Source organism: Schistocerca gregaria, chromosome 4 (assembly GCF_023897955.1).
Source record: "Schistocerca gregaria isolate iqSchGreg1 chromosome 4, iqSchGreg1.2, whole genome shotgun sequence".
Classification (NCBI taxonomy): domain Eukaryota; kingdom Metazoa; phylum Arthropoda; class Insecta; order Orthoptera; family Acrididae; genus Schistocerca; species Schistocerca gregaria.
In genome coordinates, this window is record NC_064923.1 from 307,566,167 (window position 1) to 307,710,345 (window position 144,179).

At 42.4% G+C, this 144,179-nt stretch overlaps 1 protein-coding gene across 2 annotated transcripts; it reads left to right on the forward strand.

The window, feature by feature from the left end:
* The first annotated feature begins 27,621 nt into the window (after positions 1-27,621).
* LOC126266614 (speckle-type POZ protein B-like) lies at positions 27,622-111,797 on the forward strand. Of its 2 annotated transcripts, none has more exons than XM_049970957.1 (2): positions 27,622-27,857; positions 94,493-111,797. In XM_049970957.1, the coding sequence occupies exon 2, from the start codon at positions 94,518-94,520 to the stop codon at positions 95,574-95,576; it is 1,059 nt and encodes a 352-aa protein (XP_049826914.1). In that variant the 5' UTR covers positions 27,622-27,857; positions 94,493-94,517; the 3' UTR covers positions 95,577-111,797. The 2 variants fall into 2 exon arrangements, with proteins under 2 accessions (XP_049826914.1, XP_049826913.1); XM_049970956.1 differs by lacking the exon at positions 27,622-27,857 and adding an exon at positions 60,555-60,656.
* The last annotated feature ends 32,382 nt before the right edge of the window (positions 111,798-144,179 follow it).

Sequence of the window (144,179 nt, forward strand, 5' to 3'; positions counted from 1 at the left end):
AACTGATCACTGAAATAAGCCAATGCCTTGACAACAAGCAATGTGTATCTGATATCTTTTGTGAAACTGGACCTTACAAAAACACAAATTGCACATTTCAGGACCAAACATATTGCTGAACATATGTCACAGTTAAGTTATGAGGGCATAGAACTGTCATGTACTGATCACATAGATTGCTTAGTGTTCCGATTAACAGTTTTGTTTATGAAATGAGGGTTCAAAATAAACTAACTCAATCAGCTGTTAAAATTATTTATCATCCACATTTTATATCAGTTGTAAGAAATGGCATAATTTTTTAGAGTGTTGCAAAAGCAAACCTCCTCAGTGTTCAAGCTACAGAAGGATATCATCACAGGTAGGATGGGAACAAACAATAAGCAGTCATGCAAACTTCTATTCTTAAACCTTGACTTAGTGGCAGTTACTTCTATGTTTTTAGATGAAATACTCCTCTTTGAGCTAAAACACCTGCATCTTTTCAGAGAAGATACTGTACTTTGAAACATGTTTATGAAACAGGACATGGATCAGATTACTTCTTATGTTCTCATATGCATAGCTTATTTGAAAGCACCCCATATTATGTAGCTTTGAAGGTCAGCACTGAAATAGGGCCTAAGTTCAAGAACTGAAAGGTAGAAACCATAGAGGCAAACATTGAAAAATCTATGAGAGGTACAAGAAGGGTGTGATGGATGTGAGTTTGTACAGAGGAGCAGATGCAGACCCAGACCACTTCCTAGTCATAGCCAAATTATGGTTACAGCTGTGCTACAACATGAAAAAGAACAACATGGCCAAGAGAAAGTTTGATATTGAGAAGCTTAAAGATCCAGAGATATGCCAGCAGTATAACATTGAAGAGTGTAACAAGTTTGAAGATTGGCCACAGACCATGCTGATGAAATAAGTGTTAACAAGCAATGGGAAGAAGTAAGGACCTCTGCCACTGAAGCACCTGAAGAAATTCTAGGAGAGAAAAAGCTAACAACAAGAAGAAATGGTTCAATGAAACATGTGAACAAGCTGTGAAGGCCAGGAAGAGTGCAAGGGTGGTGCATAGCTGGATAGACAATGTGTGGTACAACAGGAAGCACTCAAGACCATAAGAAGAGAAACAAATAGGATTCTGAGAACAGAAAAGAGAAAGTTCATGAAGAACGTGATTGAGGAAGGGTGAAGGAGAAGCCACAAACATTCAAGTGACTCAACAAGGTGTAGAAAGAGCAATGAGGAAATTAAAGAATAAGGCACCAGAAAAGGATAGGATAACAGCAGAGATGTTGAAGGCAGGAGGAGAAACAGTTCAATTTCATAAAAGAAATATGGGAACAAGAGGAAATCCCAGACGAGTGGAAATCAGCTGCCATTATCCCACTGCATAAAAAGAACAGTAATAGAAATTGTAACAACTACAGAGGCATTTCTCTCCTAAGTGTGCCTTACAAAGTTCTACTTGAAAAACTTAAGCCATTTTCAAAAGATATTGTAGGAGAGTACCAGGCAGGGTTCCAGTAAGGACGATCGACCATTGATCAAATTTTCACCATGAGGCAAATCTGGGAAAAGTGCTGGGAATTCAACCATCGATTTCTGGTGACATTCATGGACTTCTCAAAGGCTTATGACAGTATCCACAGATAAGTATGTACAACATCCAGAGAGATCGTGGTATAGTAATACAGTTAATAAATATGGTCAAGGTGTGCACATTGGAGACAACAGCCAAAGTCAAATACCAAGGGGAGCTGTCCAAGGAATTCCATATCAGAATGGGTGTGAGACAAGGTGATGTTATTTCACAACTGTTATTTAATCTGTTCCTAGAGAAAGCAATCCGAGAAATGAAAAGAGAAAACAAGGGGGTAACACTAAATGGAAGGACAGATTTAGTGGCTTATGCAGATGACATTGCAGTTCTAGCAAAATCAGAGGAAGAGATGGCAGAAAATGTAGAGGGCCAAGTGCAAAATGCAAGTAAGATCGGTTTATGGATTAATCAGAAAAGACCGAGGTAATGGAGGTATCAAGAGAAACCCGTAATGACATCCCATTACAGGTAGGGATATGGAAAATTGCTAAAGTGGAAAATTTTAAATAGTACATGGTTCAACAGGCAAAATAATTTAAAACAGGAAATAATGTATTGTGAATGGGTCTAAAACTTATTCCAGTCTAAAGCAGATAATGCCATGTAAGAATATGTCAATTAAGACCAAACTTAAAGCATGCAATGCCATGATAGTGCCAGTATTGTATGGGACAGAAAGCTTAAGCCCAACAAAGAAGCATAAAGAAAACTTGTTGGTCTTTGAAAGAGAAATTATGAGAAGGATCTTTGGACCTTTCCAGGAAGGGAGCTTGTAGAGACGGAGAAAACGCCAAGAACTGTTGAGCTAATGGGGCAACCGAAAATCGTTCAAAAACTGAAAGTGCGGAGAATAAGCTTGGCAGGCCACATTGCTAGGAGAGCAGACACCTCTCAGGCAAAAGCAGTACTTATGGGAATACCTGGTACCTATCCACTCAGAAGACCCAGGAAGTGATGGGAGGATGAGCTACAGAATGACCTTTGCCAGCTAGGAGTCCGAGACAACTGGATCCAAAGTGCACAAGATCACCATCTATGGAGGAGCATTGTGAAGTCAGCACATGATCTACAGGGTCCTCAATCAGTGATTTGATGATAATGATGATGATGATGAAATGATATTACAGCACAGAAGATTTTATGAATGAGGAAGAGAAGTAGCAGATAATAAATTTTTGATTTGTTCTTTGTTTTTCTATGTTATAATCTCATTTTTTGTGTGTGTATGTGTGTGTTTCTTTTAATGTAGCTATGTGTTTTTTTCATATATGACCATATTTATATACTATAGAAACAAAAAGTGAAAAATAGTTAGAAAAAACAGATTGGAAAAATTTAAGAAAGAGAAAGGAACATAATAAGTATTAACAATTATTTAGCTTTTTATGTTGTAACATGCTTGGTGTGCACGTACCACATTTCTTTTAATGTATGTTGATTTTATATGTACCTTTGTAGATGTACAGCTGTAATCATTGATGAGTCACCAATGTTTCTATCAAATGATTGTATATAACATGTCATGTGACAATATAGATTATATTCTATCTTATTCTCTATTATACTGCTTGGAAATGAAAGCTGAATAACTTATCCATAAACTGACACTGTGCAGATTTCTGCTTGATGTGGAGTTGCAGAACAGGTGCGAACATGCATTTGAAAATACAGATTTAATTTGGTCTGTGTGTGCTTCCACCCAAAATTTAGAACTACTCGGATGGATCAACCACATACATGTGTAGCCAAGGGTTTTATGGTGGAAACTGTGCTGTTAACAAAGGCCATAAGAGACACTGCCAGGGAAGAAGCAGAAGTACTCAAGGAAGAGGCAGTGCCTTTATCTGCTTTGGGAGGCAAAATACACTTACCCATCATGCGCAACAGGAACTTGAACAGTTTTTATTAAACTGTTCAACGCACACGCAGCACAGGTCTTCAATGTGTTTCCCACAATCAAGGCCCCCTTCAGTACTTATAATACAGGTGCAGCAACTACTGCAGCTGTAGAGAGAGTTATTAGTATAGGGGGTATTATTCTGAGGGGAATGGGTGGAGGGGTGGGGGGAGGGCTAATTGGGGGACAAAACATTTGAAAAACATCTTTTGCTGACAATGGATGAGCAGTTCAACTGAGAGAGAAAGAGTTGTAGACAATGTATTTAATTATTGATTAACATTAATGGTTATCTCCTTTCTACATGAACAGGGTTGTAACATGCTTGGTGTACATGTGTACCACCTCCTTTTAATTTATGTTGTCTTTATATATACCTTTGTAGACGTGCAGCTGTAATCATTGATGGGTCACCAATTTATTTAAAGATGAGTTGCAATTACAATTTTTAAAAGTATCTGTAATGATAGCTGAAACCAATGCTGTTACTTTTGATGTGTAGTAACTATAAAAGTGACTAAGTTACCTTTCCAGGGAAGTAACTTTAACTACAACGTAGTAGCTTTAAACAAATAACTTTCCAAGCTCTGGGTACTTCAGAGACTATCAGGTGAGTTGAGATGTAAAGTGCCTGAGCAAAATTAATGAGAAGTGGGACAAAAGCTGGTGAATCTTCACACCCCTGAAGGCTGGACATGTTTACGAGTTCTTTCAGTGAAAGGTGATCTGCTGTGAGACATTTATAAAAAATTAATACTTTCTGTATTTTAAACAAATTATCATATGTGGACTCTGAGAAATGAAAACTAGCAGTAATATGATACAACATAACTGAAAGATATATACATAAAATATTGTTGTTAGTACAGTTTTATGAATTCTTTTAACTAATGGCAATTAAAGCATTTTCGTCAACTGACTTGTAAGGAAAACATACTCTACCACTAAGTAACTTAAATTTTATACCAGTGTCTATATAATAAGATTAATTCATTAGTTATTGTCAACTACTTTATCTCACAAACAGAAAAACACATTAGAATTACATTGTGTAAGAAATGTTCTACTCTGATTCAAGCATGTCTTGGTAGAATCTCACCCATATGTGTGATACTTTGATGGGATGGTACATCATGCAGAAGAATGAGACAATATATTAAGAACAGATTGATACCACCTTTGTCACAAACTGCAGTACCTCTACATGGTGAATGTGAAATGAATGTAGAAAACGTGAGGCTTGATAGAGTGGGTCAGAACACACACATTTCACATAGTAACCCGCATCTGTATCCCTTAGCATATGGAGGTAGGAGTCATTGAACAATGTTGTGCACTGCCAGAGGGTAAGGACACAAGATTTCAATGTATTTGTGACATCAAGATAAAAGAAACATCCCGTTAAGTTTTATAACCTTTATTTGCAACACTGTTGTCAACAGCTGTGGATATTCCAGGCAGGACAACGCTATGGGCTTTTTGCTTCATACTGGTACATTAATGCATTGCTGCTGGCTGGGCAAACGCATGTTTGGTATGTGTTGCATAGAGGGCAGCACGTGTGCACACTGTGGAGTCTGTTTTGCCATGGGTCAGTCTGTATTCAAACAGGGACACTCTCATGTCTGTTACTATGTGGAGCAGACAGGAAATGGAGTGGTAATCTTGCGAGGGCATGGCTTGGCAGATGTACACTGTGCTTATGGGGCAGTGGATGGGAATGATCATTCTGCCCAACGTTTATATGGTCAGCTCTTCCCTAATCACTGAGTGCCATACCCACACACATTTACTCTCATCCACATTCCCCATGAGAAACAGGTTCTGGCTGCTGTGCCCAAGTGGTTCTAGGCACTTCAGTCCGGAACCGCACTGCTGCTACAGTCACAGGTTCGAATCCTGCATCGGGCATGGATGTGTGTGATGTTCTTAGGTTAGTTAGGTTTAAGTAGTTCTATGTCTAGGGGACTGGTGACCTCAGATGTTAAGTCCCATAGTGCTTAGAGCCATTTGAACCGGTTTTTTTTTTTTTTTTTTTTTTTTAGAAACAGGTTTACTTGAGGTACGTTTCCCAATGGCATGTTCTCTTAACTGCACATGTGCGTTTAAGGCCTACTTTGAAACCAGGTGCATTCATTTTGTGTTACAAGTGCAAAGGCCTGATGGATGTGGTTGTCAATCCACAGTGCATACACCAGGGCTTGAAGAGGAGGCATTAGCATTGCTGGTAAACACACCTTCAACAAACTCACAGCATGTTACACAACAAAAGGATGTAAGCCATTCCACAATTTGGCGTGTGTGTCATGATGATGATTTGCACTCCTACCGCTTGCAGAAATTTCACATCCTTAACCCAGATGATTTTCCACATCAAATTAAGTTCTGCCATTAGTTTTTTTCAAACGTGTGCGATTCAGCCAGACTTTCCAAACTGTGTACTTTTTACAGATGAGGCATCCTTTACATGAGAAGGTTTGTTCAAAAGCCAGCTTCAGCACATTTGCGCACGGGGAAAATCCACATGTCACACACGGTTGTGGTCACCAAGACTGCTACGCTGTCAACATTTGGACTGGCTTGGTAGGCGATAATCTGGTCGGCACATTCAAGTTCCCCCGACGACTGAACGCAGACAGATGCTTAATCTTTTCTTTGAGAAACTCTGCCAAAGTTGGAACATTTTCCATTCAATGTGCGAGAACGAATGTGGTACCAACACGATGGTTCCCCGGTGCACTTCACACATGCAGGGCGAATACATTTGGCTGAAACCTTTGGTGAGAACTGTCTAGGAGTGGCGGGATGCTTGCACGGCCTGCACGATCCCCCAGCTTGACGGCCATTGAATTTTTCTTCTGTAGCCACCTGAAATCTGTTGTCTATGGAACAACCCATCGAGACTAATGAAAAGCTCATAGCATGCAATACGGCAGTCTCCAATGCAATCTCCACTTTGCCAGGAATGTTTGAAAGAGCGCAACAGTCACTCCAGTCTCGTTGCACAGCGTGCATTCAAGCAGGTGGGCATAGTATCGAGCAATTTTTTGTAACTGTTTTCAAATAAATATTATAAAACTTCACTCTGACTTCTCACTTATCTTGATGCCACAAATACACTACTGGCCATTAAAATTGCTACACCACGAAGATGACGTGCTACAGACACGAAATTTAACCGACAGGAAGAAGATGCTGTGGTATGTAAATGATTAGGTTTTCAGTGCATTCACACCTACAGCGTGCTGACATGAGGGAAGTCTCCAACCGATTTCTCATACACAAACAGCAGTTGACCGGCGTTGCCTGGTGAAACGTCGTTGTGATGCCTCGTGTAAGGAGGAGAAATGCCTACCATCACGTTTCCGACTTTGATAAAGGTCGGATTGTAGCCTATCGCGATTGCGGTTTATCGTATCGCGACATTGCTACTAGCGTTGGTTGAGATCCAATGACTATTAGCAGAATATGGAATCGGTGGAGCAGGAGGGTAATACGGAACGCCGTGCTGAATCCCAACGGCCTCGTATCACTAGTAGTCGAGATGACAGGCATCTTATCCGCATGGCTGTAACGGATCGTATAGCCACGTCTCGACCCCTGAGTCAACAGATGGGGACATTTGAAAGACAAAAACCATCTCCACAAACAGTTCGACGACGTTTGCAGGAGTATGGACTATCAGCTCAGAGACCATGGCAGCGGTTACCCTTGACGCTGCATCACAGACAGGAGTGCCTGCGATGGTGTACTCGACGACTAACCTGGGTGCACGAATGGCAAAACGTAATTTTTCGGATGAATCTAGGTTCTGTTTACAGCATCATGATGGTCACATCCGTGTTTGACGACATCACGGTGAACGCACACTGGAAGTGTGTATTCGTCATCGCCATGCTGGCGTATCACCCAGTGTGATGGTATAGGGTGCCATGGGTTACACATATCGGTCACCTCTTGTTCGCATTGACGGCACTTTGAACAATGGACGTTACAGTTCAAATGTGTTACGACCTGTGGCTCTAACCTTCATTGGATCCCTGCGAAACCCTTCATATCAGCAGGATAATGCACGATCACATGTTGCAGGTCCTGTACAGGCCTTTCTGGATACAGAAAATATTCGACTGCTGCCTGGCCAGTGCATTCTCCAGATCTCTCACTAACTTAAAATGTCTGGTCAGTGGTGGCCGAGCAACTGGCTCGTCACAATATGCCTGTTAATACTCTTTATGAACTGTGGTATCGTGTTAAAGCTGCATGGGCAGCTGTACCTGTACATATCATCCAAGCTCTGTTTGACTCAATGCCCAGGCATATCGAGGCCATTATTATGGCTAGAGGTGGTTGTTCTGGATACTGATTTCTCAGGAACTATGCACCCAAATTGCGTGAAAATGTAATCACATGTCAGTTCTAGTACAATGTATTTGTCCAATGAATACCCGTTTATCATCTGCATTTCTTCTTCGTGTAGCAATCTTAATGTCCAGTAGTGTACATTGATAACGTTGCCCTACTCGGATGTCATGTTGTGTGCCTACCCTCCGTGCGGCGCGTGAAGCTGCTTAACGACGCCAAGTACCGTACGCTAAGGAATGCGGACATAGGTTGTTATGTCAAATATGCGTGATATGACCCACTCTACCAGCGCTCTCGTTTTCTGCATTCATTTTAGACACACCCTACCTAACTTGCTGCACATGTAAAGTACATTCCATTTGTACGTTTTGTATCAGCGTCACCGTCATGAAGGACATACTTTATGGTGTAATTCACCGCTTGGAACTTAATCTGATTGTGATTATGCAAATATAGTATCATAAAGATATTTAGTAGTTTCATAACATAAACAAACAGTGATTTTGTAATACATCTATTTCACAGGAGAGAAAGCAAAAACTGTATGTGAGATATGCAACAAAATAATGCTGAAAACTTGTTAACACTGCAAGTTACCTTGTAATTAGAATGCAGTTAACAAATAAACCGATGAAATTGCTTACAGAGAGAATTTCATGCAATTACGATGTGAAAACGTAATTATACCGAATTACTGACTATTTAAACTTATTACCTCAGTTTGTCAAGACAAATTTTGTAGCCATGTTTTAAACAGGAAAGTTTTTTTTTTTTTTTTTTTTCTTTTTTTAAGCATTACACCAACCGTTTATCGAAAAGCAAATACGAATGTTAGGTTAAGTATCACGAGTGTTCCCAGAACCATCGGAATATTGTACTATGATATATGAATTCAGCATCCACATTGTAATTTGGAAAGGGCAGCCTTAAAGAGAGACTTTAAGTGCTCCTGGTGTGATGCTGTCTACAAGTATCATCCACTCCTGAGCCTGAAAATTGCTCGTAATTAATCCTATATTTTGGCATAGTGAAAAGTCAACAATAAGTTTTAAATACCCAACTATCGAACGACGTTATTTGTCTCCCCTGCGGATTCTGTTGCAAGTGTTCGATTTTTCAATGGATGAGGATTAATATGCGACCCTGTTAAGGGTCAAACTAAGAGGATGCAAAGCTACAGTTCTTTATACATTATAACATGTTGGTTCAAGCATCTCTTGTTTTGACTTATCTCATGTATCAGCGCTGCTTCCCACGTTTTCGAAACTAGTATTAGCATGTCTTCTTGTAAAGATTAATTACTGGTACACAAGTAATTTATACGAACCTAATCTTGTTGTATGGAAGTGAAACATGGACGATAAATAGTTTAGACAAGAAGAAAATAGAAGCTTTCGAAATGTGGTGCTACAGAAGAATGCTGAATATTCGATGGGTAGATCACATAACTAATGGGGAGGTATTGAATAGAATTGGGGAGAAGAGGAGCTTGTGGCACGACTAGAAGAAGGGATCGGTTGGTAGGACATGTTCTGAGGCATCGAGGGTTCACCAATTTAGCATTGGAGGGCAGCGCGGAGGGTAAACATCGTATAGGGAGACCGAGAGATGAATGCACTAAGCACATTCAGAAGGATGTAGGCTGCAGTAGGTACTGGGAGATGAAGAAGCTTACACAGAATAGAGTAGCATGGAGAGCTGCATCAAACCAGTCTCATGACTGAAGACCACAACAACAACAATCTTGTTGTGTACAGTACCTTACTAAATAAACCAACAATTTTACATAGTGCTGCAATCACATAAAAAAGATCATTACGTACGTGGCGTCTCCATCTCTGCCTCTGACAAAAATAACTGAGGAGCGCCGAGGTAAAACCCGATAAATCCACTTATGCTGTATTCGTGTGTTTGGGCTGCAAGGGGGAGATAGGGGGGTAATACATGCTACCACAAAATAATTGTCAGCACAACGCGACATCAAGTGTTTATATCGCCAACTGAAAAACGCAACTGAATCAAAATCCGGTAACTCCCAGGAAGCACTTATTTGACGCTCGGAAAACAGCGCTTAACTCTGCGGTTGTACAAGTGCTGAATGTGGTACAATACCAAAATGTAGGCGCAGAAAGTACGATGTAGAACATTGTAATCCCTTCAATAGATGTTTATGCAACACCAAGAGCATTCAGTGAAAACATATGGAGATGTCTGGTTTTGGTCCAACAGCTCGGGATTATCGGACTTTGACACGACCGCCCTGGAGTAGTCCAGCAAGGAATACACTAGTGAGACCACAAGGCAGGTTTTATGGCAACAAACATGTTTTATAATTACATAATGCAATACAGTTATTATGTTGTCAATGTCAGTTCATCTGCCAAACAATCACACTGCTCATCTGCGGGTTCTGTTTCTTCATCTGCATCTTCTTCGTGGATTTCACTCTCATTAAGCAGGTTCTTGAACCATAGGAAACGAGCATGCATTGCCCAGTCCCTTCCAAACTGCTTGACCAGCAAACTTCGCACATCATGTTTCTTGGCCTCTGTCAGACTACGCCGTACACGTATAGTCTCCAATGTCTGCGGACGGTTTCTGCGGCCCTTTAAAATACAGAACCTCTTCCTTTCCGCAACACTTTCATACTTGTAATTCCTGTAGCATTTTAGCTGGAATAATGTTTTTGCCTGTCTGTTCTGTCCTGTTCCCCGAATAACGATGTATTTCTTGAAGTTACATCGTTTTATGTCCCTTAATGCAGAGACCTTTTTGTAGGATTATCCAAGGAATTTAATATTTTGTAAGACGTAGTCCTGTCCTAAGGTTCGTACAGTACTATACTCCTACACATTGTTTGATATTCGTCAAATTTGTGTAATAACCGGCGTTGTCCTAAGGTGCTTCTCAATTAAACCGAACACATAGTCTGCCGGGAGAAAACTATAGCCTCTTACTGGAAATGTTAAACTTATTTCCTCTAACTGTGCAGGTTATCTGTTGACAAGCCAAAACATTATGGTGTGTACGATGTGGGAATTTTTGTTTTGACCTCCATACTCATCACAGAATAATCTCAACATTCTTGTTCAGTCCAATGACAACGAATCCAAGTACTGCAGGAGTGCTGAACGAACCTCCGTAGCCCCTCTGCCGCCTACGTCCTCGTACATACCGGTTTGCTCGTACCACTGCTGTTATCCTTTCTCGTCTTCTGGGCCGCCGCACGCTTATGTTAATATCTTTGACTACGCGTCCTTCGTCCATTTTACACCCCACAATACCACAACCCCAACGTGTTATGTGTATGTATGATCGAGCCGTAATACTGTCTGGATGTTTGCCTCACTTGACTGGCAGCAAATGACTAGTCTCGAAACACTCCTTTAGTCGCAGTACGATAGTATCGAACTACGCTGCCTACACAAAACCCGATATATCCAATGCGGTCGGAGCACGATCAAATAATTCCAAGTGGTCGGATCACAACCAGATATCTCCCTTTTGTTGCGTTTAATATCTGGGTAATAGAAAGAGGAATGGATCACTACCAGATATCTCTCTTTCGTTGCGTTTAATATCTGGGTAATAAAAAGAGAAATCTGGTAATCGATTGGATACTTTGAATAGTGTTTCTTCTTTTCATAGCTTGTGCAAGCACTCAGAGATCACTATTTGTTACTTTCTATATTAACAGCAACTGTGGATTTATCGCTTTTTGTTCCGGCGCTCCTCAACTGGGCACCTCCTGACGCTGACTTCATTTCCAATAAAACTATCTCAGTTATACAAGTTAATAAATTTAACCATAGGACATATTGCCTTCTCTTAGCTACAACGTTGCCCACCAAAGCTTTTGACTTTTACCGGTACATTCCGGTGTACTCGTTGTCAAGGTTCACAATACAAAATTAAAAATAACAATTATTTTTGTTTTAATACCTTGGGACGAGTCCTAATACACTCCTATAGCAGATAGATGTAATTATTTTGTATGGGCTTATTCCGCTTAAATTTTCAATGGACATCTGATAACGAACACAGCGGCACCGAGCTGGCCCTTGGTAGAACTGTCAAATCTGCGCTTTACATCCCCTGTTTATGGCAGCTACAGTACACTGGTGATGCGCAGGCTTAGGTCTAATTTAATTTTCTCCGCATAAATTACTAAAACTTTCCAGGAATAGTGTTTTTCATTACAATTAATCTTTGCATTTCCTCACTTAGAACGAAACATTCATTGATTGTTTCAGCGAAGTCTATAGCAAATGTGTCGTATGCAATGGGCGAGACAAGCTGAACTGGACAGTGTGCTTTCATCGACAAGCTGTTTACCATCTTTAATGTGCTACACTACGTTCACAAGAGGCTGCGTTCAATACGATTGTCATAAATATTCTCAAACCTATGTTCATTATCTCTTTGACTTAGACCTTCAGAGCAACTATTTCGGCCCTAGCTGCTCTTTATAGATAGTCCTGCTGTGTTTGGCATCAGCTGTACATTTGTCAGGGTAAAAGAAACAGTTCTCATTTAAGGCGTTTCCTGACAGTAAAACGTCAGATGAAATGATGTGGCAGCTGTCCTCCATTACGTTATTATTCTATGAAATACTTTGAACCGTTCTTGATCAAACATTCTCGCTTCAGTCCCCAATCAACAGAAAACGGCAATAATTGGAAGCCTTTGGTCAGACAGCATATTCGCTTTGACAATTCTTCGCTGACCCTGGAGATTCCACAGTACCGTAGCCGAGTGCCCGCCCTGCCGGCAGTGCGGTCTAACGCACGGTTTTCCGGGCGCAAAGGAGCGCCTGGTCCCCGGCACGAATCCGCCCGGCGGATTTGTGTCGATCTCCGGTGAACCGGCCAGTCTATGGATGGTTTTTAGGCGGTTTCCCATCTGCCTCGGCGAATGCGGGCTGGTTCCCCTTATTCCGCCTCAGTTACACTATGTCGACGATTTCTGCGCAAACAAGTTCTCCACGTACTCGTACACCACCATTACTCTACCACGCAAACATGGGGGTTACACTCGTCTGGTGTGAGACGTTCCCAGGGAGGGGGGGGGGGGGGGTCCACCGGGGGCCGAACCGCACAATAACCCTGGGTTCGGTGTGGATGCCGCTGAGGGGTGAAATGGATTGCAGTAGCCCTCGCGGGGTTGTGGACCACTGCGGCTGCGGCGGGGACGGAGCCTCTCCGTCGTTTCTAGGTCCCCGGTTAAAATACAAATACAATAGAGTACCGTAGCCAAGTTCGATAGAAAAATTCCGTTGAACAGTAAGCGTTCTGTGCTGCTATTGGCTGCCGTAGTGACGTCACTAAGACGCAGCCGAGGCCCACAAGAAGGACAGGCCACCACGCGTACGTCACGAAGGTAGACCTGAACTCGCTCGCTCACTCAGCAGACGAAATGGGTTTCTAAACCTATTAATTCGCAGTTGGACGTGTACGTACTAACGAGAATTGCATCTTCTACTGGAATCTTTTATTATGAAGCCTTACTGATTAACAGTACTACAACAAAATTTAAGAATAATACTCGATATAAATGGTATATCAGCTGGTTTATAGCATTTAGTCTCTTCTGCTTAACAGTCCTATTTCATATAAGAGGTGGTGCCTCATGCGACTGACAATCATTTTGGCATTATTTTAATTCTATTGTACCCCAGAACAGTCTTAACAAATTATAAGTAGGCCTATAGACCTCCAATCACTGTAGAACTAATAACAGTAAGACTCCATAATAGCGGATTCCAATAGAAGATGCAATTCTCGTTTGTACTTACACACCTAGTTGCGAGTTAACAGGTGTAGAAGGACAGCTTGACTGCCGAGTTGAGCGCGCGAGCTGTCTGGCTCAACCTACCTTCGAGACGCATGGGCCGCGGTTCGTCCTCGTGGGCCTCGGGTGCTGTCTCTACCACGGGAACAACGTTACAAAAGTCGGGCTGCTCGTTTACGCGGTATGGTTTTAGTCTCTACTGAAATAATTAAATGTACGTACCGATTCTGCTACGGCTACATAGTTACTGTTACATTCTGTAACTTGTCCAGCTTTTAAACAGACAGTGCAGACATAAATAAATAACAACCTATTGAATCGAAACAAGGAATATACACTCCTGGAAATGGAAAAAAGAACACATTGACACCGGGGTGTCAGACCCACCATACTTGCTCCGGACACTGCGAGAGGGCTGTACAAGCAATGATCACACGCACGGCACAGCGGACACACCAGGAACCGCGGTGTTGGCCGTCGAATGGCGCTAGCTGCGCAGCGTTTGTGCACCGCCGCCGTCAGTGTCAGCCAGTTTGCCGTGGCATACGGAGCTCCATCGCAGTCTTTAACACTGGTAGCATGCCGCGACAGCGTGGACGTGAACCGTATGTGCAGTTGACGGTCTTTGAGCGAGGGCGTATAGTGGGCATGCGGGAGGCCGGGTGGACGTACCGCCGAATTGCTCAACACGTGGGGCGTGAGGTCTCCACAGTACATCGATGTTGTCGCCAGTGGTCGGCGGAAGGTGCACGTGCCCGTCGACCTGGGACCGGACCGCAGCGACGCACGGATGCACGCCACGATCGTAGGATCCTACGCAGTGCCGTAGGGGACCGCACCGCCCCTTCCCAGCAAATTAGGGACACTGTTGCTCCTGGGGTATCGGCGAGGACCATTCGCAACCGTCTCCATGAAGCTGGGCTACGGTCCCGCACACCGTTAGGCCGTCTTCCGCTCACGCCCCAACATCGTGCAGCCCGCCTCCAGTGGTGTCGCGACAGGCGTGAATGGAGGGACGAATGGAGACGTGTCGTCTTCAGCGATGAGAGTCGCTTCTGCCTTGGTGCCAATGATGGTCGTATGCGTGTTTGGCGCCGTGCAGGTGAGCGCCACAATCAGGACTGCATACGACCGAGGGCACACAGGGCCAACACCCGGCATCATGGTGTGGGGAGCGATCTCCTACATTGGCCGTACACCTCTGGTGATCGTCGAGGGGACACTGAATAGTGCACGGTACATCCAAACCGTCATCGAACCCATCGTTCTACCATTCCTAGACCGGCAAGGGAACTTGCTGTTCCAACAGGACAATGCACGTCCGCATGTATCCCGTGCCACCCAACGTGCTCTAGAAGGTGTAAGTCAACTACCCTGGCCAGCAAGATCTCCGGATCTGTCCCCCATTGAGCATGTTTGGGACTGGATGAAGCGTCGTCTCACGCGGTCTGAACGTCCAGCACGAACGCTGGTCCAACTGAGTCGCCAGGTGGAAATGGCATGGCAAGCCGTTCCACAGGACTACATCCAGCATCTCTACGATCGTTTCCATGGGAGAATAGCAGCCTGCATTGCTGCGAAAGGTGGATATACACTGTACTAGTTCTGACATTGTGCATGCTCTGTCGCCTGTGTCTATGTGCCTGTGGTTCTGTCAGTGTGATCATGTGATGTATTTGACCCCAGGAATGTGTCAATAAAGTTTCCCCTTCCTGGGACAATGAATTCACGGTGTTCTTATTTCAATTTCCAGGAGTGTATATAGGAGGCTTAGCTATAAAATAATGGGACTGGTGCTGCCACATAGTAAATAAGCAAGCGCCAAAGATGAGCGACCAATATCTGTGAATGATGTTTGTACACAAATTATTGTGGCCGTGACCTTAGTTACTGTAAGAGCTGTTATTTTGTTTTGCCAGAAAAAAAGAAAAGTGTAATAACAGAGCAAGGAACTGTCATGAAGTTTCCCCTTAAACTTGGAAAAACTGGTACTGAAAACTATCTTTTACTGAAAGACGTGTATGGAGCCGACCTTTTATCACGTATGCGTGTTTCACAGTGCTCAGAGCCATTTGAGCCAAAAATTGCATTCAGCTGTATTAGCGAGACAGTTCAGCTTTTTATTTAAAATGTTACACAAAATTTTAAAGTTAATTTTTACAAAAAAAGAACACATTTGAGTAGAAAACTGCACAAAATGAACGTAACATTACCTGTTAATGTTAAAGCTATTAAAACTCAAATACTCTGCACTCATAATTTTACCTTTTGTTACACTGTTATTGTTGTAAATTGTCGTAGCTGTGTTGGGAAAGAACCAGAGCCCCAGCCCCTAATAGAAAGCACTGAAGCCCAAATAGTTATAGGTAAAGAAAGCTGGCTATAGCCGGAAATAAGTTCTGCCGAAATTTTTTCAAACGATCTGACAGCGTTCAAAAAGGATAGATTAAATACAGTTGTTGGTGGAGTATTTATTGCTGTCAGAAGTAGTTTGCCTTGTAGTAAAATTGAAGTAGATAATTCCTTCGAAACAGTATGGGTAGAGGTTATACTTGACAATCGAAGTAAACTATCAATTGGGTCGTTTTACTTACCTCCATACTCATGAGAAATAGTTACTTAACAGTTGAAAGAAAACTTGAGTCTCATTTCAAAGAGGTACCCCACTCATGCAATTATAGTCGGTGGTGACTTCAATCTACTCTCGGTGTGCTGGAAAAATTATACATTTAAAGCCGGCGGCAGGCATAAAACGTCAACGAAAATTGTACTGAATGCTTTCTCAGAAAATTATTTTGAACAATTAGTTCATGAGCCCACTCGAGGCGTAAATGGTTGCTTAAACATACTTGACCACTTAGCAACAAATAATCCTGGACAAATAGTGAGTGTCGTGACGAATGCAGGGTTTAGCGTCCACAAGGCAGTTGCTGATAGGCTGAATACTGTAACACCTACAACCATCGAAAAGAAACGTAAAGTATATCTATTTTAAAAAAATGATTAAAATGCTCGAACGCCTTTTTAAGAGAGGGTCTTCACTCCTTCCAATCTGATCATATAAGCGAAGAAAAGTTGTAGAATGATTTCAAATAGATAGCATCGACAGCAGTTGGGAAATACATAACACATAAATTAATAAGTGATGGTACTGATCCCCCATGGTATACAAAATGGGTCAGATCACTGTTGCAGAAGCAGCGAAAAAAGCATGCCAAATTTAAAAGAACGCAAAATCCCCAAGCCTGGCAAAATTTTGCAGAGGTTCAAAATATAGTGCATACTTCAATGAGAGATGCTTTAATAATTTCTACACGGTAGTCCTGTCCCGATATCTGGCAGAAAACCCAAAGAGATTCTGGTCGTACACAAAGCACACCAGTGGCAAGACGCAATCAATACCCTCACTGCGCGATAACAACGGTGAAGTCACTGATAACAGTGCCACTAAAGCAGAGTTATTAAACACGGCTTTCCGAAACTCTTTCAACAAAGAAGACGAAGTTAATATTTCTGAATTCCAATCAAGGACAACTGCCAGGATGAGAAACGTAGAAGCAGATATCCTCGGTGTAGCAAAGCAGCTGAAATCACTTAATAAAGCCAAGGCCTCCGGTCCAGATTGTATACCAGTCAGGTTCCTCTCGGAGTAGGCTGATACAATAGCTCCATATTTAGCAGTTATGCACAACCGCTCGCTCACAGAAAGATCCGTACCTAAGGCTGGAATTGCTCAAGTCACACCAATACCCAAAAAAGGGAAGTAGGAGTAATCTGCTGAATTACAGGCCCATATCAATAACGTAGATTGGCAGTAGGGTTTTGGAACATATACTGTATTCGAACATTATGAAGTACCTCGAAGAAGGCAATTTATTGACACATTGTCAGCACGAATTCATAAAATATCGTTCTTGTGAAACACAACTAGCTCTTTATAATTATGAAGTAATTAATGAGTGCTATCGACAGGGGATGTCAAATTGATTCCATATCTTTAGATTTCTAGAAGGCTTTCGACACCTTTCCTCATAAATAGCCTTCTAACCAAAGTGCGTGCCTATGGAATATCGCCTTAGATGTGCGACTGGATTCGTGATTTCCTGTCAGAAGGATCACAGTTCGTAGTGTTATAGGCCCCTCTATTGTTCCTGATCTAAATTAACGACATAGGAGACAATCTGAGCAGCCGCCTAGGTTTTTTGTAGATGATGCTGTCGTTTACCGTCTCGTAAAGTCATCAGATGACAAAAACGAATTGTAAATGATTTAGATAAGATATCTGTATGGTGCGAAAAGTGGCAATTGACGCTGAATAAGGAAAAGTGTGAAGTTATTCATATGAATACTAAAAGAAATCCGCTAAATTTCGATTACGTGATAAGTCACACAAATCTGAAGGCTGTAAATTCAACGAAATACTTAGGCATTACAGTTATAAATAACCTAAATTGGAACAGTCACATATATAATGTTGTGGGTAGAGCAAACCAAACACTGCGATTCATTGGCAGAACACTTCGAAGATGCAACAGATCTACTGAAGAGACTACTTACACCACACTTGTCCGCCCTATTCTGAAGTACTACTGTGCTGTGTGAGATCTGTATAAGGTGGGACTTACGGAAGACATCGAAAAAGTTCAAAGAATGGCTGCTCGTTTGGTATTATCGCGAAATAGGGGAGATAGTGCCACAGACATGATAAGTGAATTGGAGTGGCAATATTAAATAAAGCAAAAGCGTTTTTCGTTTCGACGGGATCTCATAAAATTTCAATCAACAGTTTTCTCCTCCGATTGCGAAAACATTCTGTTGTCACCCACCTATATAGGGTGAAATGATCACCACGATAAAATAAGGGAAATCAAGGCTCGCAAAGAAAAATTTGAGTGCTCGTTTTGCCGGCCGGAGTGGCCGTGCGGCTCTAGGCGCTACAGTCTGGAGCCCCGAGACCGCTACGGTCGCAGGTTCGAATCCTGCCTCAGGCATGGATGTGTGTGATGTCCCTAGGTTACTTAGGTTTAAGTAGTTCTAAGTTCTAGGGGACTGATGACCTCAGAAGTTGGGTCCCCTAGTCCTCAGAGCCATTTGAACCATTTTAAGTGCTCGTTTTTCCTGCGCACGTTTCGAGAATGGAACGGTAGATAGACAGCATGAAGATGGTCCATTGAGCCCTCTGCCAGGCGCTTTATTGTGAAGAACAGAGTAATCACGTAGATGTAGATGTAGAAGTTTAGTATAATGTGATAATAAAAACATAAGAGACTCCCATACGAAATTTAAAAAAGTATAAATTACGCTTATACTTTTTTAGTTTTTATTTTCCTACCGAGAAGTGCTTTTTTCACGCTCTGCAAATTTTTGTAGAGCAATTAAGAGAGGTTGGTTTCTTGCAGCAATGGCAAACGTAAGAAAGAATTCTTCCTCTTCTTTTTTGGTTCGCAGGTGGAGCATGTTTTGCATGTTTACAGTCGTTCTGCGGCGACTTCTGCTCTTGTTTCTGCTACATCCAAAACGAAACGAATGGCTGCACGCAGTTCACGAGATATGTGAGAGTTGTTGACTCGCTTTTCCATTTGTAGTCTCACGAACATGTATGCAAAGTTCTTCAAAAATGAAAGCGGCTGATTTGAATAGTGTATTTCCAGAAGTTGTGAAGGACAAAGACATTATCCCCACTTATGTCCAACACGCAGAAAAACTATGATTTTGGCCATCGTTGGGTACGTTCTGCAGTTTAATACATGGTACTCTTCTCATCTAAGGGATCAATATCATCCTTCGTGTGGTTATAGTGTAAATTACTTCTGCTTTACGTGTATCGCTATATTTACAGGCATCATGATGCATAGACAATATTAGAATCACTAACCTACCCTTTTTCGGCACAAATAAAACTAGAGTTAGATCATGCACGAATGCGTACATTGGAGAAACTACTTCCTTGTTTTTCACAGTAAGAATTCTTCTGGAAATTCTCTCTCCTTTTTTTTTTCAATGTTCCCTCATACGTTGGTCATCTTGATTTGAGACTTGTTGCTAACTCGATTGAGCTGTCCGCGGTAATATTGAGGTTGGTCTGTTCAATTGATTTAGCTACTTTAATCAAAGCATGTGTTGGCCAATGGGACTTTTTTTCTACAGTGCTTAGATTTTGTACGTCTGAATCTCTTATTGTGTAAACATATGCATTAAACAGATAACCAGTGCGAGCGTCAGTAGGAGACATAACTCTGAAGCCATAATTGCGTGGTTTGTTCGGAATTTGCCACGAAATGATACCAGCAACACTGTACAATATTTGACAGTCGTCAACAACTTTTGTAAAAAATTATGACACTGAAGCCAAAGGATCATTTTGCTTGCGTTTAAAACAGGCTGTAGTGTTACCGAATATGAAGCATGTTAGTTGTAGTCCTCTAGGCTAGCCACGCTGTCTAACACGCTGCTTCCTGAGCGGGAAGGCGTACCTGTCCCGGCACGAATCCGCCCGGCGGATTAGTTCAAAAATGGTTCAAATGGCTCTGAGCACTATGGGACTTAACTGCTGCGGTCATCAGTCCCCTAGAACTTAGAACTACTTAAACCTAATTAACCTAAGGACATCACACACATCCATGCCCGAGGCAGGATTCGAACCTGTGACCGTAGCGGTCGCGCGGTTCCAGACTGTAGCGCCTAGAACCGCTCGGACACTCCGGCCGGCCCGGTGGATTAGTGTCGAGGTCCCGGTTTTCTATCTGCCTCAACGAATGCGGTCTGGTTCCCCTTATTCCGCCTCAGTTACACTATGTCGGAACAGTTAGAGGTTTTAGAGGTTATACTCGTCTGGTATGAGACGTTCCCGGTGGCGGGGGGGGGGGGGGGGGGGGGGGTCGACGGAGGACCGAATCGCACAATGATCATGGGTTCGGTTGGGGGCGGCGGTGGGGTGAGTGGACTGCTGTAGCCTGTTTTGGGGTTGTGAACCACTGAGGGTTACAGTGGGGACGAGGCTTTTCCGTAGTTTCTAGGTCACCAGCTCAATACATTCATACTTGTTAGATGTACACTAAACTGGTTTTTGGACATAACGTATCTAAAAGTACACTGAAGAGCCAAAGAAACTGGTGCCCCTGCCTAATATTGAGTAGGGCCCAGCGAGCACGCAGAAGTGCCGCAACACGACGTGGCATGGACTCGACTAATGTCTGAAGTAGTGCTGGAGGAAACTGACACCATGAATCCTGCAGGGCTGTCCTTAAATCCGTAAGAGTACGAGGGGGTGGACTCTCTTCTAAACAGCACGTTGCAAGGCATCCCAGATATGGCCAATACTGTTCATCTTTGGGGAGTCGGGTGGCCAGCGGAAGTGTTTAAACTCAGGAGACTGTTTCTGGAGCCACTCTGTAGCAAGTATGGATGTCTGGGGTGTCGCATTATCCTGCTTAAACTGCCCAAGTCCGCCAGAATGCACAATGGACATGAATGGATGTAGGTAATCAGACAGGATGCTCACGTACGTGTCAACTGTCAGAGTCGTATCTAGACGTATCAGGGTTTCCACATCACTTAACTGCAAACTCCCCACATCATTACAGAACCTCCACCGGCTTGAGCAATTCCCTGATGACATGCACGACACTTGGATTCATGAGGTTGTCTCCATACCCGTAGACGTCCATTCGCTCGATACAATTTGAAACGAGATTCGTCCGACCAAGCAACATGTTTCCAGTCATCAACAGTCCATTGTCGGTATTGACGGGCCTAGGAGAGGCTTAAAGCTTTGTGCCATGCAGTCATCAAGGATGTACGAGTGAGCCTTCGGCTCCGTTGAATGGTTCGCACGCTGACACTTGTTGATGGCACAGCACTGAATTTTGCAGCAAATTGCGGAAGGGTTGCACTTCTGTCATGTTGAACGAATCTTTTCAGTCGTTGTTGGTCCCATTCTAGCACGTTCTTTTTTCGGCCGCAGCGATGTCAGAGTTTTGATATTTTATCGGATTCCTGATATTCGAGGTAAACTTGTGAAATGGTCGTACGGGAAAATCCCCACTTCATCGCTACCCCGGAGATGCTGCGATCGTGAGCCGACTATAACACCACGTTCAAACTCAGATAAATCTTGATAACTTGCCATTGTAGCAGCAGTAACCGTCCTAAAAACTGCGCCGGACACTTGTCGTCTCATATAGGCGTTGCCGACCTCAACGCCGTATTCTTCCTGTTTATATATCCCTGCATTTGAATATGCCTGCCTATACCAATTTCTTTAGCGCTTCATTGTGTATCACGTTGAATACCATTTGTGGCATGAAATGATTTGTAATATTCTCTGCTGGATTTGAAAATAGCTAAAGTAGTAATGCAAAGAATGTTTTTAGTTCACATAAATCAGCTTCATACGAAACATTTGGATCATTTCCAGGCTTTTATTTTTTTTATTTTTACATTAGTCCATTTCAGTATGGTACTCAGAATACCGTCAGTCATAAGCAAATTCCAGATAGTAAGAGTACCTGGATTATTACCCAATTGAGTAGGTGGTCGCAATGCCGGCAAACGAATGATTTGCTGCCGAATACGAGATCGCTTGAGAAGACGCTTTGACTACAAAATACTTTTCTAGCAGGATATTTAGCTGCAATTTAGTCTCAACGTTATTTGTGCTCTTCACTCTGATGACGTGTGTCATTCAGGGAATTTGCAGGTGGCAAACCAAATTCGTCTTCGCTTTCACACTGTTTCGCTACTGAGTTGTAATCACTTTCTATTTCGTTGTCACAGTCTGACCCAACAACACTTCTTGAACTGTCCTCAGAGCATTTTAAAACAATATCCTCGAAATCAGGGTCTGCAACACAAAGAGTAGACAAAACGTAGAGCTACTGAATCCATAACGCTGAAGTCGCAGGGGCGATCTCAGAGACCGCTAGCAGGAAGGAAGCAATAAGAGTATCGATTCACGTCACGTTCAAGTGGCCACTGACAAAGGAAACTATGACAGTTTCTGAAAGAACAACTAGACAACGCTGTAATCACCTACCCCACCTCTATCCATTAGCATCAGTGTAACAATAAATGCCAACGGTTTGTGAGACGCACCTGGGACGTTAAGGGTTAATAAACTAGGTCCTCATTCCAACAGCTCCTTTCAGTTTCACAACACAGACTGCCAATGTTGATATTTTGTTGTTTTCATTCAGCGTGCAAAATTAATTCACAGAGACTAAACTTAGATCCACGCCTACGTCCACCATTAATATGACCATTATTATGTTGATATTTGCTTCAACTTCTGATTGCTTTATTTCTTGACTGTTACATTACATTCTCAGTTCTTAATTATACTTCAATCCGTTCCCTGTTTTTACTTGAAAGTCGCTTGCCCGGCGTCGGCGGGTAAATACGATATTACAGTGCCTGTGTTATTCCGAATTACTATGCAAAGTTCCTGAACAGGTACTGTACTCCCGTACAGGCTAGAAATTTTACTTGAATGTCTCTTGTCCAGTGTCGGCGCGTAGTACGACACTGTCGCGCCTCTGTTATATCGAATTACGATGCAAAGATCCTTTACACGCGCGTTGTAATTCGGAATAACGCAGACAGTGCAATACCGTTTTTGTCTTCTCTTGATAGCGGCGGAATACAGCGGACGCAAAAGAAAGTTGGTCTCGCGTCTTTGTATCATAATATACGAGAAAAATTGGCGAGTTACAAAACGTTGGTGTGAACCGCATTCTTTTGTTAAAATACCTACTGCTTTTACATTTATGTTCAAGGAGCAAAGAGACAATTGGGGAAAAAGCAGCCTTCTTCCGTCAGTCTCAGCAACAGCATAGTCAAGTAAGAAGCAATATAAGAATAAGCAAGACGTGATTTACATCTTTACAGAACGAAACGGCTTTATTGGCAGAAGAACCGCTCGCTCACACAAAGATCCGTACCTAAAGATTGGAAAATTGCTCAAGTTACACCGATACCCAAAAAGGGAAATAGGAGTAATCCGCTGAATTACTGCGTGAAGAGTTTGACAGAGCACTGAAAGACCTGAGTCGAAACAAGGCCCCCGGAAGACACAACATTCCATTGGAACTACTGACGGCCTTGGGAGAGCCAGTCCTGACAGAACTCTACCATCTGGTGAGCAAGATGTATGAAACAGGCGAAATACCCTCAGACTTCAAGAAGAATATAATAATCCCAATCCAAAAGAAAGCAAGTGTTGACAGATGTGAAAATTATCGAACAATCAGTTTAATAAGCCACAGCTGCAAACTACTAGCACGAATTCTTTACAGACGAATGGAAAAACTGGTAGAAGCCGACCTCGGGGAAGATCGGTTTGGATTCCGCAGAAATACTGGAACACGTGAGGCAATACTGCCCCTACGACTTATCTTAGAAAAAAGATTAAGGAAAGGCAAACCTACCTTTCTAGCATTTGTAGACTTAGAGAAAGCTTTTGACAATGTTGACTGGAATACTCTCTTTCAAATTCTAAAGGTAACATACAGGGAGCGAAAGGCTATTTACAATTTGTACAGAAAGCAAATGGCAGTTATAAGAGTCGAGGGGCATGAAAGGGAAGCAGTGGTTGAGAATGGAGTAAGACAGGATTGTAGCCTCTCCCTAATGTTATTCAATCTGTATATTGAGCAAGCAGTAAAGGAAACAAAAGAAAAGTTCGGAGTAGGTATTAAACTCCATGGAGAAGAAATAAAAACTTTGAGGTTCGCCAATAACATTGTAATTCTGCCAGAGACAGCAAAGGACTTGGAAGAGCAGTTGAATGGAATGAACAGTGTCTTGAAAGGAGGATATAAGATGAATATCAACGAAAGCAAAACGAGGATAATGGAATGTAGTCGGATTAAGTCGGGTGATGCTGAGGGAATTAGATTAGGAAATGAGACACTTAAAGTAGTAATGGAGTTTTGCTATTTGGGGAGCAAAATAACTGATGATGGTCGAAGTAGAGAGGATGTAAAATGTAGACTGGCAATGGCAACAAAACCGTTTCTGAAGAAGAGAAATTTGTTAACATCGAGTGTAGATTAAAGTGTCAGGAAGTCATTTCTGAAAGTATTTGTATGGAGTGTAGCCATGTATGGAAGTGAAACATGGACGATAAATAGTAAGGACAGGAAGAGAATAGAAGCTTTCGAAATGTGGTGCTACAGAAGAATGGTGAATATCAGGTGGGTAGATCACATAACTAGTAAGGAAGTATTGAATAGGATTGGGGAGAAGAGAAGTTTGTGGTACAACTTGACCAGAAGAAGGGATCGGTTGGTAGGACATGTTGTGAGGCATCAAGGGATCACCAATATAGTATTGGAGGGCAACGTGGAGGGTAAAAATCGTAGAGGGAGACCAAGAGATGAATACACTAAGCAGGTTCAAAAGGATGTAGGTTGCAGTAGGTAGTGGGGGATGAAAAAGCTTGCACAGGATAGAATAGCATGGAGAGCTGCATCAAACCAGTCTCAGGACTGAAGACCACAACAACAACAACTCTGAATTACGGGCCCACATCACTAGCGTCGATTTGCAGTAGGGTTTTGGATCATATACTGTATTCGAACATTATGAAGTACTTCAAAGAAAACGATTTACTGACACTTAGACAGCACGGATTCAGAAAATATCGCTCTTGCGAAACACAACTACCCCTTTATAGTTATGAAGTAATTAATGAGTGCTATCGACAGGGGATGTCAAATTGACTCCATATTTTTAGATTTTCAGAAGGCCTTCGACACCGTTCCTCACAGATAGTCTTCTAACCAAACTGCGTGCCTATGGAATATCGTCTCAGTTGTGCGACTGGATTCGTTATTTCCTGTCAGAAAGGTCACACAGTTCGTAGTAATAGACGGAAAGTCATCGAGTAAAACAGAAGTAATATCCGGCGTTCCCCAAGGAAGTGTTATAGGCCCTCTATTGTTCCTGATCTATATTAACGACATAGGAGACAATCTGAGCAGCCGTCTTTGCAGATGATGCTGTCATTTACCGTCTCTTAAAGTTATCAGATGACGAAACGACATGTAAATGATTTAGATAAGATATGTGTATGGTGCAAAAAGTGGCAATTGACCTTGAATTTAAAAAATGTGAACTTATTCACATGAGTACTAAAAGAAATCCGCTAAATTTCGATTACGCGATAAGTCATACAAATCTGAAGGCTGTTTATTCAACTAAATACTTAGGCATTACAGTTATAAATAACCTAAACTGGAAAAGTCACATAGATAATGTTGTGAGTAGAGCAAACCAAAGACTGCGATTCATTGGCAGAACACTTTGAAGATGCAACAGATCTACTAAAGAGACTGCTTACACCCTGCTTATCCACCCTTTTCTGGAGTCTTGCTGTGCGGTGTGGGATCCGTATCAGGTGGGACTTACGGAAGACATTGAAAAAGCTCAAAGGAGGGCGGCTCGTTTTGTATTACCGTGAAATAGGGGAGATAGTGCCACAGGCATGATAGATGAATTGGAGTGGCACTCATGAAAACAAAGGCGTTTTTCGTTGCGATGGGATCTTCTAATGAGATTTCAATCACTAGTTTTCTCCTCCGATTGCGAAAACAGTCTGTTGGCACCCACCTACATAGGGAGAAATGATCATCACGATGAAAGAAGAGAAATCAGGGCTCGCACAGAAAAATTTAAGTGCTCGTTTTTCCCGCGCACCGTTCGAGAGTGGAACGGTACAGAGACAGCTCGAAGGAGGTTCATTGAACCCTATGCCAGGCACTTAACTGTGAATAACAGAGTAATCACGTAGATGTAAATGTATATTCCTGCCGTTTAACTACAGTTGTTTAATGATGTGGTTATTTTCTCAACGAAACTGTTTACTGCACTAGGGACGTGAGAGGAGTAAAGTAGAATGTTGTTATCTAACACACTCTTGGTCCTATATTTCAGAGAGGCAAAGACCTGTCATTTATTACATATAAATAACTGCTGAATTTTACAAGAGAAATAGGAGTGGTTTTTGCCAAAGTACGTAGCACCTTGGTGTAACGTCATAAGAAAGGTCTTGTTTACAATAATGTTCTGTTACCTTAATATTTGATCGCCTGTTACTATCAGTGTTAGCCATTTGTAACTTATGTGAAAAGATATCTATAGATAAATTACAAAAGTGATGATTTTTTTCTTATTACTCCACAACTGTGTTTATCATTATCTCGGTGTGTTCCTATTTTTCTATTTAATGCCATCATCTTGAATTGAAAAGTATTTCAGTAGTTCCTGGTACGGAATTTCAGTTTCTGTTGCGAGTTATTGTTTGTTCTAAATATTGCGATTTGCGTGAAGTAACGCCAAGTCTGGTTTTCCGAAGTTCTATTGGACTGAACTTACACGTAGCATGACGTTATACGGCTACTTGCATTTTCTGTGACATTGGATCGTCAAGTTAGTCGTTGTAATTTATTATGCATTTCGGAGAATCTGGTTGTCAGTCTTTGCTATTTCCGAATATTTTACTTGTACCTGTTTTCTGAAATATCTGGTATAAATTTTGGTGTTTTCTGTTGACTTTTGAGTTGATTACTCAGAGTTGTATCGCATTCCTCTCGAAGCAACGCTCAAAGAGATTTTATCGTGGTACCACTTCACAATGGGACTTGATTTTGGCGTATTACTACAGTTATAAAGAGGAAGAAACTGTTTGTGTTTCTGTCCCCTGTTTTCGCCTATGAAAACAAATAACTGTTACTTCACAGTACAGAAAATATCATACATTGGTTAAAATGAAATGCGACTGACTAGGTGTTCTTGGGTAAGTTGCATACGACTTTCCCACCGTACGCTAACGCGCCATCTCTGAATAACAGCCAACGGTGATAGAATGCAGTCTCATCTCCTGCTTCGGACGCATCCCCACCACAGTTCCCCGTTCCCCCTACACAGGCAGGAGACCTGCGCATGCGCAGAGTGGTTCAATATCCGGCATGCAGCTCGTTGACGGTGCGGATGTTGGATGTGGCATTCATTGCTCGTGTTACGGACAGATTTGTGATAATACAGTGTGTGTAAAGTGAAGTGACGTTCTTAGTAAATCGTCTACGAATCGTGTACACATCGCCATCAGTAACCTAGTTGTTAATACGGAGCTAGCTGTCTGTATATAACAGGCATCCGGTGGGTGAGAGACACAGGGGGATCCTAGAGCGCTCCCTTTATACAGCTTCAAAGGTAAATAAATGCATGAAATTCCTCTGTGATATTTCCTAATTTCTTTGCAAAGATTTATAGTCCGAGTGATATTAAGCTTTTACACGACCTATCGGTATTTGGGAATAACCAAAGTATTTAGCACAGCAAAGCACTTTGTTTTTCAAACTAAGTTTGGACGCTGCTCCAACAATGCACTTGGATATTCCGTGTACCATTTAGTGTTAAATGAGATGCGACAAGACGTCATACAGGAAGCATGCGACCATATTGTATAACTGAAACATCACTACACAAATGCTGAATAGGTCAGTTCGTGAAACGCCATCAGCTGGTAATTACTCGCTTTGGGATAACTCATCATCCGATACATCGAACAGTACAGATGAACTGAAGTAAAATAACACGTACCTGCATATATATATATAGATAACACAGTCGACCTCTGACAGTTTTGTAGGTAACTTACAACTTCATTTCATTGGAACAACTCGATGTGTCTGATACCTGATGATTGGTTATCTCGAAACGAGTAATATTAATGTCATTCATTCACCAGCGTCTCACATTTTACTAAGTGAGCTATTCAGCATTTGTGCAGTGATGTTCCAATTACTCTTAATGAAATCATTCTTCTTAGTAGGGCCAATATGCAATAGTTTAAAATGATTTCAAGCATATTCATTTGAACTGACATTTAACAATAATTCGCAGTTTTATCATAAGCTAAATATTCTTTACGACTTTTGACATCGTCTGGTGTTGCAACTCTCAGGATCCCCTCCCCATATAGACACTCGACATGAAGTATGCTTTAGTAAAATGTGCCTTGGATTTACACATTCGTCTAAGAATCTGCAAAGTCAGGCGAACATTCCTAAGACTCCACCATAGTCTCCTCACAGAACAGATCTGTGCCTGTTGATCCCACGCCTCCGAGGTGTCAGTCTTCTTCTTTATAAAACGACAATGAGAAATCTGACAATCCTCATGTACAATCAGTAAATATGACAATACAGCTTCGTCTCCGATTGCCATTTCGTCGGACACGAAAATCACCAAATTTCTAAGCATACTCGTGAGGCCTGGATTGTTACATTCACAGTAACAGGCATAGCTTCACCGAGTCGCATGAGTGGCAGCCTGTTGCCTGCACCTAGTGATTGAAATTCTTCAAATAAAATAAACTTATCAACTTCAGAATTATAGCCCCCAAACTCAAAGTCAGAACAATACGTCTCGAAGATTCCTTGCCATTTAGTAACAGCTGTTGCAATAAGAGATAGTTTGCCTATATTTGTATCCCTAATCAGATATAATTGTTGTATTCTACCTTCGAGGAACGAAAGGCCTCATTATACCGCTACACAATTTTCTTAGGCTACCCACAGCAAATCACACCTCGTTAAATCGAAATGCCTACGATGATCAGCCTGGTACGATTCAAAGTAATTCTCAATGAACCTTACACTGTTCCAGTCGGCAACAAGGAACGGATCTGTATAATCAAATACCTTCATATTTGTTTTTTTCTCTGTTGTATTGTTTTGGTTTGATCTGATATGCCGGCCGGAGTGGCCGTGCGGTTCTAGGCGCTACAGTCTGGAACCGCGTGACCGCTACGGTCGCAGGTTCGAATCCAGCTTCGGGCATGGACGTGTTTCTTAGGTTAGTTAGGTTTAAGTAGTTCTAAGTTCTAGGGGACTGATGATCACAGCAGTTAAGTCCCATAGTGCTCAGAGCCATTTTGATCTGATATGAATATTCACAACATGAAGTAAAATTAACGCAGAATTCTTCTGAGAATTATCAACAAAACAGAAATGTTTCCATGTGTATAAAAAGAAATCATAATTTGAAACAATTGACGAGCGAACAACAGACGGCACTGAAACTGTGCCTAAGGACTTGTTATTCGCCAATAACTACATTTTTAGTGTATGCAGTATTTATATTATCCTACTCTTAAATACAACAGTCTAAGACTTCTTCTTCATTCCAGAAGCTCGACGAAAAAAATTACCGGCACTCGAGTAATGACTTGCCGAGTACACTGTATAATGAAAAAAACCAAGATCCGTGCGAATATAGGACTGATTATTTTCTGCAAAATGTACGAAGCAAGTCACTTGTCATAAAAATAAATAAGTAATAGTCCGTTTCATTGCTGTTCTTATGCTTACTCATGAAAATTACCTTCGCATCGTCTTAGATTTGCGGTAACATTGAGGACTAGGATAGGCAAAACGTAGCACATTATCCGCGATGGAGCATCATGCACATAATGTAGAGGCAATTTCAGATTGGCCCAAGGGAGTGATATGTGCGTGGGCACTCGCAGAAATTTATGGGCCACGATTCAAAAATATCACTTTTTGTATCAGAAACCTTGAGAAATTCCTGTTGATTATTAACAAATCGCCACTGATTAATAGTCTTCAAAGTGAAAAACAGGGAAAAAACTTTAAAAATGCTCATTCCACTTTTGTTTGCTTACAAAACTTTACGTCTTATCATGTTAATGGGTTTTATTGCATTATTTTGCCCTACTTTTTTTAAAAAATTGACTTACATAATTGAAGATTAATAAATTATGTATTTCGAAAGTTGCATCCCCCCCCCCCCCCCCCCCGCAGCACCCCTAAGTTTGAAAAATTATTACGAACCCATACCAACTGCACAGGTGAATTCATAATTCTGTCTTTGCATCTTATGCTTTGTGGCACCCCGTTGGGTTGGAAAGGATCCCATTTCTTGAAATGAAGATCTCGTTCGACCATTATTTTTCACATTTTTTCTCCTCTTTCAGCGCAAAAAATTGTATTTTTAAAATTTTTGATTGCTGCTTTGTGGTCTTAACAGTACAATAAAACGCACCTACAGTGTAGCAAGACCGTGATCTTCAGAGTCCTCTACACCCACGCTGCGATTGAAAAACGAAATATAGAATCAGGAAAATGATAGCCTGCTATTCCGCGTAAAGCTGCCCCGTTGAGTTGCAGACAGGCACAATGAAAATACTGGTACACATTATAGCTTCTGGAAAAAGCTTCCTTCAGCAAAGGAAACACATACACATTCACACAAGCAAGCCCTCACTTCATGCACATGTGCTTGCTGTCATCAGCAACAAGCGTTTCCTATAAGAACAATATATACCCGTTCATGACATTCAGGGCCGGTCAAAAAAAATTTTTTCACAAAGGTACTTTTCATTTCGAGCCCTTTTTCCTCGTATACTTCCACTCGTTTCAGTTTTTTCCGCAGTTCCGGTCGGAGCTGCCTGTGGTAGCAGTACTGTGTGTATAAGGTGTGCTTGCTTGTGTGAATGTGTGTGTGTTTTCCGTGCTGAAGAAGGCTCTAGCCGAAAGCTATAATGTGTTACATTCTTTTCGTTGTGCCTGTCTGTGATGTCCTTAGGTTAGTTGGGTTTAATTAGTTCTAAGTTCTAGGCGACTGATGACCTCAGAAGTTAAGTCGCATAGTGCTCAGAGCCATTTGAACCATTTTTGAATACGCGCTCAGTACTATTGGAATACTCCCTTTCTGGAGCTCGATAAGGAGTGTGCGAGGAAGGTACAGAGTTTTTGGGGGGACTATCTTGGCAGTGTTGTGTAGGTCGACACATCCGCTTTGAATGCGAGACAATGCGCCTAGCACACCACCGCCCCCAATAAAAGGCATAATTTCCCGTGAACAGTGTGTGTTATAATTTTGTACCCCAAATTCCAGGAGGGGGCAGGTGCCCTCTCTTGCACAAACTTATTGATGCGCATGATTTCATGACGCCTATTGCTTGTAATGGGTATTTCAATGATTATTATCAGCAAGTCACAGTTTCCATGACTTGCGGATTATTTATGAGAAAAATACTCCAAGAATAGTTGTTGCAGTCCTCAGATTTGGTAATAGCCTGGAGCAGTAATAGGCATCTTGCTCTGAATGTTTAGAAATGCCAGGTTATCACTGTGAACTTCGTAAGACGTAAGAAAATAGTAGTTGGCGTTGGTTTCACTGTTAAATGAATACAACCATACAAAACGTGAGGAGAAATTGTGAAACAATCCTGTAGCTCCAAATGTAGGTAAAGTTTTGATTCGTTAACAGGATACTGGGAAAGTGAGATCCGTGTTCAGATTAAACTTTTTACGCAAATGTTGTATGGCATATGTCAAAAAACTGCTACAGCTTTGTGGTATTCATGTCGGGGTTGACCCACATGAGACACTGAACGTCTACAGAGGACTTACTAGAATGTTGCAGCTCGTGAAAAGATTCTTTCAAAATACGGAGATACTGTTTTAGAGTGGAATCCAAGCAAATTCTTCATTGCTTTCATGTCGCTCATTCAATGAACATGACGCTAAAAATAGACAAAACATCAACTCGCACAAAGTTAACCAAACGCTCATTCTTTGCATGCTCCAGTGATGAATGCAAAAGAAGAAACCTTGAGAATTAATTTCAGAATGAAGCTAATTGATCGAAGACAACAGGAGGGGTGGAAAAGAGACATAAAGAGGACTGCTCTTTTGTAAAGAGCGATCGAAAAGCGAAGACGAATTTTATTATAGTTCTTCCTTCTGTGTCGATGGGTATGATACTTGTTACGACTTTGTTGGGGAATGTTTGTCGAGTGCCACTCTGTTTTCAGAATTTTGCAACAAAACGAAGACTTCTGTTCTTCAAAGAGTACATACATGTGCGCGTCTGTTGTAAAGTCTACGCTCTCTCTAAATTTCCACCATCGTATCATAGAATGATGGCTACTAATTTGAGAACACATCCTGAATAACTGACTTCTATGTTGCTGAATTAACAGTGATTTATGAATTTATAAAATATATTTGCCATCCAGGGCCGGTTCGATGACATTTCTTCTCGCAAACTGCTTTTCATTTGGTGCCCTCTTCCTTCGTTCATTTTCACCCACTTAGGTTGTCACTACTATTTGCGATAAACGCTGTAGACAAATCTTGCACACTCGTGTCCTGGCGCGTTTCTCAGCTTAGCGCCCAAAGCGACAAATTAAGTGACCAAACGCGTCAGAGATGTAGACTGCGAATAATCAAATTGACCTCGACTGTGAAGGAGAATGTTCGTGACCTGAAAACCAACAGCATCTTTGTCTGGTTGTCGCGTGAAGCGCTTCTCAGCGTTGCCTATTCTAGAGCGATTGACAAAGAATCGTGAATCATATTCTTTTCTTCATATGCCATCGAGTGATGTATAGATCACGGAAATGAATGTGGAATTAAAGCAGGATGACCCTAACTACAAACATACGTAAGGCGAAAAATATGACACAATGACATACATCTTTTATCCTGAAATGCTGGTAAATATTCAACTTTTGACTTACGTAAACGCCCGCATCTCGTGGTCGTGCGGTAGCGTTCTCGCTTCCCACGCCCGGCTTCGCGGGTTCGATTCCCGGCGGGGTCAGGGATTTTCTCTTCCTCGTGATGGCTGGGTGTTGTGTGATGTCCTTAGGTTAGTTAGGTTTAAGTAGTTCTAAGTTCTAGGGGACTGATGACCATAGATGTTAAGCCCCATAGTGCTCAGAGCCATTTGAACCATTTGAACTTACATAAACACAATAAATTTCGATGTGTGCAGCATTCAATCCCCGAATGATATCCAGGCGATAATCCAATTCTACACATATGTTGATCGAAAATTCGTGAGGAATGGATGTTATGACGTCAGCAATTCGACGCCGTAATGCTGCAGTGTCGTTCACTGGTGCTTGTTGCTACGTACGGTTTGCAACTGGGTGTCGGATTCCGCTTTTGTTACGTAATTGGGCCCTGTAACAAAGTAACGGTAAATATGTATGTAGACATGCAATTCAAGGTAAAAAGTATTTGTCTATGTGTCATTTGTTATACCTTATGAATGTTAGTAATCTGCGACAATCGGTATTTGATTGCTACCAACGATCTTTATGTTGGTTTCTTATATAAGCTGATAATCTCAATTGTTCCTTGGACTCTGTACCAGTCGTCCGCTATATACGCTGTTATCTATGATAGGATTTGTCTCTCTAAAAGTGCAGTGGAAAGTTTTAGCCGTTTCAGAAACGTCATTTCCAGAGACAAGACAAAGAGAAATTACGTCTCCATAAACTTCATTCAGATAGAGGCCACTATGCTACACTTCCAAACGCCAAAGACCTGCATTACACAACAATTAAACAACCGACCATCACTTTTATTTGACAATACACGTGTCATCGCCGTCCATATTTCGTCTAAACAAACAAGTGGGCGTTTAAACTTTCATGTCTCATTTTTGCGTGAAAATCGAGTATAGTTCGCTTTTTTTGAATGTTATCTCGTTCGTATGTGATAAGTAGTTTATTCTGGCAATTAAAAAAAAACAAATTTAATTCACAGAAATGAAAGGAATGAATTATTGTACTTACTATACGTTAAAATGGGGCCAAATTACGTAGCGGTAAGATAGCCGAGCGTATGTCATGTTACACTGGTGCGCCTGAAGTCTTATTATCAGATACGGTTAAGTTGGTTGATGATTTTAGTTTTGTTAGCGTCTAAGTGCGTTGGTATATTCGATCGAAACTAATAGAGAATACCACTGAATTTGAGTTAAACGCTAGTTTATGGCAGCAAAATTAACACGTCGTTGTCTTCAGTCCGGATATTGATTTGATGCAGCTCTCCACCCTAGTTTTTCTTGTACGAGAGACTTCCTCTTTGCACAACTGCTGCAAACCGCACAGTTTTTATTTTCCGCAAACTCTGTTACCAAACCGACGATTCCTTGATCTCTCGGAATGTGTCCTATCAATCGATCTCTTCTATTAGTAAATTTGTGGCATAAATATCTTTTTTCCCCAAATTGCTTCCGCACCTTCTCATAAATTATTCTATTTATCCATCTAAGCATCACACCCTCAGTCTGAACTGTTTATCGTCGACGTTTCACTTGTTTACAAGACTACATTCCAGAAAAATACCTTCACAAAAGCTTTCATAACACTTGGATTTATATTCAGTGTTAGTAATTTCTTTTTCCGAGGTATGATTTCTCTCCCTATTGCCAGACTGCATTTTATCTCCTCACTACTTTGGCCATAATCAATTACTTTGCAGCCCAAATAGCAAAATTCATCTTTTATTTTTACTGTCGCATTTCCTCGACCAGATCCCTCAGCATCATCGAATTTAATTCGCCTTCTTTACGTTACGCTGGCTAGATTTGTATTGGTGTTCATCACATTACATCTTTTCCAAGCACTATTCACCCATTTTTACCATAGACGTGCCAAAGCGAGTATTAAACGTGTGCAGATGGTGTTCTTGATATGTCGTTGCACACAACTTTCTCGGGTTTCTAACCGCATCAGTTAGCAGCGTCCACTGACGTTTGTGATATCGTGTTTGTTTTGTTGGAAAACTGCAGACATAAATATGTATATGTTTATGATAAATATGTTGCACAAAGAACCACTGTTACTTTAGATGGTTGAGTGCGTTTAGAGTGTAAACATCAGTGGTTGTTCAATGTTTGTGAAACCGTTACCCATGGGTGTAATCCGAAGTTAGCTACTGTACGTCCCTTTTACACCCCCCACTATCGTCAACATAAGTGCCAGACTATGCTTTAGAACGAAAAAGAATTCACTTTGAACACTTTTATTTTCTAAATTAAGAAAAAAATATACAGGGTGCGCCAGAAAATGTATACACACTTTGAAGCGTCATAGAGAATTTATTTCCCTTTCTACAATGTTAAATTTCTGTAAATGGAAAGCTTTAAGTCCAATTGGAAAAATAAATGTACTTTGCAAATGTGATTAATGTTCAAACTGGTGGCCTTCAGCATCAATACATTTCTGAGTACAAGTCACCACTGATTCCGTACATCGACCAAAGTGACCAGTGAGATTTCTGCACACACCGCCTGAATCTCATTCCAAAGTGTGTCCAGGTTACGTGGTTTACGTTTGTACACCTCATCTTTTGCTGTGCCCAATAAGAAGAAATCCAGTGGCGTGAGGTCTGGAGAGCGTGCAGGAAACTCGATTAGTCCCCTGCTTCCTATCCACTGGCCTGGCACATTGTGATCCAGGTATGCTAGAACGTCCCTATGATAGTGCGGCGGGGCGCCATCTTGTTGGAAATAAAACTCATCATTACCTTATAATGCACGAATGGCAGGGAATATGGAGTCAGCAAGCATTGTTAGGTACGTTTCCTGAGGCGAACGCTGAAACAGTCCAAGATCACTTGAAGCTGTATGAGGTCACCCTGATCGACCTTTATGCACATCACTCACTGTTCCATGAATTTCGAATTTGTCTCGTAGACGTGTAATTGTTAACCTTGAAGGTGGTTCTGTACCAGACTCAGTTCTCCACTGTCTTCGAACCGCAGCTACATTCTCAAACTTCCAGTACCACTTAATTATCTGCTTCCGCGCTTCAAAGCTCAAACGCACGTCCGCCATGTTGGAGTTACTTTCTTGCCACTGCTGCCACCTGACGAAGAAACATATCATTACTTTCTCACAAATATTTAACCTTGTAGAACGGGAAATAAATTGTCTGTGACAGTTCAAAGGGTGTATACATTTTTTGACGCACACTGTATTTCACCTGAGAGTGCTAATTAACACAGTTTGGATGAAACAGACGACATTATTCACCTTTATGAAATGCATTCGTAGTTGCGAATATGACAACCGTCAGCTGCATAATTGAATGACGACAATGAAAATTTGTGTCGGATTGAGACTCAAGCCCGGATTTCCGGCCTTAGTATTACGCTATCCGAATACGCCCCACGGCCTGACGCAGACTTTCAATATGTCGCCAACCATGTGTGTACAATTTGCACTCGCTCATCCATTAAGTACATTCCCGTACAGTGGAGACATTTTAACGGAAAGTCGCGTGCCCAGTGCCGGTGGATAAAGACAGTGTTGCAGTGACCGTGTTCAGAAGTGCGTAGCAGTGTTCTTTCTGCCATGCATATATGCGTGCATTATATTTATATTTGTAGGTGTTTTATTAAACAGACATCTAATCAGTCAATGAAACAGTCGGTACTGCTTATTTCTAACTGCCTTTTTTTTATATACAGGTTGAGTCGCGTAAGACGGAACACCCCCTTTATTCCGGGGGCGGCATGCGGTTTTCGGCGAATCACAGCGGACTATGGGGCACATACATTAGTACATGCACAATAATCATAACGTTTATATTGACCGAGATAATGAGGCAAGTACATGTTTTTAAATGGGACGCTATACTTTTTTTACCATAATTCGAACGCTCTGGAAAAGACGCGTATAGTGATGTAACGCATGTTGGTACTGTGATACAAACTTTTACCTTCGTAGCGTAGGCCGTGCATGCTGCATAGAGCACGGCAACTCGGCCTCCAGGTCGCTCGAGGCGTGTTTACAGTATGCAGCCGCTTCCGACCGCCTCGACCTTCAATCGTACAATATTTCCCAGCGTCTTTTAAGCGAAGTTTGAATCACAATAGCAACGTGCGTTACATCACTATACGCGTCTTTTCCAGAGCGTTCGAATGATGGTAAAAAAAGTACAGCTTCCCATTTAAAAAACATGTACTTGCTTCATTATCTCGGTCAATATAAACGTTGCGATTATTGTGCATGTGCCAAAGTATGTGCCGCATAGTCGGCTATGATTCGCCGAACACCGCTTGTCGATTCGTGCAATCGCCAACGGAATAATGGGGGTGTTACGTCTTCCGCGACTCACCCTGTATACGAGGCGTGTTTTTAAGTAAGGTCCGTTTCCTTGTAGGCACTAGTAGTTCGCGCACATACCGCTACGAGCGCGTGCGTCGTGTACCCGCGTACCTCGGGAAAAACTGTGCTCAGTTTCAGATATGTAGCTAAGCTATACGATTTTGTTCCGTGCTTTCAAAATGTTTAAGACTATCAACTCGTCCGCTGAGTGTGAAGTTCGCTCAGTAATACGGTTTATGTCAGCAAGGACCTGTCTGCTGCAGAAATTCATCGACAGATTTGCGAAGTGTAAGGTGGCACTGTCACGAGTGAAAGCGAAGTACGTATGTGGGTACGAGAATTGAAAGATGGCCGTGACAACGTCCATGATGAGGACCGCTCCGGTCGCCCTTCTTTGATTACAGACGATTTGTTGGCTTCAGTTGAAGCGATGATTCGTGAGAACAGGCACTTCCCAATAATAGGTCTCTCAAACGAATTTCCTGACGTGTCGAAATCATTGCTTTACAACATTGTTTCTGAACACCTAAAGTTTAGGAAACTGTGCTCGCGTTGGGTCCCAAATCTCCTAACAGAGGACCAGAAAAACCAAAGATTTGTGTGTGCGATAAAGTTCTTGACTCGTTATCTCGAAAAAGGTGACGGCTTCTTGAGTCAGATCGCAACTGTAGACGAAACATGGGTTTCCCATATCACGCCCGAATTGAAGCAACAGAGCATGGAATGGAGACACACACACTCGCCTGTAAAGGTGAAGGCCAAACAGACTCTGTAGCAGCGCAAAATCATGGCGTAGGTGTATTTGGATAGGCATGGTATTTTGTTGGTCGACTTCATGCAACGAGGACCCACTATCGATGCAGAAGCATACTGCCAAACCCTGAGAAAGCTACGCAGAGTGATTCAAAACAAAAGATGCGGCATGCTGACGAAGGGGATTGACTTTCTCCATGACAATGCAAGACCTCACACTGCAGGTCAGACGCGCGATTTATTGGACAGTTTTGGCTGGGAAGTTTTAGTCTGCCCACCTTACAGTCCTGGTCTTGCGCCGAGCGATTACCATCTCTTCCTCCACCTGAAACAGCACCTCAGTGGCCATTGTTACAATGATGACGACGTGAAAATAGCAGTGAACTCTTGGTTATCGGAGCAGGCGGCAAGTTTTGATGAAGAGAGCATTTTAAAATTGGTTGAGGGGTATGATACGTGTTTGAACAAACTTGGCAGCTACGTCGAAAAATAGAGTGAAGTATGTGCTTTCTGAAAATGAATTTACCTTTTTGAAATAACCTTTCGTTGTGTACGTATGTTCAAACGGACCTTACTTCAAAAACACACATCGTAGAACGCTTAAGCAGCTTTTGTTGCGTCGTGAGTACTAAATACGATTCCTTCTCAGAAAAGAAAGCTGACTATCCACATTGAGATAGACGCATGTTACAAAATATGCTTCCTCTGTAGCGCATCTTTGAATAGAGACTCTTGTTTCACCCGTACCCTGCACCGCCTTCTAAAATCAAACAAGTTAAAATATGTGCACTTTACTTATCGTTAGTAAATCACTTGGTTGCTGGACTCCTTTCTTCTGAACTGACAGAAGTTGGAAGACTTCAGGTAGCAAATGCTTTGTGTCTGACCGCTGCAACTAATAACAATAATATCTGTGTAGGTCCGACAGAAGTGTAGAAGCCACTCAAAAATGTTCAAATGTGTGTGAATTCCCAAGGGACCAAACTGCTGTGGTCATCGGTCCCTAAACTTACACGCTACTTAAACTTATACTAAGAACGACACACACACCCACGCCCGAGGGAGGACTCGAACCTCCGGCGGGAGGGGCCTCACAGTTTGTGGCATTAGGAGCCACTACATACGTACTGTTGTGTTGTGCTGTCGATTAGTTCGCTTGCGAAGTGAATAATGAAACAATATATGGTCAGTTGCGGGAACTGCCTACAACTCGGAGAATGCATTTTCGTGGGACATTGAAGCACTCGTGATTTATATGTCTCAATTTTACTTTCATAGATCTGTGGTACAAAGTTGTGTGTAATTGGTGGATTATGTGAAGGAGATGTTGCTCATTCATTCGTTGCACAATCTGTAATCTCCAGCAAGTTGTGTCACACATTTGGGAAAAATGTAATTATTGGTAACTTATGTAATCATTGTTAAAGTCTTATGTAATAGTTACACGGGGTGATTTTTATTAACGTTCAAACATCCTCGAAAGGACGTAGGTGACGCTGAGACAAGTAATTTAGTGAAAGACACGTGAGGCAGCAAATTTGGTAAATACCCCAAAAGTGTATGGCAAATGCTGAACATGTGACGCCACCAGATGACGTACCCCGCCGCACGTGCAGCGGTTGGGAATGTCGATCCCATCCCGAACGTTGGGGGCAGTGCTACACATCGCCCCGCTAGGTGTCGCATGAAGGAGTTAGTTTACAGCACCCCACTAGAGTGAAAATGGACCACATAGCCCATAAGCCATTGTCACTGCAGAAATCCAAAATATGGAGGGTGTTTTCGAGTAACTGCGTGAAGGGATGTTTGAGTGATACAATACTTCCGTTCAACCAAATAGCGCAAATTTCGAACACCTTTTGTAATTGTGATCTGTTGTAAACGTTGTTGTTGTTGTGGTCTTCAGTCCTGAGACTGGTTTGATGCAGCTCTCCATGCTACTCTATCCTGTGCAAGCTTCTTCATCTCCCAGTACCTACTGCAACCTACATCCTTCTGAACCTGCTTAGTGTATTCATCTCTTGGACTCCCTCTACCATTTTTACCCTCCACGTTGCCCTCCAATACTAAATTGGTGATCCCTTGATGCCTCACAACATGTCCTACTAACAGATCCCTTCTTCTTGTCAAGTTGTGCCACAAGCTTCTCTTCTCGCCAATCCTATTCAATACTTCCTCATTAGTTATGTGATCTACCCATCTAATCTTCAGCATTCTTCTGTAGCACCACATTTCGAAAGCTTCTATTCTCTTCTTGTCCAAACTATTTATCGTCCATGTTTCACTTCCATACATGGCTACACTCCATACAAATACTTTCAGAATTGACTTCCTGACACTTAAATCTATACTCGATGTTAACAAATTTCTCTTCTTCAGAAACGCTTTCCTTGCCATTGCCAGTCTACATTTTATATCCTCTCTACTTCGACCATCATCAGTTATTTTTCTACCCAAATAGCAAAACTCCTTTACTACTTTAAGTGTCTCATTTCCTAATCTAATTCCCTCAGCATCACCAGACTTAATTCGACTACAATCCATTATCCTCGTTTTGCTTTTGTTGATGTTCATGTTATATCCTCCTTTCAAGACACTATCCATTCCGTTCAACTGCTCTTCCAAGTCCTTTGCTGTCTCTGACAGAATTACAATGTCATCGGCGAACCTCAAAGTTTTTGTTTCTTCTCCATGGATTTTAATTCCTACTCCGAATTTTTCTTTTGTTTCCTTCACTTCTTGCTCAATATACAGATTGAATAACATCGGGGAGAGACTACAACCCTGTCTCACAAATGTAGAAGTTACAGAATTATTGTCCTCGCTGTACCCAAGGAAGAGCTGTTATTATTTTGTGTTTCTTTCTTTTTGTCCCTTTTGTTTTTGTTTACAGACATTATAGGTAAAGAAAACATTGGCCATTGACTGGTAACGATGCAATTAGGAAGCTGATAGTCATTCACCTGTGACGCAGTCCGGTAGGTTTTTGTTGTACTGCACTTTGCAAATAACAAGCGCTGACCGCGAGACCGGTAAACAGAATAACATATCTTACCTCCATGTAAACACTTTACTGTGTAATGCAATGAAAAAATACACTTCCTGTCAGATGCAAGACTTGAACCCTGAACCCCACAGGCTGAAGTGTATCACATAGAGCCGGAGGAACACCAAAGTGAACACTTGGGTTGGGAAGATCATGTGCATCATACCAGTAGTCTCAACCCCTGTTCGTGTTGCTGCGTGTCACCTGGTGACGTCAGATGTCAACATTTGCCTTCCACTTTTGAGGTACTTTCAGACATTTACGGTCCCTTGTGTCTTAAAGTGCTTGTCTTAGCTTCATCACCGCCGCTTCGCGGGTTTTTATACATTAATAAGAATCACCCTGTAATGATCATTTAAAAATAATTTAATTTCATAATAGAAACACAATGGAACGCTTTTGATTTTAGCTCTCAGAAAATTTCGTTTTACCCGTCAGGGGATAATTACCCTCAGATTGGGATCCACTGGTCTACACAGAATGGGTTCCAATCATTGACTCCCAAACCACAGTGTATAGTTTCAAAATGTTGAAATTGAGACCTGTGCAACACTGAATATGAATCATGACGCGCAGTTAAAAGTACACTGAGGTGACAAACGTTATGGGATAACGATAAGTACATATAGAGGTGGCGGTAGTGTCGCGTACAAAAGGTGTAAAAGCGCAGTACAGATTTATGCTGAAAGGATTCCGATGTGATCGGGTTTAATATACTTTGTTGGGTACCCGTGTCTAGGTGTAGCGTCTTTGATTCATAATCAAAACGTCTTCGGTCCCGGGTTCGATCACCGCCACTGCCTAAATTTTGATAAATAATCAGCATTGGCGGCCGAAGACTTCCGGCATAAGAAGTCAGCCTCATTCTGCCAACGGCCTTGTCAAAGAGAGCGGAGGAGCGGATAGAGGTTCAGGGCACTCTCTTGTCTAGGGGTGGGAAATTGCCCCTAAAGGCGGAAGAATCAGCAATGATCAACGACATGAGGATGGAGAAGGCAATGGAAACCTCTGCATTAAAGACACGTAACGTGTATCCACAGGACATGTGGCCTGTAGTTGAAGAAGTGTCATGATGATCTCTCCATTGGCAAAAGATTCCGGAATAGTCCCCCATTCGGATCTCCGGGAGGGGACTACCAAGGGGGAGGTTACCATGAGAAAAAGATTGAATAATCAACGAGAGGATAATGTTCTACGAGTCGAGGCGTGGAATGTCAGAAGCTTGAACGTGGTAGGGAAACTAGAAAATCTGAAAAGGGAAATGCAAAAGCTCAATCTAGATATAGTAGGGGTCAGTGAAGTGAAGTGGAAGGAAGACAAGGATTTCTGGTCAGATGAGTATCGGGTAATATCAACAGCAGCAGAAAATGGTATAACAGGTGTAGGATTCGTTATGAATAGGAAGGTAGGGCAGAGGGTGAGTTACTGTGAACAGTTCAGTGACCGGGTTGTTCTAATCAGAATCGACAGCAGACCAACAACGACAACGATAGTTCAGGTATACATTCCGACGTCGCAAGCTGAAGATGAACAGATAGAGAAAGTGTATGAGGATATTGAAAGGGTAATGCAGTATGTAAAGGGGGACGAAAATTTAATAGTCCAGGGCGACTGGAATGCAGTTGTAGGGGAAGGAGTAGAAGAAAAGGTTACAGGAGACTATGGGCTTGGGACAAGGAATGAAAGAGGAGAAAGACTAATGAGTTCTGTAACAAGTTTCATCTAGTAATAGCGAATACCCTGTTCAAGAATCACAAGAGGAGGAGGTATACTTGGAAAAGGCCGGGAGATACGGGAAGATTTCAATTAGATTACATCATGGTCAGACAGAGATTCCGAAATCAGATACTGGATTGTAAGGCGTACCCAGGAGCAGACATAGACTCAGATCACAATATAGTAGTGATGAAGAGTAGGCTGAAGTTCAAGACATTAGTCAGGAAGTCAATACGCTAAGAAGTGGGACACGGAAGTTCTCAGGAATGACGAGATACGTTTGAAGTTCTCCAACGCTATAGATACAGCAATACGGAATAGCGCAGTAGGCAACGCAGTTGAAGAGGAATGGACGTCTCTAAAAAGGGCCATCACAGAAGTTGGGAAGGAAAACATAGGTACAAAGAAAGTAGCTGCGAAGAAACCATGGGTAACAGAAGAAATACTTCAGTTGATTGATGAAAGGAGGAAGTACAAACATGTTCCGGGTAAATCAGGAATACAGAAATACAAGTCGGTGAGGAATGAAATAAATAGGAAGTGCAGGGAAGCTAAGACGAAATGGCTGCCGGAAAAATGTGAAGACATCGAAAAAGATATGATTGTCGGAAGGACAGACTCAGCATACATGAAAGTCAAAACAATCTTTGGTGACATTAAAAGCAACGGTGGTAACATTAAGAGTGCAACGGGAATTCCACTGTTAAATGCAGAGGTGAGAGCAGATAGGTGGAAAGTATACATTGAAAGCCTCTATGAGGGTGAAGATTTGTCTGATGTGATAGAAGAAGAAACAGGAGTCGATGTAGAAGAGATAGGGGATCCAGTATTAGAATCGGAATTTAAAAGAGCTTTGGAGGGCTTACGGTCAAATAAGGCAGAAGGGATAGATAACATTCCATCAGAATTTCTAAAATCATTAGGGGAAGTGGCAACAAAACGACTATTCACGTTGGTTTACAGAATATATGTGTCTGGCGACATACCATCTGACTTTCGGAAAAGCATCATCCACACAATTCCGAAGACGGCAAGAGCTGACAAGTGCGAGAATTATCGCACAATCAGCTTAACAGCTCATGCATCGAAGCTGCTTACAAGAATAATATACAGAAGAATGGAAAAGAAAATTGAGAATGCGCTAGGTGACGATCAGTTTGGCTTTAGGAAAAGTGAAGGCACGAGAGAGGCAATTCTGACGTTACGGCTAATAATGGAAGCAAGGCTAAAGAAAAATCAAGACACGTTCATAGGATTTGTCGACCTGGAAAAAGCGATCGACAATATAAAATAGTGCAAGCTGCTCGAGATACTGAAAACAGTAGGGGTAAGCTATAGGGAGAGACGGGTCATATACAATATCTACAACAACCAAGAGGGAATAATAAGAGTGGACGATCAAGAACGAAGTTCTCGTATTAAGAAGGGAGTAAGACAAGGCTGTAGCCTTTCGCCCCTACTCTTCAATCTGTACATCGAGGAAGCAATGATGGAAATAAAAGAAAGGTTCAGGAGTGGAATTAAAATACAAGGTGAAAGGATATCAATGATACGATTTGCTGATGACATTGCTATCCTGAGTGAAAGTGAAGAAGAATTAAATGATCTGCTGAACGGAATGAACAGTCTAATGAGTGCACAGAATGGTGTGAGAGTAAATCGGAGAAAGAGGAAGGTAATGAGAAGTTACGTGCAAGAGTAATACACAGAGGAATGGAAAGGAGCTCAGTCCGTCAGTTCACCTGATGATGGCGACATGTTTGATCGCCGAAATATTGTGCCCGTTGGACACTATAGACCGGCAGTACACCCGTGGATATTTTGATTATCAAATACGCCGGGAGAAACTCAAGAATCACGAAAAGAAAATTGATGATGTGATGTGTTAGACGACGACCAGTTTGGCTTTAGGAAAGGTGAGAGAGAGGCAGTTCTGACATTGCGGTTAATAATGGAAGCAAGACTACAGGAAAATCAAGACACGTTCATTGGACATGTCGACCTGGACAAAGCGTTCGACAGTGACAGATGGTGCAAGGCGTTCGAAATTCTGAGAAAAATAGGGCTAAGCTACAGGGAGAGACGAGTAATACACAGTATGCACCAGAGCCAGAGGGAATAATAACAGTTGACGACAAGAACAAATTGCTCGCATTAAAAAGTGTATAAGACAGGGATGTAGTCTTGCGCCCCTACTGTTCAATCTGTACATCGAAGAAGAAATGATGGAAACAAAAGAAAGGTTCAGGAGTGGAATTAAAATTCAAATCGAAAGGATATCAATGATACGATTCACTGATGGCGCTGCTATCCTGTGTGAAAGTTAAAGAGAATTACAAGTTCTGCTGAATGGAGTGAACGGTCTAATGAGTACAGAATATGTATTGAGAGTAAATCGAAGAAAGAGGAAAGTAATGAGAAGAAGCAGGAATGAGAACATCGAGAAACTTAATATCAGGACTGATGGTCACGAAGTAGATGAAGTTAAGGTATTCTGCCAACAAGGCAGCAAAATAACTAATGACGGACGGAGCAAGGAGGACATCAAAAGCAAACTACCACTGGCAAAAAGGGCATTCCTGGCCGAGGGAACTCTACTAGTATCAAACATAGGCCTTAATTTGAGGAACAAATTTCTGAGAATGTACGTTTGGAGTACAGCGGTGTATGGTAGTGAACATAGACTGTGGGAAAGCCGGAACAGGAGAGAATGAAGCATTTGAGGTGTGGTGCTACAGACGAATGTAGAAAATTAGGTGGACTGATACAGTAAAGAATGAGGATGTTTTGCGCAGAATCGGAGAAGAAAGAAATATGTGGAAAACACTGAGAAGGAGTAGGGACAAAATGATGGGACATCCGTTAAGACATCAGTGGTACTAGCGGGAACTGTAGAGGCAAAAACTGTAGAGGAAGACGGGGACTGGAGTACATCCAGGAAATAATTGAGGTCGTAGGTTGCAAGTGCTACTCTGGGATTAAGAGATTGGCACAGGAGAGGAATTCGTGGCGGGCCGCATCAAACCAGTCACAAGACAGACTCAAAAATGAAAAAGAAAGCGAAAAAAAAAAGGTAGAGGCAGCATGACTCAATATCTGCAGGGAGCTTCCAATGAGCTGTTGAGCTGCTGCACTAAGCGAATCAAAAGGAGGTCCGACTCAATATTAGCAGGAACCGCTTTAGTCACCTCACTTTGTAATTGGGAGAGATGGACAGCGGCTGAGTTATTTACTGTCTCATTTCGACGAATATACTGGAGATGGGGTGTACCAGCTAACCGACGTTTTTCCGTAGTATTTTCGGAACAGTTGGGAAAAGACGGAAAAGAAGTACTGCCTTGCAACGGTAGTCTCGGGCTTGGTATCGTATGACCGTTGCCGGAAACAGGCGTTGTGGCCGTTGTCGGCAACACGCGATGACGCTACAGTAAACAAATGTAGTGGAGGCTAGGGAAACACACAGCACTGTGAAGAATTTCAAGACAGCTGTGCGTATATCACCAAGTGTTTCAGCGTGTCATCGTGAGATATCACGATTGAAACTCAACGATGAACCGACAGAAGAGCCTCCACTCCACGGTGCAGTAATCTTGTGGCCGATTAATTCACTGTTATTTTTCTGAAATTCTCGGGGAGGGGCAGGGGGGAGTACCGGAAATGAGTTTCTTCCACTCCTATATTCTCGTTTTTGTTGGTTTGTATTTTTTGTTTGTTTTGTATTTTGTATAATTATTTTTGAATGTTTTCATATTGAGGATTGAGATTTTCTGTCTTTTCTTGCCGAAGTCCTAAATGCTTCGTGATGAGCAAAATTTACGGTCCTGCATTGTGTGCTTGTACAGCATTCGCTTCAAAAGAAAATAGTTCCTTCGAATACGTGGGAATTTCCGTCATGGATGCTGGGTGTGGATCTTTTAGCATTACATGGGTTGGCAGTTAGTATGATGAATGCCGTGTCCTTCTGTGGTTCCTTCAGAAAGGTCGCGTATTCTGAGGTTGTGTTTAGGTTGGGACCTGATAGCATATCTCGAATTATTCTCGAAGAATATTACTCTCGTTTGTAGTATCAACCTGCACATCTTATCCTGAACTTTAGATCTGCTGCTCAAGTTCAGATTACTGTATACTGTACAGTATTGGTGAACAAAATTTACTGGGTGAGGTAAGGGTGTATTGCAGTCCTGCAGACGTCACACGCAGAGGATGAAGATATAGTGAAAGCATATGAGGATAATTAACGTATAATACAGTATTAAAAGGAGATGTAAGCATCATGGTCGACTGGAACACTGGAGCAGAGGAAGGAATAGAAGACAGAGTTACGGGACTATTTGGGCTAGGGAGTACGAATGAGAGAGAAGAAAGGATAATTGAGCTCTGCAATAAATTATGGCTAGTAACATCGGATACTGTTCAAAAATCACAAGAGGAGAAGGTATGTTTGGAAAAACCTGGGCACACATGGAGATTTCAGATGAATTACATCATAGTCGAAAACAGATTTCGAAACTGGATTGTAACGCTCCCCAGGAGCAGATATGGACTCATTTTATTAACGATGGACAGTAGACAAAAGCTTAAGAAAATCGTCCGGAAGAATCAGTGTGGAACGAAATAGGGTACTGCAATACTGAGGAATCAAGCGGTGCGTTTGAAATTCTCCAGGGATGTAGATACTGCGGTAATAAATACCGCAATAGACAAAAAATTCAGCTAAAGAGAAATGAATATCGCGATAAACGCCTGTCACAGAATTTGGACTGACAAATGTTATTACAAGAAAGATAACTGCGAATAGATCTGGGTAAAGTTAGATCATTTAGGAATGAAATAAATAATAAGTACAGGGAACTCAAGGCTAAATGCTTCAGAAAAAATCCAAAGAAATTAGAATGTAAATGGCCGCCGGAAGGAGTGATTCAGTATACAGGAACGTCGAAACAGCTCTGTACACACCTCAGAGCCAATATCAGTTAAATTAAATAAATTTAATTACAATCAAATCCACCTTCATTAACAGTATTTCACCATCAAATCCGTTATAAACAAATTAAAAGCAAAGGCGTCAACATTATGAGCACAAGAGGAATACAGCTGTTAAACGCAGGGGAGAGAGCAGATATGTCGAAAGAGTGCACTGAAGGTCTCTGCGAGAGAGAGAGGAATTGTCTGATGTGAGTGCGAGAACCATCACACAGTCAGCTTAACATCTCTCGCATGCAAGTTGCTGACTGGAATAATATACAGAAGAATGGAAAAGAAACTTGAGTATCTGTTAGATAACAGTTTGGTTTTAGAAAAGGTAAAAACACTTGATAAGAGAAGCAGGAATCAAGTAGAAAGAAAGCAGGTTAACAAGGTCTCTCGATGTAGAAAAAAAGATTCAATTCTGTAAGATGGTGCAGATGTTCAAAATTTTCAGGAAACTAGGTGAAGCTAAAGGGAAAAAGGGGTACTGTACAATATGTACAAAACAGTTAGGGAAAAATAAGAACGGAAGACCAAGAATGAAATGCTCGATTAGGAAGCATAGAAGAGAGGGATGTAGTCTGTCAGGTCAACTTAAATGAGGATACCAAAGAACTGCTGAAGCACCTGCATGAATCTTTATTTGTATTGCAGACATAGATGACTTTTTTTTAAAAAAAGAAAGGCTTCCATATTTCGCTACATTTCACACTACAGTGACATACGGGATCGTTTTTGAGTAATGCATCAATCCAAAGTAAAGTTTGCCGGCTCCAGGAGCGTGTAACACGAATTATTTGTGGTGAAGACTTAAGATCGTCCTGCGGAGACCTGTTCAAGGAAGTGAGAGTTCTGACTACTATTCCCCAATACATTTTTTCCTCTGTGATATGTGTCATATGATATTTACGACAAAGTCGAGCTAACAGTTCAGTTCATGGAATCAACACCAGAAGAAAGAATAATCTTCATTAAGACTGAAAGTCCCTTGTTTCGGCCCATAAAGATGTTCGTTATTCAGGAACACAAATTTTCAGTTAACTTGCGAAAAGGCATCGAAAGTTCAACTACTAATAAAGTACAACGTAAAATGAGCCTAAAGGATTTATTGGCAGCCAGCACCCTTCTACTGCTGTTGTGGTCTTCAGTCCAGACACTGGTTTGGTGCAGCTCTCCACGCTACTCTATACTGTAAAAGCTTCTTCATCTCCGAGTAACTACTGCAACATACATCCTTCTGAATTTGCTTAGTGTATTCATCTCTTGGTCTCCCTCTACGACTTTTACCCTCCAAACTTCCCTCCAATACTAAATTTGTGACATCGTGATGCCTCAGAACGTGTCCTACCAACCGACTCCTTCTTTTGGTCAGGTTATGTCACAAATTCATCTTCTCCCCAATTCTGTTCAGCAACTCCTCATTAGTTAGGTGACCTACCCATCTAATCTTCAGCATTCTTCTGTAGCACCACATTTCGAAAGATTCTATTCTCTTCTTGTCTAAACCATTTATCGTCCATGTTTTGCTTCCATACATCGCCACACTGACACTTAAATCTGTGCTTGATGTTAACAAATTTCTTTTCTTCTGAAACGCTTTTGTTGCCATCGCCAGTCGACATTTTATATCCTCTTAACTTCTACCATCAACAGTTATTTTGCTCCCCAAATTGCAAAAATCATCTACTACCTTAAGTGTCCCATTTCCTATTCTAATACCCTCAGCATCACCTCATTTTATTCGACTACATTCCATTAACCTCGTTTTGCTTTTCTTAATGTTCATCTTATATTCCCCTTTCAAGACACTGTCCATTCCGTTCAACTGCTCTTCCATGTCCTTTGATGTCTCCGACAGAATTACGTCATCGGCAAACCTCAAAGCTTTTATTTCTTCTCCATGGATTTTAATTCCTATTAAAAAAAATTATTTTGTTTCCTTCGCTGCTTGCTCAAAATATAAATTGAATAACATCAGGGATAGGCTACAACCCTACCTCACTCCCTTTTCACTCACTGCTTCTCTTTCGTCCCCCCGACTCTTTACAACTGCCATTTGGTTTCTGTAAAATTGTAAGTAGACTTTCGCTCCCTGTATTTTACCCCTGTCACCTTCAGATTTTGAAAGAGAGTATTCCATTCAACACTGTCAACAGTTTTCTCTAAGTCTACAGATGCTATAAACGGAGGTTTGCCTATCCTCAAACTAAGATAAGTCATAAGGTCGGTATTGCATCGCGTGTTCCAAAATTTCTACGGAATCCAAACTGATCTTCCCCGAGGTCAGCTTCTACCAGACTTTCCATTCGTCTGTAAAGAATCCGTGGTAATTTTCACACCTGTCGACACCTTCTTTCTTTTGGATTGGAAGTATTATATTCTTCTTGAAATCTGAGGGTTTTTCATCTGTCTCTTACATTTTCCTCACTAGATGGTAGAATTTTGTCCGGGCTGGCTCTCCCAAGGCTATCAGTAGTTCTAATGGAACGTTGTCTACTCCTGGGCCCCCTTTTGACTTACATCTTCCAGTGCTCTGGCAAATTTTTCACGCAGTATCATATCTTCCATTTCGTCTTCATCTATGTCCTCTTCCATTCCCATAATTTTGTCTTCAAGTACCTCTCCTTTGTGTAGACCCTCTATATACCTCATCCACCTTTCCACTTTCCCTTCTTTACTTAGGACTGGTTTTCCGTCTGCGCTCTTGATATTCACACAGGTGGTTCTCTTTTCTCCAAATGTATCTTTCATTTTCCTATAGGCAGTATCTATCCTAGCCCTAGTGATGAATGGCTCTACATGCTTACATTTGTCCTCTAGCCATCCTTGTTTAGCCATTTTGCGCTTCCTGTCGATCTCATTTTTGAAACTTCTGTATTACTTTTCGCCTGCTTCATTTATTGCATTTTTATATTTTTTCGTTTCATCAGTTACATTCAATATCTCTTCTGTTACCCAAGGATTTCTACGAACTATAGTGTTTTACCTACTTGAGTGTCTGCTGCCTTCACTATTTCATCTTTCAGAGCTACCCATTCTCCTTCTGCTGTATTTATTTCCCCTGTATTTGTCAATCGTTCCCTGGTGCTCGCTCTCAAACTCTCTACAGCCTCTGGTTCTTTCAGTTTATCCAGGCCCCATCTCCTTAAGATCCTACCTTTTCACAGTTTCTTCAGTTTCAGTCTACAGTTCATAACCAATAAATTTTGGTCAGAGTCCACATCTGCCCCTAGAAATGTCATACGATTTGAGACCTTGTTGCTAAATCTCTGTCTTACTATTATGTAATCTATCAGAAGTCTTCCAGTGTCTGGAGGCCTCTTCCACGTATACAGCCTTCTTTCATGATTCTTAAACAAAGTGTTAGCTATGATTAAGTTATGCTCTGTGCCAAATTCTACCAGGCGGCTTCCTCTTTCGTTCTGTACCCCCAGTCCATATTCACCTACTACTTTTCCTTGTCTTCTTTTTCCTACTATTGAATTCCAGTCCCCCATGGCTATTAAAATTTCGTGTCTCTTAACTATTTGAATAATTTCTTTTATCGCATCATACATTTCTTCAATCTTTTCATTATCTGCAGAGCTAGTTGGCATATAAACTTATACTACTGTGGTAGGCGTGGCCGTCGTGTATATCCTGGCAACAGTAATCCATTCTCTATGCTGTTTGTAGTAGCTTACCTATTCTCCTATTTGTTTTATTCATTATAAACCTACTCCTGCATTACCCCTAGTTGATTTTGGATTTTTAACCCAATATTCACCTGAGCAGAAGTCTTGTTCCTCCTGCCACCGAACTTCACTAATTCCCACTATATCTAACTTTAACGTATCCATTTCCCTTTTTAAATTTTCTAACTTACCTGCCCGATTAAGCGATCTGACATTCCACGCTCTGATCTGTAGAACGCCAGTTTTCTTTCACTGTCGGCCGCTGTGACCGAGCGGCTCTAGGCGCTTCAGTCCGTAACCGCGCTGCTGCTACGGTCGCAGGTTCGAATCCTGCCTCGGGCATGGATGTGTGTGATGTCCTTAGGTTAGTAAGCTTTAAGTAGTTCTAATCTAGGAGACTGATGACCTCAGATGTTAAGTCCCATAGTGCTTAGAACCATTTGCACCATTTTTTTTCGTTCACCTAATAACGATGTCCTCTTGAATAGCCCCGCCCGAAGATACGAATGGGAGACTATTTTACCTCCGGAATATTTTACTCAATAGGACACAATCATGGTTTTACCATACAGGAGAGGTGCATGCCCTCGGGAAAAATTACGGCTGTAGTTTCCCCTTGCTTTCAGCCGTTCGCAGTAACCCCACAGCAAGGCCGTTTTGGTTAATGTTACAAGGCCAGATCAATTAACCATCCGGACTTTTGCCCCTGCAACTACTGAAAAGGCTGCTACCCCTCTTCAGGTACAACACGTTCGTCTGACCCCTCAACAAATACCCCTCTGTTGTGGTTGCACTTTCGGTACAGCTACCTGTATCGCTGAGGCATGCAAGCCTCCCCACCAACGGCAAGGTCCATGGTTCCAGGGGGGGGGGGGGGGGGTTGTCGTAGACTTCCGTAGCCCAAAAGTTATCACACACCCTCACACACCATATGTTTTGTTGTTGTAAAAATGTATTACGTATTCTTGTTTAATGACATGTTCTACATTCTTGAGAATCTCCTAGCGATGGATCCGTGGAACAAGAAGTACGAGGGTCACTCCAAAATAAATGCACACTATTTTTGTAAAACTACATTTTTCATTCTGCATGTGTGAAAGTTTTACCGTGTGTAGATACATCCTTTACGCTTGTTTTCAAACTTAGTTCAACCTGTTCCCGGGAGTGGCACCGTCACAGCATGTCTTCAAGGTGACTGCTACACTAGACGTTCGTCAGAAGCAATGTGCTGTCATAGAATTCCTTGTGCTGTGAAAACGAGTCAGTTTGAAACACCCCTCCACCTCCACAAGAGGTTGAAAAATGTGTATGGAGATGCTCCTGTCGATCGTAGTACAGTTAGTCGGTGGACAAGCAGGTTACGTGATGAAAGTGGGCACGGCAATATTGAGAATTGTCCTCGCAGCGGCAGGCCTCGTACTGCACACACTCCAGACAATGTGCAGAGAGTTAACGAATTGGTGTCTGCTCGCAGACGAATCACAGTGAACGAACTGTCACGCTACGTTGGGATAGGGGAAGGAAGAGTTTGCAGAATACTGAAAGTGTTGGCGTTAAAAAAGGTTTGTGCCAGCTGGGTTCCCAGGATGTTGACAGTGGCTCACAAAGAAACGAGAAAAACGGTATGCAGCGAACTTTTGGAACAGTACGAGAATGGTGGAGATGAATTTCTTGGAAGAATTGTGACAGTTGATGAAACATGGCTCCATCATTTTTCACCAGAGATGAAGAGGCAATCAGTGGAGTGGCATCATGCAAATTCACCCAAGAAAAAACAATTCAAAACCACACCTTCTGTTGCAAAAGTTATGGCTACTGTGTTTTCGATTCCGAAGGACTCTTGCTTGTGGACATCATGCCAAGTGGAACCACCATAAATTCTGATGCATATTTGACGATACTGAAGAAACTTCAAGCTCGATTGAGTCGTGTTCGACCACATCGGCAAAAGCAGGGTGCACGACAATGCACGGCCACATGTCAGTCAAAAGTCCATGGAATCGATCACAAAACTCGTATGGACAACACTGAAACACCTGGCTTACAGTCCTGACCTGGCTCCGTGTGACTATCATCTCTTTGGGAAAGGCCGTGCGGTTCTAGGCGCTACAGTCTGGAACCGAGCGACCGCTATGGTCGCAGGTTCGAATCCTGCCTCGGGCATGGATGTGTATGATGTCCTTAGGTTAGTTATGTTTAATTAGTTCTGAGATCTAGGTGACTGATGACCTCAGAAGTTAAGTTGCCTAGTGCTCAGAGCCATTTGAATCATTTTGAATCTTTGGGAAACTGAAAGACTCTCTTCGTGGAACAAGGTTTGAAGATAATGACGCTCTTGTGCACGCTGCCAAACAGTGGCTCTCAACAGGTTGGTCCAGAATTTTACCATGCGGGTATACAGGCGCTGGTTCCAAGATGGCGTAAGGCATTTGAGAGGGAAGGGAATTATGTGGAGAAATGAAAATATTGTTCCTAAAGGATGTATCTACACACTGTAAAACTTTCAAACATGTAGAATAAAATATGGATTTAAAAAAAATAGTGTCATTTGTTTTGGAGTGACACTCATACATCTAATGTAACATGATTTTTCAGTAAGTTGACGTGTATCATATTATGTATTTGAGCTATAGAGGGTATCCCAGAAATGGACCGACAAACTTCTTCGAGGCGTTGTAGTGAGTGCCTTGAGGAACAAATCTAGGATAGGAACGCGTGTCCGGAAACATCATCCAACGACGCTACAGAGCGTCGACGTTATAGCAGCCGGCGCTTGGCACTAGGCACCCCTAGGTGGCAAACGTGACTTTGTACGGTAATGGACCGTAGACGGAACGTCTCGTAATGTTTTGTGTTATTTAGTGATCGTGACTGATTGCCAGGATCGCCAGTGCTAACTACTGTGTAGACAGATCTCGCCTTCTATAAATGCGATACTCTGTTACATTGGCTTCCGTCTTCTGTTTATTTTTCTTCTTTACACCGAATATCATTGGAGTAGCGTTACAGGGGAAAATTAACTGCAAATGGAAACATGTGTCTGAAACCGTCATCCACCGAGGCAACAGGACTTCTCAATGACAGCAGACTAGGCCTGTCTACGTAGAAGCTAGCTATCACTAAATAACAAACAACACTGCGAGACGTTTCGCCCACGGTCCGTCAGCGCACAAAGTCACATTTTCTGCGATGGGGTGCTCTAGTGGCAGTCGCCAGAGCCTGTAACTTTGACGCTCTGTAGCGTCGTTGGATGACGTTTCCAGACACAGGTTTCTATCCTCTACTTGTTCCTCAAGACACTCTATAAAACCCTTCGAAGTCTACCACGACATTTCTGGGACACAGCTTCAGTTTCTCAGTCGAAATAATTTGTTTTGTTTGTATTACATTTTCTTTTTATTTGCAAGTAACAATAATCTCTCCACCGCGAACCCCTATTTCCCCACGAGGATTACGGTGATTAAAAAGTTATATTGTGTAGTACACTGTACATATCATGGCTCGCATTCGGAAGGACGACGGTTCAAATCCGTTTCCGGCCATCCTGATTTAGGTTTTCCATGATTTTGCTAAATCGCTTCAGACAAATGCCAGGATGGTTCCTTTGAAAGGACACGGCCAACTTCCTTCCCAATCCTTCCCTAACCCAATGGGACTGATGACCTAGTTGTTTGGTCCCCTCCCTCAAATCAACCACCATCACGGTTCACAGCATTTTATGTTTAACGAGAACAATCTAAGCATAAAAAATTCTCATATTTTGCAGGTCACCCGGTATTTTGCAGTTTTTAACATTCATTACAATATGACATCATCATCGTATCAGTTGTATACATATTGCAGATAGTCACCATGTCGATGCATCAGTGTTCAAAGACCACGGATTTGATGGTTAACTGGAATTTAAATTTATCATGTTATATGGATGTTGTTTGAGGTCTGTGACTGTATTACTAAATTATGTGGAATAATTTATACTGCTACAGTCACTTTTTACTAATATTTTAATAGCACAATACATTTCGGCAGCATTCTGACATCATCGGGTGCGTTATACAATTACTTATACATCAGCTGATAGGTTTGTACATTAGCTGTGTGTGCCACTGGTGTTACGAATCGAAAAATTAACCTGTGTGGAAGGACAAATCTGTTACAGTGTGTACATTATGCGAAGAGCATGATTAGGTAATGTATTAATACGTTTACGTACATTTCTGTTGCCAGCACAGTAACAGGTAAATCGCAACTTAGCATTTTCACAAACAACTTCTCACGGTTGGGATTCACAGTCATGTAATATTTATTAAAAGACATCATAGTCGCCGTTGACTGTATAAAATATTTATTGTTACTATTGCGATTTCGGCTTTGTGGCCATTTTCAAGTGACACTGCAAAGTTACTTCTGTCAGAATATAAAACTATCTGACACGAGTACATGTCGTCGGCAAAATGCAGCCTTTTGACTGTGAGAGTCCGACAAGATCCGATGAGTACGACACTTCTTACATCGTAATATGTTATTAAATATATACTGAACTGTCGACGTTACCATCGTTCTAATAATCTGTCACACATACAAGTTCAGGTAGCTTTCTGTTTATATCTCTGAGTGTTTTTCTGTTCTCTTGGTGAGCTTTACAACTTGTTCATTGTTGGTTTAATTCATTGTTTATGGCTTTAATAGCCTTCTGACTATAACTGTTTTTTTGTTATTGTTTAATTTTGCTATACCTGTGGCATTTTTTGTTGCAACAATAATAAATCTAGGATAAACTACTTACAATTTCAAAGACTGTTAACATCTTGTAAGTTGTTTACCTTAGATTTTAAAACAATTTGGAAAGATGTATACATGTTTGTGAAAATGCTAAGTTGTGATTTACCTGTTACTGTGCTCTGTGTGCCAGAAAATGAGATCGCCAATGGAAATGTAAGTAAAGTTATTCACATAATGTACACACTGTAACAGATTTATCCTTCGACACAGGTTTATTTTTCGATTCCTAACCCCATTGGCACACACAGCTAATGTACATAACCTATCAGCTGAAGTAACTGTATTATGCACCTGATGATGGCAGCATGCTGCCGAGATGCATTGTGCTAATAAAATATTAGTAAAAAGTGACTGCAACAGTATAAATTATTCCACATAAACTGGAGTTTATACTAAACAGTTACACGAGAAGATTTTATAGCTAGTTATCAGACTTTTAAGAAATGTCTGGACGCTGGCCTCAAGTCACCTCGGGGTAAGGCCGCCAACGCGTACCATGAAAGATCGCTGATTCGAGTCCTGTCTCAGGCAGGCGTATGGGCTTAAACTGAGAGATTACTGTGATTTCCTGTTTGTGATCATTAGCAGTACAGTCTTCACGTTCAGAGAACGTAGCACTGCCGACGTTCTCTGGGTGAACCTCGAATGAGATTCGTCCCTAGCCGATGGTGCGTTAAACTACACTCCTTTCTTCCTTTATTACGCAAAGGCATGCGATTTTACTAGTTGCTGGGTGTTTATTCCAGCGCTCTTAATAGACAGGCTCTCGTCGAGACTCATAAGCAAGAATAATTAAATGCAGTGCGTGAATGTCATGTACATTAGCGCAAAAACTGATCTGCGTCCGTAATAATTATTAATTCTAGCTTTTCCAGTGAAGCAGTTATTTTTGAGGTACCGAGTGCAGTATTAAAACTTTCGCTAGATGAACTAAGAACTATTGCTCTAAATATGTCGCTGCTGTTGTAGTTTTGCTTCTCTGCAAAACTATCGCAGCTTACATCAGTTCACAACTGCTTTCTGTACTAACCACACACTTCTACTTGGGCCCTGTACGGAGGCTCAAGTTGATGATGAGTCGCTAGGACGACCAAGTATAGCTAAAGCCTTTCCATTCATTTTTGTAAATAATGGTGACAAACACTAGGCACAACACCCCGCTCGATACAACACTATTCATTCAATTTGAGGCACATTAATACAAGGGCGCTTCACTCGTAGGTAACAGGCTCGAATTTTAATGATTATAAAATTCTCAAAATGAGATACAATAATTATTTCTCAAGTAAATGCATTATCCCGAAAAAGATACCTGAATATATAACCGTTATATTCACTATCAGCTTTTTCTTAAAAAAAAAAATAAAACAGCTGCACATTGAATCAAATGTGAACTGAAGAATGGGATACAACACGTCGGCTTTGACCAATGATGTCATAGATATTAACGTCTTTATTTTCGAGCCGTAGATAATAAAGGTGTTATCTTCTTTGACGTAGCGTGGTTATTGTGAATTGAAATAAATGAAAATGTTTTAAAAAGACAGGGCTAGACATTGTGCACGATTTTTGTCGCTTGTATTAAATCATTTGTTCGTTCCAATTCATTCGGTACTTATTTTCATTCTTAGTGAGTTTGAGGTATTTTGGAAGAATTGTTTTTAATTCTGGACGGTCTTTACTTTTCGATTTTTTGTTCGTAGGTATGGATGTATCCATAGACCATGTATAACATAGACCGCGCATGCCCCTATCTCTGGCGTGTTAAGGCTTGAAACCAACATCTAAGTCACGTGACTAGGGGCAGAAAGCAGACTTCATGTCTTTAGCCGTGTGTGAAGTGGAACTGACAGTTACAGTTTTTCCCATTTATAGCTGAAATCAAGTGCTGATTTTGACAATTCAACTAACTGTAATACTACTGTTACACATGAAGTAGGGCAGTTAACGTAGTTTCTCCGAAATTCCTGGTAATAATGGCTCTGAGCACTATAACATCTGTGGTCATCAGGCCCCTAGAACTTAGAAGTACTTAAACCTAATTAACCTAAGGACATCACACACATCCATGCCCGAGGCAGGATTCGAACCTGCGACCGTAGCAGTCGCGCGGTTCCGGACTGAGCGCCTGAACCGCTAGACCACCGCGGCCGGCCCTGGTAATAAGGCAATGGTTATCGTTTTTACATGTGGTCAGGTTGAAACGTATTGACAGTTCTTTTTAACAAGCGACAGGCTAATTATTGTTTAGTGAATACTCTTTTTTTGGCACTGTTAGTTCTTGTAGTTCAACACTTCCACAGGAGTAGAAGAGAACATAATAATTCCGCACGCTGCATTAGTTTTGTAACTATTCCACTAGAATGCGTGTCAAATGTTATACGCTTTTGTAAGAAAGGAAATTTACTTATGTGAATAATGTCAGGTATTTAGGAATATAAATCTTCTGACTCTTTCTCAACCCAGTACAGATACCTAAACGATATCAAGATAGAGAGCGTAATATATTACAAAACGTTGATTATACTTGTGTAGTGAGCTACATATTAACAATATGTCGTCTTAAAATCTCAGTCATTCATCAAGTTTTGCGTCCAAGGACCTGCAGCTATCCTAACTTTCAACTCATAGAAATTCCTCTGCTAGTATTTTGAAATAGTTCCCTTCCACAATTGAGATTTTCATCCGTTTGTAAAGTGTGTAGGGTCAAAACAAGACTTCTGTGGACATATATTCATTGAAGGACTAATATTTTCAATAAAATTTTTCTGGATTTGTAACCGCATTGTCAATAAATATAAAACTACCAACGTTTCGGCCCCTGTTTCAAGGTACCTTCTTCAGGGTACCTTGTAACAGGGACCGAAACGTCGGTAGTTTTATATATATTGACAATGCCGTCATAAACCCAGAAATTTTTTATTGAATGTGACAATATCCGCGGAAGCCTACGTTTGTAACAGTTATTTTGTTGCTTGTAAACAGAACTGCCAGTACGTTTCACCTAGCCATACGTAAAAAGGGTAACCAACGCATTAATGTTAGGAACCAGATTAACTGCACTACTACATGTGTAATAGCAATAAGGCAGATTATTGTCTTGTTAAAATCAGTGCTTCATTTCAGTTATAAATGAGAAAAACTGTGTCAACCCCACCCTACACAGTGCACAATAACAGAAACTCGGCGTCCTACCTCGAGTCACGTGACTTAGATGTTGGTTTCAGTGTAATGACGTCAGGTTCAGTCTATGTTATCTGTCTTCTATGGATTCATCTATTCGTATGAATGTGGAAGACTTGAAGCAGGGTTTGTAACCTGCAGTATTGGATACAAATTTTACAGTTCTCGTTTTTTTTTGTCATTCCTAGCAATACTGTTACTACGATATGTTTCAGTCGATACTAGTATTATCGAAAGCGAAAAGATCGACCAACGAAATGTTTGTATCCCTTACTTAAGTTGACCTATATAGATCAACTGAAAATAGGACACTAGTGCTAGCAAAGACGAAAAAAGCAACATATGTAACATTAGAGTCCTGTAGCCCAGTTAAACTAAAAAGGTTGTTCAGTCGACCTACATAGGCCAGCCGAAGTATGGGACACATATGTCACTATTTTTCGCCTTCGCTAGCACTAGTATCCCATTCATCAGTGTACCTATATAGGTCAACTGAAGAACGTGATACAAATTTTACTTATGTCGAGTTTTTCGCCTTCGCTGGCACTAGTATCAAGGCGTGGAATACAAATTTTACTGTTGTAGATTTTTTCGCTGTCGCTAATACTACTACGATAATTTTCAGTCGATACTTTTAGTATCGAAGGCGAAAAACAATGTATATCCCATACTTCAGTTGACCTGATACAAATTTTATGTATGTCGCTTTTTTTTTCGCCTTCGCGTAGTTCAACTGAGGTTTAATATGTGTCGATTTTTTCGTCTTCGTTATCATTAGTATTATACTCTTCAGTTGACCCATATCCTTGGAGTCACTATTTATTTATGATCTTTGCTCAAGTATATAACATCTTTGTGATATTTGTGTCTATCTGGAGCAAAAACGTCTAAAAGGATGTGTTCAGAGAGCGGGAGGGGTTTCTACGAGCCAGGATATATTGCACACATGTAAGTAACCCTAACTGTGATATAATTACAGCTTTAGCTTCAAATCATTAAAATTTCCCTGCCATTTCGGTTCTGAGCACTAATGAATGACGATAGCACCATCCATGTAATCATCATATTTATACGGATGTGATTATCATAGCAGTTGAAAATGGCAAGACGTTCTTGTGTATGTATGTGGATACATCTGAATCGCACAAAAATTTAAATAGCATGGTAACTTTTTAGTCTGTATATGCATATATGTTTAAACGTTTAATTATGGATTAAAATGTGCTACCTAACTACAGTACTGAAATATAAGTACATTGTCTCTGGGGAGAGTAGCTCTAAAATAGACTTACCAAAATTTATTTTTCGTAAAAAGAATCAGGAACGGAATACAGACGTTAGTAAATTATTTTCATGTAGAATGGGTGCAGAGCTTCTACAAATTTGTTAAAGGAATTCATCTTGCTTTCAGCTGATAGAACTTTATTTTGCGATTACAGTTTCGGCCTTAAAAAGCCATTTTCAGGCATCTACAAAATATAATACATTTATATTAACAGTACGTACAATCAATTTTATAGTTTTTTGACATGCATATACCGTATTTACAAGATTTTTGGCATGTAAGCAGAGGTAACAATGTAATACGCACAGCTGTACACCAAAGGACAACTAGTCAGCGATATTATTCGGATTCCATTTTACGTGCTGCGGTTATGAGTGGATTGTATACATCACACATTTACAAGTGTGCACTTAACAATACATTGGGGTAAATGCCTAAACCAGTCGATAAAATTTTTATTTCTGAGGGCTGTTTGTCCATTAAGTATCTATTGATGTTCTTCTTTGAAGACGCTATAAATTTCAATTTCTTGTGGAGCGTCCGTTAATCTGCGTTTCTCTTTGTAGTTCATCTGTAGATTTGTCGCTGCTGTTATGATTGTAGTTTCACACATGCGCACTAAATGGGGATTTTCAGTTTTCGATGGTGTTTGTGTGCTCTCTGAATCTGGTGGAGAAACATGTACTTGTTTGCCCCAAATAGAAATTTTCACATTCATTAAATTTTATTTTATAATACCCTGATTGTGTAAATGGTTTTGATTTGTGGGTTGTGTGTTTGATTATGGACCCTATTTTGTCGTTCGCGCGGAACCCGATTCGTACATTAGTTTTACAACAATTGTCAGCTGTTCTGTTTGCTATGGCACTCTGATAAGGTGGAATAATGTATTTCGTTTCTTCTGGTTCTTCTTTTCTTGTTGATTTCTTTGTCTGTTTTGTTGCTTTTGTTGTTTAATTTGGTAGTATACATTTTGTTTACTTTGTCACCTTTATAGCCACTTATTGGTTATGAACTGTAGATTAAAACTAAAGAAATTGCAAAAAGGTAGGAATTTAAGGAGATGGGACCTGGATAAACTGAAAGAACCAGATGTTGAAGAGAGTTCCAGAGGGAGCACTAGGGAACGATTGACAATACCAGGGGAAAGGAATATAGTAGAAGGAGAATGGGTAGCTTTGAGAGATGAAATATTGAAAGCATCAGAGGATCAAGTAGGTAAAAAGGCTAGGGCAAAATGGCCAAGCGGGAATGGCTACAGATTAAATGTAAGGATATACACACATCAAAAACGTTTTGCATCGCCCCGGTTCCCAGAACTCCTGAAGGTAGACGTTGACTGTGGGTATTGTATCACAGACACGGTCCATTTGACTGTTTAGAGATGTCACTAAAACCGCCCAAAGATGTAAACAACCATGCATGAACAGCGCCTATTAGACGTAGAGGGCCCGACAGCCGGTCCGTTCCAGTCATTCCACCAGGAGGTACACGGCTCGTGTTTGTAGTTCAACCATGCCTAGACGGTCAATGCCGCAGTTCGACCGCGTCCGCGTTGATACTTTGTGCCAGGAAGGGCTCTCAACAAGGGAAGTGTCCAGGCGTCTCGGAGTGAACAAAAGCGATGTTGTTCGGACAAATGGTTCAAATGGCTCTGAGGACTATGGGACTTAACATCTGAACTTAGAACTACTTAAACCTAACTAACCTAAGGACATTACACACATCCATGCCCGAGGCAGGATTCGAACCTGCGACCGTAGCAGTCGCGCGGTTCCAGACTGTAGCGCCTAGAACCGCTCCGCCACCTCGGCCGGCTTGTTCGCACATGGAGGAGATACAGACAGACAGAAACTGTCGATGACATGCCCAACTCAGGCCGCCCAAGGGCTGCTACTGCAGTGGATGACCGCTACCTACGGATTATGGCTCGGAGGAACCCTGACAGCAATACCACCATGTTGAATAATGCTTTTCGTGCAGCCACAGAACGTCGTGCTACGACTCAAATTGTGCGCAATAGGCTGCATGATGCTCAACTTCACTCCCGCCGTCCAAGTCGCGGCCTATCTGTACAACCACGACACCACGCAGCGCGGTAAAGACGGGCTCAACAACACGCCGAATGGACCGCTCAGGATTGGCATAACATTCTCTTCACCGATGAGTGTCTCATATGCCTTCAACCAGACAACCGTCGGAGACGTGTTTGGAGGCAACCCGGTCAGGCTGAACGCTTTACACACAGTGTCCAGCGGGTGCAGCAAGGTGGAGGTTCCCTGCTGTTTTGGAGTGGCATTATGTGGGACCGACGTACGCCGCTGGTGGTCATAGAAGGCGCCGTAACGGCTGTAAGATACGTGAATGACATCCTACGACCGGTAGTACAACCATATCGTCAGCATATTGGCGAGGCATTCTTCTTCGTGGATAACAAGTCGCGCTCCCATAGTGAACATCTTGTGAATGACTTCCTTAAGGATAACGACATCGCTCGACTAGAGTGGCCAGCATGTTCTCCAGACATGAACCCTATCGAGCATGCCTGGGATAGATTGAAAAGGGCCTTTTATGGACGACGTGACCCACTAACCACTCTGAGGGATCTACGCCGAATCGCCGTTGAGGACTGGGACTATTTGGACCGACAGTTCCTTGATGAACTTGTGAATAGTATGCCACGAGGAATACAGGCATGTCTCAATGCAAGAGGACGTGCTACTGGATACTAGAGGTACCGGTGTGTGCAGCAGTCTCGACCACCTCCTCTGAAGGTCTCGCTGTATGGTGGTACAACATGTAATGTGTGGTTTTCATGAGCAATAAAGAGAGAGGAAATTATGTTTATACTGAACTCTGTTCCAATTTTCTGTACAGGTACCGGGACTCTCGGAACCGAGGTGATGCAAAACTTTTTTTTTAAGTCTGTAGAAGCATATATCACTAGGCGTCAGCTAGATGCAACCTACAGGAAAATTAAAGAAATTTTTGGAGAAAAGAGAAGCACTTGTACGAATATCAGGAGCTCAGTTGGGAAACCAGTCCTACGCAAAGAAGGAAGAGCAGAAATGTGGAAGGTGTATTAGTGGGTCTATACAAGGGCGATGTACTTGAGGGCAACTTTACTGAAATGAAGCAGGACATAGATGTAGGTGAGATGGGAGATGTGATAATGCTTGAAGAATTCGACAAAGCACTGAAAGACCTAAATCAAAACATGACCCTGGGAGAAGACAGCATTCCGTTAGAACTACTGATGGCCTTGGGAGAGCCAGCAGTGACAAAACTCTTCCACCTGGTGCGCAAGATTATGAGGCAGGTGAAATTCCCTCAGGCTTCAAGAGGTATATAATAATTACAGTTCCACAGAAAGCAGGCGCTGACAGATGTGTAAATTACTGAACTATCAGTTTAATAAGTCACGGTTGCAAAATACTAACACGAATTCTTTACAGACGAATGTAAAATCTTGTAGAAGCCGACCTCGGGGAAAATCACTTTGGATTCCGTAGAAATGTAGGAACACGCAAGGCAATGCTGACGCTACGACTAATCCTAGGAGATAGGTTAAAGAAACGCAAACCTAAATTTATAGCACTTGTTGACTTCGAGAAAGCTTTTGACAATGCTGACTGGAATACTCTCTTTCAAATTCTGAAGGTAGCCGTGCTAAAATACAGGGAGCGAAAGGCTGTTTACAATTTGTACAGGAACCAGATGGCAGTTGTAAGTGTCGATGGCCACGAAATGGAATCAGTAGTTCAGGAGAGAGTGAGATAAGATTGTATCCTACCTCAGACGTTATTTAATCTGCACATTGAGCAAGCAAAAACGGAAACCAAAGAAAAATTTGGGGTAGGAATTAAAATCCATGGAGAAGAAATAAAAACCTTGAGGTTTGCCGATGACATTGTTAATTCTGTCAGAGGCCGCAACAGACTTGGAAGAACAGTTGAACGGAATCGACAGTGTCTTGAAAGGAGGATATAAGATAACTTCAACAATAGAAAAACTAGGACTATGGAATGTCCTCGAATGAAATCAGGTGATGCTGAGGGAATTAGATTAGGAAATGAGGCACTTAAAGTAGTAAACGAGTTTTGCTGTTTGGGGAGCAAAATAACTGACGATGGTCGAGGTAGAGAGGATATAAAACGTCGAATGGTGATGGTAAGGACAGCGTTTCAGAAGAAGAGAAATTTGTTAACATCCAATACAGATTTAAGTGTCAGGAAGTCTTATCTCAAAGTATTTGTGTGGAGTGTAGGAATGTGTGGAAGTGAAACTTGGACGATAAACAGTTTAGATAAGAAGAGAATAGAAACTTTTGAAATATGGTGCTACAGAAGAATGCTGAAGAATTGATAGGTGGATCACGAAACTATTGAGGAGGTACTGAGTGGATTTGGGGGGGAAGAGGAATTTCGGTACAACTTGTCTAGAAGAAGGAATCGGTTTGGAGGACACTTTCTGTGTCATCAAGAGATCACCAGTTTAGTATTGGAGGCAAACGTGGCACAGAATAGAGTAGCATGGAGATCGGCACCAAACCAGTCTTTGGATGAAGACCACAACAAAATCACCATTGTAGCCGTTAGTTGTTGCTATATGATCCAGTATACACAAGTATTCGGCAATTTCATTGTCTTCTAATGGGAGGTTAATGATTCTGTTGATCACCAGTGATAAAAGACTTTTTTTCATTTCTATTAATCCCACTGTAAATTGTTCTCATTACGTTGTTGTCAGTCATGGTAGTTCGTGTTACAGCTTTACAGGACCCAGTTACAATCAACCAGAGCACCTCTCGTCAGTAATCTGCCTTGTTGCGTTGTAGAGCTGGAGTCTATGTCCAACCTTATTCTGTCGGAGAAAGCAGGAAAGATAACCAAGAATAAATTTTGAAACAGGATTAATATTCCAGGGAGAAAAAATAAAGTTTTGAGGGCTGACGATGATGATGTGATTCTGACAAAAGATGGTAGAAGTTTTCCTTGTTTTCCCTAAATCGATTAAGACGAATGCCGGGATGTATTAGCTGAGGTCGTCAGTTCGAGTCCTGCCTCGGACATGGGGACCGATGACCTCGCTGTTTGGTCCCCTCCCATAAACCAACAAACCAACCTTGAGCATGATTGTGGATTTTACGCGAGTCTTTAATGTGTACGTCCGTTATAGAGATATTAATAATAAAAATGTAGCCGGCCGGAGTGTCCGAGCGGTTGTAGGCGCTACAGTCTGGAACCGCGCGACCCCTACGGTCGCAGGTTCGAATCCTGCCTCGGGCATGGATGTGTGTGATGTCCTTAGGTTAGTTAGGTTTAAGTAGTTCTAAGTTCTAGGGGACTGATGACCTCAGAAGTTAAGTCTCGTAGTGCTCAGAGCCAATAATAAAACTATGAAGCCAAGCACTCAGTTCATCAAAGTTCTTCTGATCACTTATTGCCAGATGGATGGCAACCGGAGGAAGAAAGCTCCTTCCAGTTATGTGCTTTGGGTACGCACAATTCCAGGGCTGACTAAGAGATAACAGGTCGCTAGGATTTAGTGATAGTAATAATAATAATAATAATAATAATAATAATAATAATAATAACATATATAAGATGTTTAACCAACAAATAGTATCGGCCACCGAGTTCACAGCATCCAGCACGGATAAAATAACATCAAAATAATAAGTACTTGCTTACATTAATACGATATATATCGCTTTACTTTAACTACAAGAATAAAATTGCACGATGTAAACTCGAAGTGTGCGCTCACCGTTCTCAGTATTTCAGTATCCATCACGACTGTGAAACAGGTCTGTAGGCTACGGCAGTGGATCGTGTTAATCAGTGAAAAGCTGTTTCTCTCAGTCATTTTCGCCGACCGCCAGGAAAGTCAACGGTTTTCATTTTTTTGCCTTGGTGGAGCGGATTTTTCTTCCTAGATCTACATAAATATTCTGCTAGCCGGATGGTACGCGGGGGAGGGTACCTTGTACCACTACTAGTTATTTCCTTTCCTGTTACACTTGCAAATGAAGCGAGGGGAAAATGACTCTCCATAAGGACCCGTAGGAGCCCTAATTTCTCTTACCTTGTCTTTGCGGTCGTCACCCGAAGTGGACTTTGGCGACAGTAAAACGTATCTGCAGTCGGCTTCAAATGTTGATTCACTAAATTTCCGTATTAGTGTTTCACGAAAGCTGCGTCGTCTTCTCCCTCCACGCTTTCCCATTCGAGTTCACGAAGTATGTCTATCATACTCACATGTTAATTGAACCTACTAGTACCAAATCTAGCAGCACGCCTCTGAATTGGATGGATATTTTCCTTTATTCTCGTCTACACACTCGAGTAGTTCTAAAGAATGGCTCACACTAAAGATCTATCAGCGATCTCCTATACAGATCTTTCCTAAGAATTATCCCGATAAACTGGAGTCGACCATTAGCCTTTCCTTCTACCGTCCTTACGTGCTCTAACCGTTTCGAATCGCTTTGAAAATTACGCCTAGGTACTTAAACGACGCGACTGTGTAAAGCAGCTTGCCAACAACACTGCGTTGGAACATTAGAGAATTGTTTTTCCTAATTATCTGCATTAACTTACTTTTTTACATTTAGAGCATGCTGCCGTTCATCACACCAACTAGAAATTTTGTCTGAGTCGTCTTTTGTCCTCTTACAGTCACTTAACTTTGACAAATTCCTGTACACTGCAGTGTCATCAGCAAACAGTCGCAGGTTGCTGCTCACCCTGCACGTCATATCATTTTCGTATATAGGGAACAAAAGCGTTCCTATCACACTTCCCTGGGCACTCGCGGCGATTCAATCGTGACGATTCCCTTGTCTCTGGTGAACACTCGCAGTCGGAGGACAACGTACTATGTTTTGTTAGTGAAGAATTCTTCGAGCCACTCACATATCTGGGAACATATTCCGTTTGCTCTGACCTTCCTTAAGTTGCAGTCTGGGACACCGCGTCAAGCTTTTCGTAAATCTAGGATTAGGAAATTTGCCTGTTGCCCTTCAGCCATGGTTCGCAGGATATCATCGGAAAGAGAGCAAGCTCAGTTTCGCACGAGCAATGCTTTCTAAATCCGTGCCGATTTGTGGACGGAAGCTTTTCTATATCAAGGAAATTTATTATATTCTATAATCACGCAAGTTCTTGTGGTGTGCCAGTTCTATACGTGGATGCAAGAATCGTGGCCTATTCGTCGTTTGCAGCAGTTATGTTCAGCCTGCGAATACGCACCTTCACCCGGCCGGAATCCTCTCTTTAGCCGCTGTTATCGCAAGCCCATCGATGTGGAGTTCAAGGGCTACACGTCGGCTCACAGTTATTTTGGTGGATCATAAGGTGTCCAATTCAGAATTTAATCATATTTGGCACATGGATACTTACATGTCTTAACAGTAAAACTGTCACATAGCACTGCCCTAACTCAAATTATATTTGATAAATTCAGATTTGAAGGCTCAAGGATATGCACCTGGTCATTAGTCAGGCACCAGTTTCCCTATGTTCAGAAATCTACTACATAGTAATGAGCTGACCTGCAGACATTACATTTTACGCATCTAGTTTGTAAGCCACTAAGTTGATATCTATAAAACTAAAAATTAATTGCCACATGTATGGAAGACCATCACTTGAGAACGGCTCGACCGATTTGGCTGATTTTTTAAACTATATTCGTTATTGTCAGCACAAGGTTTGTATGAAAGAAACTTATTGGAAAATCCACCGGAAGAGTCGGAAATTTGGATGGTATTCTTGTATGAAAATGTCAGTACACGAAATGTCACATGTTTTCATAACAACAACAAATTCCGCATTGATCATATCTTTGGTGCGTTGCAAGGATTGAACTGATGTAAGTTCGTGGTAATTTTCTGTGTTGCAAACATTCAATTGATTTCAGTTCGTGGTTTATTTGTATGGGGAAAAATGCCACCAGTGACCAATCGAAATATCGGTCGGCGTACGCGCAGCGCAGGACAACTACATGATCGTGGAGTAAGTACGACTGACGAGTCGCGTAACGCAGCGTTTGAAGGCAAATCGAATAAGAAATTCTCAAGCGCGATCCATTGTGACTCCGGAACAACGCATACAGTCTAGTTCGATTCCTTGCGTTGGAGCTTCGAACAATATTATATAGACATGTTATAGAATAAACACTTCATGTTGAACTGACTGCGAGAAAGAACATGGTAAGTCTGGGCTGTAAAAATGTACGGTTTGTTGTCTTTCTCCTGCCATTTTTAACAGAAACCAGGAAAGTTGTGTTTATGTCTAACTTTTAATGCTATCTGCTCTAGATTAAAACCATGCGAAATAGCCAATAAGCTACTATCTTCACAGATCCAGCAGCTGGCAAAGTCTCCCTCGTGCTCCGTGTACTAATGAATCCATCCGATTTACTCATTCGTTTTCACTTCTATTCCCAATCAAGGTCCCGTTTGTAAGACAAAGGGCATAATGAGCGATGAGGAAGAAATGGACATAGGAAGGGTGAGGAAATGATATAAAAATGCAGGAGGAGGAATGGACAGAGAGATAAGGGAGGAGGAGATGGGTAGAGTGTGGTATAAGAGAGTGGGGGAGGGGGGGGGGGGTAGGAGAGAGAAACACAGACGGGAAGGGGAGATTAGGACGTGTATCCAATACCCAAATGTATTAAGCAATTGCGAAGCATTGCCGCTTTGCTAGTAATGTATGAAAAGCGGGATACATCATTCAGATTTTTATGAAAAATGTTTAAAATATACATATTCCAAGCTGTGTTTTAAATTCACAATTTGTTTTAAAAAGCATAACTTTTTACATGAAAACAGTGCAGACCTCAGTTTGTGCACTGTTAGTTTTGTATTAAGTATAAATAACAATAAAAAGCATTTGGCATTGCGATTAGTAGTTACTACCCTAACTTAAAGATGAGTCAATCGGAAAAAATCATTAATTTGTGCGAACTTCAAAGTCCTGGGGCGGTACGTAGAAATTGAATCTCAACTTGATTTTTTGCTGAAATGTTTACATATCTGGTAGCAATCTCAGCTACAGAGAAGAATTTCCTAACTAACTTTATTCATTGGCAGAGAATAAAATGGAAATTCCACTTACACGTTCAACAATACAGGAATTTGGTAAATAAAACCCATGTGTATTCCTTGAAAAATTTGTGATTGACCTGTAGGTCAGAGACGTAAACATTTGAGAGCTGAAAATAGTTACTCCAAATTTTTCTTAATCTTCACTGTTAAATGTCTTTTCAGTGTAAAGAATTACAAGAGGCAGCTGTAGTGCACAAATGTACGAGTGGTGATATATATTCTTATACTGTTACTGTCATACAAAAAGACAACTTCAGTAAAATAAAATAAAAGATGAAAACAGTAATGAGAGACATCAATAATTTTTCACATACGGTTCAAATGGCTCTGAGCACTATGGGACTCAACTATTGAGGTCTTCGGTCCCCTAGGACTCAGAACTACTTAAACCTAACTAACCTAAGGACATCACACACATCCATGCCCGAGGCAGGATTCGAACCTGCGACCGTAGCGGTCGCGCTGCTCCAGGCTGTAGCGCCTAGAACCGCTCGGCCACCCCGGCCAGCGGAGACTGGAATACTTCCAGGAAATAATTGAGGTCATAAGTTGCAAGTGCTACTCTGAAACGAAGAGATTGGCACAGGAGAGGAATTCGTGGCGGGCCGCATCAAACCAGACAGAAGACAGACTCAAAAATGAAAAAGAAAAAGAAAAGAAAAAAAAATGTGGAGGCAGCATGACTCAATATCTGCAGGGAACTTCCAATGAGCTGTTGAGTTCATGCCACATTGAGCTGCTATACTAAGCGAATCAAAAGGAGGTCCAACTCAATATTAGGAGGAACCACTTACTGTAGTCACCTCACTGTATAATTGGGAGAGATGGACAGCGGCTGAGTTATTTATTGTCTCATTTCGACGAATATACTGGAGATGGAGTGTACCTTAGCGGTCGCGCGGTTCCAGACTGCAGAGCCTAGAACCGCTTGGCCACATCGGCCGCCGCTTTTACATATGTTGTCGTTGTTTCCCTTTCATGCCCCTTAATTCTTATAACCTCCGTCTGGTTTCTATAAAAGCTGTGTATAGCCTTTCGCTTCCTGTATTTTACCCTTGCGACCTTCAGAATTTCAAACAGAGTATTCCAGTCAACATTACCAAAAGCTTTCGCTTAGTCTACATAAGCTAAAAACGTAGGTTTGTCTTTCTTAGCCTATCGTCTAAGGTGAGAATTAGGGTCAGTATTGTCTCAAGTGTTCCTACATTTCCCCGGAATCCAAACTGATCTTCCCCGACATCTGCTTATAACAGTTTTCCATTTTTCTATAAAAAATTCGTGTTAGTATTTTGCAGCCATGACCTAATAAACTGACTGATCGGTAATTTTCACACCTGTCAGAAACTGCTTTCTTTGGAATTGGAATTACTACATTCTTCTTGAAATCTGAGGGTACTTCACCTGTCTCATACATCTTGCATACCATATGGAAGAGTTTTGTCATGGCTGGCTCTCCCAAGGCTATCAATAGTTCTGACGAAATATCGTCTGCTCCCGGAGCCTTGTTTCGATTTACATCTTTCAGAGCATTGTCAAACTGTTCTCGCAGTATCAGATCTCCCATCCCATCTTCATCTACGTCCATCTATCTTTCTATAATATTGCTTTCAAATTTATCTCTATTGTACAGACCCTCTATATACTCCTTCCACCTTTCAGCTTTTTATTCTCTGCTTAGGACTGGTTTTCTATCTGAGGTGATGATATTCATACAACTTCTTTTCTCAAAAGGGTTCTTTAATTTTCCTGTAGGCTGTATCTATGTTTCCCGTCGTGAAATATGCTTTTAAGTCCTTACATTTGCCCTTTAACCATTCCGGTTTAGCAATTATGCATTTTCTGTTAACCTCATTTTTTAATCGTTTGTATTCTCTTTCGCTGCTTCATTTACTCCATTTTTAAATTTTCTCCTTTCACCAGTTAAATTCACTATCTCACTATTTCATCCTCAGCTGCCTTCATTATTTCATTTCTTAAAGCTACCTATCCGTATTCTACTGCATTGTATATTGCTCCCTGTGAAGTTCTCAACAACCTTTGGGTCTTTCAACTTATCCAGGTCCCATCTCCCTAATTTCCTACCTTTTCCCAGTTCCTTAAGTTGTAATCTACAGTTCATAACCAATAAATTGTGGTCAGAGTCACATCTGTCCTTGGAAATGTCTTAGAATTTAAAATCTGGTTCCGAAATCTGTACCTTACCACTATATAATCAATCTGAAACCTCCTAGTGTTTCCAGGTCTCCACGTATAAAACCTATTTTCTTGATTCTTAAACCAGGTGTTAGCTATGATTAAATTATGCTCTGTGCAAAATCCTACCTGGCGGCTCCCTCTTTCATTTCTTTCCCCCAGTCCATATTCACCTACTATTTTTCGTTCTCTTCCTTTCCCTACTATCCAATTACAGTCACCCATCACCATTAAATTTTTGTCTCCTTTAACTATCTGAATAATTTATTTTATCGCATCATACATTTCTTGCATCTCATCATCTGCGGAGCTAGTTGGCATGTAAACTTTTACTACTACGGTACACGTGGGCCTCGTGTCTGTCTTGTCTACCATAATGCGTTGACTATGCTGTTTGTAGGAGCTCACCTGCATTCCTATTTTATTATTCATTATTAAACCTACTCCTATTTTACCCCTGACTGATTTAGTATTTGTAAGCCTGTATTCCCTGACCAGAAGCCCTGTTCACCTGCCACCGAATTTCATTCATTCATTTCATTACCATGTCCGGTCAGCACTTCCAAAAAATAGTGCTGCGATAGCTTTGTCATTTCCTTTCTTAAACATCTTGTATTGTGCACGGGTTGTCGAGGAGGGGACATACGAGTAGGTGGCTTGGATCTCCTTGAGCCCTGCAGTCACAAGAAGTGTCTGCATTCGCTGGAAGGATTCTCCATTTCTTCAGGTTTGTCTTGCATAGGGTGACGCCCACTCTTAGGCGGTTGATGGAGCTCCATACAGGGTATTGTACGTTTGCGCCAGGAACTAGTTCTTCTCTTGGTGATATGTCTACGGGCAGTGAGCTCTTCCACGTTGCAAGACGAATTGCCTCTGGTGCTCCCTCCAGTGGCGCAGTGCTAGCATGGAAAATCTTGCGGGATTTAAGGCGGGATCATGCTGTCTGATGACCATACAGAGGATGTCGACGGTCATTCTCGTGCTTTGTTTTCTCATTGTCAGCAGCAGTGGCCCTCCGGATGTTGGGCGGGGCTGTTCCAACAATCGGATACAATTTCAGCACTGGTGTTGGCTTCAAGCATCCTGAGATGATCCTTCCTGTATCGATGACCGCAACATCGACTTGCTTAGCATGAGTTGAAGCGTTCCACGCAGGAGCAGCATATTCAGCGGCTGATACACAAAGCGCAAGTGCAGAAGTCCTTAGGAGGTGCGGTTTGGCTCCCCAGCTGTTGCCAATCAGCTTCTTAAGTATCCCACTGCGAGCAATGACTTTGTGTTTCACGTTTCGACATTGATGCCTGTACGTTAGAGCCTTGTCCAGTGTGACACGTAGGTAGACTGGTGTTGGGCAATGTTTCAGTTGCTCTCCTCGCCATGTGATGTCCACTTTTTGCTGCGCTTCCCTGTTTCATAAGTGGTGCTCACTTGAGTTTTACTGTGATTGGGCTTCAAGTGGTTGGTATCATAGTACTTGGAGAGTTCATCCATTGCTAGAGACCGTTTTCCCTCTACTTCTTTGAAGGTTGGCCCCTGAACAGCTACTGCTGTGTCATCGCCATTGATAAAGAGCCTAATAGTTGCTGGTATTGGATGATAATTTCTGTAGATGTTGTACAGTGCTGGAGCAAGAACACTGCATTGAGGGAGACAGTTCTTATGAGTTCGCGATCTACTCCTCTTACCCTGTAATGAAACTTGGAATCTTCTGTTCTGAAGAAAGGTGCTAATAAGGGATGTTAGTTGGTAGTCCTTAGTAAGGTCATACACTTTCTTTAACAGTTTCATATGATTCACAGCGTCGTATGCAGCTGTTAGATCAACAAAAGCGACTCCAGTAATCTCTCCAGCACGGAAGCCTGCTTGTTGTGGGATAAACTTCACTTCTAGAGTGGCACTGATTCTGTTAAGTAGCAGCCGTGCTAGTATCTTGAAGGTGTGGCATAAAAGAGAGATAGGTTGAAAATTTTTTGGATCGTTTGGTTCCGTCCCAGGCTTAAGTATTGAAATGACTCGAGATTTCCGCCACATTTTGGGGATTAGGCTTAGTAGCCACTCCATCGTTTTACAGCCGAAGTTCTTTATCTGTTCAACTCTAAGGTCATCGACACCTAGAGCCTTATCCATCTTCAAACTGGAGATGGCAGCCTCGAGCCATGGAGAAGGGATCCCTAAGAAAATAATGCTCTGTTTCTGGGTCGCGCTGGAGAACCGCTGAAGAACTTGTTTGGGCGTCCTACCTTTTGTTTTGGCGCTCTGCAGTAGCTGGGTAGCCACTTTATCAGGAGCCACACTCTCAAAGTTGTCTTGTGATTTTACAAGGTCGCCATTCAGGTTTTTAAGCAGTTTCCAGGCTTGTCTACTATTCAGCTTCACGTCGAGGTTCTCTACCAGGTACTCCATTTGGCCTTGCGAGTTGCTGAAATGGCTTTAAGCAATATTTCACAAGTTTCAATCGTTTCTTCTGCGAATGGATCCTCTTCATAGAATTTGGTATCTTCCTAAGAACAGTTTGTCGTCACTGGACGTGGCTGGAACATACTGAGTCCTGCATCTTCTCGGAACAGTTTTCCTCGAGACTTGTTGGACACGTTTGTTGAAGGTTTCGTACATTTCAGGTTGCGGTGGAATGTTCTCCGTGTGTTTCCTGTGAACTAACGGAATATCACATGTGTATTTGTGACATGAATTTACTACTAAAACTTCTTTCTCTCGGGAAAATCCCTTGATGTTTATGGAAATAAAAACAAACGGTCTTGAGAAAGACCGGGCGGAATGCAGTCCATTTGAATAGAGACCGGTTGTGAAAGGATGTGCCATGAGCGCACTTCTTAGCGTCTTCTGACTTCGTCCGGGATACACTCCATTGCTACTCATTTCTTGTTCTCTTATTGCAGTCTTCGTGTAGATTTCTTTCGTGTACCCCAACGAATTTCATTAATTCCCGTTATATCTAACTTAAATCTATCAATTTCCGTTTTAAAATTTTCTAACCTTCGTGCCCGATTAAGGGATGTAACATTACACGCTCCGATCCGTAGAATGCCAGTTTTGTTTCTACTGATTACGACATCCTCCTGAGTAGTCCCCGCGAGGAGATACGAATGGGAAACTATTTTACCCCCAGAATATTTTACCCAAGACGACGGCATCATCATTTAACCATACAGTAAAGCTGCATGCCCTCGGGAAAAATTACGGCTGTAGTTTCCCCTTGCTTTCAGCCGTTCGCACTACCAGCACAGCAAGGCCGTTTTGGTTAGTGTTACAAGGCCAGGTCAGTCAATCATCCAGACTGTTGCCCCTGCAATTAGTGAAAAGGTGCTGCCCCTCTTCAGGAACCACACGTTTGTTTGCCCTGTCAACGGATACCCCTCCGTAGTAATTATACCTGCAGTACGGCCATGTGTATCGCTGAGGCACGCAAGCCATCCCACCGACGGCAAGATCCCTGGTTCATGAGGGCACGTTTACATATATGCCTGTTTTACATATAAGCCGGTGTATATAGACATAAAAATACTGTGAAGAACAGTTCCATGAATAAATTCAAATCTAAAGAAGGAAATTGTATTTTTAAAATTTTTCCACTTTGCGAATAACATTTTTTTCTGTGACATCTTGACGAAAAAACGTAACAAGATCCCTTAAAGTTAGAGATAGGATCTTTTCATGACACTTATTGTGAAGTTTAGACAAGTGTGCACTGTGGCTTATTAATGATACGGCATACACCCTACACGTAAGACTGGAGAAGGGGACCCAAAAAGCATCATTCCTATTAGGCCTTGGAAGGAATTGTGATTCAGCAGGAGGCATGCAGACAATCTCAACATCTTTAAATTCATTTAATAACTGGGAAATGTGTTCTGTGTGTCAGTTTCGTCGTATTTGAAAGCCACATACTGCCCACTTGCAGCTGTCCCAATAAAGCATATTCACGAGCGGCCGTAGCTACAGTAGTCCCATTTGCATCTGCTGAAAGTCTCTTCATTGTAAGGGTGTTAATAGCAGTGACTAGAAACACATGGTGCAATTGTGTCTGATCAGCAGTGAAGAGACAAAGAACATATTAACACCCTGTATTTTGTATAAATCGCTTTCAGACGAACTAAAATAGGTATTTTTTGTATGTGATGTAGCCAGCGATGTGTTATCTACCGTGACGTAAACATAATCTGTCCTTCATACGCAAAGTTTTAAAAATTGTCATTTCTGTACTACGTCTTGTTTCACATTTTCAAGTTAATTTGTTCTGAAGTCTCATGAGTTCTGGAGAAGCAGCTGCACCACTATCTTTAACTTTTCTTGCTACACATACCACGTGCCTTGTGACTCCAAAAGTAGTTGCTACTTTGGCAATGTTCCACGAAGGTTATAAAAGTGTTTAAACTCATATCATAGCTGAACTTCTACATTTATGAGTGAAAAATCCCATTACATATATGTTCTCAAGGTCGTTCGTATGTTCTTTGTTTGATCGCAGGGGGCCAAATCGCATGAAGGTTTCTGGGAACACAGGTGCAGTACAGTGAGGGCAACTGCAGGAACACGGTCGCAAGTCGTGCATTTCGAGTCACTACTAACACTTTCCTAATGGACAAACTTTCAACAGAGGCAGAAGGGACCACTATGGCAGCTCGTGAAAATGTTGTGTTGACGCAGCTGAAAGTGCGGCAGTATGTGGCTTTCAAATACAGCGAAAGCTGATACATGAGACACATTTCCCATTTATCACATCAATTTAAAAATGTTGAGGTTAACTGCGTGTTCACTGCTAAATGGCAGTTCCTTCCGTGGTCCAGTAGGAAGATGCTGATTAGGGCCCCTTCTCTAACGTTATAAGAGGGTTGCAACTTTAATACTGGCAACTATTTATTTACATCTCGTACAAAATAGATACGTGTTTCAAAGCTTTACTAACCTTCAGAGTAGGCACCAGCATTGTGTATAACCCGAAGCCAGCGATGTGGAAGTCCTAGGATACTCTTAACAGCGGCAGTTGTGCTGAGAGGTCGAGCGGCGCGGACTATCGCCTGACGAATTTGTAGCGGTTCTGAAGCGAATAACGTGAAATGTTTTCTTCAGTTTTGAAAGCGAGTTGAACTTGCAAGGGGGAGTGCAGTAGGTGGTATAGCACTTAGCAGCCCCATCAGTCAAACAAATCAGTAGCAGCTTGCACTGTGCGTGCTTGGGCATTGTCCTGCGGAATGATGGTCAGGTCCTGCAGAAAAGTATCATCACTTCTGTGTCTAAGCTAGTCGTAGGTTGTGTCCCAAAAATGAACAGCACACAGACAGAAGTGATGACACTTTTGGCAGGACCTGATCATAAAAATGTAAATGTCACGTGACTACGGCCTCCCGTCGGGTAGACCGTTCGCCGGGTGCAAGTTTTCGATTTGAAGCCAAATCGGCGACTTGGCGCGTCGATGGGGATGAAATGATGATGATTAGAACAATGCAACACCCAGTCCCTAGGTGCTAGCCGGGAATCGAACCCGACCTGTCCATCATTTTGCCGGACAATGCTCAAGCACGTACAGTGCAAGCTGTTTCTGATTTGTTTGACTGATAGGGCAGATAAGTGCTATATCATCTACTGCACACCCCTGACTTACGCCCTCGTGACTTCGACTTGATTTCTAAAGTGAAGGAAACACATCACGACATTCGCTTAAGAACTGCTACAAATTCGTAGGGCAGTAGACCGCGCCGCTCTGTCAACACAACGGGCACTACTAAGAGTATCCTACGACTTCTACATCGGTGGCAACGCTACTTTGAAGGTCAGTAACTCTTTGGAACACGCTTCTGTTTTGTAATGGGAAGAAAATCGTCCGTGCCCTTTCAAAAGAACCATTTGCCAGAAGCGATTTTGGGAAGCCACAGGAAATCTATATCAGGATGGCAGGATGCGGGTTTGAACCGTCGTCCTCCCGAATGCGTCCAGTGTGCTAACCACTGCGCCATCTCGCTCTGTTGACAAGATGTTTCCGTCTCTTCGCCCGGTAATGCGCAATTTATACTGAGATATTGCACTTGTTACGAATTTCGATTTGAGTTGTGTGTCTGACTTCTTTGGATTCGATTGATTTGGGGGAAGAGACCAAACAGCGAGGTCATCGGTGTCATTGGATTAGGGAAGGATGGGGAAGGAAGTCGGCCGTGCCCTTTCAAAGGAACCATCCCGGAATTTGCCTGAAACGATTTAGGGAAATCACCGAAAACCTAAATCAGGTTGGCCGGACGCGGGTTTGAACCATCGTCCTCCCAAATGCGAGACCATTACTCTAACCACTACGCCATCTCGCTCGGTTCTGTATCTGATATGACAACTATCTTTTTGACCGAGCGAGGTGGCTGAAATTCACAACTAGCCACAGTGAATTAGTTTCTCCATCATCAAGTTAAACTAACTGCATTTAATGTTTATATTGAACTGATGTGCTTGTGTGTCGCAGAAAATGCGCTATACCGGCATTTTTTTCTTTGCTGATAAAAATATCTTATGGCTGCATTTTTCTTTCTTTATACTTTTTATGTTTTCTGTTAATTTTAGCTCATCTGGTACTTCATTTACCGCAGTGGTTATGCCATTAGAAGTTTTATTGTAGAGGATCATGGTTCAGATGCTTCGCCGACCATTCTTGTAGGGGTTTCAGTGCCCGGGATCACTTAGGCGAATACGGGGTGCTTTCCAGGAAGGTCGTAGCAGATTTTCTGTTCCATCCTAGCCAGAGTAAGCTTTTATTTCGTGTCTAACTTTTCTCATGCTCATGCCAAATGTGACACCCAGTCACTCACTAATGTTTCTTACTCTCTCTTCCGCCGACTTAATTACATATTCTGGCAGTTTTCTTGTGTTATGATATGACTGAAGCCAGAAACTATTTCGCGTTCCTTCCACGGTACGAAGAACTTCGTAAGCGCGGCGTATGTCAACCGATGTCGTAGGTAAAAAGTCTAAAAACAATAGGGGAAGGCAGATACATTTAAGTAGAAATTGTTAAATCAGAAATATCCGTAAAATAACCAGAACAGCTCAGTCTCGTCTTTTGCGTAAGCCTCATCTTCCCTTGCTCGCGTATCATGTCGTTTTTGGAAACCCAGAATCTACTCTGTAGGAATCAACATGGATTCCGGAAACAGCGATCGTGTGAGACCCATCTCGCTTTATTTGTTCATAAGACCCAGAAAATATTAGGTACAGGCTCCCATGCAGATGCTATTTTCCTTGACTTACGGAAGGCGTTCGATACAGTTCCGCACTGTCTCCTGATAAGCAAAGTAAGAGCCTACGGAATATCAGACCAGCTGTGTGGCTTGATTGAAGAGTTTTTAGCAAACAGAACACAGCATGTTGTTATCAATGGGGAGACGTCTACAGACGTTAAAGTAACCTCTGGCGTGCCACAGGGGAGTGTTATGGGACCATGGCTTTTCACAATATATATAAATGATCTAGTAGATAGTGTCGGAAGTTCCATGCGGCTTTTCGCGGATGATGCTGTAGTATACAGAGAAGTTGCAGTATTAGAAAATTGTAGCGAAATGCAGGAAGATCTGCAGCGGATAGGCACTTGGTGCAGGGAGTGGCAACTGACCCTTAACATAGACAAATGTAATGTATTGCGAATACATAGAAAGAAGGATCCTTTGTTGTTTAATTATATGATAGCGGAACAAACACTGGTAGCAATTACTTCTGTACAATATCTGGGAGTATGCGTGCGGAACGATTTGAAGTGGAATGATCATATAAAATTAATTGTTGGTGAGGCGGGTCCCAGGTTGAGATTCATTGGGAGAGTCCTTAGAAAATGTAGTCCATCAACAAAGGAGGTGGCTTACAAAACACTCGTTCGACCTTTACTTGAGTATTGCTGATCAGTGTGGGATCCGTACCAGATCGGGTTGACAGAGGAGATAGAGAAGATCCAAAGAAGAGCGGCGCGTTTCGTCACAGCGTTACGGAGATGTTTAGCAAACTCAAGTGGCAGACTCTGCAAGAGAGGCGCTCTGCATCGCTGTGTAGCTTGCTGTCCAGGTTTCGAGAGGGTGTGTTTCTGGATGAGGTATCGAATATATTGCTTCCCCCAACTTATACCTCCCGAGGAGATCACGAATGTAAAATTAGAGAGATTCGAGCGCGCACGAAGGCTTTCAGACAGTCGTTCTTCCCGCGAACCATACGCGACTGGAACAGAAAGGGGAGGTAATGACAGTGGCACGTAAAGTGCCCTCCGCCACACACCGTTGGGTGTCTAACGGAGTATAAATGTAGATGTAGATGTACTAGCTGATTGCCATAATGAGAGAACAAATGTTTACTCGCAACGCAACACTCTTCTGTGATAAGCCTGGAACACTTATCTAACTTAAACAATTTGGACATTATCAATCAAATATTGGTTCCATATTGTAAAAGCAGATCCAAATTTTGGCAAGCCTGAAGTTAGCGGAAAGGTCAGGCAAAGTTCTTTAAACTTTCTGAGACATTTACGCCGTGTGCTTGCGTGTCAGTCGAAAAGCAGCAGTCCCCAGGACAGTCAAATACCATTTGCCGGTCCTTCTCAAAATATTGATCTGTCAAATGTTTTTATGAGAACATTTAGCAGCAGAGTGGGAAATTCGTTCTTGAAGGTGATACCAGACAGAGCTTTCTGGTTGATCATGATACTGCTTACTACTCATTATCTTTCCTCACAGACTCTTTTCGAAAGCAGCACAGTACACGTAACGTTAGCGACAACCCCGTACGGTGCACAAGTCCTGCCCAATCACCCTCCTCCACACCAATCCATATCCTAAGCTCCGCCCATGATCTGCCGCATGTTCCAACATCAAAGTTGTTCGTATCACAGATATGCCAGTCATAACAAAGGAGAAAATCAGTTGTTAGTACGAAATACAGTTTTTCCGGTATCATTGTGAAAAGAATTAGAAATATGTTCATTGAATATGCGAGTTGAAAAATCATCAGTAGGAAAGAAAAATAAAAATGGTATCCACACTGTCTTTTCTATTTCATGAGCTTTCATCTGCACTATATCAAAAAATCTTATATTTGTTAACTGCAGTGAGCGCAAATTTCCGTCACATCGCGTAGTGTAAGAAATTCTGTTGGGAAATATTAATTGGTGGTATCGCCAAGGATACTGTCCATTATCTCGATTGTCTAAAGTCAATGTTGTGCATAAACAAGACAAAGTCGATGTCTTGGTTTGTTTCTGATTACCTCATTAAGACTAAAGAATATAAGAGTGGGACAATGTAGAAATGCGTAATGCAAGCAGCCAGATATTTATACAGTGACATTCTTCATTAATATTTGCCTGTTTAATGGGTGAATTTTTGCTTGTGAACTCTTATGACTGCTTGCTTATAGCAGACACGAGATTACTTTGAGTTTTTCTCCAGTGTTTGAGACATTTAGAGCTGCCTATTGTTAAACATATGTACATAATTTCGTCAGTGTCATTCCAACACATCTTATCGTACTTTAATGTCTGTTAGATATCAGTTTTGACAGCAGTTGGCCACAACAGTCAAGATTAGGTAGCTTGTGTATGATAACTTTTTTGAGAGTGCGTATCTATGTTTAATTTTGACAGTATTACACAAACTGCTAAGAAGCACTAACAGCACAACACTGCTAGTATGAACAACCGCGTTAAAACAAAAAACGACGAACAAAAACACGACAGCGACGAGGACTACCAAAGATCGTATTGATGTGCTCTTGGCTGGTGTGGCGGGGAGTAGGGGGGGTGGGGGGTGGGAGGGGTAATTGGGCGGGGCTGTGCAAATGTCGCTAACGTTTCCTCACAATACACTGATCAGCCAGAATATTATGACCACTGACCTACTATCGTTATAAACCGATCCAGGCGATAGAAGCGTTACCTGGCAGCAAATGACTGCTAGTCAGACACACACGCGTGCAGCATGTACTAACAGTGATCGTGCTGTCCGCCTGTCCGTGTGAAGAATGGGTAAGGCGCGCGACATATCTTAGTTTGACTGAAGGCAGATTGAGGTGGCACGAAAAGGCCAAGTCGTCGGGTGTTCGAGGAGTAACCACGTCCAGACGTCGTGGGGTTGGGTGGCCATCCCACATTACAAATGTCAGACGGCGTAGGCTGGGCAGGCTGGTAAAACAGGACAAGCGGCGACCTGTGGCGGATCTAACATCAGACTTTAATGCTGGGCAGACTACAAGTGTGTCTGGATACAGAGTGCACCGAACACTCCTAACGATGGGCCTTCGCAGCCGATGACCCACGCATGTACCGGTGTTAACACCACTACATTGGCAGCTAATACTGAAACTGGCACTTTACCATCGGCAGTGAACATTGGCGCAGTGGCAGAACGTTGCATTGTCTGGTGAATCCCGATATCTTATTCATCATGCCTATGGGAGGGCACGAATCCGTCGTCTTCCAGGGGACTCTGCTTGACTCCTGTATTGCAGGACACAATCTGGTGGCGGCTCCATTATCCTCTGGGAAACATTCACGTGGTTATTCATGTTTCCAGTGGAGCTAATGCAAGGCAGCGTGACGGCTAATGAGTATCGCACACTGGTTGTAGAACACGTACATCCCTTCATGATGATCACGATTCCGGAAGGCAGTGGCATTTTTCATCAAGATAATGCGCCATGTCACAAGGTCAGGTGTGTGATGGAGTGGTTCGAGGAACACAGTAGGGAGTTCCAATTCATATGCTGCTGCCCCCCCCCCCCCCAAACTCGCCAGATCTCAACCTTAACGAATATATCTGGGATGTGATTGAACGTGGCGTCAGAGTTCATCGCCCCCCCCCCCAATCCCCCAATCCCCCAATCCCCGGAATTTGGGGGAATTGGTGACTTGTGCGTGAGATGTGTCAACCCCCTTCAGCTATCTACCAAGGCCTCACTGCTTCCATGCCACGATTCGTCGCCACTATTATACGTGCCGAAGGTGGACATACCGGCTATTAGGTATCTGGTCATAACGTTCTGGCTGTACAGTGTATAATCGTACAGATGAAACTAAGTTCGGCGCTCTCTTGGGCAGCTGCGTATCCTCAGATGATAACAAAAAAGGTTCTGATTTCATGTCTCTTCGACAGCGGAGACAAGATGAGTCATTAGCTAAGATGAACAAAGGTAGATCAAGAAAACATAAGTGCCCTTGTTGACAAACATCGTTCACATGAAATGATTGCAGGGCACCACGGAGAGCCTAAATCCACTCCCATGCTTTAAACTACTGCATCGTTCCGCTCGGTGAAAAGATAACTGTTGTGTCAAATGTGTAGCAATAATCTCTTTTGGATATCATAGCTCTTCTTATTTTCTGTGCTTGCTAAGAAAAGCAGGAAAGGAATTTCATCTCGTGGAAGATAGCGTTTTGTAGTTCTGCTGTTACCTAAATATGTTTCAGCACTTTATATGCAATCTTCAGTGAGATATTGTATTGTACTGTATGTTAACCGGGGACGTAGAAACGACGGAGAGGCTCCATCTCCGCCGCAGCCGCAGTGGTCCACAACCCCACGACCACTACCGCAGTCACTTCCCCCCTCCGCCGCCCCGCACCGAACCCAGGGTTATTGTGCGGTTCGATTACCGGTGGACCCCCCAGGGAATGTCTTTCACCAGACGAGTGTAGCCCCTATGTTTGCGTGGTAGAGTAATGCTGGTGTACACGTACGTGGAGAACTTGTTTGTGCAGCAATCGCCGACATAGTGTAACTGAGGCAGAATAAGCGGAACCAGCCCGCATTCGCCGAGGCAGATGGAAAACCGCCTAAAAACCATCCACAGACTGGCCGGTTTACCGGACCTCTACACAAATCCGCCGGGCGCATTCGTGGCGGGGACCAGGCGCTCCTTCCCGCCCGGAAAGCCCTGCGTTAGACCGCACAAAATTGTTGTTACATGTCAGCCTCTTGTGTAGTTGCACAACTTTTTGACTCAAAAGTATTTACATTTTCAAAGGGAGCGACTATGAGGTGTCAAATACGTTATATTAGTTTACATTCGGTAAACAGTAAGGCATATGTCACCGAGTTGTCCACTTGCGCTATGCTTTAAGATTTAGGTCTAGGATTCCAAATTTTGGAATCAACACAGATATGTAGGGTGTTTCATAATTCCTATTACAGGTTTCTAGGCGTTGCAGAGGGAGCGAGATGAATTTGCATAAGGAACCCATGTCCGAAAATGTGCCGTTTGAATATAAAATAAGTTTGAAGATCAGATTCAGATCACTTTCAAATCTTGCTTTGGTGCTCCACGGACGCGCTGCCCTCTCGACTTCGAAGCTGACGTCCGTCATCACGTAGAAGAGAAACATTGCCCATGCCATGTTGCGGTGTCGCGATGGCCTGACTAATGGTTGTACTTACGTATGTAGTGCTCGCCAGTGCGTACGCCGTCTCGTCTGGTGTTCTGAATACTCACGACTTCCTGTTTGCAGTAGGGATCGGACGCGCTACTCTGTTCCGGTGTGCCGTGCTAATTGTTCTCTCTCAGCTGGCAGTTATGTGTGGAGCTGTATGAGGCTGTTCTCCAACTAACTTAACCAAATCAACAAATACTTGGACTTCTGTGTAACTGATATATTCTTCAACAACAGTTCACATTAACATATTGTAGAATACCAGATTAATAAAACAGTTGCCAGAGCAGACAGTGTTCTCTATGTGACAGATCGTCACCCAAGGTCCAGATCAACACCATTTGATATCTCTGCACAGAGAAGAAGCCGGTCGCACATTGTCGTCCGCAGTGCTATCCCGTGGGCCGAGCTCGTCTCTGCCGCGGCACCAGCACGGAGTAATCGGCCACACAGCACAGCAGGTGGCAATATTTGAAGACCCGTACCAATACAACATGGCATCCATGGATTACTCCGTCTCTGCACAGCATTTGCCACATTTGCCACACTGTGGGCTGGCCGATCTTTTTGCGAAACGTACACTTTAAGAAATCTTCCGACATATTTCGTCGGCTAAGTTAAACACTGACTGTGACATGGTATTTCCTACAAAATAGCCTGTGACACTACAGTGTGCGCCCGCATCTCGTGGTCGTGCGGTAGCGTTCTCGCTTCCCACGCCCGGGTTCGATTCCCGGCGGGGTCAGGGATTTTCTCTGCCTCGTAATGGCTGGGTGTTGTGTGATGTCCTTAGGTTAGTTAGGTTTAAGTAGTTCTAAGTTCTAGGGGACTGATGACCATAGATGTTAAGTCCCATAGTGCTCAGAGCCATTTGAACTACAGTGTGTAGCTACAGCCCACAAGTCAAAACTCACTGATTCGCTGTGTGTTTACTGTGAAGCTGGGGATTTGAAAGTGATCGGATTCTCCGTCTGATTTGACATCCAAACGGTACATTTCGGGGCATGGGATTCGTATCGAAACTTCGTCTAGCCCTTCTACAGCGCCTAGATACCTGTAATAGGAATTTAGAATCACCCTGTCTCTTTGTTCATTACCTGACATGTCGCTATTACTTGTGTACGCTGGTAGTTCTATTGTTTACCATACATTTCTACAGCTTGGCATCTGCAAACATCGAAACGTTTTCTATTTTTCTGTTATTCGTTCATTTCATACTGAGAATCGCTATAATGGGTGTCACTCATAAGTGTCGTCAGGTGATGTATCTCTATTGTTTCGACAGATATTTGAAATTTTGTTTCTGCAACGTGTATCTGTAGTCAGCGGTAACAAATGCTGCTCATCACGCCTTTCATCTGACTCTCACCATCGAGGGAAACCGTCGGTTTGTTTCTCGTTACACGCAAAAAGATTTTTAAATTAGAATCTTACGTGTCCACTCGACAGAGCGATCCCAGATTAGTCTAGAGAGCTATTCGTTTTACCGATATAGATTAACGGGAGCAGTAATATTCGAGGAATAAGGAGTACTCTAGCAGCGACAACACTGCCCTGACCTGTGCTTGCTGCTACCAACAAACAGAAGCGCGCTGCTCAGACGCTGCTTGAATATTGATTATCCTTCGTGTTCTACTGCTCTTGTTAACAGATCTCGATCAAATGAATAGCGCTCCACACTAATCTGAAAGCGATTTTTAGAATACTCATGTAAAGTTCCGTTTTAAAAGTAATATTGTTTGCAACGGGAAAAAAACCCACGCTTTCTGTCGACGTTAATTGTCCCATGAACGACGTTGCGAACAGGATTCGTTTGGGGTGTCACCAGCTACATGTTGCAAAAGTGAAGTTGCAAATATCTGCCGAAACACCAAAGAAAATACGCCAGACGCCGCCTGGAAGTTCAGTCGTACTCGTATGCACTGATCATCCAGAACATTATGACCATCGACCTGGCATTGATCTAGACCCGTCCAGACGATAGCAGCGTCACCTGGCGAGGAATGACATCTAGTCGGACACACGCCCAGTGCATGTAGTATCAGAGAGCGTGCTGCCCATGTGTACAATGGGGAAAGCGTGTGGTCTGTCGTGGGGATGGGCGAGCATCACTCATTACAGATGTCGGATGTCTACATCTACATCTACATCTATACTCCGCAAGCCACCTAACGGTGTGTGGCGGAGGGCACTTTACGTGCCATTGTCATTACCTCTCTTTTTGTTCCAGCCGCGTGTGGTTCGCGGGAAGAACGACTGTCTGAAAGCCTCTGTGTGCGCTCGTATCTCTCTCTGATTTTACATTCGTGATCTCCTCGGGAGGTATAAGTAGGGGGAAGCAACATATTCTATACCTCATCCAGAAACGCTTCCCCTCGAAATCTGGCGAGCAAGCTACACCGTGATGCAGAGCGCCTCTCTTGTAGAGCCTGCCACTTGTGTTTGCTAAACATCTCCGTAACGCTATCACGGTTACCATATAACCCTGTGACGAAACGCGCCGCTCATCTTTGGATCTTCTCTATCTCCTCTGTCAACCCGATCTGCTACGGATCCCACACTGATGAGCAATACTCAAGTAAAGGTCGAACGAGTGTTTTGTAAGCCACCTCCTTTGTTGATGGACTACATTTTCTAAGGACTCTCCCAATGGATCTCAACCTGGGACCCGCGTCACCAACAATTAATTTCATATGATCATTCCACTTCAAATCGTTCCGCACGCATACTCCCAGATATTTCACAGAAGTAACTGCTACCAGTGTTTGTTCCGCTATCATGTAATCATACAATAAAGGATCCTTCTTTCTATGTATTCGCAATACATTACATTTGTCTATGTTAAGGGTCAGTTGCCACTCCCTGCTCCAAGTGCCTATCCGCTGCAGATCTTCCTGCATTTCGCTACAATTTTCTAATACTGCAACTTCTCTGTATACTACAGCATCATCCGCGAAAAGCCGCGTGGAGCTTCCGACACTATCTACTAGGTTATTTATATACACTCCTGGAAATGGAAAAAAGAACACATTGACACCGGTGTGTCAGACCCACCATACTTGCTCCGGACACTGCGAGAGGGCTGTACAAGCAATGATCACACGCACGGCACAGCGGACACACCAGGAACCGCGGTGTTGGCCGTCGAATGGCGCTAGCTGCGCAGCATTTGTGCACCGCCGCCGTCAGTGTCAGTCAGTTTGCCGTGGCATACGGAGCTCCATCGCAGTCTTTAACACTGGTAGCATGCCGCGACAGCGTGGACGTGAACCGTATGTGCAGTTGACGGACTTTGAGCGAGGGCGTATAGTGGGCATGCGGGAGGCCGGGTGGACGTACCGCCGAATTGCTCAACACGTGGGGCGTGAGGTCTCCACAGTACATCGATGTTGTCGCCAGTGGTCGGCGGAAGGTGCACGTGCCCGTCGACCTGGGACCGGACCGCAGCGACGCACGGATGCACGCCAAGACCGTAGGATCCTACGCAGTGCCGTAGGGGACCGCACCGCCACTTCCCAGCAAATTAGGGACACTGTTGCTCCTGGGGTATCGGCGAGGACCATTCGCAACCGTCTCCATGAAGCTGGGCTACGGTCCCGCACACCGTTAGGCTGTCTTCCGCTCACGCCACAAAATCGTGCAGCCCGCCTCCAGTGGTGTCGCGACAGACGTGAATGGAGGGACGAATGGAGACGTGTCGTCTTCAGCGATGAGAGTCGCTTCTGCCTTGGTGCCAATGATGGTCGTATGCGTGTTTGGCGCCGTGCAGGTGAGCGCCACAATCAGGACTGCATACGACCGAGGCACACAGGGCCAACACCCGGCATCATGGTGTGGGGAGCGATCTCCTACACTGGCTGTACACCTCTGGTGATCGTCGAGAGGAGACTGCATAGTGCACGGTACATCCAAACCGTCATCGAACCCATCGTTCTACCATTCCTAGACCGGCAAGGGAACTTGCTGTTCCAACAGGACAATGCACGTCCGCATGTATCCCGTGCCACCCAATGTGCTCTAGAAGGTGTAAGTCAACTACCCTGGCCAGCAAGATCTCCGGATCTGTCCCCCATTGAGCATGTTTGGGACTGGATGAAGCGTCGTCTCACGCGGTCTGCACGTCGAGCACGAACGCTGGTCCAACTGAGGCGCCAGGTGGAAATGGCATGGCAAGCCGTTCCACAGGACTACATCCAGCATCTCTACGATCGTCTCCATGGGAGAATAGCAGCCTGCATTGCTGCGAAAGGTGGATATACACTGTACTAGTGCCGACATTGTGCATGCTCTGTTGCCTGTGTCTATGTGCCTGTGGTTCTGTCAGTGTGATCATGTGATGTATCTGACCGCAGGAATGTGTCAATAAAGTTTCCCCTTCCTGGGACAATGAATTCACGGTGTTCTTATTTCAATTTCCAGGAGCGTATATTGTGAAAAGCAATTGTCCCATAACACTACCCTGTGGCAGGCCAGAGGTCATGTCGCAGGCTAGGCAGAATGGTAAAACAGGATAGGCGGCGAACTGTGGTGGAAGTAACATCAGACTACAATACCGGGTACCGGGTGTGTGTGTGTACAGTGCACCGAACTCTCCTAACGATTATCCTCCGCAGCCGACGACCCAAGCATGTGCCAATATTAACACCACGATATCGGCAACTGCGTGACCATCGGCACAGGACATTGGTGCAGTGGCAGAACGTTATAGGATCTGATGAGTTCCGATATCTTCTTCATCATGCCTACTGGGGGCGCGAATTCGCTCCTTGGCATCTGTACTGCAGGATGGAGACAAGCTGGCGGAGCTCCATTATGTTCTGGAAAACATTCACGTCAGCATCTGTGGATCCAGTGGAGGTCGTCGAAGGCTCTAAGATGGCCAAGGAATATCGTACACTTGTTGCACACCACTTACACCCCTTCATGAAGATCATGTTTCCCGACATCAGTGGTATTTTTCTATAAGATATTGCGCCATCATAAGGCGAAGAGTGTGATTAAGTGGTTTGAGGAATACGGCGACGAGTTTGAGTTGATGTTCTGGCCTCCCAACTCGCCAGATCTGAACACAATCGAAAACATCTGGGATGTGATTGAACGTGGCGGCAGAGTTCATCTCCCCCCTCCCCCGAATTTACAGGAATTAGACAACTTTTGTGTGCAGATATACGAGGTTCATTCAAGTTCTAAGGCCTCCGATTTCTTTTCTCCGGACTGGAAAGAGATAGAAACATGCGCATTGTTTTAAAAGGAGGCCACGTCCATTGTCAATACGTCCCAGAGATGGCAGCAGCGTACGGCAGATGGAATTTTACCGCCAGCGGCTAGAATGAGAACTGTTTTAAATACATAAAATGGCGACGTTTTCCTTACTTGAACAGCGTGCAATCATTCGTCTTCTGAATTTGCGTGGTGTGTAACCAATTGAAATTCATCGACAGTTTGAGACATGTGGTGATGGAGTTATGGATGTGTCGAAAGTGCGTTCGTGGGTGCGACAGTTTAATGAAGACAGAACATCGTGTGACAACAAACCGAAACAACCTCGGGCTCGCACAAGCCGGTCTGATGACATGATCGAGAAAGTGGAGAGAATTGTTATGGGGGATCGTTGAATGACTGTTGAACAGATCGCCTCCAAAGTTGGCATTTCTGTGGGTTCTGTGCACACAATCCTGCATGACGACCTGAAAATGCGAAAAGTGTCATCCAGGTGGGTGCCACGAATGCTGACAGACGACCACATGGCTGCCCGTGTGGCATGTTGCCAAGCAATGTTGACGCGCAACGACAGCATGAATGGGACTTTCTTTTCGTCGGTTGTGACAATGGATGAGACGTGGATGCCATTTTTCAATCCAGAAACAAAGCGCCAGTCAGCTCAATGGAAGCACACAGATTCACCGCCACCAAAAAAAATTCGGCAACCGCCAGTGCTGAAAAAATGATGGTGTCCATGTTCTGGGACAGCGAGGGCGTAATCCTTACACATTGCGTTCCAAAGGGCACCACGGTAACAGGTGCACCATACGAAAATGTTTTGAAGACCAAATTTCTTCCTGCACTGCAACAAAAACCTCCGGGAAGGGCTGCCGGTGTGCTGTTTCACCAAGACAACGCACCCGCACATCCAGCTAACGTTACGCAACAGTTTCTTCGTGATAACAACTTTGAAGTGATTCACCATGCTCCCTACTCACCTGACCTGGCTCCTAGTGACTTTTGGCTTTTTTAAACAATGAAAGACACTCTCCGTGGCCGCACATTCACCGGCCGTGCTGCAATTGCAGCCTTAGAACTTGAATGCACCTCGTAGTGCCAACTAACTCCAGCGACCTGCTGAGGCCTCATTACTTCCATGTCACGACTCGTCGGCGCTGTTATCCGTGCCAAATGTGGACGTACTGGCTGTTAGGTTGGTGGTCAAATGTGCTGGGTGATGACTGTAATATTCCAATGGGTCCCAGATAAAAACAATTCATACAGCAGTGGGCGCTCATCGGAATTCCCACCCAGCAAGCTGCTGCAGAGAACGTGGCCAGTAGTCAGATCACTACCACGGGATACTTCCCGTCTTCCCTTCAGCTAACCACAGCAGGCAGTAGACAGGTCGTCCAGGCTTTTCTTGTTGATGAGCTCGTGGCAGGCTGCCGTCACCCTCCCCTTTTCCCAGTCGCTCCGCACTCCTCACACCAACCGCTTAGTGCTTCCGCACCACACCGGGCCGAAGACCCTCATGACAATCAAAGTGGCAGTGAATATTATAAAAGAGATTGAAGTAGAGGATAATTGACCGTAGCATTTCGCAAGACATGTTTAATAATTCTGTTTTTGTCTCGGACCAGGATGACAATATAATAAAAGCTTTGGAAAATCGCGGACGGCTTCCTTGCGCTTCTCATTACATTACTATAGCGCTTAGTCACATTTTCCATGAAGATAGCTTCTTGTTAAATGACGCCCCGAATATCGCAGAAACAATAACTACAGCAAAATGCGCTGTGCAGTATATGAAGTAAAATGGCTTCTGCTCGTGTTTGACTTCAACTTTGGTACTCGAGAGGTCTGCACTCGCTGGAACAGTTCAACGAAGATGTTGCTTTACTGACGGAACGGAATTCCGATTACAGATAGCAGCGGTCTGACAATGAACTTCCAGGAAGAATTGTGGATTTCTTGAAACCATTTAAGTGGCTACAGCTGATTAAAAGGCGAAAAAGAATCTTCAATCTAGTTAGCTTTTTTGGCTTTAAGAAGCGTCAACAAATTTGCAGTGTCAATAAAAATGATTGTGTAGCGAGTTCAATTACTACAGGTAAAAATACGGTATCATTTTGATATGAAGAAAAGATATCTTTGTAATTCACTGCTGTGATAGGTGTGTAGTAGTAAATAAGTATTGTTCAACAGGAGGTGCAAAGGATTAAAGATAGACTTATGACGTACTTTTCTATGTAACAGAGATGTAATTACTTCCAAATAAAATTCCTGCGTTCCTTCAGCCGTCTTCGCGCGATCTCTGTAACCTTGGCATAAACGAAAATCGGAGAATACGAAAATCGGAGAATACGAAAATCGGAGAATTCTTAGGTGTGTGCTACAATTGTGTACTAAGTATGGACGTTACTGCATGTTTTCGTGGTAAGCCTTCATGATTTCCAGGTCATTTCTGTATGACTTCTCTCTCTCTCTCTCTCTCGCTCCTTTGCTCGTTAACTTCGAACCTTCAAGCGCAGATGACACCACATAGAGAGATTGTTTCAAGGATTGGAAGAATAACAAATTCTCCGCAGCACATGCATCCCGGAGATGACTACCGTATCTTGAAGTGGTGGTGGACCATGTAAAGGATGTACCAGGTCTGGCTGCAACTGCAAAAAGAATTTTATGCATCTGAACAACAGGCGCACCCAGTGAACGATGCTTTAGTAAAATTGGCATGTTCTTAACAAATCGCCGTAACCAATAAACCTCAATGCGTGCTAGCGAACTACTGCTGAACAACGTCATTTCCCAGATTTCAGGGTTAGTGTTTATTTAATGTGTAAGTAATTTTATATTAATAACAAACAAAATAAACCGTATGTTTGTAAACGAGTCGTATATTTTTTCTGTGTCTGTGCTTAAATGTCGAAGTGTTCACGGAAACGTTGTATTTGTGTCAAAAAAAGAGTCAGGAAAAGTAATAAAGAAAAAGAGGGGGAGAAGGAAGGGAGGGTGAGATAGTCGTTCGACGTGCAGTACGGGCTGGCGAGGGAAAGATCAAATATTAATGATTAATAGAAACTACCGCAGCTATACTATCGCATATTTATTGTGTCAAGAGCGGTTTAGTTCTTATGAACATCATCAGGATGCCTGCGAGTTGTTTATGCGATGACATTGGCACAACTCGTAGGCAGCCTGTGATGCTCTAAAGAACGAATCCGGCCGTGACACAATAAATGTGCAATGATAACAGCTGTGGTGGTCTTCATTAATCAACAATATTAGTGACAATCATAATTGGTGCTCAGTGTGACTACTCCGAAGACCGTTCACACTCTGTTATTCGCTTATTCGTAGTCCCGATAGCAGACATGGAGCTAGTATGGCACCGAGCAGTCATATGGGATCGGCCAATGGCGGCTCTGTCCACCCCTTCAGCAGACGAATCCTAACCGGTCAAACGTGGAAGGTTGCAACACTAGTGTCTAGTCTTACCCGGTTGCACTAACGCCACTGCTCGACGGCCAGCATGTTCGCATGGTATTCAATAAGCCTGAACGTCGATTTGTCGAAAGCCCTTGAGACGCACTACAGCGGCATGTGTTACATCTCAGTATGTACTATAACCGCGTGAAAGATGAATAAAACTGGTGACTCGTTGGGTGCATTCTTTTCTTGCTAATATGTATATATTTGATGCAGCCCGTCACGAATTGTTCTCTGCGACAACCTTTTCATCTGAGTGTAGTACTTGCTCCCAATGTCGTCAGTGTTGTTAGATGTATTCCAATTCTGCCTTCCTCTACAGGTTTTATCCCGGGATTATTGCACGTCCTGTCACTTCTTTTAGTCAATGTTTTACGTATGTTCGTATTTTAGACGATTGTTCGGAGAACCTGTGCATCTTTGTCTTATCAGCCCACCTTATTATAAACGTTCTTCTATAACAGCACATCTCAGACACTTCGATCCTGTTCTTTTCCGCTTTCCCCACAGTCCAGGATCACTGCAAAACAATGTTCTGCTCCAAACGTATATTCTCAGAGATTTCTTACTCAAATTAATGTGTGTTTGATAGTAGTAGACTTCTTTGGTCAGAAATGCTCTCTTTGTATGTGCCAGCCTGCTGTTTACGTCCACTTTGCTTCGTCTGTCAAGTGTTATTTGACCTCCAAGCTAGTAGAATTATTTCTCTTGGTCTACTTCTTGGGCTCCGATTTGTTAGTTAAGTTTATTGCTAATTTCATTTCTGCAGCTCCACATTACCCATCCCATTCGTAATGCTTGTTTATACGGCAGACAGTCTAAGTTCAAATGTTCAAATATGTGTGAAATCTTATGCGACTTAACTGCTAATGTCATCAGTCCCTCAGCTTACACTCTACTTAACCTAAATTATACTAAGGACAAACACACACACCCATCCCCGAGGGAGGACTCGAACTTCCGCCGGGACCAGCCACACAGTTCAGCGCCTAAGACCGCTCGGCTAATCCCACGCGGCACAGTCTAAGTTACAGCTATAGCCGTACCTCTACTAACGAATTGTGAACAACAGTTGACATGTCATTTTACTCTGTTTTCAGGCTGAGTCGATTCGAAGAAAGGGAGATGAGTACGGACTTGTCTCCTTTGTCTGCCGACAACATCCCGCCGTCTCCGACGCTGGCCGCAGGCGAGGACACAGTCTGCGACTTGGGCAGCGTGAGGTTCGGAACCGACAAAGTCGTCTGCAGCTGGACCATCTTGGACTACAACAATTGGCCTCAAGGGGTGGACGAAGTGAAGTCACCCAAGTTCTGGCACTGCAGTTCCAGCGAGTGGTGTATGGTGCTGTCGAAAGAGAGAGGCGCCTGGTATCTCTGCTTCCAGCTGCTGTCTTCTCAGAAAGACGCTACCGTGCGAGCGAGGCTAAAAGCGTCGCTAGTTTCGAGCAGGGGTAAAAAGTACGAGGTTTACCCGTCGGAATTCGTCTGTCTCGATGCCCCGAAGAAGACAGTGTGGAGGTGCGTGAGTGGTTGCTTCGAAGCGGAGAACGGCTTCAATAACGTGCTGAAGTTCCTGGGAGAGGTGAGCACGCCTTGCGTGATAACAGAGCCGTACCGCAGCGTTGCCCTGCAGAGGCCTCGGCGCAGCGTCACAGACGACCTGGCAGCGCTGCTGGAGTCGGGCCAGCTGTCTGACGTGAAGCTGTGGGCGGGTGACGCCGAGTTCCAAGCGCACAGGGCCGTGCTGTGCGCCCGCAGCCCCGTCTTCTCCGCCATGCTGCGGCATGACACCCAGGAGGCCCGCACGGGCAGCGTCCACGTCAAGGATATCGAGGCGGACGTCCTGAGCGAGGTCCTGCGGTTCATCTACACCGACAGCACCCCTCTCCTGGAGAAGATGGCTGACAGGCTGCTGGTGGCGGCTGATAAATACGATTTGCCCCAACTGAAGGAACTCTGCGAGGTGGAGTTGGCCAAGAACCTCACCGTGGACAACGCTGCCGCTACCGCTGTCATCGCCTTGAGCCACTCTTGCGACGTCCTCAAGCGGTCGGTCATAAGCTTCGTGAAGCGCCACCTCGTACCCATCATGGGCAGCGAAGGCTGGGCGACAGCTGTTAGCAATCACGCCGAAATCGTCGTCGAGATGAGTCGTTTGGTAGCAGAAGAGCCTGTTGGTTAAAAGGCTGTTACAGTTCAATTCGCCATTACAGATCACTCTATTTCTTGAAAATTGTGCTGTTGATCCTTCAGTCGTTTCCAGCGTGCAACGTCGTACCTCTAAACAGTGTTGCTAGCTCATTTAACCATAGATCTAAATTTGATCGCAACTAACAGGAAGCTCCATATGTATGTATGCAAGTATCAGATTGTCATTGAAGTCATCTAAGTATAGTATATGCTCCGTGCTCTTTTTTTTTACTGATAGCTGCAAAAAGCAGGCATTTCAAGGAGGTCTTCTTTGGGCTTTTGAGTAGCCGCCTGCAGGTAAGCGCTAGGTACAACAAAACATCTAAAGTTGTGGGATTTAAAACAAAAGAACATGGTCCTTGTAAGACATCTGTAATATTGTACCCATAAAAACTACTTATTTTTAAGTAGCACATTTTCTATTCACAACTTTAAACTGTGCGTGAGATTAGCGATAAGCTCGAGCATTGTGTAGTTGAGAAAGAAGTTTCAATTACAGTTCTTCTGAAATAAATATGCAGTTTTGTAGTGAGCGTTTGGCATCGTAACTGAGCCCAGCAGTTCCTGGCCAGCTTAGATAGTTAAATACGACAGATTAACGAGTTCCTTGCCACCGTCTGGGTAAACATTAATACTGAACCACAGCGCCTCTCCCACCAATTTGGAGCGGCTTCAATTTGTTTATTGTCCCTTTAAGCTTCTGGGGCGGCACTTTCGAAGCGGGTAATCGACGAGAATTTTTTTTGCCATTTTTATGGAGCAAAGATTTCTCCAGTTATATTGTAATCTGCTTATTTTTACTTTATTCATCAACCAATAGATTCCCCAAAACACTTGTAGCTCTTGTATATTTCATTTCTACTTAGAACAAAGTGAATTTTCCTTTGTTTACGTGGCACTGAAAGTAGTCGGATGTACAATAAGTTCATCTTTATTTTGCAACAGAATACAGTGTATTGCTAATGTGGCATTGCTGGTTTAACCCCAAGCTGAAAGAAACATAAGCACTTATGGTCTGATTAAATTTGAGACCAGCCACATAGAATTTGGCCTTATGAGTGGTTTACTCCTTGTGCTTTTCACTATGCGCCTGTGGGTCAGCGCTTGGTGTGACAGAATCACCCCACTCTGTAGGATTTAAACAAAATGGTCCTCGCAAGACGTATGTAATATTATACACTTCAGAACAAGTTTTATTTAAGTAAAGCAGTGCCTGTTCACGTTTGTAGGAGGTGCTTGAGATTGACGATATTTTGGGCATTTAATGCAGAGAAGGAGCTTTTGATGAAAGTATGCGGTAATACTCTCTAGTGAGGGTTTTCTAACCAAGCGTGACCAAAAGCAGATTCTGGCCTGCAAATTTTGGCGAAACAACCTTCGCCTACAGTCATTAACGTATGAAATTGGAATATATAACAAACAATGGAAAATCCAGGATGGAATGTAACAATTGTTGAATATATAACAAAATTAATTTTGAATTGATTGTTTGAGTTATTAGTGGAAACGTTACTCACCTACAGAGCAGTATCCTTCAAAGCGTCGTCTCTGAATATCTACCCAAAAACACTAGCAGTTCCTGTATAGTTTGTTTCTAGCGCTACTTTCCTTTATTTACACAGTGCTGTAGGCAACCCAGCCTCAAGTAACACTTCGTGTTGCAACAGTAGATCGATGTTAATCTGAGGTTGGTTGCCAGTAAGAGGAAAGAAGGCGTTTTCCTCTTTCCAGTAAATGCCAGCTGAATAATTTCTATAAGATTCCTTATTAATTTATATCCTCATTGTTATGCATTCTTTTGAAGTTTGCCACTTACATCTACTTACATGCAAAGAAACGTCTTCTCTAGCATACAGGATTCCCCACTTTCATTGATCTTGAAATCAGACATTTAGATTCACAGTTATAATTTAATATTTTAATTAGGTAGTTGGTTACATAGATTATTAAATAACCAGTGTTAATGATGGTTGGTTGAGGGCTGAATTACTTCAAGGACTACAGCAAGTAGCCTCTTATTTATATTTAGTTTTATGCAAAGATAGGTTTCAGATTTTTAGCTATCTTTAAGTTGCGTAATACATTTAGATCTTCATCAGCCACATGCCGAATGCTGTGTTGTGTCATTGCATCAGTGGAGCCACTTCTTACACAGCAAAAGAAAATGCATCTGCCTAGTAAGTAAACACAAATAGACAATTAGTAAAACCTGGAACCTGGACAAATTGCTGTTTTGCACAAGGCAGCCTGCAGAATTCAAAATGTAGTCAAGAAAAACTTTATAGTGGTGAAATCCTAAATGTATTATGTGATTTGCAGATGAATAAAAGTCCGAAATGCTTACATCAAATAAAGCAGTACCAAAAATGACTAAATGCAACATTTCTTCAAGTAACAATTGTTCATCGCATCTCTCATTGGTTTGTAATTCACCAGTAGTAGGTTATTGCTCCATTTTGTAGCACCACTTGTTGTCTTCTGTCTGAAGATTGGTCTGCTGAAGCTGTCCACACTATTCTATGCTGTGAAAACCTGTTTCTCGACATAACTACTGCAGCCTTGATTCATCAAGATATGTCATATCAACCGATCGCTTCCTTTAGTCCAATTTTTCTATTAACTATCTTCTCCTTCTAGGCAGCAACGTTTACACCATTCCTTTGTGTGACTCATCAACCTCTTACTAACGTTTTCCTTACATGTAGTACTTACCGCCATAGACATCTTTCTAACATTTTTGTCAGACACGGCTCCTACCGTCGTCGAAGTACTCACTCCTTCCTTCGACACATGTTGACCTCGTTTCACGGTTCCGTCCGGTAAAGGATAAACATTTCGCTGTCTCTCTATCTCGCTAGCACCCGCGGTACTCTTCACGTTTCTACTAGCGCTTCGTAACGCTCTCTTAACGACAACTACTCGACGCGACTCTTGCGCCGTTCGCAACTTAAATCGTTTTCCACAAATCATAACATCTCTTGTACCATAATCTATAGCTGCCTTATGCTTTGCAAGAAAATCTCTGCATAAACGTCCGTCTAATGGCAGATCCTCTTCTGCCCCTACTACATGGAATTGGTGTCTCACAATTCCATCTTTTTCAAATGGTTCAAATGGCTCTGAGCACTATGGGACTTAACATCTGAGGTCATCAGTCCCCTAGAACTTAGAACAACTTAAACCTAACTAACCTGAGGCCATCACACACAGCCAGGCCCGAGGCAGGATTCGAACCTGCGACTTTAGCGGTCCATTTTTTCAACCTAAGGCGCCTTCCATTTTAACAACATCATTACTAATATCTTTAATTCTAATGCTCTTAGTAGGATCGCACGTTTCTGATACCCATACACTGTTCTTTTTCAATAGACTTATTTGTGCCCCACTATCTATCAAAAGTCTCATTGGATTCCGTGTGCCCTTTTCATAACTTACCGTGATATACTCATGTCTGTTAGAGCAGTCTACCTTAAATATCTTGCCAGATAGGTCGCAATGTGACTGCCTCATTGCGCCTCCTCTTAGTTTCCCTGTACCACATATTTATTTCGTCTTAAGGGCCAATTCTTACAGCATCGAGCGTAATGACGTTTTTGATTACACTTAAAACTCACAATATTTGTCCATTGGGTCGTAATGTTCCCCATAAACCTTACCTTCTTTCTGCTTTTCTGCAAAACGTTCTTTATCACCCTTCTTTTTGCCGTTTGATCTGTACTGGTACCGTGCCTATACTGTGTACCCTCTTATTATCATAGCACTTCTTTGCTATGTGCCTCAGTTTGCCACAATTAAAATACTTTTGAATTTTATGAGATTATATTTTGTGAGCTGTCCTTTCTATTGGTTTCTCTCCTGCAGACGCCATCACACTTTCTTCTGTTGATGCAATATCTACTGCTTCGGAGAGTGTTATTGACTCCCCTCTAGCCCTAACTATTGTCTTAATATTGGTGTCATATAAGCCTTGTATGAATACTGCACGACCTAATTTGAACACTAACGTAATGCTGCTCACTAACTCTGATTCCGTCATCACCTCTTTTATTGCCTCACGGAACTGGAGCTGAAGTGCATCTGTTTGCGAACCCCATTGGGCTATGTTTTAACATGGTTCCTGTCTGCTCATGAACATTTTACATGCTTAATAGTCTAGCGTTCTCTTTGATGCGTGATTTTCTACTAAAATAGCTCTGACTGAAGGCCAAGCGGCACTTAGAGCTCGCACTAGCAATTTGCTTCTAGCAGCCCCAACTACATGTACCTTCACAAATTTCAACAAAACATCGTGCTGCTCTGGTGCTACCAAGTCGAAAGCACTGTCGCAGTGGTCCAAAAATTCATTCCCATCAAAAGGATGCGATAGCAATTTAATAGCCTCACTGAGGTTAATATATTGCTTTGGAGGTGTGGATGGATCTGCCTGACTATCAGAAACATTTTGTTCATTAGACATGATGTTATTGTTAAACCTTTGTCTCACATTCTACTTTAAATTTTCTTCTGTTGCTGTGCGTCGCCGGGTGCGGCGGACCCGCAAGTCTGTCTTCTTGGCGATATAGCTGCTACTGGTGGACTACCTTGTCCACCTGATGGCCTCGGATGTCGTCTTCTGCTGTGGGTGGTGTGGATGGAATGGCGTGCCCTCACGCCCGTAGTCAACCCGCGATGTAGTGGCCTGGTCGAATTCGCTCGATTGGCGGGCCTCCTTCGCCCATCCCGTCTTCTTCTGCGTGCCTTGCCTCCGAACATCTCCAAGCCATCAGTCAATCTCAACTTCGGGCTGAGCTTTATCTGAAATAAGAAGCTTCACAACTATTCCTCAAGTTTATAGGCCGAACTAAATTGTTGGCAAACCTACTCCAAATCCTGTTCAAACTTGGCAAATAATGCCCAAACCCCACACCTGGCGCCAAATTTTTATATCGTGTCTGTTTTGTTTCCTGCGAGTGGATCAGGAAGAGGGAGCTGGACACTAACCTGGCTGAGGTGGAGTGGGCTCGCCCAACTCGTAGTTCTGGATCAGAATCTGTAAAGCTGGAATAACTTCAAACTAGGGAACTCAGTGTGATTGTAAATAAGCTTCTAACAAAGAAGAGAGAGAGAGTTGGAGTAAACATTACTCAAGCTTATGAGGCACTGTCATCCGAACTAAAACGTGGGAGGTGTTAGTAACTTGTAACTACCACTCTGTGCAACCAAGTGCCAGGAGAATCAAAGTCCCGCCCCCTGAGGCAGAGTAGCTCAGTGATGACGTCGGAGGCTGAATACTAGCATCGCAATCCCTGACATGCTGTTAAGCTGCTGTTTATATAGTCTCCTGTGCCGTTGCTATAATGCTTGGGGAAACTACCATCGCTCTGGCTGTCTTCCGATCCTCAGATTTATCACGTAGCTGCTCTGAGTGGAGGTTTCCTATTATCACGCGCTGCACCGCGCTGACTCCTTCCATTGTGTACTAACTTTGTGTAGAGGCTTTCCATCTGTTGAAACACATTAATTCGTATAACAGTGGACCGTAACGTCACAGACAGCTTAACCTACGCCTATTCGTAATTTATTCTGGACGTCACATCCTTCTTACTATATTAATCACTTGGTCTCCTTGTACAATTTTTACCCCTGACACTTCCCTCCGATACTAAATTGGTGATCACTTGATGTCTCAAAATGTGTCCTATCGACCAATCCCTTCTTCTGGTCAAGTGTCTGAACCGATAGCTGAGAGGTCAGCGTGATGGGTTGCTGTCCTATGGGCCCGGGTTCGATTTCCGGCCGGGTCGGAGATTTTCTCCGCTCAGGGACTGGATATTGCGTGGTCTTCATCATCATTTCATCCCCATCCAGCCCGCAGGTCGCTCAATGTGGCACCGAATGTAATAAGACCTGCACCAAGGCACCCGGACCTGCACCGCATGGAGCCTCCCGGCCAGTGACGCCAAAAGCTCATTTCCATTTTTTCTGGTCAATTTGTGCCACAAATTTCTATTCTCCTCAATTCTATTTAGTGCTTTCTTATTACTTACGTGATCTACCCATCTAATCTACAGAACTCTTCTGTAGCACCAGATTTCAAAAGCATCTATTCTCTGCATGTCTATACTATTTATTAAAGACAAATACATTCAGAAAACACTTCCTAACATTCAAGTATACATTTCAAGTTAACAAACTTTTCTTCTTCTGAAACGCTTTCCTTCCAATTGTGTCTACATCTTATACCCTATCTACTTCGGTCGTCGTCAGGTATTGCTGCCCAAATAGCAAAATCCCTCTACTACCTCCAGTGTCTCTTTTCCAGATCTGATTTCCTCAGCATTACCTGATTTAATTCAGGTACATTCCTTTATCCTTGTTTTCTCTTGTTGATGTTCCTCTTATGCCCTGCTTTCAAGACACTGCCCATTCCTTTCAACTGCTCATCCAAGTCCTTTGCTGTCTCTGACAGAATTGTAATGTCATTGGCAAACCTCAAGGATTTTATTTCTCCTCGTTGAACTTTAAATCCTAAACTTTAATTCCTACTCATAATTTTGTTTTGTTTCCTTCACTGCTTGCTCACTGTACAGATCGAATCACATCTGGGATAAGCTATGAGCCTGTCTCACTTCATTGTTAACCACTGCCTCCATTTCATGCCCCTCGACTCGTATAGCACCGCCTGGTATCTGTACAAGTTGTAAATAGCCATTCGCTCCCTGTATTTTACCAGTGCTACTTTCAGATTTTCAAAGAAAGTATTCCAGTGAACATTTTCAAAAGCTTTTGTTAGGTCTACAAATGTTATAAACGTAGGTTTGCCTTTCATTGATAGGTCTTCTAAGATAAGTCGCAGGGTCAGTACCGCATCACGTCTTCTACATTTCTCCGAAATCTAGACTGATCTTCCTTGACATCAGCTTCCCGGCTTTTCAATTCTTTTGTAAGGAACATGTGTTAGTATTTTGCAATTACATTTTCTTGAAGTCTGAGGAGTTTCGCCTGTCTTATACATCTTGGACACCTGATGGAGACGTTTTGTCGTAGCTGGTTCTCCAAAGGCTATCGGTAGTTCTGACGGAATGTCGTCTACTCCTGGTGTCTTGTTTTTACTTAGGTCTTTCAGTGCTCTATCAAATTCTTCTCGCAGTGTCATACCTCTTATCTCATCTTCATATACGTCGTCTTCCATTTCTACAATACTGCCTTAATTTCCTCTCCATTGTAGGCACCCTCTATATACTCCTTCCACCTTTCAGCTTTCCCTTCTTCGCTTGGGACTGGTTTTCCATCTGAGGTGTTGATATTCATACAGCTGCTTCTCTTTTTTCCAAAGGTCTCTTTGGTTGTCCTTTCATGATTAAATTCAGTATCTCCTGCGTTATCCAACGATTTCAACGAGGCCTCGTCTTTTTAACTATTTGATTCCCAGCTGCCTTCAATATTTCATTCTTGAAGCTAACCATTCGTCTTCTACTATATTCCTTTCCTTGGGTCTTGTCAAATATTGCCTAATGCTCCCTCTGAAATTTTAAGCATCCTCTGAGTCTGTCAGTTTCTCCTTATGCCGTCTCCTAAATTTCCTACTCTTTTTTGGGCAATTTCTTCAGTTTTAATCTATAGCTCGTAGCCTATGTTTTGTGGGTGGAGTCCACATCTGCCTCTGGAGATGTCTTTCAGTTTAAAATTTGCTTCCAAAATCTCTGTCTTACCGTTATACAATCAATCTGAAACCTTCCATTGTCTCCAGATCTCTTCCAGGTACACAACATGCTTCCTCGATTCTTAAACCACGTGTTAGCTTTGAATAAATTATGCTCTCTGCAAAATACTACCAGCAGGCTTTCACTTTCATTCCTTTCCTCCAGTCAATATTGATCTGTGTATTTCAGTCAATATGGAGATAATAGCACTCAGTTCTATAATCTACCTGTTTTGTAACATTACGCCTTCAAGCTGACGTTTAGCAAACCAGTTACTAATGTCCTGTCAGCCCAGCTCTGATAACCGCATCTTCTGCAGTCGCTCACAACATCATTTCACCAAACTCAGTGATCACACTGTACTTCTTTTCTTGAGACAACAATCATTTATTGGGTGTTGTAATAGCCCTATATCTATCTGGACTATGGTAATAGTCTATTTGTGAATTTATTATTACTCATGTGAAAATTCTACACTGTTAGTACAGTGATCTGACTTTCATAAATCTAATGGTTTATTGTTTTGTTTTAAAGGATGGCTATTCTAAATTTGTAATTAAATATCACTTCTGCTGATTTACTGCAGACTGGTATAAAAGTTATCTGCCCACATATCGACACTTTGCCTAACACGCTTCCCAACAGTTTCAGTGTAAGATAATTGTAGCATATTTGTTGTTGTGGTCTTCAGTCCAAAGACTGGTTTGAGGCAGCTGCCCACGCTAGTTATCTCCGAGTATCACAACCAACATCCATTTGAACCTGTTTACTATCTTCATCCCTTGGTTTCCCTCCATCCTCTGCCCCTCACTCCACACTTTTCACCAGTACCAAATTGACAATTCCTTGGTGTCTCAAAATGTGTCCTACAACTCGATGTCTTTTCTACTCAAAATGTTCCATGTATTACTTGTCTCCCCAGTTTGATTCATTATCTCCTGAATAGTTATGTGATCTACCTATCTGCAATGGTGTGACATAGTTAAGGTCGAAAGTGGCTTTCACATGACGTGTCACTGCCAAGTTGAGTGTTTAGAGTCATAACAACGTATCTACAAAATGTATGTTTTGAGATGAAGGCAAAAGAAATTTTGCAGCAGTACAAACACAATCGTCACCACCACCAAATTCACGGTTCTTAGACTTCATTTGCATTCCTTATCAATTTCCCACCTTTATCATTAAGAAAGTTGTGAAGGAGATACGTCGAAGTGCCCAGTTTTGTAGTTTTGATGTTGTGACCCTAAACCCTCTTAGTAACATTGTTCATCGAAACTTGGACCATACACAGAAAGAACTGCGAAAGTGTAGTAAAGAAGGAAACTGCAGGAAATGCACCTCAATATGAAGAAAAATGACACTTTTATCAACAGACAATAATAACACTCAAGTCACCACGATTCATCATAGTCCTCTGGACATTACAAAAGAAGATAGGGTTTGTAATAGGGTATGTGATCACTTAGGAGAGTAACGCATACTCTGCAATTGCTCCCATGCTGGCCACAAGATTGGTAAGGAGTTCTTGTGGTAAGGCATCCCATTCATCCACTAGTGTGGATGCCAGCTGCTGGATGATCATTGGAGCACATGGACGTGTTGCAATGCTTCCCCTTTTTCGGAAATGCTTTCCTTTCTGTAGCCAGCGTGCATTTTAAATCCTCTCCACCTTTGCCATAATTGGTTATTTTACTGCTAAAATAGCAAAATTCATATACTATTTTTAGTGTCATATTTTCTAATATAATTTCCTCAACATCGCCTGATTTGACGTCAGTACGTACCACTACCCCTGTTTTACTTTTGTTGATGCTCATCTGTTTTCAACACACCATCTGTTGCCTTCAGCTTCTCTTTTGAGTCCTTTGCTGTCTCTGATATAAATACAATGTCTCTGAACTTTAATTCATCCTCCAAATTTTTCTGTGTTTCCCTTTACTACTGCTCATTGCATGGATTGAATAATATGGGCATAGCTACAGCCTTACATCATTCTCTTCTCAAGGACTGTTACTTTTTCCTGTCCTTTGAGTCTTGTAACCAATGTTTGGGTTCTATACAAGCTGTGGTTAACCTCTCGTTCCCTGTATTTTATCCCCGCACCTTCAGAATCTCAAGAGTGTACTCCAGTCAGCCTTGTCAAAACTTTCTCTAAATCAACAAATGCCGTAAACGTAGGTTTTATGCTCCAGAGAATAGTCATGCTCACATAAAAACACTTTCATTCATAAGCAGTGACGGATTTCTAAGGGATATGGGTCATCTGCTGCTCATACTTTGTAATTTAAAATACAACGGAGTAGAGGGAACCATGTAACGTAGTAAAAATAGTTATACATAAATTATAGAATGTTATACCCAGTGATGAAGTGTGGAGATAGTGGCACAGACCAGGAACTATGGAATTCACCCAGTGATGTCGACTGCCGATTATGTGGCGGTGTCATGGAGTTCAGTTGTAGAAGCCCCGCCCCTAGTCTCTCGCCAATATGATGCATCATATGCAATACATGTCAAACAGCTTGAGTATAGACCTTACTACTATGCTGGATAGTATCGTTAAGTTATATCTGAGTAACAGTTTATATGTTATAGTTAAAATTTTGATCTGCCAATGGCAACACGTTACTAGACTGTCCTCTGTGGGACTTAGTGTTCACTAAAGACTGCGTGTAGGATGCCTCTGGTTATCTAGTGACGTGGACGTCTTATCGATAGTGATCAAAGACGCTACGCCGCGACCAAACTGTATTCGGTTTGGCTGCTTATAATCTTCATGTATGAGTTGGTTGAACACCTCCTTCAGTGCCGACCACCAACATTTTGTGCAGAGCCGTGTACTGCAAGGAACCCATATAACCATTGACCAACATCGCCAGTAGCACAGCCACCCTAATAATACGTAATGTATGCTGTCTAATCACCTTCAGTTTAATTACAAATAACTGTTTGTTAAATTTTTCTTTATTGGACCTAAAATATATAGGAATAAGCTTAATAGAAAATAAGAATTTATATGTTAGACATGTTAAAATTTTACGTCATATAATTGGAAAAAGTGTAACCGACAAGCAACATTATTGGCCTGCATTCCGCCGGACTTTGTAGACACAGAAGATAGGCTGTAGGACACACTGGTTACCTCATCAAAAATCCCGCCGAATACAGTCCACTGATCTGTTACTAAATGCTCTCGGCTGGTACACTACATTTTTCCCGGTATATTGTGTAAAATTTTAATTATATAACATATACATTCTTATTTTATAATAAGCTTATTCTTATATATTTTAGCTCCAATGCAGAAAATTTCTACAAAAAGTTATTTGTACTTAAATTCAAGACTTATGAATGGAAGTTGTGCTATCGATCACGACTATTCCATATAATATTCTGTTACTAGTTCATTGCGGTTGCTGTTGTTCCTAATATTTTTACAAAGATATAAATATATTAACCAATATTCTAAGGTACATCGTAGCATCAATGTTGCTTCGCATGTTCGTACATTTACTCAGAACACAAACTGATCTCCCCCGAGGTCAGCGTTTGTGAAATGACAAGAAATAAATGAAACACCAGTAAAGGACATCTGACGCTCTTACTACTTATCCTTGTAATCTATCAGGTCCGTAAACAGCTTCTTTCATTAGTACATAAGAACTATACTTTTTCTTATTCGGGAGTCAGCAAAACACCCTGACGAAAACCACTTGTAACAGTGGCTGAAACTTCATAGAACTGCACATAGTGACAATGCGGTCACATATTATTTAGCAACCATGACTTATCTAACTGATAGCTTGGGAATATTTAACATGTCAGCACCTGATTTCTCTGAAATCATCGTTGCTGAAGTCTGAGGATATTTTGCCATATTATGTACCTCACACATAGGGTGAAATAGTTTTATCAAGACCTGTTTGCAACACTTATTCTTGGGAAGGCTGTCTTAATTAGGAGAGACATCACACACTTAACTCATGGTCGTTAATCTAAGCACTTCACTTGTTACCTGCTTTCCAATCATCTGTTAAAAACACAATTTTTGTGGCAGGACACCACACAAAATCTAGGCAGAACACGAAAGCTATCATTAGAAAATGGACATGAAAGTTACTTTTACTAGAAATATGATTGGATCTTGACATTGAAGAATTGAAACTTATTTTTGGATCTGACATATTTGTATTCTGACTGAGATTTTAGTTAGCAGAAACACTCCATACACTGCCTGCACTGAAGGTATTGATTTGACCACATTTGTTGAAATTGAACGAAGTCGTAAGCAGTTTTAAATAGGCAGTGAGAGGCGTTCGTGGCTGGATGCCTCAAAATTCCAAATTAATGGGAGTTGAAGCTTTACCATTACAATCAAAGCTGTGTAGCAACACTGATAATTATGGATTTAGAATTACCGTCTCTTTAGTTCGTTTCTTAACGACACTCATACACATATAATTCAGTATTGCAATAGATTATCTAAACAAATCAGTTCTTGTCTTTTGATGTCAATCGATGGATTATATATGCTTGGCTTGTCAGTGCTCAGTAGTATTGCACAATCACGTACAGTATAAATGTCGCCTGCTTGTTATGGTATACAGGCCTCTTTATTTGAAGTCATAATTACAGAAAGCTGTACACATTAAATAGCATCCATCTGACGCTATACCATTTGAAACAAGAAAAATTCAACTCCGTCTTAGATGCTGAGTGATTACATTAAGCTTCACATGCTGCGCTAACCAATTGTGTCTTACCATGACAACACACTAATACGAACTGTTCCACTGGCAACTGCGCATTACGAACTGTAGCATGCCTCCACCACACTGCCGGAGTTTCTTTACAGATTACATTTAATTTGGCACAAGCCTAACCAGAGTTAGAATACACTTCGCTGTGTACAGTCCCTTTGAAAGATTCACTAAACATTTCTACCAATGACAATTTTCGTTCGAAAAGTACTCAAGAAATAAAGTTTGAATTAATAAATATGTTGTTGTAGTTGCGATCTTCCTTCCGAAGACTGGTTTGATACAGCTCTCTATACTGCTCTATCCTGTGTAAATATCTACATCTCCTAATCACTACTGCAACGTACATCCCTCCGAATCTGCTTACTGTATTCATCTCTTGATCTCCCTCTACAATTTTTACGTCACAGACTTCTCTCCAATGTTAAACTGGTGATCCATTGATGTTGCAGAATGTATACTATCAGCCGATCTATTTTTTAGTGAATTTATTGTCTCCCCAATTCTGTTCAGTGCCACCTCATTAGTTACGTTATCTACACACCTAATCTTCAGCATTCTACTGTAGTACCACATTTCAAAACCTCTTATTCTTTTTTTTATAAACTTTTTATCGTTCATGTTTCATTTTCATACAGTGCTAAACTCCACACAAATACCTTCATAAAAGATTTCCTAACACTAAAATCTGTATTCAGTGTTAACAAATTTCTCTTCTTCAGAAGCGCTTTTCTTCTCATTGCCAGCGTACATTTTATATACTCTCTATTTCAACCATCATCTCTTATTTTGCTGCGCAAATAGCAAAACTCATCTACAACGTTGTCTTATTTCCTAATATAATTCCCTCAGCATCACCTGATTTAATTCGACTACATTCCATTATCCTTGTTTTGCTTGTGTTTGTATTCATCTTATATTCTCCTTAATTTTTTGAATTCTTGTTCCACTTGTGTAGGCATTTTCTGGTTGTCTTTCTTAATTTACCAAAGTACGTCACTTACAACAAAGCAGACAAACTGCATACCAATTCTTTTATGGCTAACATAATGCAAAAGTTTCAATTACATCTTCTCAATAGCAAATTGCACTCACAACATTCCTTTCAAATACTCTTCAAATTATTCGCCTTCTCTGACAGCACTATAATGTCATCAACGAATCTCAAAGTCTTTATTTCTTCTCCTTTAATTCCTACTCCAATTATTTCTTTGCTTTCCTTTGCCACTTGCTCAATTTACAGATTGAATAACATCGTTGATAGGCTTTAATCCTGGCTCATTCCATTCTGAACCACTGCTTCCCTCCCCTGGTCCTCGACTGCCGTCATGTTTATGTAAATATTGTAAATAACTTCACGTTCGCTGTATTTTACCCCTGCAAGCTGCAGAATATCATAGAGAGTATTCCAGTCAACACTGTCAAAAGCTTCCTCTAAGACTACAAATGACATAAATGTAGATTTGCCTTACCTTAACCTGTCTTCTACGAGAAGTCGTAGCGTCAGTATTGCGTCGCATGTTCCTACATTTCTCCTGAATCCAGACTGATCTTCCTCGAGGTCAGCTTCTACCAGTTTTTCCACTCTCCTGGAAAGAATTAGTGTTAGTACCTTGCAACAATGGCTTCGATAATTTTCGCACCAGTCAGCAGCTGCTATCTGTAGAGTTGGAAGTATAACTTTCGTCTTGAAGTCTGACGGTATTTTGTCTGTCTCATATATCTTGCTCACCAGGTGGAGTTTTGTCATGGCTGGTTCTCCTAAGACTGTTGGTAGTTCTGACAGAATGTCGGCTACTCGCGCGGCTTGATGCCTCAAAATGTGTCCTATCGACCGATCTATTCTTTTAGTCAAGACTGTCTTTCGTCCGTATTTCACTTCGTATATGGCGGCAATCCAAACCTTCAGAAAAGACTTCCCTACATTTAAGTCCGAATTTGAAGTTAACAGATTTCCCTCCTGAAACGCTTTTCTTCCAACTGCCAATCTACATTTCATATCTTCTCTATTTCGTCTGTCATCAGTTATTTTGGTGCTAAAATAGCAAAACTCATCTACTACTTGCAGAGTCTCTTTTCCTGATCTAATTTCCTCAGCATCATGTGATTTAATTCGACTACATTCCATTATCCTCGTTTCGCTTTCGTTGCTGTGCGTCTTCTCAAAGACACTGCCCAATCCATTCAACTGCTCCTCCAAGTCCATTGCTGTGTCTGACAGAATTACAACGTATTCGATAGACTCCACGGATCTTATTTCTTCTCGTTGAACTTTAATTCCTATTCCAAATTTTTCTTTGATTTCCTTCACTGCTTACTTAGTGAACAGATCGAATAACATTGCGGGGGGGGGGGGGGGGGGGAGGGGGGGGGAGGCTACAAGCCTGTCTCACTCCTTTGTCAGCCACTGCCTCCCTTTCATATCCCTCGACTCTTACAACGCCACCTGGTTTCTGTACAAGTTGTAAATACCTTTTCGCTTCCTGTTTTTTACCGGTGCTGCCTTCAGAATTTGAAAGAGAGAATTCCAGTGAACATTCTCGAAAGCTTTCGATAAGTTCCTTAACATACCTGGTAAGATAAGTCGCAGAGTCAGTTCTGCATCACGTCTTCTACATTTCTCCGAAATCTATACTGATCTTCCCCAAGGTCCGCTTCTCCTAGTTTTTCCATTCTTCTGTAATGAATTCGTGTTAGTATTGTGAAACCACAACACAAACTAGAGTACTACGTTAATTCATTAGTAAAATATATGGAACTGTGCTCAGCTGATGATTGTAGTCGTCTTGTTACGACAGAGGGTCAGTTAGAATGTTTCAACAGCTTAAATCGCCACAGATTCCGTAACTGCACACAAATTATTTGTCAAAGACATCCCTAACTGACAATACGTTTTGTATAGATAATGTTTTGAAGTATATGAATTGCTAAGTATTTCCACAGTGAGCCTCTAGTCACCTCAGCAGTAAGGGAAAACAAATTCTAACAAAGAACTGTTCATAGAATTAGATAAAATCATGGAGCATTAAGAATCGTCTTGCCTAAAGAAGTTTTTAAAACATAAACGTGTATCAGTTCGTAGTTCCTTTAATAATATAATTGACTCGTGTAAGATGTACAATTGGATACTTCACAACTGTGGAATTCTCTTTGTACTTAGAACTAGCGATAAACCGTTAGTCCATCATATTACTTGCTTCTTGCCTAACGTCCTGTAGTGTCGTGGCCTAGAAAACACGACAACTCTTTAAATGTGATTCGGTACCAAGCAGAAAGAAACTATATTTACAAAATAAAAGCTTTGAATGCCTTGATATTTATTATCAGTTTCTTAAGTTCGACAGGCTATGCTCCATCGTCAGACCAAATTTGATTACCCAAAGTTAGGCTTTTAAATAAACCGGAAGCTCAGAGAGTATTATAACACACTTGTGAAATGAATACCTAAAGATGAAACGAGAAACATACCTGGCATGTATGAAAAGATGCTGAAACCTGGTAAAAACACATCAAGACTGACAAAGTGCTGGCAACCCAATTAGCGAGTTAATTAGTATAGCTATTGTATAATCAGTATATTAATGAAGCGTATCTGAATTTGAGCGACAAACATTGAAATTAAAAAACAACTTTCACTTGCATGTGTGTGTATTCATTGTCTTCCAGTCCAGTTAGATTTAGATTTTATTGTTTACTTTAAGCGTGAAACTTGGATGTAATCATATGTCAACATAAATTTATTTTCTACCAATAAATCAAATATTCCAATGATTTTTCGTTTTCTTCTGGACACCAACAAACTAAGCTCAGGCTATGTACTAAATTATTAACATCAAAACATCCCTTTCGAAAATGGAACGTGTGTTTGCCAGACAGTTTGCACGAAGGTTTCCTTATTTCACCCTCAGATATCATAGAAAAGTAGCTTTAGTGACCAGGCTTAACTGATTATGGCTCTGTTGTGGTGACAGGAGGCATACGCAAGGGGTTTGCAGCACTTTCCCTCTGACGACCTTACATCCCACTTGCCCCAAGTGCCTTATATATGCATAGAAAGCAGTCTCCGTAAATTATTAAGACATAGACTGAATACCAGGCGTTTAAATAATGTTTATGATTAGATGTCGATAAACTAATGCCACATATGAGAAAATATGCATCGGAATCTTATTCTTTGGGCTTATATTCCTAGAAACATGTAACTTTCTATTTCTGTTGTTCAATATATTTTTGAAAGTTCAGCCGGCCGGAGTGGCCGAGCGGTTCTAGGCGCTACAGTCTGGAACCGCGCGACCGCTACGGTCGCAGGTTCGAATCCTGCCTCGGGCACGGATGTGTGTGATGTCCTTAGGTTAGTTAGGTTTAAGTAGTTCTAAGTTCTAGGCGACTGATGACCTCAGATGTTAAGTCCCATAGTGCTCAGAGCCATTTGAACCATTTTTAAAGTTCTATGCATGGTTATTACATCTATATTTTCGACCATATCTGTAATTAAAAAAACACACATCTTGAGAAAGCTATTTATCTGAGGATAGGGCTTGATAAACATAGAGAATGAGTATTTCTTGTATCAGCTATTCAAAAATCAATCTGTTTCATATGGCACGTAAATACTTGGTTTTTAATTTTACATATTTACAAAAATTGTTAACTCTAGATTATATATCTCTCAGTGAAAATGCATTACAAAATGAGTTATGTGTCCTATTAAAACTGATGAGCCTCGATAAAATCTGAGATTAAAATAATGAAATTTTGTATTAAATAGAATTGTAGAAACACATTCCATTTGCACAGATGAAGTATATATTTTTGAATGAATGCCATGTTAAAACCCAAAACAAAATAAAATATTTGAATTCAGTGGCAGACTACTGAAATTACGTGTACCACTGGAATATGCCAAGATAAATAAAATTCAAATAAATATTGTCATTATAAAGAAAAATGATGTCGAGCTACAAAAGTTACTGTGTAGTTTTTGTAACGTTTGGATCACTATTAGTTAACATGTGAATGGTGCATTGACTCTGTTAAGGTAGGACGTTTTCGGCGCCGAGAAAGCGACGAAGCAGTCGAATGTTGTGAGTGCTATTTGCCACTGAGAAGATGTAATTGAAACTTTTGCATTATGTTAGCCATAAAAGAATTGGTGTGCAGTTTGCTTTGTTGTAAGCTGTAAGTGACGTACTTTGGTAAATTAAGAAAGACAACCAGAAAATGCCTACACAAGTGGAACAAGAATTAAAAAAATTAAATGGAAAATTTTGCACTGGAAAGCCACGCCATGTAAAAAGTAATTTCTTTAAATTTATCATATTAATATATCGCAACGTTGCTGTATCAAACCGGGATGAACTGGATATGTATCTTACAATTTGAGGAGATTGTTGGGTACAGACATAAGCATGGACAGGTCGTGTTCGATTCCCGGCTAGGTCGGAGATTTTCTCCGCTCAGGGACTGGGTGTTAAGATGTCCTAATCATAATCATTTAATCCCCATCGACGCGCCAAGTCGCCGAATTGGCGTCAAATCGAAAGACTTGCACCCAGCAAACGGTTTACCCGACGGGAGGCCCTAGTCACATGACATTTACGTTTTTATGACCAGCTCCTGCAAAAAGTGTCATCACTTCTGTTTCTATGTTGTTCATTTTTGGAACACAACCTACGACCAGCTTAGAGACAGAAGTGATGACACTTTCTGCAGGACCTGACCATTTTGCAGGACAATGCTCAAGAACGTACAGTGCAAACTGTTACTGATTTGTTTGACTGATGGGGCTGCTAAGTGCTATACAACCTACTGCACTCCCTCGGCTTAAGCGCTCGTGAGTCCAACTATATTTCTAACCTGAAAGAAACATTTCATGGCATTCGCTTAAGAGCTACTACAAATTCGTCGGGCAATAGACCGCGCCACTCGAACTGTCAACACAAGTGGCGCCTCTAAGAGTATCCTACGACTTCCACATTGCTGGCAATGGGGTATACAAAATGCTTGTGACTACTTTGAAGGTTAGTAAAACTTTGAAACACGTATCTATTTTGTATGAGCTGTAAATAAATAGTTGCGACTATGAAAGTTCCAACCCTCGTACTTGATTTAGAGAGACTATTGCAAGATTCCATCCACCTCGGGAAATTGTTTTTCAAGTGCCGTTGCTGCCATCTCTCGGACAATTACATGACATAAAATTGGTGGGAAAGTAAAGGTCACCCACACACTCTATCAATACGAGCCAAGGTAACAACGTCACGCCTCTTGGTCAATTGCGTCTATTACAAAAGGCAGGAAAATGAAGGCCACGCAACTGCTAAGTAAGTTCTCACTTAGATAACGATCTAGGATGAGGTCGCGTCCCCTCTGGGCCAATAGGAACCACGTTCGCTCTCCCCTCCCCATCAGCATAACTCCAGCTGCGTGATTTTCGTTATTCGGTGTCTGTACCCTGTAGTGTAAGGCACAGTTTTTTTTTTCTTTGTAAAAACCAGGCATAAAAAAACTGATTTATTGACAATAATTTTTCACAACACATTTTTTAGAGTTATTACTCAATACCGTTTTTGTACTTTATTAGAAAAATGTGTTTACAAATTGAGATACATCAGAGGTAAGCTATTACGTTTCGCATTGGTTATTTACATATTTTTATATCACATATAGAGTATGTGGGAAAAGGAGAGACTAACTACGAGGGTCAGTCAAAAAGTAATGCCTCCTATTTTTTTTTCTACGTTTAATTGTCAGGAAATTTAAATGCAATTACATAGGTTGAAAACCACAACATTGAGGATCATTTTGTCATTTTTCAATGTAATCTCCGCCCATCTCTACAGTTTTGGTCCATCTTTGAACAAGAGCATGTATCCCAGCACGGTAAAAATCACAGCTCTGCTTCCTAAGCCATTGACGCACGGATGTTTTGACGGCCTCCTCATCTTCAAAATGAATCCCACGATGAGCTTCTTTTAGTGGCCCGAACAGATGGAAGTCTGATGGTGCCAGGTCAGGGCTGTATGGGGGATGAGGCAAAACTTCCCATCCAATTTTGACAATCTCGTCAGAGGTGTGACGACTGGTGTGTGGTCTTGCATTGCATGCAAAAGAAGAACATCTGCCATTGATTTTGTTGGGCGAACTCGCTGAAGACGTGCTTTAAGTTTTTTGAGGGTTGTGACGTATTGAACAGAATTTATTGTGCATCCCTGCTCCAAAAAATCAACCAGAATCACACCCTCTGTATCCCAGAAAACTGTTGCCATAACTTTCCCTGCCGATCGCACAGTTTTGAATTTTTTCTTCCTCGGCGAGCTTGTGTGACGCCACTCCATTGACTGCCTCTTTGATTCGGGTTCAAAAAAATGCACCCATGTTTCGTCCCCGGTCACAATTTTTTTCAGAAACTCATCTCCCTCCAAACGGAAGCGCTGCAAGTGTTGGGAGGCTATTGTTTTCCTTGCCTCTTTATTCTGATCGGTTAACATTCTTGGAACCCACCGTGCACAAACTTTTGAGTACCCCAATTGTTTAATAATCGTGATCACACTGCCTTTACTAAGAGAAATAATGCGACACACTTCATCTGCAGTCACCCGACGGTCACCACGAATGATGTCATCAACTTGCTGAATGTTGTGTGGAGTCACTGCACTCACCGGCCTGCCGCTCCGCTTTTCGTCAGTAAACGGTGTTTGCCCTTCAGCTTCCTTACAACGACGAACCCATTGTCTAACAGTGCTGACATCCACTGTCACAACACCATACACCTTCTTCAGTCTTTCATGAATGCGTATGGGCGTTTCACCTTCTGCATTCAAGAATTCAATCACACACCGCTGTCTCAAACGAACATCGATGTCGGCCATCTTACAAACTTCTGCTGTGCTGCCACCTGTTGACACAGAAAGTTACTACTGCAGTGGATTGCAGAAGAAGGTTTGAGGAATGGCGCCAAATTCAAATTTTTCACTTAACTTAATTTTTTTAAGTAGAAAAAAAATGGGAGGCGTTACTTTTTGACCGACCCTCGTAGTATGACCAGCAGCAGATGAAGAAAACAACCACAATCACACAAACATGTACATGATATGCAATATACACACACCTATGACAAATAGTGCATATTCCCCTCACACATTTAACATGAATACTTCCACTCTCTCTGTGTCATCCAGGTGAAGAGTGTGAGTACAGAAGGGTGCAGATCTTGTCGTCGTGGGTGAGCCTTTTGTCGTCATGTTGCAACAGTTACAGAATGACTTTCAGTTGCAGTGCAGTATGCACCTCATGGCCTTGCAATCGAAAACGTACTTGGCGCACGAAGTGCAGAGTCGAGATGGAGCACTGCCAACACTCTCGAGCAAGCACCTCTTGTAATCTTTGATTGTTAGAGCCTTTGAGGCTGCACAATGTACACTCTTAGCCAGACTTTAGGTGGCACCTGTAACTAACTGTACAGTATGTGTACATCTTAGATCCGAGCTCCAGAAACTGCGTACTCCTTTATCCATTCACCTCGTCTTTCATAAGGCCGCTAACCTTGTTCTGAGGTGTAATATAAGGATTGTCAGCTGCATATCCAGATCTGTTGAATGCATTGCGATAACACATTATTACTTCACATGGAATGCAGCCTCTGGCTGTCTCTACCCATATGAAGTAACGTTGGATCGCCAAAGTTTGCTTTGACTAGCTCACAGTGGAAGTTGTCACACGTGGAGTTAGTAAACGTCCAGTACACATATACAGACAGTCAGGTTTTGTGAACTCGACCGAAACTTTAGCCATCTCAATAGTGGCTAATCCTTGATGGAAGATAGTGGCCTGCTTAAAATTTGATCTTGCACTGTGATCTCTTGCACCACAACGTCCATTCGAACAGTAAAAAGAATTAATTTTGCAACCATTTCTCAGTTCTTCCACAGGTTTCCCGAAAACTGAATTATTCATTAATTTAAAAAAAAAATCCTTTCCGGAATCATAAGTCGCAGGAGCCCACTTTTGGATACTGACATCTGTATACTTTTTCAACCAGCATGACTGTTTGAAGGAGGTGGTACAGGCGACTTTAAGAACTTCCATTCCCAAGACTGAGGCATTGTTGGAGATCTCTGTAATGCACGATGTGTGTATGTTGGTTCCTCAGCATCGTCAGCAATTTGGGGATGGAACCATTGTGTGGGACGAGTCACTCCAAACACAGAGCAAGTCACTGTGCACATCATTCAGATGGGAGAGATATGCCACGTCTTTGTTCTTATTGAGTATGGCGATTTCCTTTTCGTTCGGCCATTGGAATTCTCCAGTCGGCAGAGATTATTGCATGACGTCCCCTTACAGGCTGTACACTCCAGACGTAACTCAAATTGTCACAAGGTTTGTGATCCTCCTCGCTTATTTACGGGTTAATCACCTTTAAATTATATATCTGTCCATTTATAGTTGGGCATGAGCCAAATTCCTGCCAAACATTCACTGTATGCCCATACTGCACATCCATTATAGAAGTGCCTGTAAGATAATTGGTGACTGCAGCTATGCCGGGCAATGTCGTTTTATGTAGTCCTCCTTTGCAGCCAGGTATTTGTAAAGAAATATCGCTTTCTTCGTCACAAGCTGAAGCTTTACATCTTTGCGATGTGCAGCACCAGTGGTGCACCTGTTCTCCTGACACATTGCCTCAGAAAATTTCTGAAGAGGTGTGTGCATGAGCTGTAGGGAATCCAAAAAAAAAAAAAAAAAAAAAGGAGCGTCGTTTTTTGTGTGATTCATTTGGAGCGTGCAACATATTTTTCAACGTTTTAAGGCAAGGCACTAACCTTATCACTTCTGAAACGGAAATCACCAAAGTGTTCAGCAAGGAAGTGAGCATCATGCTCACTCAAATTGTTGCACACCAGTATGTGTCATGGCAGGCAGTGTTTCAAGTTACGTGCCTTGTGGGCTGCCCCGCGAAACGTCCCCGTCGTATAACAATCGTCTCTACGTTTCTATCCCAAGGGCAGCCCATAAATATGACAATGAGCTGGCATCATTCTCCCGATGTTTAGTCATGGGAATATTGTTGTGATAAATCCGATCAACATTCAGCGCAAGTCTTTCGAGATCAGCAAGCAACCATCTTGTAGAATTATCCCTGACATATGGTTCAGATTGGTCAAGTCTGGAATCATTCGAGCACACAACGTGATACTCACCCACAAGGTAAATGTTCTGTGAGAGGCAGTGGGGTTGTCTTCATAGTGTGCCACAGGAGCTGGTAGGCACTCGGAATCCACAAACAACAAAGGGCAGTGCTACTGGTCGTTGGCGTTCTTAAACTTTAGGAACTCATTTGCCTTGGTAGCCATATGCGTGCACACTGATTCCTGATAATGCGATTTCTTTTCAAAATACTCGCTCTTAATAAATCAGTTTAGAAGTATATGGCAAACATGGCGTTTATGACCACATTTACTCATTTGGGTGTAACGTAGACAGGACATGCCTTTGATCCAGATATAGTGTTACGTCTCACCCTCAGAGAATAGCAACCAATCTAAATGTTTGGGACAATGACGAGATACTTTTCAGGAAGAGAGTGGTCCAGCTATTTCATGTTTTAGATCTTTTGGTTTTGTACAGTGTGCGTATCATCATCTTGTGATTCGATTTTATTATCTGCCCCTAAGCAGTAAATATGAACTGAATGTTCCTGACTCTGCCTCTTCAATTTTGGCAGATTCTAGAGTTTCCCAGGGAAGGTAATGCTAGTGAACTTACAATGCTCAGGGCCATTACATGTGTTGTATGTGGTCATAAGCAGTGCATTATCCTGGTAATATCTATTGCAAGCCAGGAGCAACCATGCAAAGCAAAATCGAACCCTCACATCTAGATTTTGGACATCAATGCATGCATTTCTAGCAGCAGCATCTTTTTGAAGTAGGATAAACCTAAACGCTACCCCCAATGTCTGGTCCACAGGCATGGTGGCGCACACGCCTGAGCAATGAAAATCCACATACTCCATCTTGACAGGCGGTAGCCAATTGGCTTGATGGTGGGCTCTATACGACGCGAGTATTCTAGTAGCACAACATATAAAACAACATAATTCGACAAGCAGTTTGGTGGCAGAACAGATGTAATAGTTAGTGCAGGGGATGTAGATAATATTTAATTTCCTTCCACTCTTCTCCTGCAGCATCACAACAAAAATCATAAACACTTATCAGTTTTATGTATAAACTTTTTTTTATTCGTCAACTAAGAGATACTGAACGTGCAGTAGGCAACGTGGACAGAGAAAGCGTTAATAGCTGTGCCGTCTCTGCCGACAGTTTCAATTATGTGCTTGTAAATGAAGCAGATAACGACTAGCCTACTGTCAGTGTGTCTCCAGTAAGACATGGACAGTGCGAAAAGGTAAGCACCTTAGCGCCCTCTTAGATATTTTTTTTATTTTTTAAACCTAATTTGACCACCGCCGAACAGTCACACATCACAAGATCACAGCAGAAATGGTAGGTTTTTGGATCTATGTGACTTTCGATTGGAGTGAAAAGAACACCTATTTAATGCCCTGTAAATTTCGGGTTGTGTATCTACAAAACACCATTTTCTTGAGGCGGTACTCTTCTGGCCATTGTTTGGTGGGTAACGCATACCAGCCCTATCTGCACGACATACCTAGATCGTTGGATCAAAGATATTTTATCAATGCTCGGATAAAAGTTTTTGTACTGTTTTGTACATGGTACATATTGTTCATGGTTCAGTTCATAAACCACATAATGGAGACACCTTCAACCTTATTCAGGGTACAGGTTGGAAATTCACTACGATTCATGCGCAAATGAGTAATCGATATTATGAATCATCTACTTCTATTCGCATCGTTCGATATGGACTACTGCAACAACTTCATGTAGATGACCATTAGCTCATGGATTTGGAGGTAATGCAATATTTGGTAAGGATTTTTAACAAAATGGAGATGTCTGACTGTGTGTCATCAAACCACAACTTCTACGTGCAAGAGAAAGACTATCAGGTAATGTTATCGTAAACAACATTAAGACTGTTACATATTTCTTGGCTAATGATCATGGTATTATCGTACTACAAGGTACAATTTCTAACTGTGGAGTGGACTTTTTGAATCGTCTTGTTGAAACCCGTCTAAATGTATTAAATGCCGCCAAGCAGTATTTTTAATTTTAAAGCTACACTCGCTGTACTCTGCACCAAACAACCTAACCTCTCCCTCTCTCCAGGTGGTGGTGTAAATCATAAAAATGCAGGCTCCAACAAAGGCGAGATGTACGAGTATTATACCGTTCGTAAGTGTCGCACTGAAGCTTGCGAAAGGTATGTATTTTTGATTGAATCCGGGATATTATTCTTCACAATCGTATCTAGATATTACCAATTTCGGACTGGTTCATATAAAGAACGTTCTTCCATAGTTGTTAAGAAAATTAACCAGCTTAAGCCGTTCCCTACGGTCAACATTTTTAACGTCACTCCAGGACCTTGTTAATGTTATACAGGATGAGTCACCTAACATTACCGTTGGATATATTTCGAAAACCACACCAAATACTGACGAATCGATTCCACAGACCGAACGTGATGAGAGCGGCTAGTGTAATTTTTTAATACAAACCATACAAAAATCCACGGAAGTATGTTTTTTAACACAAACCTACGTTTTTTAAAATGGAACCACGTTAGTTTTGTTAGCACATCTGAACATATAAACAAATACGTAATAAGTGCCGTTTGTTGCATTGTAAAATGTTAATTACATCCGGAGATATTGTAACCTAAAGCTGACGCTTGAAACCTCCGACGTTCAGTTGCGTGTTGTAACAAACACAGGCCACGGTCTGCGAGCAGCATCTGCAGGCATATGTTTACGATGACGACCGTGTTTACGAGTGTGGCTGTAGTGCACTGTTGTGGTTTGGTCTAGCTGTCGTAGTGTCCGCATGTAGCGCTTGCTGCTATTGTTATGCATTCGTCTCCGCACGCAGACCAACTGTAGTACACCATGTTACCATTGTCTGTGATAGTGTATTGTTGTAGGAACTGTGACCATGGTCTATTCGAACTCTGAAAAGGCGGAGATGATACTGATCTATGGCGAGTGTCGACGAAATGCAGCTGAAGCCTGCAGGGTGTATGCAGAACGGTACCCGGACAGAGAGCATCCAACGTGCCACACATTGCAAAACATCTACCGCCAACTGTATGCAACAGGTATGGTCGTAGCACGCAAACGGGTCAGTAACAGGAAAAGCGGGTGCAGTTGGTGTGTTAGCTGCTGTTGCTATGAACCCACACATGAGTACACGGGACATTGCGAAAGCCGGTGGACTGAGTCAAAGTAGTGTCATGAGTATACTGCATCGTCACCGCTTTCACCCGTTTCATGTGTCGCTACATCAGCAATTACATGGTGATGACTTTAATCATCGAGTGCAATTCAGTCAATGGGCATTAACAGAGATTGCGTTGCAGTCCTACCTGCTTACCGATGAAGCGGGTTTCACGAACCACGGGGCAGTGAATCTACGGAACATGCATTACTGGTCCGTTGACAATCCTCGCTGGCTCAGACAGAGCGACAGCGACCGTGGACTGTAAATGTATGGTGCGGAATCATTGGCGACCACCTCATTGGTCCTCACTTCATTACAGGGGCCCAAACAGCTGCAACATACATCGCGTTTCTACAGAATGATCTGCCAACGTTGCTCGAAAATGTCCCACTGGAAACGCGTCGACGTATGTGGTGGTGGTGGTGGTGGTGGTGGTGGTGGTGGTGGTGGTGGTGGTGGTGGTGGTGGTTAGTTTTTAACGTCCCGTCGACAACGAGGTCATTAGAGACGAAGTGCAAGCTCGGGTTAGGGAAGGATTGGGAAGGAAATCGACCGTGCCCTTTCAATGGAACCATCCCGGCATTTGCCTGAAACGATTTAGGGAAATCACGGAAAACCTAAATCAGGATGGCCGGAGACGGGATTGAACCGTCGTCCTCCCGAATGCGAGTCCAGTGTGATAACCACTGCGCCACCTCGCTCGGTACGACGTACGTGGTATCAGCATGATGGTGCACCTGCACATTCTGCACTTAACACTAGGCTGACCCTTGACAGGATGTTCGACGGGCGTTTCATAGGACGTGGAGGACGCATAAATTGGCCAGCCCGTTCTCCTGATCTTACACCTCTGGACTTCTTTCTGTGGGGTACGTTAAAGGAGAATGTGTACCGTGATGTGCCTACAACCCCAGAGGATATGAAACAACGTATTGTAGCTGCCTGCGGCGACATTACACCAGGTGTACTGCGGCATGTACGACATTCATTACGCCAGAGATTGCAATTGTTTGCAGCAAATGATGGCCACCACATTGAACATCTATTGGCCTGACATGTCGGGACACACACTACTCAACTCAGCAATTGAAAACGGAAACCTTAGCCCTCATGGTAATGTACATGTGCGTAAGTGAAAAAGACCAAGAAAAAGATCTTCGCATGTGGACGTAATGTGCTGTTCCAGTCTCTTCTGTACCTAAGATCCATCACCGTTCCCTTTGGATCCCTACGTAATTAATTCGGTGCTCTCCCATACACACGATCGAACAGCGGAGGAGTGGTACTCAAGCATCAACTTTAGGTTACAATATCTCCGGATGTAATTAAGATTTTACAATGCAACAAACGGCACTGATTACGTATTTGTTTATATGTTCAGATGTGCTAGCAAAACTAACTGGGTTCCATTAAAAATAAAAGTAGGTTTGTGTTAAAAAACATACTTCCATGCCTTTTTTTTATGGTTTGTATTAACCAGTTACACTAGCCCCTATCCTCACGTTCGGTCTGTGGAATCGATTCGTCAGTATTTGATGTGGTTTACGAAATATATCCAGCGGCAATGTTAGGTGTGACACCCTGTATACCACACATCGAAGTTCTGTTTCGAAACAGAACACACTTAAATTAATCGATGTGTCGAGCTCACTTAAACCGTTCACCACTTTAGAACATGGCAGCTGACAGCTGTAGTGCAGACATTTATCCGTGCTAGACCGGTCAAGTATGGATCCTAGCCAGAACCAAATCGTCTCTTCGGCTGCAACACATTACTTCCTCCTACCTACGCCTCGCGACGTGACTGCATTGGGTAGATCCAGGAAATTATAGCTAATATGAGGGGTTACTGACAATCACCCTTTGGTTAAATATTCGGGCTGAAAAGCGTGTAATGGTGTTGCAGAAGAGGAAGTACTGCGACATAATTGTTAAGGACAAAGTTCGAAACGTTGCGTCGCTTACGGGTTATTTAGGATTGAAGTCAGCCGATCACGTCGTCGCGAGCACAAATTCAAGTAGCCTGTCAGATGTGGTGTTATCAAACGTGTTCTTCGTTCGGTTCCTCATACCGAACTAATGTAGCTCTTGCTCACTTAGCTTAAATTTATCACTTCCGAAAAATCCACATTTTAACTGGTGATGAGCTTGTCAACAAGTGGTAACTCTCAGACCCACAGATGTCTCTGCATTATCGCATTACATGTAGCCCCTGCAAGTGCTTGAATTTGCATGTGCAACGATTTGATTCGCTAACTTCTATGCTAAGTAAGTCGGAAACGCCGCACAGCACTCTCGCGTCCGTCGGCCGTCGTAATTTAATATATTATTGTTATTTTTTGATTGTTGCCCACTTACGTGGTGGGCCTTAATAAAAATATTTCATTTTATTTTGATTTACGATTAAATGATTTCCTGAAGTTCTCCTTTTTACCAATATTAATCTCAAATTAATTTGTTGCGTTAATGAATGATAGACTCGCTGAATCTTAGAGAATGAGTATATAAGCTGAACAATGTAATAAACTTTTCACATTAATTTCCTCGGCTAGTCAGCTCACTTTAAAGCAAAAGATCTTTAGTTATTAATTACAATTGCGGCCCGTTAACCATTGCCACGTAGTCGGAGTCCTGGCTCTGTCTGTCGGCTATGGTACTGAAAATAAGAATCTTAAAGCTACGTATTTCTGCAACTTCGTGCGGCTGTGGAGAAAAATTAAGATTATGTTAATAGTGGACGAGTTTTTTGCTTCCGCTCTCTTCTTTAGTGTTCAACCCTGAGGTTGGTTTGCAGCAGAGCGCCATTCCTCTCTTCTGTCTGCTTTCCTCTTCATTTCCACATATGTGTTACATCCAACGTCATTCATGATCTGTTGCATGTATGATATCCTTGGTCGCCCCCGCCGATTCCTTCCCTCAATAACTCCTTCTGCTATTGTTCCAATGATATTGTTGTGTCGTAGGATGTGCCCTACAAGTTTGTCTCTTCTTGTTTGGATGTGCCTCCACAGAGATCTGGTTTCCTGTACTCTTCTAAGCACCTCTTCATTTGTTACTTTGTCTGTCCAGCTGATCATCATCCTTCTATAGCACCACATCTCCAGGGCCTCTAGCCGTCTTCTCTCTGCTCTTCCAACTGTCCAAGTTTCACATCCATATAGGGCCACACTCCAAACGAAACCTTTCATGATGCGTTTCCTTATTTTCAGACTGATGTTGTTGCTGGTGAGTAAGTTCCTTCTCCGATTAAATGCAATTTTGGCCTTTTGTATTCTGGTCGCAATTTCTTTCCGGCTTCTACCATCCCTTGTGATTTTGCTTCCCAGGTAAGTAAATTCCTGTATCACTTCCAGCTCCTCTCTTCCAATTCTAATTCTCGGAGGTTCATATTCTGCTCCTGTACTGCATACCATCACTTTAGTCTTTTTCTTGTTTATTCTCATTCCATACTGATTGTATAGAATTTTTTCCGTTGTTCTGAGGACTTCCTCTAGATCTTCTTCTGTCTCCGTGACTATAGCAATATCATCTGCATAACGTACCACGTCTATCTTCTGCCCATTAATTTTGATCCCCACCTCAGTAGTTTCTCGAACTTGGTCTATAGCTTCCTGGATGTAAGCATTGAATATAAGAGGAGAGAGAGCACATCCTTGTCTTACCCCTTTTCTAATATTTGCTTGTTGTTCCTGGTGACAGTTCCTAATCACTGCCACCTCATTCTTATAGAAACTGAGTATCACGCGGATGTCTTTGTACTTTATTCCAATTTTCCTCAGCACTCTGAACATCTCTTGCCAGATAACGTTATCAAATGCCTTTTCCATGTCTATAAAGGCAATATAAGTTGGTTTATTTTTCTGTAATTGCTTTTCGATAATGAGTCTTAGTGCCAGAATCGCCTCTCTTGTTCCCAATCCCGTTCTGAAACCAAACTGATCTTCACTCAGCATATCCTCCACCTTCTCTTCAATTCTCTTCAGAACTATTTTTATGAGAATTTTTGATGCATGTGATATTAGGCTAAGAGTTCGGTGCTGTTCACATTTTGTAGCTGCTGCCTTCTTTGGTATAGGAACAATGATACATTTCTGGAAGTCTGTCGGTATCTCTCCTGTGTTATAGATGGACCTAATAAGTTTAAGCAGCATCATTTTCATGCCGTCACCAGCATTCTTTATTAGTTCTGCAGGGATGTCATCAATACCCGTTGCTTTGTTGTCCTGTAGTTCCTTTAGAGCTTTGTCAAATTCTTCTTGCAGAATGTCATCTCCCTTGTCATCTTCGTCTACTTCCTCTTCTCTTCCTATTACTTCCTCCGAAAGAGGTGTTCCAGCATACAACTCCTCTATGTATTCTTTCCATCTCTTCAGCATGTCTTCACCAAACAGCATTTTCCCCTCTTTATTTTCTATTGTGCCTGAGAGTACGTTTGTTAAAAAAATTGATTTGCTGTTCTGTAGGCTAAATCAGTTCTTCCGTTTTGCATATTTTCTTCTACTTTCCTGCACATTTCTCCAAGAAAATTTTCTTTTGCTTTCCTAGCTTCTCTATTAACTAAATTCCTTAGTCTTCTGTATTCAGCTTTTCCTTGTTCCTCAGTTGCATTTTTGTATAATCTTCTGTTTTCTATAAGCTCAATAATATCTGCTGTAATCCATTTCCTCTTGTTTTTGGGTTCAGTTCTTCCAACTATCTTTTCTGCTGCTTTGTATATACCAGATTTAATCTGATTCCAGTCTTCATTTACTCCACCATGTTGAAAATTTTTAATTAGGTTGTCTGTTTCATGAACATAGTGCTTTGCCAGTCCCTCAGTTTTCAGTTTTTCTAGTTCCCATTTAAGTTTTACTGGCTTCTTCTTCAAACGTTTGAATCTCAGTGAACTTTTCATCATGACCAGGTTATGATCACTGCCTATGTCTGCAGATGGATAGCTCCTGCAATCTTTTATCTGGTTCCTAAAACGTGCTTTCACTAGAATGTAGTCAATCTGTTGTCTCCTCAGGTCTCCAGGGGCCTTCCATGTATATCTTCTTCGTTTGTGGTGTTGGAAAAGTGTGTTTGCAACAACTAATTGGTGCTTTGAGCAGAACTCGATCAGTCGATCACCTTTTTCATTTCTTCTTCCAAGTCCATATTTGCCAACAATTCCTTCCTCCGGGTCTTCACCCACAATCGCGTTCCAGTCCCCCATGGCAATCAGGTTTTCATCTCCCTTAACATTTCTCATCGCATCACTTATTTCTTCGTATATTTCGTCAATGACTGCATCTTCTTCTTTGGATGTTGGCATGTATATTTGTATTATCACAGTGTCCTTTGGTTTAGTTTCAAGTTTGACTAGTATTATTCGAGAGCTATATTGCACATATCCCTTGACACGTGAGCCATAGTTTTTCCTCAAAATTATTCCAACTCCTCCCATTCCCGGTCTATCTTGGTCAGTTCCGGTGTGAATGACTCTGTATTCTCCAGACCAGAAATCACCTGGTTGGGGCCATCTCATCTCCGATATGCCCAGGATATCGATTTCCAGTCGCTCCATTTCAAGTTTTACATTTTCTAGCTTGCTACACTGAAGCAGTGTTCCCACATTCCAAGTGGCTATGTTAAAATTGGGATTCATTTCCTTCACGTTGTCTATATCTTTTGCAGTCCCCACCCGGAGATCCGATTGGGGGACTATTTTATCTTCCGCTAATTTTTCATAAGTTAATATCGCCACGTAATGGCGTCGTTGGCTGCATCGGCCGCTGTGATTGTTGAACAGTAAATTACTTTAATACAGGTTAATTCAAGGAAAGCGGACATGAAATCGGTATCACCTCTAACAAATTAAAAGTGCACAATAATAAATGGATATATTATATGCTTAATTCATACAATTATGCTTACATTTGCCAGCACACGCGAGATATCCGTCTACACACAACCAAGACAAGAGAAGAAGTGAAGACGACTAAAAAAAATTGACAAAAGAGCGTATCTTGTCACCTCTTTAGATCATTTTGTCATAAATTATTTCTTTGCAATCAAAACTTACATAGAGAAATTATTATTTTCCGGCTACATGATAAAAATATATTATTCAATTTTTAAATGTCTTCTTTATGAATACTGTTTTTTAAGTCTTTTCGTAATGTAGCACTGGGGACGCTATAGCACCCAATTTTTTTCGTAATTATTTCACAGCACAACCTCCCCAGCAACAACCTTACAAGCCTTCCAGATTGTTTTTGACCACCTGTGTTCGTACAACCTAACTCCTATCTTCCAGAGGGTGTAGGAGGGATGAATAAGGTAGCCGAGAGGGGGGAGATCATTTCCATAGACCGTATGGAGCACGACCATCTGTGGTAGAAACACAGCACAGCAGTTTCAAGATTATACATATCGGGCTAAGGTAATACTATTTTGTCAGAACCAATTCCGAAGACGTAATAAAAATCGTGCCAAATACCCGATACCTCTGCTATTTTATAAAACTTTCTGATCAGTCATCAAGGAAGAGTTCAAGGATATAATGAGGGAGCAACAACGCCACGGACACACATTCAAATGGCAGTGAATAATTGTGTTTATTCCCACTGGGAAAAAAAGAACTAACGGATTTCAAGCCGATAACGTTTCGCGTAGACTCGAAATATCATACCTCGTGCCACGACAAGAAGCTTAAAACTTTTTCAGATGTCCCTGGGCTGGGACAGAAGTGTAGCATACCCAACAAAAACATCGCACCTGGAAATTGCTCCTTGAGAGAGATACGGCATTCATATTACAGCATTAGGCATAATTATTAGGGCTACTGACCACGGCTTTAGAGATAGTTTTCGATAAAGTCAACCATAGATACTTAAAGAGTGTATTACAACATTTCAAATTTCCACAAGCAACAACAGACTTTCTGCTGTCAAATCAATACCGAATTGATCCCTGAGAGGAAATGTTAGGAACATTAGGAAGCTCTCTGATGGAAAACTGTACAGTCATTCTTAATATCATGCAAAGGATTGAATGCGTCAACACACTGGCTCTGTCCAAAACGTTGTACGTAGCACAAATCATATCGCAGACAGAAAATAATCTCGACGACCAATCCAGTTCATAGACATGTTTATAAGTGGTCTTATACAGACTGCGTCCTCTATCAGTTCTTCCTTCAATTCTAGTCTCGTATTGTTCGTGGAAAGGAGTGTCGGTATGCCTCTGTGTGGGCTCCAATCTCTCCGATTTTATCTTCATGGTCTCTTCGCGAGATATACGTAGGAGGGAGCAATATACTGCTTGACTCCTCGGGGAGGGTATGTTCTCGAAACTTCAACAAAAGCCCGTACCGAACTACTGAGCGTCTCTCCTGCAGAGTCTTCCACTGGAGTTTATCATCTCCGTAAAGCTTCCGCGATTGCTAAATGATCCTGTAACGAAGCGCGCTGCTCTCCGTCACATATTGCCATCGCTGACTTACAAGTCTGTGGAATCAGATGAAGTTTAAATCGATGAGACTGATATGAGTGTTGACATGATGAACCAAGAAAATAAAGCATGTGGACATTAACGCTTTTCCAGCATCCACGGAAAGGCCACTCGCATGGTTTATATACTCTTTCATACGAATGATTACGTAATGGAAATGACTGCAACGGGATATTATGTAGGTTTACCGGGAGACGTTCTTTCCACTGCCATTATGAAGTGACGTGAAATGGAACGAGTATGGAAAGTCGGTTGTAGGGAACGGTGCCGGTCGCGAACGGTTAACTGAGCCACTTCTAACAACGTTTAGACAATTTACATTTAATGGAGACAGACATCGATGCTATTCAGAGGTTTGCTGCTAGATGCATAGCCGGTAGTTTGGATCAGCACGCTCCCTGAACTCAAATGAGAATCCGTGCAGAGAAGACGCTCTTTTTCGTGTTACACAAATAAGAAAAATTAAGAGAATAAGCATATGCGCCGTGCTGCAGAATTTTCTTACCGCCATCAGCGTACCAAAGGATCGGAAAGACTACATGAGCGAAATCACGGTTCATGTAGAGGAGTACAGACGGTCACTTTTTTTCCCCCTCTTTCCGTTATGGAGTGGAACAGAGAGAGAGAGAGAGAGATTTGAAATAATAGTAATAACAGCAATTCCATCTTTGTGGCGATTTCAAATTCAAGCGTCCATTTGTAAACCAATTGTTTTGTCTTCACCAGTTTTGACTCCTTTTTCAAATATGCTTTATGATTCAGATGGTTGTGAGCACTATGGGACTTAACTTCTGAGGTCATCAGTCCCTAGAAGTTAGAACTACTTAAGCCTAACTAACCTAAGGACCTCACACACATCCATGCCCGAGGCACGATTCGAACCTCGCGACCGTTTCGGTGGCTCGGTTCCAGACTGTAGCGCGTAGAACCGCTCGGCCAATCCGGCCGGCAAATATGCTTTATCTTTCATCTGGAAGACAAACCCAGTATTAATGGCCACTAGTAGGCAGAGAGACACTTGTTCAGATAGCTGGTATTTAGCTGATGGGATGATGCAAATCTGTGTTACGCACGAAATTTCATGTGGTACTCAACTGACAGGGGTAGCTCGGTGGTGTGACGTTGTAATGTGGTAACCGTACAAGTTTGGGAAATTGTTTACAGTATTCTGTAGCTAGTGTGTGTGTATATAATGTACATCTAGTAAACTACCATATTCGAATTCCTGCTGTTACACGCCCATAGTTATGTCCTGGTGTTAAGAAGACTCATTTTAGGCGTCACCACAGTGACGTCACACATTTGTGGCATTGCGGAATTGTTTAATTCGGGATGTGTGTTTATTTTGTAACTTATCGTACTGTGCTACTTTTGAAATTCAGTTATTGGGGTATTTTGGTAAGGAATATGCCATAACTCGGTCCAGGTGTCTACTCCTTGGTACTTACTTCTTCCAGCAACAGTATGGAACATCAGTATTAGATACATACCGTCATTTTCTAGTTAGGCTACCTCTGCTGCTGCTTCCTCTTGCTATGGAGTCCGTAACAAAACTGACGAGGCTCTAATAATGAAAAAATGAAATGAAATGAAATGTCGTGTGACTAGGGCCTCCCGTCGGGTAGACCGTTCGCCTGGTGTAAGTCTTTCGATTTGACGCCACTTCGACGACTTGCGCGTCGATGGGGATGAAATGATGATTAGGACAACACAACACCCAGTCACTGAGTGGAGGAAATCTCCGATCCAGCCGGGAATCGAACCCGGGCCCTTTGGATTGACAGTCTGTCTCGCTGACCACTCAGCTACCGGGGCGGACAATAATCAAAGGAGGCATGCTGCTTCTTGGCCCACGGGGAGCGGTATGTGGGTGGGGAATGGTTTACCATCTTTTATGGGTCAATGCCTTAGATGCGCAGCGGCAACTGTGTGTGTATTTCCTGTAGTGACCTGCCACCTCCTACCACGGTCGGAGTCTGGTAGGAGGCTCGGGATGTGGGAGGGAAATGGTCTGTGTTTCTAGCGTGGTGGCGTCAGTCTATCGTCAACCAGTTCGGCACTTAAACGTGCAGCGCTGAGTCGACAGAGGCCTTGCTGTGGACACACGAAGTAGCCCGTAGCAACACATTCTCTATTGCGGAAAGTCGCGGTGGAGGCTGGGCAGTAGCGGAGGCGGCGAGTGACGCTGCAGAGGTGGCGGAACAGCGGAAATCGGGGCTCTGTGGATCGCAGTCCAGCAATGTCGATCGTCGTTCAGTGATGGATAACCTTTATGTACTATCATGTCGTCACACGCGCTAATAATGCAGAGGGCATTTACTTTGTACTTAGCAAGTGCGTATTTGCTGTTAAATAATGTATAGCGGAAACTTTTTGTTAATACATCATGATGCGGTAATTTATTCGCGTATTTTTACTTAGAGTAGTGTGCTCCAGTAATGCTTATCTCTCTCTCTCTCTCTCTCTCTCTCTCTCTCTCTCTCTCTCTCTCTCTCTCTCTCTCTCTCTATAACAGTCTAATTTATCTGCGTACAATATCCTGCGAATAACTACTTTCTAAAGACCTTAACTTTGGCCCGAATCACTTTCAACCCTATGGGAGCGTTTTACATACATGGGAATTCCGTTTGTGTCTTCAACTTTTATAGATTCGCTGCTCATGGGGTCGACTGTTATAGACTTTGGCACTGGTGGAGTACAGGTATTTATAAATTGCTTTCACTGTCTCACATTTACGCTAAAATTATGTCAATAGCCCGTAAACATGTAATGTGAGCTTTATCGTAGAGACCCTGGCGACATAATCTGCCTGTTTCGATCACCAATGAGCAATACATACAAAATCATGTATTTGAAGTACACTTTTGTACTCCTGAAGTTATTTCCAGCATTTCTTCTCCTAACATATCGTCTATAGACTCCTTCCTTCCAAATATATAGGCATTGAAAGGATTAAGTGACATGTTACACTACGTTATCTTCTCTCAATGAATTCCGTTACGCTGCATACATAATCCAACTTTCATCACGTATATTGCACTCAAGTACCGAGTACCGAGTACCGAGCCGCTGAAGATTCTCCACTACAATTATTACGTCAAAGTCACTGCCAGGTATCAAGCCTAACGCAGGCGTTTTGATCTACTAGCAGTCGGATTATAGATATTAGCTAATAATAATATTCTGCAACGAGGTTCCGACAGTGCTAATAAATCTGGAAGGCTGGTAGCGGGCTGCTATGGTCGCGTACATAGCAGTAAGACGAACACCTATTCATCATGGTCTTGTATTACTGCTAGCGGAACAGCTGCGCGCTGTACTGTCGGAGAAGAAATCGTACGCACAGACTCTTATGATATCAGTAATATTAAAACTAATCGGGTTATTAATAATACTAATAATATTCACATTAACTATGGATGTACAGATACTTACTTTTCTTTCTGGCTGATCTCTATTGTTGCTGCTAGAATTTTATGGTGATCCTTTCACTATGGTGAACATATCGTATATGACAGTGATTGTGCAAATGGATTTATATGAAGAGGTGGAAGGGGGAGGGACTTTATTCCTCTTAGCTCAGGTTGCCGTGACGACATCTTAGATCGTTATCTTGGCGATTACTCACAGGCGTTCGGTGACCATTTTCCTATTTTCCTCATCCTTTTTTTAACACTCACAATTGACCAAGATGCTTGAACTCGTTATATTGACTCGTATTGGTACAGTGGGTGGGTAACCTTCGTTTCCTTTCAGTTTTAGGTCATACAACAACCTAAGAAGTGGCGACGGCGGCACTTTACACGCAATTGCCAAAGATGCGGGGAGTCTTACAACTGTTCCTTTAAATCTACTACGGGCACTGATGCACTACTTATCTGTCTAATTTCCACACAAACGTACGGTGACTATCTACCCATTGTATAGGTTACACAGTCACTGAAGCCTTCCAGTGGGAGAATGTGATGATACGTAACAATTCTGCGTCACATCAGAAAATGATGTTGCGAACATGGATTCAACTGGGACTAAGTCAAGTGTTCAGAACTGGCAGAAAGTGTGTAAGACGCTGGAAACATCCTTCTTAATGGTCACCAAGCATACTGTGTTTTGTACTTCTTCGTGGTCTAAATACTTTACTTGCCAGTTGTCTATTTAAAATCACTACTAAATCATTCAGTCCCCTGTCACAGAATGACAAAAATTAATAGAAAGTCGGCACATGGTTGTATATTTTAAGTCTATAAAGCAGTGCGTGCTGGCAGAACCTCAAGCCAGATCTTAACGTTCACAGAAATGTCAACCTCGACTACACCGACGCCTGTTGTCTTCCCAGTTCCCTTGGTATCTGTGTGAAACAGTTTATTGAATTACGAATTGCTTATGTGGAAGACAAGGTAAGTTAACAAACAGAGTTAAAGAAATAAAGTTGGTGGCCGTGAAATGTATCGACGGACGAAGGCTGTGTACGGTTTGTGCAGTCTGAGTCGCTCAAGTGTTGTGGAATGGCGCAAACGATTCCTTGAGAGGCTCGAGTCACTGGAAAACGATGCTCGTCCTGAACAGGCTCATCCACCGTGCAGTCCCGACCTTTCACTGTGTGGTTTTTAAGTGTTTGGACCTCTAAAACAAGCTATTCGTGGAAATCGATTCACAACGGACGACGAAATGTGTGACTGGGTCCAAGCCTGGATCCGACAGCAGCCTACTAGCTTCAAGGATGGAATCGACCGACTTAGTGTTGAAATGGGATAAATGTGCCTACAGTTTTGGGGACTATTTTTGAATGTGCGTTCTGTGTATATCTACATTTTTGGGTTAATAAAATCGCTACTGTTACTTAAAACTAGTGACCTGGTTTCATTCGAATACCCCTTAAACACTTACATCGATACTCTCCAAATTACTTCTAAGTGCCTGGCAGATTGTTCATCGAAACACCTTCACAATAGTTCTCTATTATTCCAATCTCGTACCGTGGCCGGAAAAAAACTAACTATCTTCTAGTGAGAGCTCTGATTTCCCTTATTTTACTATAGCGATCATATCTCCCTACATAGGTCGGCGCAAAAAAATAATATATATATATATATATATATATATATATATATATATATATATATATATATATTATATTCGCGTTAGAAGGAGAAAGATGGTGATTGAAATTCCGTGAGAAGATTTCGTCGCAACGCAAAACGCCTTTGTTTTAATCATGTTCACCCCAAACCCGTACTATTTCAGTAACCCCCTTACTTCGCGATAATAAAAAAAAAAAGTGCTTACCTTTGGACTTTCCCGATGTACTCCGTTAATCCTATCTGGTAAGGATCTCACACCAAGCAGCAGTATTCTAAAAAGAGGACGGACAAGCGAAGTGCAGGCAGTCTCCGTAGTAGATCTGTTACATTTTCTAAGTGTCCTGCCAATAAAACGCAGTCATTGGTTAGCGTTCCCCACAACATTTTCTGTGTGTTCCTTCCAATTTGAGTTGTGCGTAATCGTAATTCCAAGGTATTTAGTTGAATTTACGGCCTTTAGATTTGACTCAGTTGTCGTATAACCGAGATTAACGGATTTCTTTTAGCACTCAAGTGGATGACGCCACGCTTTTCGTTATTCGGGGTCAACTGCCAATTTTCGAACCATACATATATGTTTTTTTTTAAATCATTTTGCAATTCATTTTGATCTTCTAATGACTTAACCAGTCAATAAATGACAGCATCATCTACAAACAACCTAAGACGGCTGCTTATATAGTTCAACGGCAAGGGGCCTAGAACACTACCTTGGGGAACGCCAGGAATCTTTTCTGTTTTACTCGATGACTTTCCGTCAGCTACTACGAACTGTGACCTCTCTGGCAGGGAATCACAAATCCAGTCACATAAATGAGACGATATTCCATAAGCACCCAATTTCACTACAAGCCGCTTGTGTGGTACAGTGTCAAGAGCCTTCTGGAAATGTAGAAAAATGGAATCAATTAGAAATCCCTTGTCGATAGCACTCAACACTTCATGCGAGTAAAGAGGTAGTTGTGTTTCACAAGAACGATGTTTTCTAAATCCATGCTGTCTGTCAATAGACCGTTTTCTTCGAGGAAATTTATGATGTTAGAGAACAATGTATGTTCCAAAATCTTGCTGCATATCGATGCTAATCATATGGGTCTGTAATGTGGTGGATTACTCCTACTCCTACTCCTACTCCTACTACCTTTCTTGAATATTTGTGTGACCTGTGCAACTTTCCAGTCTTAGGGTACGGATCTTTCTTCGAGCGAACGGTTGTATATGATTAAGTGTGGAGCTATTGTATCAGCATACCCTGAATACACTGTGCAGATTCAGAAGGATGTAGGCTGCAGTAGGTACTGGGAGATGAGGCTTGCACAGGATAGAGTAGCATGGAGAGCTGCATCAAACCAGTCTCAGGACTGAAGACCACAACAACACCCTGAAAGAAACCTAACTGGTATACAGTCTGGTCCAAAGACTTACTTCTTTTAAGTCATTTAAGTAGCTCCGCTACTGCGAGGATACCTACTAATTTACTCATGTTGGCAGCTGCTCTTGATTCTATTTCATTTCGGAAGGGTGTATTTAGTACCCTGCTGTGGCAGCACTGTCGTCGATAGTATATCCATTGCTATCAGGCAGAGAAGGCACTGATTGTGTCTTGCCGCTAGCATACTTTACATACAACCAGAATCTCTCTGGATTTTCTGCCAGATTTCGAGACAAAGTTTCGTTGTGTAAACTACTGTAAGCATCTCGCACTACAGTCCGTGCTAAATTTCGAGCTTCTGTGAAAGATAACCGATCTTAGAGATTTTGCATCCGTTTAAATTTGGCGTGTTTTGTGCATCAGCTCCGTCGTTTGTTAAGTTATTTGGTATAAATCAATTGCTGCCGATACTATTTCTCTGAATTCAAGCCACATCTGGTTTACACTTATTTGTTAGTTTGGAAGGAGTAGATGTCTCTCAGGAAGGCACCAAGAGAATTTTTATCTCCTTTTTTGAATAGGTATATTTTTGTTTATTTTTGGATGATTTGGGGGCTACAATATACAATATCGCCACGAAAACCCTGAGTTCATTGATCTCAGTATGCGTTTTGATGCTCTTTATTAGCTCAGGATTATTTGCTGCTAAGGTGTCAAGTGTGTTTTCACAGCCGCTTACTATTCGTGTGGGCTCATGAACGAACTCCTCGAATTAATTTTCAGAGAATGCGTTTAGCACAATTTCGGATGATGCTTATGCATGCCTCCGGAATTAAACATGTCTTCGCCAACATATTGAGGGTAAATTTAAGACACCAATTATAATATTATGAGTCAGGTACGTGTTTGAAATCAAACTCTAGTTTTTTTTTTTTTTTTTTTTTTTTTAAATCTTTCAGGAATTGTATCATCTCAATTGAGGGGTCGACAAAAGGATCGGTTTCTTAAAAGACATCATAGTCGCTGTTGACTGAAATATTTATTATTACGATTGCAATTTCGGTCTTTAGGCCATTTTCAAGTAACACTGCAAAAGTTACATTCTGTCGGAATATAAGACTATCTGACATGAGCCTTATATTCTGACAGAATGTAACTTTTGCAGTGTTACTTGAAAATGGCCCAAAGACCGAAATTGCAATCGTAATAATAAATATTTCAGTCAACAGCGACTATGATGTCTTAAAAAATATTATATTACTGTGAATGCCAACCATGGTACGTTATTTTATTCCGGTTGTCAAAAATTACCTCTGCCCATATTAAGTCACAGGAACTATCTAATTTAACGACAAGCTAAACTACTTGTAACAGCAACAAACACGCCGCCACTATCTGTGTTTAGCGTATCCTTTCGGAGCATCGTTAGGTTCTTCGCAAAAATTTCGGCTCAACTTATCTCCGGCTATAGCCTGTTCAGTGCCCATTACGATTTGAGCATCAGTGTTTTCTCTTAGCGATTGGAGCTCTGGTATTTTGCCAACATAGCTACGAAATCTTACAAATGTTATACCGACGTTTCTGTATCTACATTCTTCCTGTGTTCGGCCTGCACCCTTCGTGACTGAAGCCCTTTTTGTATTTTCCCGAGACCCCCTAACCTAAAAAACCGCCCAGTCCACGGCACACGACCCTGCTACCCGTTTAGCCGCCTCCTGAGGCTAGTGGATCCTGACCTATTGAGCCGAAACCAACCCCCCCCCCCCCCCCCTACAGCTTACAACGTCGCCAAACAGTCTGTGCCTCTGATTCAGACACTCCACTCGGCTCTGTACCAGAGATCCGCAATAGATGCTGCCGACTATGGTGCAAATGTTGAGCTCTGCTGTCCTCTCACTATCAAGATTGGCAGCCTTTACCACTTCTGTTTGCCACTCGAAACCAGTGAGAATCTCTTCCGATTCAAAGTGACATATATCATTGGCACTGACATCAGCCACCACCTGCAGTTGGCTGCACCCTGTGCTTTTCTGGAACTCCCTCCCCTCCCCTCCCGGGATGCACACGGAGTGTACATTTTCTTCCCTTTCTTGGCAGCCATGTTCATAAGGAGCCTCATAATACGTCTAACATTGGAGCTCCCAACTACAACCTACCATAATGGGTGACTTGTACTGAGTTGCGTTCAGTCTTGCTAGTTCACGCATAGTTTTGGAGGCTTTGTCGATTGTCAGTTTGATATGATCGTTGAAAGTCTGTTTTTCGTCAAGATGCAGACCTAGATAACCTGTAGGTTGCTTCCTCTGTATGCCAGTATTGTCCAATTTTAGAATCGGGTTCGTATGTAGTGTCCCTCTGAGCAGCAAATGTACAGTTTTGTTGGGCGCTATTTTTAGTTTTTTTTTTTTTTTGCGCATATTATTCATTTACTTGAGGCAGCAGTGTGCCTTTTGTCTTTTAGTACTACTCTCCTGTAGGCTCACGCCACTACGAGCAGGTCACCTCTTACCCTGTCGTCGTTGTCCAGGGTGTTCAGCAAGGGCTCGATTGTTTTGTCCCAAAATATTGGTCGGCAGATGTGGACACCCCTTTTTTGACAACTGTCTGTACTAGGCCTCCACTCCGCCTCTGCAGTACTCGATGAGCCTATTGTAAAGGGAAGTTGATAGCCGGATCTCCCTTAACCTGGCGAAGAGGGATGGCCACCACAGGTTGTCAAAAACGCCTGCTATGTCGATTAGTGTGGCGGCCACGTAGTTTTCTCTGATGCTATTTTGTTACTGTCAGTGTTTGGTTGACGGCCTTTTGTACTGATTTACCTTCCCTGAAGCCGAATTGAGGGGGCGTTAGGCCGAGGAGGCGTCTGTGCTATTGGATGCAGTCACACAGGAGGCTTTGCTGGACCTTGGCGAGAATGATGTTGATGATTGGTTTGTGGGGTGCTAAAATTGCGCTGTCATCAGCGCCAGTACAAAGTCCCAATTTTTACACAGTCCATATTTTTTTTTCACAACCCAATCTAGTCACTGTCACAAATGGTGAAGAAGATGACGATGAAATGACAAGGACAACACAATCACCCAGTCCCCACGGGAGTGTTTAAGAGGCATATGATGTAAGACGTCGTGTTCTCCTGACCTTCATTGCTTACATATTCTCTCCGCACAATCATATTCCACACATCAAGACGCTTCATTCGAACCCAAGCTCGATAAGATAAAGTCAATGTTGTATGAATTCATGTAAACAATACGCAAATAAGTGCACACCAGGGTTGAGATACTCGAGGCTGGCGTACACACACACACACACACACACACACACACACACACAAACACACAAACACACACACAAACACACACACACACGACACACACACACACACACACACGACACACACGACACGATGGTCACAAGAGCTTTTTCTTCGGGAGCGGCGTACTGCACGCCGAGAGGCCTGTCCCTTCAGAAGACGATTCAGCCTATCTATGTCGCACGGCGACCGCCTGCGGAGCGGACAGCGTTTTCCTGAGTGAAAGGGGGAGAACGACCCCGTGTTCGGCTTAAAAGCAAATTCCACTACATGCTGTGGGAGCGCCCAGCCTATGGATTCTTTACAAACATAGCAGCAGTCTCAGAGGTTTTCACAGGGACACAGCAAACGCCAAACGCCGATGCTACAGGTTTCCCATTTGGTCGCCTTAAACGAAACATCATTCTCCCGTTTTAGAAGAGCAATGCTGATTGGCAGACGATATTCCGTGCGCCTTGAGCTGAAGGAGTGATGGAAGAGACCGAAAGATATACCCCTTCACGTCTGGTGTGGAGAGGCGCCGTTCCATTGTTGCTCTTGGATCGAGAACACGTAACGAGAGAGTGGGCGCTCGTATGTGTACTCAAAGAGTGAGGAACAAGTCTCTCCTCTTAACTTCATTGGGAGAGCACCTCTGTCGAGAGCGAATCTGAGAGCGACTCAATATAGAGTCCTTGCCATTAAGCATTGTTCACTGTATTCGCCGCCACTAAATGGACAGAGTTATATTTAAACGCCTGCGAGCGAATTTTGAGTGGCATCGCGGTGGACTGTTTATCTGACCGGAGTACCACGCCAATATTTATTCTAGGGGGAATAGGAGTCCTTGACTTCTTCAAGGCGTTGGGAGAGTGTGATTGGCAAACGTCAATCCAGATAGAACGAAAATTATCTTATTTGTCAGTAGCGAGAGGCGCAGACAGCAGTCATAGCAGCTCACGGTATTGTGCGCTACAGCTATTGCGAGCCCCATATTTCCTCTACAACAGCACACTTCACTGCATTTCACATGCGACAGCCTCGACCATACCTAGCAACGTTTTAATGGTTAATTATTCAAGTTGAGTAGGTGCGGCTCTCAGCTATTCTGCCAAGTCAATAGCAATCTTAAACTTTGTATAGAAGTTTCATTAGCCAATCCTATCCTTAAGAAGTAACTTCACATTCCGAAAAGAACCCCGAAATAACTTATTCAGTTAATAACTAACAGTGCCATTGTGATGTCCCAGAATTTTTGCAAAATAAATAATAATTTTCGTTAGTTTCATGTTTTTCTTATACTAACTAGCAGTACTCCAGTACCCAAGTATCCCACTAGTTACGTAAGAAATTTTGTGACATTACCTTACACCGGATGACTCCAGAAGATAATTATTGCTGAAAGTTTTTCAGGCATTTCTCTTTACAGCGTTAGGAGCGTCTGTGACTTCTGTAGTAGTGTGTGTGTGTGGGGGGGGGGGGGGGGGGGAGGGGGGTGGAAATTGCGTCTTGCAGGAGCCACAGTGTAAAGGGTACATATCAGATTAATCCGTTGCGCAGAATGACAGAATAGCACCCACACGCTCACAGTACGTTCTGGGGTTTGTTGGCTCTTTGTCTTGGTTTCCTGATTATTACCATATTAGCAGTTTCCCAGAGGCTTGGAATTCTGCCTATTAGAAGTGCCTCGCTGACCATGTTAGTAAGAAAGGTGTGATTTGTGTTACTGTTTGTTTTAATGTTTCTGAAAGTAATTTGTCTGATTGCCGTTGCGACAACTTGTGAGAACGGTATGGTTACACTGTCACTGACGTATGGTTGCCTCGTCTGTCTTAGGAGAGAGTGTCGCTCGTCTCGATCGTCCAAATCCAGAGCTGGTTCGAGGGCCCTGCCTAGAATGTTCCCAGTGTTCTCAATTGAGGAGAGACCCGCCGATCTTTCTGACCAAGGTGGTGGTCAGCAAAGACGAAGACAAGCAACAGTAACTCCAGCCGTGTGTGCTGTAATGTAAGCCCAGGATGCTATGCCATGAAGGGCAACAAAATGGGGCGTAAAATATCATCGACGTACCGTTGCGCTGTAAGGGTACCGCCGATGACAACCAAATTGGTCCACATTGAAGCGCCACTTCAGAATCACTCCTGGTTGTCATGCTGTATGGCGGGTGACAGTCAGCTTGGTATACCACCACTGCCCGGGGTGTCTTCAGAGACGTCTTTGCTGGTCATCGGGGCTCGGTTCGAAGACTATTCTACTCCAGTCAATGAGTTTCTAGGCCAAAGACGTGTCTTGAGACGAGTCTGACAGCGGTGGGATGCCAACATGGCTGCCATCCGCCGTATGGTCTGACAACCAGGATTGATGGTCAGGGTGTGCCGTGTCTCATTCACAGTAGGACACCGTTGTTATCCGCAGCGCCCTTAAGACACACCGGTACGTCGACGATATTCTATGCCCCATTTTGTCGTCCTTTATGGCAAGCCATCCTGGGCTTACATTTCCGCTACATAATGCCCGTCAGCAAGTTTATGCTGCCTGCCTTCGTGCTTCCAAGTCCTACCTTGGCCAATGAGGTCGCTGGATCTCTCCTCAATTGAGAGTGTTTGGAGCACTATGGTGAGGAATCAAACTGGTCACGGTGTTGGTTCGGGTCCTCCCTCGGGCATGGGGGTGTAAGTATATATACACTCCTGGAAATTGAAGTAAGATCACCGTGAATTCATTGTCCCAGGAAGGGGATACTTTATTGACACATTCCTGGGGTCAGATACATGACATGATCACACTGACAGAACCACAGGCACATAGACACAGGCAACAGAGCATGCACAATGTCGGCACTAGTACAGTGTATATCCACCTTTCGCAGCAATGCAGGCTGCTATTCTCCCATGGAGACGATCGTAGAGATGCTGGATGTAGTCCTGTGGAACGGCTTGCCATGCCATTTCCACCTGGCGCCTCAGTGGGACCAGCGTTGGTGCTGGACGTGCAGACCGCGTGAGACGACGCTTCATCCAGTCCCAAACATGCTCAATGGGGGACAGATCCGGAGATCTTGCTGGCCAGGGTAGTTGACTTACACCTTCTAGAGCACGTTGGGTGGCACGGGATACATGCGGACGTGCATTGTCCTGTTGGAACAGCAAGTTCCCTTGCCGGTCTAGAAACGGTAGAACGATGGGTTCGATGACGGTTTGGATGTACCGTGCACTATTCAGTGTCCCCTCGACGATCAACAGAGGTGTACGGCCAGTGTAGGAGATCGCTCCCCACACCATGATGCCGGGTGTTGGCCCTGTGTGCCTCGGTCGTATGCAGTCCTGACTGTGGCGCTCACCTGCACGGCGCCAAACACGCATACGACCATCATTGGCACCAAGGCAGAAGCGACTGTCATCGCTGAAGACGACACGTCTCCATTCGTCCCTCCATTTACGCCTGTCGCGACACCACTGGAGGCGGGCTGCACGATGTTGGGGCGTGAGCGAAGACGGCTTAATTTTGTGCGGGACCGTAGCCCAGCTTCATGGAGACGGTTGCTAATGGTCCTCGCCGATACCTCAGGAGCAACAGTGTCTCTAATTTGCTGGGAAGTGGCGGTGCGGTCCCCTACGGCACTGCGTAGGATCCTACGGTCTTGGCGTGCATCCGTGCGTCGCTGCAGTCCGGTCCCAGGTCGACGGGCACGTGCACCTTCCGCCGACCACTAGCGACAACATCGATGTACTGTGGAGACCTCACGCCCCACGAGCAATTCGGCGGTACGTCCACCTGGCCTCCCGCATGCCCACTATACGCCCTCGCTCAAAGTCCGTCAGCTGCACATACGGTTCACGTCCACGCTGTCGCGGCATGCTACCAGTGTTAAAGACTGCGATGGAGCTCCGTATGCCACGGCAAACTGGCTGACACTGACGGCGGCGGTGCACAAATGCTGCGCAGCTAGCGCCATTCGACGGCCAACACCGCGGTTCCTGGTGTGTCCGCTGTGCCGTGCGTGTGATCATTGCTTGTACAGCCCTCTCGCAGTGTCCGGAGCAAGTATGGTGGGCCTGACAAACCGGTGTCAATGTATTCTTTTTTCCATTTCCAGGAGTATATATATATATATATATATATATATATATATATATATATATATATATATATATATGTGTGTGTGTGTGTGTTTTTGTCCTTAGAATGATTTGCGGTAAGTAGTGTGTAAGCTTAGGGACTGATGACCTTAACAGTTAAGTCCCATAAGATTTCACACACATTTGAACATTTTTGAACCCTCAAACCATTTACGGCAGAATTTCGCACGCTGTTCATCAGGAGAACGTCTAACGACTATGTATCAATGCCAAGCCGAATAACTGCTTGCGTGTCAGATGGACCAACGCCTTCCTGACTTGCTCAGTTTGTTAATCTCTTTCCTTTGAATGTGTCATCAAATTTTTCTGAAATAATAATTTTTTTTTTTTTTTTTTTTTTTTTTTTTTTTGCCGGCCGCGGTGGTGTCGCGATTCTAGGCGCGCAGCCTGGAACAGTGCGACTGCTACGGTCGCAGGTTCGAATCCTGCCTCGGGCATGGATCTGTGTGATGTCCTTAGGTTAGTTAGGTTTAAGTAGTTCTAAGTTCTAGGGGACTGATGACCACAGCTGTTTAGTCCCATAGTGCTCAGAGCCATTTGAACCAATATTTTTTTGTTTTTACATGTACATCTGATCTACGGATTTCCACCCTATTCGCGTAATTCCTTCGTGTTGTATGTTTTTAGTCTTACGGGAGTATGTATTCCGAACCACTTCTTTGCAGTTTTCTTGAACTGTTTTACCGATATTTTTTCAGTAAAGAAAGGCATTCTTGCCGCACATCCAATGATTTGCTGACAGTGTTGTGCTGCTGATCTGCATAAAATCCGTGAAGGATGACGTATCTCTCCTTTGGACAGTCTGTATATATTCAACCATTATATTTGGCAATAACGCTGGACATCATGGTTCGAAGAGGAAGAAATCAAAGGGAATGGGTAGAGACATAGAAATCTAGGCACTACAAATCATTAAAATAGACAGGCAAAAAGGGTTTAAAATAGCTAAAAAAAGGCCCCACAGAAAAACCTCTCACCCGAGAAAATGACCCCAAAATCTGCAGAGGTGACTGGAGCAAATTAAACAAATACTGTAGCGTCAATTTCTACTGCAACTGCACTTTGTCACCATATGGAACTAATTAACTCCGTTTATCTAGCGTAGTCTTCGATCTCTGCACTGGATCATCGACAGTTTTCACCGACTTCATGAAACTTATGCATCACTTGGGGGCAGGGAACCAAAATTGGCCGCGAAGATACCGTGCTTCATCCTCCATTGCAATGACCACTTTGGTTATTCGCGGAAAATTTCAAGCTTAGTAACTGTCTGAATCCATGGCGGGGCTTTCGCAAAGATCATCTCAACACTGAAAACTAATTTGTCGACATCCTGAAACAAGCTTCATATCTCTTCTGACAGCTACTTATGAACACGTGGTGTGCACTTCACATGAAGTATGTTTCGAAATCGCAATTT

What these genes read in the sequence shown, in the direction of transcription:
- LOC126266614 (XM_049970956.1), top strand. Translation starts at nt 60,604, where the DNA reads ATGTGTTCAGAGAGCGGGAGGGGTTTCTACGAGCCAGGATATATTGCA. An exon ending in CCAGGATATATTGCACACAT is followed by an intron (nt 60,657 to 94,492) that starts GTAAGTAACCCT and finishes CTCTGTTTTCAG; the next exon opens with GCTGAGTCGATTCGAAGAAA.